At 36.2% G+C, this 139283-nt stretch overlaps 8 protein-coding genes, 2 long non-coding RNA genes and 2 other non-coding genes across 12 annotated transcripts; 9 read left to right on the plus strand and 3 right to left on the minus strand.

Annotated features, from left to right (window-relative positions):
- The first annotated feature begins 1349 nt into the window (after positions 1–1349).
- On the plus strand, positions 1350–2229 carry LOC146750869 (uncharacterized). The gene is made up of 2 exons (XR_014928057.1): positions 1350–1894; positions 2120–2229. It is a non-coding gene; the product is annotated as an uncharacterized LOC146750869 (long non-coding RNA).
- An 8209-nt stretch (positions 2230–10438) lies between these two features.
- On the plus strand, positions 10439–17564 carry LOC146750870 (uncharacterized). Its single transcript, XM_085497746.1, has 5 exons — positions 10439–10520; positions 10978–11133; positions 11657–11858; positions 16402–16645; positions 17506–17564. The coding sequence occupies exons 2-5, from the start codon at positions 11084–11086 to the stop codon at positions 17562–17564; spliced, it is 555 nt and encodes a 184-aa protein (XP_085353872.1). The 5' UTR covers positions 10439–10520; positions 10978–11083.
- Positions 16960–25582, plus strand: LOC146750871 (uncharacterized). The gene is made up of 8 exons (XM_085501200.1): positions 16960–18047; positions 18370–18420; positions 18791–18939; positions 19654–19725; positions 20967–21062; positions 22945–23033; positions 24068–24163; positions 25556–25582. Exons 1-5 carry the CDS (start codon positions 17837–17839, stop codon positions 21051–21053), a joined length of 570 nt encoding a protein of 189 aa, XP_085357326.1. The 5' UTR covers positions 16960–17836; the 3' UTR covers positions 21054–21062; positions 22945–23033; positions 24068–24163; positions 25556–25582.
- A 381-nt stretch (positions 25583–25963) lies between these two features.
- LOC146750872 (uncharacterized) lies at positions 25964–32403 on the plus strand. Its single transcript, XM_085501204.1, has 3 exons — positions 25964–26043; positions 26317–26424; positions 28900–32403. The coding sequence occupies exons 1-3, from the start codon at positions 25998–26000 to the stop codon at positions 29106–29108; spliced, it is 363 nt and encodes a 120-aa protein (XP_085357330.1). The 5' UTR covers positions 25964–25997; the 3' UTR covers positions 29109–32403.
- Positions 26108–28911, minus strand: LOC146750873 (uncharacterized). Its single transcript, XR_014929907.1, has 2 exons — positions 28850–28911; positions 26108–26388 (listed from the first exon to the last, which is right to left on the minus strand). It is a non-coding gene; the product is annotated as an uncharacterized LOC146750873 (long non-coding RNA).
- A 14289-nt stretch (positions 32404–46692) lies between the features above and the next one.
- LOC102809079 (uncharacterized) lies at positions 46693–92858 on the plus strand. The gene is made up of 7 exons (XM_006824213.3): positions 46693–46763; positions 70266–72511; positions 77500–77670; positions 78757–78908; positions 79787–82764; positions 88694–88878; positions 90409–92858. Exons 2-7 carry the CDS (start codon positions 70586–70588, stop codon positions 90730–90732), a joined length of 5736 nt encoding a protein of 1911 aa, XP_006824276.2. The 5' UTR covers positions 46693–46763; positions 70266–70585; the 3' UTR covers positions 90733–92858.
- Positions 92859–98721: 5863 nt separating this feature from the next.
- Positions 98722–108280, plus strand: LOC100376446 (xylosyl- and glucuronyltransferase LARGE2s-like). The gene is made up of 17 exons (XM_002740908.4): positions 98722–98903; positions 99486–99559; positions 100011–100185; positions 101645–101715; positions 101947–102198; positions 103733–103819; positions 104129–104329; positions 104677–104766; positions 105030–105129; positions 105391–105521; positions 105958–106073; positions 106313–106361; positions 106487–106596; positions 106837–106909; positions 107033–107160; positions 107501–107599; positions 107880–108280. The coding sequence occupies exons 1-17, from the start codon at positions 98771–98773 to the stop codon at positions 107959–107961; spliced, it is 1971 nt and encodes a 656-aa protein (XP_002740954.3). The 5' UTR covers positions 98722–98770; the 3' UTR covers positions 107962–108280.
- Positions 103295–103376, plus strand: TRNAS-CGA (transfer RNA serine (anticodon CGA)). The gene has a single exon. It is a non-coding gene; the product is annotated as a tRNA-Ser (tRNA).
- Positions 108281–112315: 4035 nt separating the features above from the next.
- Positions 112316–112397, plus strand: TRNAS-CGA (transfer RNA serine (anticodon CGA)). The gene has a single exon. It is a non-coding gene; the product is annotated as a tRNA-Ser (tRNA).
- A 5375-nt stretch (positions 112398–117772) lies between these two features.
- LOC100376600 (uronyl 2-sulfotransferase-like) lies at positions 117773–121343 on the minus strand. The gene is made up of 2 exons (XM_006824214.3): positions 121231–121343; positions 117773–119491 (listed from the first exon to the last, which is right to left on the minus strand). The coding sequence occupies exon 2, from the start codon at positions 119423–119425 to the stop codon at positions 118418–118420; it is 1008 nt and encodes a 335-aa protein (XP_006824277.1). The 5' UTR covers positions 119426–119491; positions 121231–121343; the 3' UTR covers positions 117773–118417.
- A 1540-nt stretch (positions 121344–122883) lies between these two features.
- Positions 122884–126494, plus strand: UST (uronyl-2-sulfotransferase). The gene is given in 2 exon segments (NM_001168014.1): positions 122884–122995; positions 123441–126494. A coding segment is annotated over 1 exon segment (1194 nt). The 5' UTR covers positions 122884–122995; positions 123441–123518; the 3' UTR covers positions 124713–126494.
- Positions 126495–132000: 5506 nt separating this feature from the next.
- On the minus strand, positions 132001–134342 carry LOC100376140 (uronyl 2-sulfotransferase-like). Its single transcript, XM_006824216.3, has 3 exons — positions 134211–134342; positions 133889–133992; positions 132001–133532 (listed from the first exon to the last, which is right to left on the minus strand). Exon 3 carries the CDS (start codon positions 133502–133504, stop codon positions 132266–132268), a length of 1239 nt encoding a protein of 412 aa, XP_006824279.1. The 5' UTR covers positions 133505–133532; positions 133889–133992; positions 134211–134342; the 3' UTR covers positions 132001–132265.
- Between the last annotated feature and the right edge of the window lie 4941 nt (positions 134343–139283).

Raw genomic sequence — 139283 nt, forward strand, 5'->3', positions numbered from 1 at the left:
TTTTATCCCCCAAATACTAGTAGTCAATTTCGAGTATAATCGTAACATTGACACGGAGAACGCGTCATTACGAGATTGAACGTGTTTTATTTCAAATCCCTCCGCTGCGGGCCATGTTTTTTTTAATGACGTGGAAAATGACGGTAGTATTTTAGCAAAGGCTAATTGATAAAAATAATTTAAGCACAGTCACTCTACTAGGAGTCACTCTACTAGGACGGTTAGGAAGCTCTATTGGTTAAAGGTGTGAACGAGCAGCTTCTGAGAACCTATGCTGGTCTCAAAACTATGACGTATTTGTCATTGGAATGCACTATTTTTCACCATTATTTATTGCGTTCGATGTTGCTCGAGAAGACCCTCGAGAAGACCGTGAACTTTTTTAAATTGTGCTTTATTTTTACATCAAACTACAATCTCAACTGAACTGTGACTAGGAGTGATATTGTATTTTTCAGATGAGCATTCTTTTGCAATCTTGAAGATGCTTTACTCGAGAAAAACGGTGTTTTGTTGACAGTCTCTTTGTCTTGATCTCTAACAGTCTTTCGGTCCGTAAAATAAACCCCTCACTCAGTTTAGAAACAATTTTATCGCTAAAAATATTGATGTCTGCAAACCTTTACAATATTCCTTTGTCCATTCTCGTATTTTTTGTGTGTTTTTAGAGTCACTTTATGGCGAAGTTTTGCATGTTTTCGTCTATGGAGGTGGTCGCCGTGTTGCTTTATTGCATAGTTTTCATAGGAGGTAATTGGACAAAAGAGATTTTTGATTGTCGTGCTTTCATATCCCTCCATTCGCTTTATTTGACGACTGATACAAATCCCGTTCAACATGTTTTGATTCAGTCGAGACAGGGGCGACTTTTGGGGGAAATTCACTAATATAGTATTCTATTAACTATTTATAATTTCAGAATGCCATACAAGACAGCAAGATTTTCTCGCGAAAAACGTGTATATACAAAGCATGTTCATTTCCGCATTTGAGACTGCTCTTCGTTGAAAGGTCAAAATACCATGTATTGCAATGCTTTGTGGGGGAAAATGACGCAACTCTCGCACTGTCTCATGATTTATCGCGTGTTTTCCGTCGCCTGTTTAATGCTAATGACTTCTTAACTCGTTAACACCTCTCTTGTTTCAATGTTTATGGAGACAAGGGTGGGTACAATAGAATGACGCGGCGCTTCCTAACCGTCCTAGTAGAGTGACTGTGGTTTAAGTCAGTGAATTGACTGATAGTGCCGGGGTCAACAGAATGTCGAGTCATGTTATCAGTATCCCATACACGCAGGTCGAAATTCACGCTTTCAACTTGAAACTCGATATCTCTCAGGCTGTTTGTGAGTGTTCATGTTTTAGATAACATAAATATACCAACATCTGTTGTTTATCATCTACGTGGGAGGTCTATTTCACGTTGGGAACACTTAGGACTAGACACGCCTTACATTTAATCTTGTGATTGAGTTCAGACTGGCATTCACTAGTGTGCTTCGGAATGATACACATCGCTTATATCAAACACCGTTGATATTCGCGAGTGGAACGCGTTGGGCCACTTTCTGTCTGAAATACCCTTACCACGAAGACTATTATGACTCGTACGGTAGTCATGTCATGGAATTTATAAGATTTCTCGTACGTGGATCTACAATCATCAAATACTTTCAAGCCATGTGTTGCCAATACGTCCTGTATGACTCGTAGTGTCCATGAGATGAACTTTTCACGGAAGGTCAAACTTGGTCTACCGCCTTTGAATCTTTGGCAAGAAGCGAGGACATATTTTCTTCGTCGGGGGGAAAAACGAAAATCGCTACGTTACACCGTAAACTCATTCCGTGTGATGATTATGTATGTCAAAAGTTATTCTGTGAAACGATCAGGTAATTATACATTTTAACTCATAGTAGCGTAGTCCGCCATTTTTTGAAAAACAAACTGTACGTCGATCAACCGATTTTGCATACTTTGCATTTTAGCGGATTGATGACCGCAGTTTTACGGGATAATTCATACTATTAAATTTTCAACACATAACTTATACTTTCTTTATATAACTATCGGTTTTTAATATTATCCTCTCTCTCTCTCTCTTTTTTGTACGACAGATGAGCGATTCTGATTATAGTGATGGAATAAAAAAAAAAGTGTACAGACTGCTTGACTCATTGAAAGGAAGTAAGAAATGTAAAAATAAACAACATATGTATATATAGAATGAATTATTTTTTATTGATCAATGTTTACTATTATTGGCTTTTCTCGTTTCTGTGTTTTAATCGAATCGTTTATGTACTCGTATTTTTTGTGGCATTAAAAATAAATTTAACCACGCCGCACATTTACATGTATCTACGTATTTTTCGAGGTGTTAACAAAGAAATATTTAATCACGCTAAACATTTATACACTACGCAACTATTTTCCTTACTCACATCGTATGTTTTTTTGTGACGTTAAAAAAATACTCAACCATGTCATAAATATATACTCCATGTCAATATTTCATTCTTGTTTACTTCTTTTGTGCAATAAACTCCATTAGTTTTCAAAATGACGTGTATTTATTAACGTGTGTGTGTGTGTGTGTACTCGCATTACTATATGCTTCGAGGACGTTGATAGGTTATTTGACCTGCCTCCGAGGACGTCTCAATGCTAGCGAGGACATTTTCAGGGTCCTCGGATTAAAGTGCTATAGAATGGCTTCAAATGACCTATTAACCACGTGACACCATTCTGAGACACGTCCTCGAAGAACGCGTAAAGTGTGAAAAATTTACACATTTTCGTTGGAGGCCCATTTCAGCCTCGGGCGCCCCCAATTTGACAGATACACATATTTCAAAGATACACGCAATTCAACAGTTATAACGCGTCTCACAGGTTAGTGCGCCACCTTTTAATGGCATATAGCAAAGGTATTTCCACAATTCCAGTTTTAAGTGAGATCCGAGGACCCCGGGGGACATGAGAAGCCTCATTGTTGTCCAAAACATGATACACAATGTGTAAAGGTAGCGAGAAGGGTTTGATGACGTTTCTGATTAAAGCATTCTCTGTCTATTATCTCATTCAGAACCGTAATTTAGCTTATATATTTCAAAAGCCTAAGTATAGAGGGACACGTTGGCACAATCTGGAGAGTCAATGTTTACATAATTACTACGTGACCACAAAAATGGCAAAACTTTTTGTAAAAATGACCAAGTCTGCGATTGCGAGAGTACAATGCGGGAATTTCCAGGTGAAATTTGTGCAAGGCATTGTCTGTAATCAAGTCTATTGAAATGCGTCTTCCATAGTCAAAAGACCTATTCTTCCGATTTCTATGCAGGTTTGTTTTTTGTCCCCTAATTACTCCATACTTGGCACCTTTAACATACTATTGTTCTGTGACAAAGCATTTTCCTAAAAAACCCAGACATATTTCGCACACCATCATTATCTTTTGAATGCTAACTGCGAGTTTGAATGTCCTAGTCCGAACGCACTTGATTTGGCGGTGGTCCCAATAAGTCGTACTCAATCAAAACTTCAACTCAAGAAAAATGCGAAAAACAGTTTTCGATAATAAAACATTGTAAATTTGCTGCGTTATTATAAACATGCACTAAAATGGGCAACACATTAATCACTGATATCATAGAACTCATAAAGAGTGTCAGATAATGAATAATTTCAAGCGTGAAAAATGAAGAAAATTGCTGGCATTTGAGTCCGTACTTCAGGAACGTTCGGGCACGGTTACTAAAAAAGTAACCGTGGTTCGGGTTTCCATTGTTATGCAAACGAACAACGAGGGATAATCCTCTGACAAACATTACTGTCCCACTGTACACGCTGACAGTTTACAAACAAGCTAATCCTTCAAGTGTCTCTGATAAGAAATCTAACAAAACGGGTTTCATGGTGAAAAAAAAATTGCTGTGTCAGAGCATGATGGTCAGAGTGTGACGCTGAGTGGCAGATTTTGTTTGCCTCGTCTGTCAACGCTTTTTTTTCCTCGCCATTGCGTTAGAAAAAATGGTATTAGTAAAATAGAATATTGACTTGGAAAATAAAACTATTTAAACGAAACTTGCGCAAAGTTACAGTATTTTCGCACAACCTCCCGCCCGCTTCCGTTTTCCAATCACTTTTTTGTCTCGCTTTTGCTACCGCTTGCTGAATTCGACCGAACAATTTCCGCTTTATTTTCGACCGCGCAATTCACAAAATATCATTCGGACTAAAAAAAAAAATTCCGAGGTTCACATTGCCTTATCATTGTTTTTCTGTTTTCTATATATGTTGAACAGCTGACACAAGTTCAAATACTTTTTGTTTTAACTATATATAATTATATGCACGCAACCTGACCCTTTGACCTAGATTTGGCTTGGACTGAATATTTTATTTTAAACAATATTCTGACGTGAAATACAAAATGTATTTCGACACAAGTACAACATGGTTGTCTGGGTTTTCTTTCCTGATTATTGAGTCTTCGCAATGTGTTTTGTATAAGTATTGTTGTTTTCCTCCGAGGCGAAGACAAGCTGAAAGACCATGAAGCTAAATGGCAGTTCCATTCTGAGTGAAAGAAAATATTTTCTAAGCCTAAAATAAACCCTAATATTACACCTCTTTGTGTATTTGTTAATATTTATTAGTATTTGTTTGGAATATCGTTGGTTTCTTCATACTGAGTTTAGGACGGGCGTCGATCAACACAATGCTGACAATGGACGTTAGATAAACACGCACTGTTTACGATAGGAAGCTTACACCCGTTATATCAGAATCCTTAACAGGATGTTTACCCGAATATTGTGCAAATTTGGACAAATTATATATATATATATATATATCACTCACTCAAAAATACGATACACTTGTCTGGAAGTGGTGAATTTTGAGATACAAATATGGCATTAAATCCATCGAATTTAGGGAAACCATGTTTGATCATGGTGTATATAAATTTTGAATTTTGAGATAATTCACTGGAACGATGCCTGATAATTATGTATTTAAACTATGTCGGGCCGATTGTACATGAATCCAAATTAAATATACAAAAATGGACCAAGCAGTCCCTCAAGCTGGAAGACTTGAACTATCACTGAAACTTATGGATACAATTTCATTGACGCCAAGTAACATAGTTTCAGGCCTGGCCAGTATTTTATCGTAAATTAGATCAAGACTGTAGAACTTTATTCTGAAGACTACATATATATATTTGGCATGAATGGAATACAGTTTCTTCACGTGCATCGGCCAGGGATCAATCGCTGCGAACACGACCAAGTACATACTTGTGTATTTGTCTGCTGTCCAAGACAAGTCATTTTACAAGGACAATCACGAGGCGTGTTTCTACGGGAAAGGTGACTCAAAACGCTGACGAGATTGATTAAAATGAATTGTAATGAAAGTATAATATGTTTCCCCACCATGGGTGGCTAGGCCGCGGGTACACGGTGTCATGCGACACCTGCTCACGAATTATGCCGGCTATTTGCTACCCAGTTTAGTTTTCCAGGAACCTTTCCCAAACTGAGGGACAGCTGCTACAAAATAGGCAAAATATTAAAAGATAAAATTACATGTCATGTTTGAAATGTGCATTGATATATAACATGTTACACTCAGTGGGTGTGCTACAGATTCCGATCAATATTACAATATATTTTATTTTCTATATTCAGATTCATAGATTCAAATATAGCCAATCACGTTATCTCACTGCGCGAAGCGGTGAATAAACTGAAATTACAGTAACAAAACTCCCAACACAGCCGCCATGGCACGAATAACCTTTAAATCCACCAGGCTATAATGTGACTGATATTTGTTTAAATGGATAACTCTATTGTACATGGTCGCGAATAAAAAGGTCTGTCTGATCACTGTGGTCTGATGCACTGCGTGTTTTATAATAATTTAGACACGTAAAAAGCAACCTGTGCAATTTGAATAGGATTAATTGGTTTTGTCTTAAGTAGTTATTTTGTAATAAATTTGCCGTATTTTAAGAACATCCGCTCAACTGCTGAAGCAGGCGATGTAGTGTCGTGGTCGTTGATAATGTTTAACTGAAGTGTAGCCGAGTTCTTTCCTTTTTTGTTCTTTGTTTTGAATATTAGAATTGGGCACGTAACGACTCTATCTTATTCATCAATTTTTTATCCCGTTGAACATGCCGTTTTATAACTACAAATATTTCGATTTTGATAGTAGGCATAATCTCTGCTGCCGACTGTCATTACATTTGTTAGAAAGTATTAGAACATATAACCACAGTGTGTACTCAAAAAGCATCGACAATCAAAAATGCTATTGACATGTCAGACAGTCCGCTAATAATAACCTATACTTAAAGTTCAAATTGTTGAGCCCCATGAATTGTATGCTAGTACTCCGAATGGGATATCACTGTACGCAAGGTAGTAGGACATGTGTGAAGCTAAATAACACATTGTAATAAACAGAACAAAATCCCGATATTGAATTTTGTTTTGTTCTAATAACTCATGTGCGCATTCACATTGTGATTTATTTTGGTTTGAACAATACGAAATGCGATGTCTGCCCATACTGGGAGTACACGTTAGATAAAAACAGATCTATTCTAAAAACACTCAATAATAGACAACCCTGCAAAAAATTTAGAATCAAGTGCGACAATATCAAAATATGTCGTATTAATAAACGTCTTAGCAACTTAAACTTACTGTAAAAATACTCGAAAATATAATGTATGACCATTGAACAATTTAACAAAAATAATCTTGCAAATTTTTGACAACTTGAACATGCATTATTTCACACGAAAATAAACAATCACGCTGATATTTTGATAGTGATTTCGGGGTTTTCCTTGCCAAGAATTTTTTTACAGTATTGACCTTTATGATGCTCTGTGTTAGTTACTTTATAGAAACGTTTTTGTGTGAAAGAATTCTGCCCACACTGTCGGAAATAGGACCAAGGTTAACGGTGCTATATGCCTATCAAGCCTACTTTAGTAAATGCCGTATAAATATCCACTGCAATTGATTTCATGAAGAAACATAAACCTCGTTGAAACAGTTTGTTCTTTTTTATCGTACATGATTTGTCGAACTGTCAAACGCCATATGCTTTTCCAAGACCAATTTAAGGAATAATAAATGTGGCTGTCTCTACCACCACCGCCACCACAAACAACGCCAAAATCATAAAATCGATAAAGACTAAAATTGCATGGAGTATGTTGCATGAGCGAAGTTGTTTTACTTATATATTTTATTAAGTATAGACATTAACTTATTTTCTCTTGCATCGTCTGTAGGATTTGTCATTTGGTGAAGCTTCGTACACATGCGTCAAAGATTCTTTTTCGGCGGATATCAGTATTTTGCTATCAGTTAATACGTGATAGTTAATTCAATTTTGGGGAAGCAGAGTATATGTTATGTAACAGGCACGGTTACAATCGTATTAGTATTTATAAATATCGCTATGTCGGTGTTTCCCGCAAACAAACATGTTTAATCCAAATAACTGGGACATAAATTCAATGTGATCAGGAAAAATGAAAACAGAGGTATAAACAAGAGTACCAATGCACAAGTTTTAATGAGCATACATTTAGAAATATCTAACACGGATACTCTATACTATTTGAGTACGTTTTTTTCAGTTACTTGGCAAGTAATTCTCAACCTAAATCAGGTCATATAGCAAAATATGTATGAATCATACACTTGCAATTAGTTCATAAACGGTTTTGATAATACACAAAAAAGAAACGTCCTCGGAGACAGGTTCTAAAAAACAGTCCTCAGATCATATAGCAAAATAAGTATGAATCATACACTTGCAATTAATTTGTAGATGGTTTTTATAATACATAGAAAAGAAACGTCCTCGGAGACAGGTTCTAGAACAGTCCTCAGATAATATAGCAAAATAAGTATGAATCATACACTTGCAATGAATTTGTACACGGTTTGTATAATACATAGAAAAGAAACGTCCTCGGAGACAGGTTCTAGAAACAGTCCTCGGATCATATAGCAAAATAAGTATGAATCATACACTTGCAATGAATTTGTACACGGTTTTTATAATACATAGAAAAGAAACGTCCTCGGAGACAGGTTCTAGAAACAGTCCTCGGATCATATAGCAAAATAAGTATGAATCATACACTTGCAATTAATTTGTATACGGTTTTTATAATACATAGAAAAGAAACGTCCTCGGAGACAGGTTCTAGAAACAGTCCTCGGATCATATAGCAAAATAAGTATGAATCATACACTTGCAATTAATTTGTATACGGTTTTTATAATACACAGAAAAGAAACGTCCTCGGAGACAGGTTCTAGAAACAGTCCTCGGATCATATAGCAAAATAAGTATGAATCATACACTTGCAATGAATTTGTACACGGTTTTTATAATACATAGAAAAGAAACGTCCTCGGAGACAGGTTCTAGAAACAGTCCTCGGATCATATAGCAAAATAAGTATGAATCATACACTTGCAATTAATTGGTATACGGTTTTTATAATACACAGAAAAGAAACGTCCTCGGAGACAGGTTCTAGAAACAGTCCTCAGATCATATAGCAAAATAAGTATGAATCATACACTTGCAATTAATTTGTATACGGTTTTTATAATACATAGAAAAGAAACGTCCTCGGAGACAGGTTCTAGAAACAGTCCTCGGATCATATAGCAAAATAAGTATGAATCATACACTTGCAATTAATTTGTATACGGTTTTTATAATACACAGAAAAGAAACGTCCTCGGAGACAGGTTCTAGAAACAGTCCTCAGATCATATAGCAAAATAAGTATGAATCATACACTTGCAATTAATTTGTAGACGGTTTTTATAACATATAGAAAAGAAACGTCCTCGGAGACAGGTTCTAGAAACAGTCCTCAGATCATATAGCAAAACAAGTATGAATCATACACTTGCAATTAATTTGTATACGGTTTTTATAATACGCAGAAAAGAAACGTCCTCGGAGACAGGTTCTAGAAACAGTCCTCAGATCATATAGCAAAATAAGTATGAACCATACACTTGCAATTAATTTGTATAGGGTTTTGATAATACATAGAAAAGAAACGTCCTCGGAGACAGGTTCTAGAAACAGTCCTCAGATCATATAGCAAAATAAGTAAGAAACATACACTTGCAATATATTTGTATACGGTTTTTATAATACACAAAAAATAAAACGTCCTCGGAGACAGGTTCCAAAACAGTCCTCAGATCATATAGCAAAATGAGTATGAATCATGTATTTTAAATTAGTTTCGATAATACACAGGAAAGAAACGTTCTTGAAAACTGGGTCAGACCCTCCTAGGGACATTTTCTGGCCATAAGTAATTTGGAGCTACTCCATTTAGTCAGTTATTAAAAATGCGATATCTTATTTCGCCTTCCACAAGGACTGGACGTTTGTTCATTTACCTGTCAAAACTAAAATCTTTTTTTGTGAATGAAGTATTTCTAATGAGTACATTGGCATCATGGTATTGTATTACCATACTTCGCTGTCTGAACGCGTTTTTTAGTAAACATGTTACAAAAGTATGTCGTGCGTCCAACTTTCATGAATTCGGCTGTAAGACGTAGCACTCACGTTAAACGCAAAGAATTGCGCAAGCGAGGACTTTAATGTTTTTCGAGGAATTATTTTTTTGCGGGTAAAATGGTGCTCAGACCGCGAAAGCGAGAATATTGGGGAACACATGGTTCCAGTACTTGTCTTTCAATGTAAAATGGAAAACGTATGTGAAAGCGAAGAAATGTTACTACTCGCGTGGACGTGCGCATAATATGGGCATGGAGAAAAGGCCAACAAGTTAAGCATGGCGGGCACTCGAAGCACACGACGGTCACATCGACTGCTCTCTTCTAAAGAAGATCAAATAAAAGTGGCAGAATATTATATAGCCAAACAAACTGACCAGCCAGGATTTTATGAGACGATTGTGCTATGGAAAGGTATGACGTTCCACTGTTCACTTTACTGTTTCTATTTGTTGTCTGTCTTCAGCGACAATGTGCTAAATGCTGGGACCAAGCGCGTAGGTGTTACCATACCGAATACTAGTAATCTAAACAGAACACTTTTATAGTAGAATGCACTTACTGTAAAATAATTTCAAACTGAGTGACAATATTTTTTTTATCTAATTATTTTTTTTATTTTGTACGCGTTCTCGTTGTTTTGTTTTTGTATTTCGGCAGTACGCATTAATATCTGGCGGCAATGAAAGTGCATGCTAAAAAAAAAATAACTGTGATTTATTGTTTAGACACAAAAATGAGATTAGCCGTAAGAACACTGATATTACACCAGTTTCCAAATACAAAATTCTATAATAAAACTTAGGGAGTCTTTGGTCTTAATAGCTTAGGGGGTCTCAATAAAAAATGGCAGTTTTGTTCTGATCGGCTGTGATTTTTTGATATGCTGTGAATGGAGTTATTCAGGAAGGTAATAATGTAAAGAATTAACAAATTTTTTGTGCTCAGTTCGGCTTGATTAATAATATGCAATCAATTTCCTGTCAGTTGACAACACATTATATTCTAAACCAAAGACTGACAGCACGTTTTTCGAAGACCCTGTGCCGTTCGAACCATGGCAGTGGAATCGAAATTTACTTCAGTCTGCGTTAGATTTGTGCATTCAGATCTCAGTATATTGAAAAAGACGTTTGTTTATAGTTTTTAGCGATATTCAGCAAGTATTTCAGCTGTTCGTTGTACGATTCTTTGATGTCCCTCAGATGAGAATATATTTAATCTGACTGTTTGCCGTTTACCACGCTGCTCAATGTCCTAAATAACTGAACGGCTTCATCACTGCTTCATGTTAACTTGTATTTCGAAATATATCCAAGTCACAAGTGTAATGACTAGTTTATCATTTATGGTTTATTTTATTCCAGGTAGAGGTGTTTTTGCTGGAAAGCAATTCAATAAAAGAAATTTCTTATTGCAATACGATGGTGAACTTATTAGTGGGTCGGAGGGAGAGATTCGTGAAGTCTTCTGATGGCAGTGTATTCCGTTACTTTTTTTAAATTCAAGGATAAGACATATTGGTTAGTGTCCACATCTTTACAATCTTTTCATATGAAACTCATTTAAACTGCATTTAATATTAGCCTATCCCATAGTACTGTGTACATGTCTGTGTTGTGACTACTATGTGACCCTGTACCACAGCCACAGAAATTATTCAAACTCAAACACAACACATGTGGTGTTTTTTTAATTCATACCTACTATCACCAATAAATTACATGAACAAATAAGGCCAGTAACCCCATCTACCAATATTTGTAACAAATATCAAATTCTTATTTTATGTAATAGTAAAGCTTTAACAACTTTGCCATGTTAGCCACAAAGAATATTTCTTCATTTATTTCTTTTAATGTAGTGGATGACCATATATGACTGTATGCAATTTACTATTATCAATAACTTGGGATTGCTGGTCATTCTTAAGTCTATATCAAATGAATGATTGTGACAGTAAAAATAATCTTTTAACTCTTAGTCCATAAAAAAAATCTACCTTGCTATATATTTTTCAAAAGCTATATTTTGCCAATGTTGCAGTATCGATTCTACTAATGAACCTGGCAATGGACCTAAATATGGGCGGCTAGTAAACCATGAAAGAAAATCTCCAAATGCAAGAATGAAAACACTTGAATTCAAAGGACAGCCATACCTGGCACTATTTGCTGTAAAAGACATTGACGTCAATGAGGAAATATTATATGATTATGGACCAGTCAAATTACCATGGGAGCATAAGGTAAGATAATGCTTATTTTCATAATAATGTTATAACAGCATATGCCTTATAAATATATTTATATACAATTTCCAGTTGAGAAGTTGGTGAAAGTCTGAAATGGGTAATATTTGTTCACATCATTCCTTTAACTGATTCCATTCGAAATTGCACATACACTTGCACATGTACTACCACAAACACAAGTACAGTAGGATTGTCTGGTTTGCAAAGTCCATTGGTGTGATATTTTTTTCTTCTGATCGTTGACTTGTGTTCAAGATTTGTATAATTATTCCTGTTTTCCCTATGAAAAAGAATATGGACTGAGTGAAATATTTCTAATTTTCTAAAATACATCCTGACCTTGCACTCGCTACATGTATTTGTTAATTTTGCATGTGTATGGTATGGCAGTATGTCAGTAGATATATCCAGAAAAATATTTTTAATGGTTTGAAAATGCCTATTGTTTGGAATGTTGTTCGCTATTAGTTTGCCCATACTGAGTTTTGGACAGTCAAAACCGATATCTATCATTCAGCAAGATCAGCTAAAACAGGACAAACCTGGACTAAAATTCCTGGGAATAATGTACAACAATGTGACGACTGAGAACCATAATTATTGAGGTACTATTTATTATATATATTTTCTGATTTTTCATTGCTAAACCAAAAAAAAATTTAAGTTGTCTCAAGGTGAAACAGTCATTAAAATCAATGTATTGGTTCATTTCAACTATGCATTTATCACCTTGAAGTGTTGAAAAAAAAAATCCAATAGCAAACCCGTAAAATTCATGAATTTCCCTACTTCAGTGCTAAAAATGGTTGAGCATGTGGGTGTGGTACACTGGCAAATGGCTGTGGATAATACAACTGAACATGATTCTGTCATTCGAGTCGTGTTTCAATAAGCTGACTTCAATTTCCATGATATAAAATATTACATTTAATTTGCTAAAATCATAACAAAGATCTGAGTATTCAAATCATATAACAAGAGGTCACAGTTCAAGTTGCATTTATGAATGAACAATGTGCCATACGATTTGAAACATTAATTAATTAATTAGCTACATTTGATCCAAATATGAGTTTTCATTGGCCAGAGAAGTCATTTGTTAATGCCCGTTTACCCATGAGAGAGACCCCCCCAATCTTTAACATATTTTTAGCAAACAAGTTTTTTGGGCCACCATTCACTGAGCATGTACCTTTAATCCCTTTACAGTATTCAAAAAGAAACATGGATACAACTGATGCACAAAGGATAATCAGTATATCAGTTGAAAAAATTGCTTCAGATAGAAATCGGCTCTCATTCAGAAAACTGCGTATTGCCCCAAATATTCAAAAGATCCTGCTAGTATCTAATGTCATCAGCAAAGCTAAACTGGTTTTTTCAAGACAAATGATTATTGGGTTACAACAACAGCCCAGTTTGGAATTGGGATATCATGATTGCAAGCTAGAAACTATGTCAATATACAAGACTGAAGTGAATGTTACTGATAAGACACAGGAGTTGTTAAATCGTCTTTCTAAGATCACAAAGTTGAGAAGTTGTATTCAGAAAGGGAGTATTAGGTCATGAATGGCAAAATTCTCCCCAGAGATGGTAATGGGACAAACATTTCAGTTTTTTTTTTAATTTACAACATGCTGTAATTTGGAGTGTATTTTAGTCCCCGTTCGAACGAAGTCCGTGCGTTCGTCCAGAGTCGTATCTCAGAATCCCTTGGACCGATTCCGTTCATTCTTTGCATGTGCCTAGTACTTTATGTGGCACATATGCACATGCAGTGGTTTAGTGATTCGATTCAAAATGGCCGACTGGCAGCCATCTTGTTTTTTGAAAATGTTGTATTTTTGACATGCTTTGTCAGTTTTCATTCAAATTTAGTACATAGATCATACATGTTAGGATACATGTCCCCGACCGTCTGTGAGTTCCTGAGTCTGTCCGTTCGTCCGTCCGTGCGTCAGTCTGTTCTGAGTCATATTTCAGAATCCTGTAGACCGATTCCGTTCATTCTTTGCATGTGCCTTGTGCCTTATGTGGGAGATACGCACATGCAGTGGTTTAGCGATTCGATTCAAAATGGCCAACTGGCAGCCATCTTGTTTTTTGAAAATGTTGTATTTTGGACATGCTTTGTCAGTTGCCATTCAAACTTGGTACATAGATTTTACATGTTAGGTTACATGTCCATGCCGATTTTTTTCGTAATTGGATCAAAGATGGTCGGTATCTTCTTTTCTTTTTTTTATGCGGTATCTTGGACGTGCTCTGTCAGTTTTCATTCAAATTTGGCACATACATGTACTTTATACATGTTAGGATGCATGTCCATGACAATTTGTTTCAAAATCTGATTGACAGCCATCTGACTTTTTGGCCTTACTACTATTAATATTTCCACAATTTATGTACTATTTTCATTCATATTTGGCACATACATCATACCTATCAGTGTGTTTCATAATCAGATCAAAGATGGCCGAATAATGGCTGTTTTTATTTTTGGCCATATTACTACTACACAGAACACGTGTTTTGATGTACCGTACTCGACCGGGTTAGCGCCCAGAGGCCTCAACTCAGAAAATCACGATTTTGTAGGGGTGGGTGCTTACCCGAGCACCCCCCTCGAAAAAGAGTGCAAATGAAAATTTTGATTCATCAAGTGACAGATTACGTCTTTGAGGGAAAATCAAATTACTAAATTAATTTGCGTCGTCATTGATTTTCACAATGAAGAAACAGAAATGATCACAAAAAATATGCACATTTTATTACAATATTAATTACGTACCACCATAATTTACGGAATTAAAAACATTTGAGTCTTTTGGAACACAGTCGAAGTCAAAATTGTCATATTATTTCCACTGACGAAGTTGTTGGATCGTACGCAAACTCTCGATGAAAATCACTTTCCGCCATGATGCAATTGCAGATTTGACCTACAGCAGCGTTGTTTGACCTAATGGGTCAAAGTTGGTTATTAACTAATCAGAATGCTGTGTTGTACTGACGCAATTCTTCGGAAATTCCCAAAGACTTTCCGGTAACGCAATGCGGAAGTGAATAATCGATGTTGAAGTACGATCTGTTGGAATTGATTTCAGCGAATAAACGACATGGTTTTTCCAAAAAACTAGTAACTAGCCATTTTTGAGAATTAGACTGAATATGGCATGAAATATGTATTGCATTTTACTTGTATTAATTAATAACAGGTCATTGTCGAAGCGTAGTTTACGCACGGTTACAGTGTTCTACGCATTCACAACATGTTCACAGCGGTCGATGTCCACGCTGTATCATATAAAAACGCTTACCAAGATTCGTTACGCAAGACCAAGTTTTAAATTAGTTGCATTTTGAAGGTGGGTGGGCGCTTTGCCGAATGTGACCCCAAATATAAAAATTGCGCAAAAGTGGGGGGTGGGCGCTTGCCCGGGCATGGGCGCTAACGTGGTCGAGTACGGTAAATAGACAATCTGTTGTATACGCCACTTGGAACTCAAGTTTCAAGGACACGCTCGCGACAACCCCTCTGCTTTAATATGATGAGCACAAAAAGAACTTTCAAAAATTTAATGGGGACTGTGTCATTTTCAATGACTTGTAAACAATGTACCGGTAGTAGGGCTTGTAGAGCTTTTGAAATATGTTATAGAAGAGCTGACCTAATTTTATCCCACGTGTCCATTAGTAAATTTTCGCAGCTGGTTAAGTATTCAAAACAAGAAAAATTTTTGCATTATGCCTGTCACCTTTTTTGGGGAGAACAATGCCATTCCGATTCCAGACCTTGGTCATGTATGGATAGATCTTGTGTGAACTTAATACATACATGTACATTGAACGTTTGCAAGTAATTTTGTTTCTCAGACTGGATTCAAAATGGCTGACTGGTGGTCATTTTGTTGTTAGTTATGAATGTGGGGTGGGGGGCGGGGTTGGCATTTTGTTGTAATGAATGTGGTTTCAGAGCTGTATCTGACATTAATTGACCAGGATGGATCTGATTCAGAATGGTGGAATGCTGTTATAAAGTATGCCTCTGACATATATTGATTGATGGCAATCAAACTACTATTCCTATGTCATTTCTTTCATGCTCTGATTCAAAGTGGCTGACTAATTTCAGTTATGTTTACTGTTAAAATAAGAATGACTCTTGTCATATCATGAAATGACTTGCTTTGGTACAAAATTGTTGACTGGTAGCCATTTTTTATGAATTCTTTACCAGATCACTGACATGCTTGAACATGCTTCAAACATCACATAAGCATCAAACTTAATGTTGTACATTTCCATATATATGGAACTGAATCTCGCTCATACATGAACAGATTTTGTTTACTACATGGTATATGCATTTTTCACATATAATGGTATTTAAAACATTATGTTGAAAAAGTAACGTGAAATAGCTGTGCTATTTCCAATGACTTGATTTTCTTGTATGCTGTTGAGTGAGATTAAATATAAATATTTATTGCTCTAAAATCTTTGTCTTCTTCTATTTGTATTGCTTTTGTAGATATTAAACTTGCAACAAACACAAGGATCTGCTATGTCATACCAGGATGTACCAGGGTGTCACGTATTACCAGAATGCACATCATCTGATGAAATCAGTTGTCAGTTAGCCAAGTCTCAAGTACCAGGGTGCGACATATTACCAGACCACACGTCACTAGATGGAATTAGTTGTCAGTTAGCCAAGTCTCAAGTTCCAGAGTGTGACGTATTACCAGACTGCACATCACAGGACGGAATCAGTTGTCAGTTAGCCAAGTCTCAAGTACCATGGTTTGACATATTACCAGACCACACATCACCGGATGGAATCAGTTGTCAGGTAGCCAAGTCTCAGGTACTTGGGTCTGACACAATACCAGACCGCACATCACCGGATGGAATCAGTTGTCAGTTAGCCAAGTCTCATGAACCAGGGTGTGACATATTACCAGACCGCACATTAACGGATGAAATCAGTTGTCAGTTAGCCAAGTCTCAAGTACCAGGGTGTGACATATTACCAGACCACACATCACCGGATGGAATCAGTTGTCAGTTAACCAAGCCTCAAGTACCAAGGTGTGACATATTACCAGACCACACATCACAGGACGGAATCAGTTGTCAGTTAGCCAAGTCTCAAGTACCAGGGTGTGACATATTACCAGACCACACATCACCAGATGGAATCAGTTGTCAGTTAGCCAAGTCTCATGTACCAGGGTGTGACATATTATCAGACCACACATCACCAGATGGAATCAGTTGTCACCGGATGGAATCAGTTGTCAGTTAGCCAAGTCTCAGGTACCTGGTTCTGACATATTACCAGACTGCATTTCACCAGATGGAATCAGTTGTCAGTTAGCCAAGTCTCAAGTACCAGGATGTGATGTAATACCAACCACACAACACCAGATGGAATCACCACTCCGTCAATCCAGTGTCAAGTACCACAGTGTGACATATCGTCAGACCACACATCATCCGATAAAATTAGTAGCCCGTTAGCTGAGATTGTTACTGATCGTCACTTGAACGCTGCTCCATTAACGAATGTTTTTACAAACAATACTGACTCAGAATATGGCTGTACATGATTTGTGATGTTTCCATAATTCAGTTCGGATGAAATATCCCAAACAGGCTGGACAGGGAACATATTTAGTTGCACCTATCTGATATGATGGTTTTTTAAAGGGAATTAGAAAACCCTTTCCTGCCTTGAGTACTTCAACATTATTTGCATGATTTCCTTTGTTAGCTTTTGCCACAGCAATTTTCTTTCAGCACTTCTGGATTTAAAACTCAACACATGAGCTACATCTGGTTCTTCACTATGCTTGAGAATCCAATACGTGCTACCATGTGCTTGAACAAATATGCACAGAAATGTGGTTTGACTTGCCCTGAATGTTTCAACTCAACCAATCTTGAGAAAACAAATTGCAACTATGTCTCAACTTTTCAACTTGAAAGACAATGGACAGGAAATTTTGGCTGTTTTTTTGGGTCATTACATCAGAGTTCATAGGAAGTTTTATAGGATCCCACAAGACACCCTGCAGATCGCTAAAGTCAGCAGAATTCTACTTGCTTGTGAAAGAGGATCTGTGGAAAAGTACAAGAACAAATCACTTGATGACATAGAGATTGACTTGAATGGTAAGTATGGATTTACTTTAACGTACATATATGCCAGAATATTTTCAATGAATGTGGTGATGGTATGTTCTTTTTTACCGCCCTATATTCGTGAAAGTAATTCCTGATTGGATGAAGTCATTTCGAAATTGTATTTATGCCAAAGCCACAGTTCCTGTGGTTGGCAAAATGGTTTTCAACTGCAGTTTTGAAATTTTTAAATGTTATTCTAAAAATCGTAAATCACATTTATGCCTAAACAAAAATGGATGTTCTTACATCAAAAAAAAAATTAATTTCTCATTACTATTGTATGCTTCATCAATATGTGTGTTTATTTCAGAGGTTTCAGATGATGAAGAATCAGTGCTGATTGATATCAAGACTCCTGAAGGTATGTGAGAGTTATAATACTGGAAAATCAAGAATTTATGGATGGATTGACGATTAGAAACAAGGTGGCTGAATGTCAATCATTTCAGTGTTAAAAAAATCATAATTAAGCATCAGCTTCTGGATCCATATCTCTGACATGTTTATGTTCCAACTATATTACTATAAACAAAATTATACATCTTAAGTTTGATAACTAACTGGGACTGTGCCATGCATGGCTTGTTTTTTATAAAGGGGAAATAAAATCCAACTATGAAACTATTACATTACGTTATTCTTCATGAACAGCGTCTGTGTTTGCACACACTGTCACAGATCAGTACATTTCCGAATCTTTATTACTTTCATTATACCTGGTATTTTTTCAGCACCTACTGAGAAAACAGCAGATTCAACTGTATGTAAGATAGAACCGTATTTGATACTAGAATCCAGTTTTAGGAATCTCAAGAATGGGAATGAACTTTCTGATGATATTGTCAATTCTGCTGTCTATCCTGCCACTCAAAAAAGAGAGGTAACTTAAAGTTATATTAATTTAAAGTTATATTAATTACTTCACTGAGTCTGTGTCACATGTACATCATTGTAATTAGATAAGAAATAATTTGTGTACACTATAGCATGCTGTACAGTTATCATGTGCTAGATAATATAATTAAAAAATAGAAATGATAATATTATAAAAGCTAAATTAAATCTTGTTTAAATTGTTAATACAATAGGGGACATTATACTATATAGGTTTTTTTTCAGAAAGATGTGTTCAACCTATAGGTGTCTTGGCAAATTTAAAATCTGAAAAACTAAATTTCAGGATTAATGGCATTGGTTTGTTTGTTAAAGCTTCTCTTGTACATTAATGTACATTATTGCTATGCATAGCTCAACAATTTCTCTTCTGGACAACTGAAGATAACCTCACTCTTAAAAGAATTATTAGATGGCAGAGGAGTTCAAACTTTATTTTGAACACCATTTGTTTTCATTTGAGTTCTTATTCATAATTTCATGTTTAGTTTTATATCCTATACATGTCCAGGCTCCACATGTATGTGGTAAATTTTGTTACCACTTTTCCAGCTGAAGACTACAAGTTGTGAAATATTTGTTATTCTATATCACTAATAGCTCTAAATTAAGTTAAACTTTGTGATTTAAACTGAGCATCATTAAAACTATGATGTTCAAGTCAATTTGATAACTATATTCTTGATATTTTTTTTCTCAGAGAATCAAATTTTTTGACCATAATTTAATGTCATCCATTTGTCTGAGGGGTGAAACCACTTATCCAAAGAAGGTAAGATTATCAAGCTTTAAAAGTTTTTGTGACCTTTATTTTATAAAACTTTGTCTAAACTAGTTCATGTATGTTTTCATTCTTAGCAGTATACATGTCGAGTAAATAGAAATTTCACATGTGCCTATTCTGCATATGTATAAAAGATCTTATTTTTATTTTTATTATCAAAGTTGCATACTCTTCACTCATTTTTGCTTTTAGTCCCCGTTCGGACGTAGTCCGAAAACGGGGACTTATGTTTTGCCCTGTGTGCGTCCGTGCGTGCGTCCGTGTGTGCGAACGTGCATGGACCGATTAAGTTCAAACTTCACTCATACATCACACATTATATGGGACATATGCTCATGCATTTTTTTCATGATCCGATTAACGATAGCCGAATAAGGCTGAAAATGCATCAAAATCGCACATTTTCACCATTCCGGACCCGGATCTCAGTTATGCATGGACAGATTTCAGTCAAATTTGGTACATACATTAAACATAATAGGACCTTGATGCACGTTATTTTTTTTTCGGATCAAGTTCGAAATGGCCGACTGGCGGCCATTTTGTTTTAAAGAATTCAGTTCTGGATCCGTATCCGAGACATGTCTGGATTGATCAAGTTCAAACTTCACACACACAAGGTACATCATGTCACAAATATGTATGTGCATTTGTTTCATGATTTCATTAACGATAGCCAAATGGCGGCCTCTTTAAGGTCGAAAATGCATTGAAATCGCACATTTTCACCATTCCGAACCCGGATCTCAGTTATGCATGGACGGATTTTGTTCAAATTTGGTACATACATTAAACATAATAGGACCTTGATGCACGTTATTTTTTTTTCGGATCAAGTTCGAAATGGCCGACTGGTGGCCATTTTGTTTTAATAAATTCAGTTCTGGATCCGTATCCAAGACATGTCTGGATTGATCAAGTTCAAACTTCACACACACATGGTACATCATGTCACAAATATGTATGTGCATTTGTTTCATGATCCGCTTAACAATAGCTGAATGATGGCTATTTTAAGGCCGAAAATGCATCAAAATCACGTATTTTCACAATTCCGGAATCGGATCTCAGTCATGCATGGATGGATTTTGTTCAGATTTAGTACAATGTGTTGTACATATGCAGGTGCATTTCGGTCATGATCTGCTTTGAATGTATATGTCACTCAAATATGAACGGAACGGGGACGTGTCATTGACAATGACTTGTCTACTTTCATTTACACTTAGATTGATTTTTCCAAGCATGACTTGATAATGGGAACTATGTATGAAGGTGGACAAAATATTTGTGGTATTATACAAGATGGACACTGAACTCTTGTGGTAAATATTTAAGAATTTTTCTTAGTCATTCTCATGTATATACAAATTTATATAATAATCTTTCATTCAGTAATACAGATAACAAAGCACTGATTTCAATTTTCTCATTAAATCTTGCTGTCACTTTGCAGTTTTCTCAGTATCTTTGCCTACTTGTCTACTGAATTTGTAGAACACGGATAGGAGGCTATGTCGTGCAAAGCACCTCTACCTGTCTATCTTTTGGTACATCCTTCTGATTTTGTGAACACTTATGTTTGAAAAATGGTATTTTGTGCAAAAATTGTTTCATTCATTTCTTGTTATGCACTTTAGTTCTGTTGGCAACTATTACTGCAAAAATAACTATTTGCATTATATATTTTTTGATAGACAGTTTTTTGCAACATGCAATTATTAAATATTGGCAGTACTCACTGCACAGGTTACAGTATACAGGAATTCAGGTAGCTGTAACTAGGAAAAATATTTCTGTTGCTGTGCACTGGAAACTAAAATTACCTTACAGATATTACAACATTTCTATTCATCTGCACAGGACAACTACAACTGGTAGTTTATACTGCTTATATGCACTCAGACTGTTTTTATATTCAGCTTTTTCTTGAACTGGGACAACAGTGCACAATCTTAGAGGCTTATATTCAGTGAGGTCTTGAGCTTTCATCATGCATCGTATTGGATATATGCACATGCATACATGCTTCTATAGTGTAGGAATTTATCCACACATCCCCCATGGTACATGCAATATCATGAGTATAATTTCCTGTCATAATAAAGACAATGTTGTTCTTAGTATGTAGTAACATCATAAATATATGCCCACTTATTTATAGCAAAATAGAACTAATTATTCCAAGATGCCAACATCAGGACTTATGTGTATGGTAGACTCAGTTTGAGCGAGTCAATGAGTTTCAATTCAAAATGGCCAACTGGCAGTCATCTTGTTTTTTGAAAATGTCATATTTTGGACATGCTTTCTCAGTTTTTATTCAAATTTGTTTACATAGATCATACATGTTAGGATATGTCCTCCGTTCGTCAGTGCATCCAACTGTCTGTGCGTTCGTACGTTTGTCTGTCCGTCCAGAGTTGTATTTCAAAATTTGTAATTGTAGTGCCTCATTCCTATCTTCAGACATGCATTTTCTTAAACATACTTTAAACAATTTTAGCAAGTGCAATAACAGAGTGCACTTCAATTTGTTTTACTTTCACTTGTGATCTTTGTTTTTCTCTGCTATATCTTAAACCAGAGGGGTTGTCACGCAACACATGTTCGAATTTGATGTAAATAAACTATCTGTTGTATTTGCCACTTGGGACTCAAGTTTCAAGGACACGCTCGCAACAACCAACACCTTCACTTTAATATGACGAGCATAAAGAGAACTTTCAAAAATTTAATGGGGACTGTGTAATTTTCAATGACTTGTTCCTCATAACTATGTCATTTTTTTTTCATCATGTGAACAATTCCAACATTCAATGTTCCTGTCCCGATTTTGTGTCACAGTGAATGCGTATACATGTTGATTACTTTTGACTGTTGACCGAATGGAAATTTTGTGCTCTTGAGTCTTTTTGAATGCCACAATAAATGACAGACAAAAGATAATTTTTAGTCCTCAAATGTCAATTCACCAAAATACAACTATGACTTGTTTTAATTGGGGCACATTTTCTGTTTTAATATCTTATACGCATCTGACACAGATTTTGTTTATCTGTTGAACTCTTGAATGTGACTTGCCTGTATAGATATACTTATTCATATATTCTGTTGTTTTGAATAATAGAATAAATGAAACACACATACTTCTAATGATAAAGCTTCTGATATAAAAACACTTTTTTTTAATGATTGTTTTGACAGGAAGTAAATCAAATGGAGCGCAAAATATTATATCTCAATTCTTTGGGGGAAAGCAAAGAGAAAATGAATCAAATTCAGCAGAACTGGAAGTGAGTATTAGTCTATATTATGTACATGTATTGTTTTCCATAAGTCAACTGTTGGTACTAATCTGTTTCTGGTCTGTAGGGCTTGATAAGGTAATTTTTTGGTCTTAAAATTGGATGTTCAAGCCTTGGGTCTGTGTGTACAATTTTGGTACATGTATGTGTAAGTTAAATTTTTCCATTCCTGTATGAGCTTTGGAAAATCTTAAGGTCCTGGCCATCTTATGCACACATGTGTACAAGTATGTTGGGGAGCCAGTTTTTGGATGCAGTTTGGCCAACATCATTCAAATTTTACCAGTGCTGAAGTTTTTCAGTGTCACGGATGTCTATGATCATTTTTCTGTTACCAGTAATAACAATTGCATTGCATTGCCGAGTTGTAATTTTTATTTTGTCAAAGTTTGCTGCCATTGTTGAGCTAATACAGCCAACTGGTGGCCACTTTTATTTTGATGGATGGTATTCAGGACACACATCTGGAACAGGCCTAAAGAAATTCAATTCATTTTTTGTACATGGATAGTACATGACATACATGATTGTACATATAAAGATGTGGTCAAAGATGGACTGTCATTAGTTTTGGTTGTTAATTTGCATCTAAAAATCAAACTATTTTTCATGGCTGGAACCACATTTTTGGCATGTGTGGACTTATTTCAGTCAAACTTTTACCTTTTAAGGGGGGGGGGGTGATGCACATCGTGGCTGGTCAATATTTTGTTTTCATCCGTCCATTCAAAATTGTTTAGTACATGCATGGCATCAACATGTACATGGTTTTAATGAATGCTGAAGTAGCAACTTTTCACTTCTGCAAATACACTTACTACTTTGTGTCTGTTTTACAGCAATCATATTAGTAAATTCATCTGCTACTTACTGGTTAACATAATTTGAACAGGACTATGGCAATGAAAACACCTTAGTTTATGGTGATTGGATACTGTCACTTCTGAAAGCTAAACATTTGTCCTCCACTGTTCTTTTACTCTTCTAACAGTTTTTGATTGAAATATTTCACTTTTTTTTAGTAAATTTGCAGTTAACAAAGAAGAAGATGGAAATTACAAAGTATCAACAATTGACCACGCAGTGCAAGTGTCTCTTGTGGAGTTTTTGTCATTAAGGTAAGGATATATCCCTGAATCATTTGAATATTTTGATGTGTATTAGTGTTACAGCCAGGAAACCTCATCGTGTGTCAGTTGAAATTTAATAGATATAAATAGATATTACAGTACAGCTAAATACTTACTTACCTAATGTGCTAATGCTTTGTTAAAATCATGTTATGACCTTGCTAACTCTACATTATTGAATGTAAGCTTTGTATTAACAGTAGGCTGTGACTGTATGGAAATACTCACAAAAATATTTGTTGATAAAAACAGTGGGCATAAAATATAGCAGAATGAAAATAAGTTGTCTAGATTACTACTACTAGATTACATGCTACTTATCAGGGATAGGAAAAAGTTGTCAAAACAACTATTCAAATTCACAACTCTGATTGATTGCTTGCCATGGCCTCATGCCAGCGCCAAGACAACATTTAGATTTGCAGTCCCTGTTGGTACATTCACTGTCACCCAACAGTGGTTTACTGTGTTTGATGCATTATTTATTACAGATGAATTGAAACATCAGTCCATGACTTCCCTTTGAATTTTCTGCGCAAGGACTGTACAAAATCAATCCATATTTGAAATGAGAATTATAGTTTATTATTATCACATTATATAGGACGAAAATTAAATAGTGTCCATTGTCGTAATTCAACATTGCGACGATGTCAATAAAGTTTCTATAGGGTAATTCAGTAACGATCTCCACTTGTCAAAAATACTTCTCGTAAAAATAACAGTAGTAATAGTCTTTGAATGTATTAATAAGAATGGCCAATTTATTACGGATACTTGATTGTACGCAAGTTAAATCTATAGATTATATCAAAGCAGTTCTATTGCCACTCGTCTAGTACAGATCAAGGATTGGATGATAGTAGATACATTATTTGACAAACATGATTACTGAAAAAACATGTGGCTGCAAAGTATAAAATATCTATCTTTCTGGAGCACAGTTGTATTTGTGTTTTACCTTTTCAAATGTATTATATTTTTGATTCAAACACTATTTTAATTATATTTAAAAACTTTGAATAAGAATCAACTTTACAACCCTGAATATGCTAACATTATGTTACACTAATGCAAAGCTAACATCAAGTTAACATGCATTAACACATTTTGGTAAACAAGTTTTGAGCTGAAATAAATGGCTCATGCATGAGGGAAATAGACATTTCATATTTCTTTGACTGCTGTCTAGTTTCATCTTGTGAGGTTTTTCACTTTCTGATGTCTATGATCATTTTTCTGTTGCCAGTAATAATAATTGCATTGCTTTGCCTATTTGTAATTTTTATTTTGTCAAAGCCTTTTTGGCGGATGAAAAATAATGTGGGCATGTAGTTATTTATACATGTTCTATGATTTACATGTATATCAATTTTTAAGTTTGCAGAGTATTTAGCAAAAGAAAAATACACACAATTATTGCATGGAATGGACAAAGTTTTTGAACTCAGAGAACATATCGTATGTTGGCTCTCAGAATCAGGTAAATAAGACATTCTCTCTTGAAAAAATAACTGGATTTTCTTGTGTTAAACTTTATAGTATTGGCTTTCATGTTTGTTACCCACATTCAGAATTTCTTCCTTTTAATTTTAAGTATATACTTTTCTTGAGTTCATATGTGATTTTGAAAGTAAATAAAATCAGAAATGCAAACAACTTTTAAAATCATAATGTGTAATTTAGTGTCATCTGGGTTCATATCGTATGCCAATATTGTTTTTTTTTTTAAATACACTGTTTTCAAATTTTTATAATTGACTTTCATGAATTAAATGGCTGGCTGTTCTTGCAGGTGTTAAAGAGCAAAACTCAAACACAAATGAACCATTGCTTCAGACTGAAGAAAGCTAAACAAGCACATCCAGGTAAGTGTGCCACATTTTGACAGATTGGTAAGTTGGAAACATGCTTTGTATCAAGTAACATACGTTTTTATCATTATGTGCAGTCCCTTCATATATACACTTTCTGGAGATATTACTATCCTTACAATGATGGGGTGTTGATTCGTTCTGGCTCAAATTGTTCAGCATGCATGAAGCTGGCAGAATTTCAATTTATAACTAACATATATGAATTGCAGGATTCATTTTTCTTCTTTCTTTTTCATTTACATTTTACTTGATTCTTCCTTTTAGTTCAGCATGAGCTTGCTTATCCTAAAAGAAGGGCATCTGGCAAAAGTGATGTTTCTTTCACTCAGACTTCATCTAGTGTAAAGAAAAAAAGCAGACAGATGCCTCAAGGTATGGAACTGTTTCAGTATGTCTTTAGCTGCCAAAATTTCAATGTGTATTGCACCTCATAGACTATGACTTTATGATGTCTATTTAAACAATAATGAACGACCCGCCAACCCATAATGGACGAAAGCTTACTCCATTATGAGTTGACAAAGAATTTATTATTGTTATTTTTTGAAGCATTTTCAATATCAGTGGATTTGCTGCCACTAAAAAATGGAAAATTTCGAGAAAAATCCACAGTGAACAGAACTATTTCGCAGTCACTGGCCTGTGAATCTGAACAATTTAAAATGTCTTTCTGAAAATTGTATTCACAATCTCATATGGCAAACTAAGAAAGAAACTAGTTTTTATCCATCAAATATTCTTGTAATTAAATAATTTACAGTGTGGTGTGGAGTAGCATTGTAGTGGTCGCCCGAGTGAACGGCACACAGTGACTAGTACTTTTGGTGTCCGTCACGACCTTGCACTATGCTATGCTAGACCGCCGCCTATGGACTGACGGAATTGACTGTGCGTAGGAGTGTGTACAATGGGTACATGTACGTTGTCGTATTGTTACCCAATCCAGCAAGTGTTTTCAAACCATTGAGGTGGATTTTATTGGCTACAGTCCTGTAATAGCTATTTTCAAATGCTACGAGAGGCCCATGATTTGATGAATACTTCAAGCCAAACGAATGCGTAGCGAGTGAGTGAACATGGCTGGAAAGCTAGTGGGTGTTAGCCATCCTACAAACAGTGATTTTAATCTTGCTGTATAAATAACAAGTCATTGTTAACGACACAGTCCCCGTCCAAAATTTTGTGATTTGACATATCAATTTGATGCTGATGAAGTCATTGAGATTAGATTGAAACCATTAATAGGAGATGGATTTGTAAAAAAAATATGATTTATTGCTTTTACATGAGAATTGGACAATCATATTGAATCAAATTACAAAAATAATGTTCGTGTTGATGTATCTATTGGTATACTGTTTTTGTACAAAATTTAAACAGAAATATTCATTGCATTCATAGGAAAGTAGGCATGGGTACCATGAAAAACAAAATGGCCGCCATATTTGTTTGAATCACGAAAAAAGTATGACGTGCACATATAACCAAATGTGTATGATCATCATAATCCAAATCGACCCAGTCATCTTTGAGAAACAGCCTTGGACATGTGAAAATGACGATTTAGTGCTTTTACATTAAAATTGGGCATCGGCCAGCCATATTGAATTGAATCACAAAAACCATGCTGGTGCAGATGTATCTCTTGGTATACTATCTTTGTACAAACTTTAAACAGAGACATTCATTGCATTCAAGATAAAGTAGCATGGGTACCATGAAAAACAAGATGGCCGCCATATTTGTTCGAATCACGATAAAAAAATGACGTGCAACTACAAACCAATATGTATGATCATCATACCAACTTTGATCCAAATCGGCCCAGTCATCTCCGAGAAACTGCTGCAGACACGTTTAGGTATCAGAAATAGCAAATTTTACATCCAAAATGGCCACAAGTCGGCCATTTTTGCTCCGATAATAAAGTAACTTGACGCGTATATGTAAGATATTATGTCTTCATGTAAAGTTTGAATGAAATCAGTCAATTGGTGTTTGAGATATAGCTCCGGACGTACATACATACGGATGGACGGACGGACGGACGGACGGATGGAACTAACCCAAAATGATAGTCCCCGTTTTCGGACTTCGTTCGAACGGGGACTAAAAAAAGACACCTGACAACAATCTTGTTTCACAAATAAGTGTAGTACTACTATTCATTTTTCTGTACTCACACTCTGTAAACATAGCAGCATCTGCTTGGATGAATCACCCCGGGTTAACCTTAGTTCATTGACACGATTAGGGACATGACAGCGGCATCAGTCGTGGAATCTAAAAGCATGCCTACTAGATGAAATGCTTCAACCGAGCGTGCTTTAACGTAGAGAGCTAACGAGGATGCTTGCAATTTCTCTTCTTAAATAGTTTCTCCTTTATTCGTTTTCGAAAACTACATTGTAATCAAATCCATGGTACAGGGATCAATAATGGGATACATTATTGCGAATAATCTGCTGCATTGACATCATAAAATCCACTGATATTGATAATGCTATAATATAATTAAATATAAGGTTTACTTTAAAATTGCATTACATCATTTATTACATATCCATGTTGATTTGTTTTTGTTATGTTTGACTGACTGGTGGTCATTTACAAAACCATAAAAAATCAACATAAGAAAATGTCATTTAATTTGAAATTACTCATAGGATATTACTTATATACACCTTGTTTTGATTTTGAGTGATGGCAATTTTTCAACTATTATTTCAAACAACTTCTTTTTGAAAATCTAAACAATTTTGCAGCAACAGATTTTGATTTGCGGCTGTCTATTTACCTTGTTACTTTGTAACAGTAGATTTACTTGATATTTTCTTTTTGTGTTAGGTGCAGAATATAAGATATGGAGTGTTGAAGAAAAGATGGCTGTTAAAAATTATTTTTCGCAAGATATTAGACTTCTACACGTGCCTGGAAAGGCTGCTTGCAGTAGTTGTTTACAACAGAATCCAGTTTTGTGCCATAGGTCCTGGAAAAATGTAAAAGATTGTGTTCGTAATTTGATTACGGTACATAAGAGACGGAAGGATAAATGAGTTCTGTTATTTTTGCTGCCAGATGTTATATAATAATGTGGTATACATCAAACTGTAAAGAACTGCTAAAGAGCCGCCAGTTCATATTTGCTACCACACCTGATTCTACATCTCACCTCATCAGGTGCTCGGCCATGGTAGTATTAAACTCTTTTTATAGAAAGGGATTCGTTCCAGCAGGATTATGATTTAAGGTATAGATACAGGTTCTTGGGCACTTGGGAGTGAATTTTGTTTTTTTTTTGCTTTTTTTTATCCAAAGTCTTGGCTATAGATTGTTAAAATTTCGCAGTATTGTGAATAGTGGAACATACTCAAAAGACGATTTTAAATTATAGAAAACAGGTACAAACATTCTCTTTTTTGAATGTTTAGCAAGATTAGGCAAGGCTACATACATAAATAATCAAAAAGAAACATGGTGAAAAAAGTAATGACGGGATCTCCATATTATGCACTATATTTAACTTTTTTCAAAACAATAATAGGTTGTTGTCAAAATAGTGTGAGAATTTCAAGACAAACTGACAAAAACTGTGGAAGCTAATTAATTTCCAATCTCTGTGACTAACCAGAAAACACGAACGGAGATAATGCCTGTTTTATGAAAGTGACGTTAATCGTCTACAAAAATGGCTATTGCATCACAACGACATGCCAAAATCCATCATACATCGATGCTTGCTGATGTTCAATCGTCAGATAAAAAATAAAATAAAAATATTTACAATTCAAGCGAAACGGACGTAAAATTGTCTGCAGAGTCAACACCTTGCGCGAAAACTGTCACGGTGTCGTGTTATCATTTCCACTGAGGGAGGGGCACAATGGATCACGTAAAGCTGATGAGATATTCATACAGTTATATAAACATTGCGGATTGAGTCTAAATTTACTTTCCCTCAAACCTTAAAAAAAATACATTGTATGACTCAGTTTTTCGTGATCTCCAGTGAAATGGACCATGCAAAGTTAGACGACCAGTTTGAAATGGGCCGTAATATTTTGCTACACAACGGCTATTTGCAGTTTTTACTACTCAATTGGTCAACTGCCTGTGAGAAAAAATCTAAATGGGAGGGAAAATATTGTAAATCGAGACAGGTTTCATTCAACTAAAGATGAGATGGGTCGATAAAAATTAAACGAACCCTGACCTCTGGAAGTACCTGATTTATAGAGTGCCTTAGTACCAGAGGTTGCAGAGCATACATACAACGTACTTTTCGACATCGCTACAGGTGCATGCTAGCTGACAAGGGGGTTTCCGATTGAGGTAACCAAGATGGCATCACAGAGTGCTTCATTTTTCCGTGGTGCTTAAAAACAGAATCTTGTTGGCAATTTTTCTGTAATTTCCAGGGTATATTTTTATTTTTAATTAACCGAGCATTTTACGAGCATGCCATTGAAAAGTTATCGATACAGCACAGCAATGGTGTTTCTCCATTGCATTGCAATGCTATCAGCAGGGTGATCTCTACAGCAAAACGAAAAATGTTTACTTTGTATACTTCAGTTTTAAAATACCTTGGGAGAAAAAAAATGTGTGAAAACAAAAATATTTAGTAATATAACAATATGCCAGGCTAGAAGTTGTTGACATGTTGCGAGATAAGGGTGAAACTGTTTACTTATCATTTACAACTGTAAGCAACGTAAACAAACTTCGGGACATTTAATCACATGCCTCGGTTCCCTCTATTTTAAAATCGTTTTTTGAGTGTTTCAGCATTGACAATGCTCCAAAATTTTAACATTATCTAGCCAAGACTGTCTGGGTAAGAAAAAGCAAAAAAAAAAATAATTCACTCAAAGTGCCCACGAACATGCATCTATACCTTAAGGCCACTTCATTGTTATTGCAATGAATCTCACACTGTCAGATATTGTGGTCAAATCTATGCAAGTTGTTGTAACCTTTGCAGTTGGGTCATACCTTCATTAATTTCATTAATATAGAAACAGTGACAGGTTCTTAAAGCGACAATAGATTTTGAAAATTTTTGTTTAAATATACCTACATAAAGATTACCAAAATACTGTTTTAGACATAATTGCGTGGAGATCGGTCAGCCTTTCAAGCTGGGAACGTATTTGACCCAGGGCCTTCAGTAAGTTATACTGTAATTTTTCATTAAAACTGGAATTCAATAGATGGAGACCATAACGCAACCGTGCCCCCCCCCCCTTATTTCACTGACAATGATTTAATGTACAATGTCCGTTTATGCTATGCTTTCAGTGTCTGCAGGAAATGTTTTATTAAAATGAAAATATCGATAGTTGCAGCTATTGTCATTTTAACTACAGTGGTCACAAAAAATTTATGTCTTTATACTGAACTGAATGTGTGATCAGGTGAAACAAACCTATCTCTGCTACTCAGTAGTATTCTACATGTGCACTTGTCCTACATTCTAAAAAACATGTTACACTGATTGGTCTTATGGTAATCATGTCAATCAAAATCATGCTTTGCTCCAAAAGCCAATAGCAAGTTTGAGATATTCTGTGTACATCATTTGTTACTTAGGATGAATTATAAAAACATAATTGGATTCTAGAAATGTAAATGTTATTGAATTGAGCTCAATCTGAAATAAGTGACTGAATTCATGGTTCCATTAATGGAGTTCCTGTGTTCTTTGTTATGATTAATTAATATTTTCATGTATTTCTACCTCCATATATTTTGTTTTTCATTAAATAAATCCTAAAGCAAGGTGGTCGTTGCGCCATGGCCTGGTTGATAATGGACTTGTACCGATGCACACAATGCGTGTGAAATACATTGTTTACGTGTAATTCAAACACCCGCTGCGCCGACCACCACCCTTTAAGTTTATGGGCATAAGCATTTAGATCATTTACAATGATCATTTTGTGCATTTGATCTTAGGTGTACTTGAGTTCCAAACAGGTTTATTCCTTCCACTACCATAGTTATCTGTGGTCATCCACAACATGGTCTTGTTTAAATTTTGGAGTACCGTATGCTCTATCTCACCTAAATTTGGGATGGAAAATTACCACCTTTTCATGCTGGAAGTTTCAAAATAAGAATAAACATTTTGTTTGATATTGCATTCCAACAGAAACGAAAAAATATACTAAAAATATTTACAAATTTTCTATACATAATGCCACATGTGGCTGAGAAAAAACACAACTATGGAAAACTTCCTGCCTATACTATTAACAAGTACACTTTGATCTCTGCTCATTTCTCATAATGTAAGAAAGGAATATGTATTCCTTCAAACTATTGCAAATAAAGTTGGTTATTAGAAAATAGCGTGATGATATTCTGTGTGAAAGTTGTATCAACCAGATTCCAACCCCATTCCATTTTAGCGAATTCAAAATTTGGAAACAATGCTAGATAAATACTGATACGAGTTCATTGCTCTGAATTACAGTTGCAGTTTATGCAACTATCAGTGTTGTCCCCTACTGGAGATGTACATTGCCATTATGTACAAAAAATGTTAAAAAGAAATGCTTGCTTCCCTAATAAAATTGTGCAGAACGAGAGGGGAGCAGCTACCTTCCCTACCCAATTTTCAGCACCACTAAGTTATTGAACGATGTTGTATATACAAAAATATCCACACCTATTTTTATTTATACATTTAATTACTTAACATCCATTGGAATGGATAGATGAAAAGTGACATGACAAAGAAAAAAAAATTTAGGAAGTGTTGCTGTCTAAATTCAAAACAGATTTACAAAAATTAAACTAAAGGTATTCACAGAGATTTATTGCTCAAGCAAATTTGTGAATATTTTGTATACATAAATGGAATGTTTTTGTGCTGGGCATAGACAGGGCAAGGCATCACAAATTGTTTTTCATTTTTTCGATCTGATTTTTGTTACAGAGAAGACATGCCTCGCATTTGCTGGTAACTGAGTGTACGAGTTTCAATTCTCTATAACAATTAAACTGCCATTTGTGAATTGCACTTATATGTGTGAATGCTATGCTATTGTTCATATCAGTTCGAGGACGTGTGAAGTGACACTTTGCACATGTGGGAGTGACACCCCCGAGATTTTCCACGTCCTCTGAAAAAAAATCGCGTCCTCAGAAAGGAGGTCCTCAGTATGATAGTCAAACGCAGGTCCTTGAAGAAATGGTCTGATTGCTAAACTCTACTAACCCATGTATACCTACAATAATATTATATTATGTAATTAAATATCAAGCCTGTAAACCCACTAGAAAGTGACGTCCTCGGAGACTGGTCTAGAAACCGAGTCCTCTGAGCATATAGTAATGCGAGTATGTGTGTGTGTGTGTGTGTATGTGTATGTGTGAGCGCCCTCTACGATATATTCTGAAAATCTTTCGTCCACGCCTGTCCAATTAAAAAAATAATTAAAAATAATTAAAAAAAATTGATGGTAATTTATGCAAATGTATTCACGATGACCTCGACACGACCTCGTATTCACAAAAAAAAATTAATTAAAAAAATTGATAGTAATTTATGCAAATGTCACGATGACCTCGACACGACCTCGTATTCACATCTATTTTATGTATGCAAATGTATTCACAATATCCCATTGTGACGTCATCCTCATTCAAATGATCCCTTTACGGCATTGGTCCTCATTTATGCTAATTTATGCACGAATTCCCATTGTGACGTCATTATTTATGCTAAAGATGGACTATAGGGACGACCATGAGGGCGCTGTTCGTATGATGTCATCGCATCCGATTATGAACAGCGCCCTCATGGTCGTCCCTATAGTCCATGTTAAACTACTTATATGGGTCTCATAAAACAAAGTTGGCGACTTCGACTGTTGCGCAGGTACAAACTGAGACGTTAACAAGCTTTAATTAGGTATTTTTTAGGTGATTGGAAGGTATCGATGAATTCACCGGCGGTAATTAGTGATAGTTGCCCCGAGTTAAACTTCTTGGGATTACTTGTGATTTCCATTAAAAAACGCATTGGATTTTGTGAAAATCAATGTTTATCAACACAAATGTCGCACATGCGCAGCACGACGACCATCCCCTTTAATGTAAATCTGAACAACCAAATTTATATATGTTGCACACGTAGGGGTAATCTTGATACACTGTTCAGGGGAATCTCATGCAGGTCACATGCCACTAATCAACCAATAGCTGCTCATTTTATATGCCATGCAAGAACCATTGATTTTTTTTTCGATAATTTTTTTCTCAGGTACTCCCTGTTTGAGGGCGTGATGACCTGGGTCAAAGATGAGACCAACGTGTTGTCTTTTGTTTACTACTTCGCGGCTGTGTACCTGTGGGTTTGTTCTGTGTGTATTTGGATGTTCTAATCTTGGTGTTTTTTGAGTGATTTCTCTAGGTGCAATTCAAATACAGTAGGTGTGTCTTGTTCACCTGGGATTTGCAAGAATTTGAACTGGCCAACAAGTTTTTTTTTCATGTGGTTGATTACTGGCATGTTGATTTTCCATTTTTGAGCCATGTTTTCAACTTTGTTTATCATTTTCATATACCAATCTCGTCATATGTTAACATTGTCGTCTTTGGAGTTTCAATTAGTGGTATGAGCCCAACAACCTGAGAGTTTTCGGTCTTTGTTTTTACCGTGATGGTTGCCAGGCGGTGAAAAAGTCCGGATGTCCGCCACCGAGAATAACACTATAAAATTGCCACGACTGGGCAAGAGCCTGCGATTCTCAATAACAAACCCAGAAGTACAGCTTTTTTGTTTTAATCGGTTTCGGTTGCTATGCGGTGAAAATGCCCGGATTTTCGCTCCCTATTTTAAGGGATTTTCAGTATGAACCCCGCATACTATTTGCAGATCAGTCAGTCAGTCAACACGCAGTGATCGAGCGGAATAGTGCCCTCAAACGCGCCAATGCGCCCTAGTTTCATTGTACAAATAAGCCCGGAAGTGTTATCGACACCAGTGGGATAGATAAGAACTAACTGCAGTAGACTATTTACAAATATAATGTCCAAGTTGTGATTGTACAAATGAGTTTAGTCAACAAACTTATTGGTCTCGGGCTGGTAGATTGCAGTCTACGGCGGGGGGGGGGGGGGGGGGGCACGAGAGGGCACTATCCAATCTGGAAGGAACGTTTTCGAAGTCAGTGACCCGCTGGCCGTTGTCGAAGCAATATCGTCCCGTTTACAAATAGGTGAAATCATTTCATAATCCTTAACAAATCGTAAAAACATTGCATACAAATATACAGGCTCTAACATTTTTCAAAACATTTCAAACGCTACTAGTTTTTTGCAGAAGTGAGTTCCACACATGATTTTATTGCGTTCAAAATTGTGTGATTTCTCGAAATGCATACTAATTAGGTTACTTGGTAAAAGTTTCTGAAAGCATTGGGCAATAGTACTGCAGTTTCCCTGTATTCTCCGTGAATTTCGTAACTTGTTATAATCAAGTTGAAGGGGAAAAACAGGGGGAGGGGCGTTGCATGACACGATTTGCTGAAAAAAAATTGTTTCACTTGCATAAATTAATGTTCACGAGAAATAACTCGTCTATTTAGTAAAATTGTGTAAAAATGCTTTCCGATAGTCAACATGGTAGTTATATATTAACAAATTCTGTCATCACAATCTGGAAAAAATAATCGAAAAACTGATGTAAAGGGGTTTATGAGACACGTATTTGAGTCTAGAAAAGAGATGAGTTTTTCTTTGAATATTAATTTAAGCAAATGAGTTTTGTTCAGCCATTTTTACTTGCCTAACAATGTCTGAAACCCGATGAAATTCCGATTTCTGTCAAACCTGGCACAAAAACATTACACCTGGTACCATACATATAAGCCACAATTAATTTTTTATCCAAAAAATATGACCGACCGAATATCAATCGAATATTGATCCTGTTCGCAACCATTCCACAAAGATTTGAAGTGGATGATGACAGTACATATTGGGTAGCACATGCACGGTATTTGTTCGGGGTCCGATTTAATTGCGGGCGTATAAAGATTTCTGGAAAGTAGGGGGCAGAAATCCTGATAATAAAAACGTAAAAAAATTGTATTGCTTTTGCTAGTACAAATAAAACTTATTTATTTCTGTTCCAAATTCTGTTCCGATGTATTTTACACGCGTTGTATACGTCGCTATGAGTCCCATATCGAACAAAACGCAGCGCGACGACCACCGCCCTTTAATGTAATGTTGACGTACGATTACCTATCACGTTAAAGGCCAGTCAGGACATATACAGTGTACCATGAGATACATGATATGCATCTAATTGTGAGCATGAACATGTTCGCAAACATTTTTCAGAGAAAGGTTACTAGGCCAGTTTCAAACAAATTTGTTCTGATAAAAATACAGTTATGTAATGCAATTTAAAAAAAAATATGGTCGGATTGAATATATACCAGTTCTTCCGGCATGCACATTGACCAGTTATGTTCAACGTCCTAATTGTGTTATGTGATCAGATCACACATTTGAAGACCACATTTGTAATGCTGGTTGTTCGAATTAATTTCCAGAAACTAATTTCCTGTTGTGTACGTATTATCATATAAACTGAATGCACTTCCATGTTTTTTTAATAAAACACAGTTTAAATTAAAAAACATGTGTATTATATTTCAAAACATAATTATGTATTTTCAATCAAAACAGTAGTATTTTAGTATTTTTCGAAAAGTGTCTGTGAAGTAATTAAAATTTTGGTGACAATTAACCGTATTGTAAACACACATTAATACTCTATGTTTTCATACCTGCAACATTACCAACAGCAGCAGCACTTAACTTGAATCAAACGAAATTAAATGGTAATCCGGTACAGGAACTCGCAACATAAGTGATAATCCGGTACAGGAACTCGCAACATAAGTGATAATCCGGTACAGAACTCGCAACATAAGTGATAATCCGGTACAGGAACTCGCAACATAAGTGATAATCCGGTACAGGAACTCGCAACATAAGTGATAATCCGGTACAGGAACTCGCACTACTCGCACGTAATCATTGTGATATATAAATTCCAGTCAATTTAGACCTTAAAGCGAGAGGGTCGTCACCTGCGCACGCGCGTGAATTGACTCCCAAACGACAATAACAACACATGGGTAGACGCTTGTTTGTAAACAGTGACACGCTATTACCATATGGCGCATGCGAAGGTGGCGACTCTCCCGCTTTAAGCTAGTTACAAAGGAAAGTCTTTTCCTGGTAACAGATAAGAAACCCGCTAAAAATATATCAAGAATCTACCGATATCTATGCAGGGAAAAATGTTAAATAAAATGTTATTTCTTAGTGTTTGTTCCAAGGCCAAGGGTCATTCTAGTCCGCGGATGAATGTATAAGAAATTTAACCTTTTCATGATTTCGCCTTATTCACGAAATAGTCTTATGTTCACGATCTTGCTGCTTTATAAAATTCAAATACTTCGTCGGTATGCCAGTCATTTCCATATCTATGCTGTTACAAGTTTTGAATAATTAACACTATGTACTCTTACATGGCCGTACCAACCTATATGTACGTCATATTCCGTCTTTGGTAGAGGGCGTCATCAGGTCATTCCGTCTAACAAGTGAATTTATTATATTTTCGAATGTTGTTTTAGTTTCAAGTCAACATTATTTATATGTGTGACTAAAACATTTTTTCGGAAAACTGTTAATTTAGGAAGCACTTCAGAAAGCTAAAATATCTTCAATATTTTAACCTTAAACACGGGACTGTAAGTGTTTTTAAAGAGCAAATGTGATGCAAGACGCATTTGTGTTCAGTTCAGAGTAACTGAACACACGTTTTTTGAAAAAAACAACATTTACTAGTACTTCAGAAAACATACGCACATACAATGTTTGAACCTAAAAACATCCGATTCTTCATGATGATTAACACAGTGTTTATGGACAATACACTTTTGTATGCAGTCTACGGTACATATCCGTAATAGAACAATGCTTATTATCGACTGTATATAGCTTATTTAGTAAAAAATGAAAAAGATTGTCCATACACGTTAATTGTTATCAGCAGATATACTGCGAACGCAGCAATACATTTATCGATTTTTAGTATTTTCAACAATAACCAACTTCATATAAATTTGCATTTGACAACTTGCAGATATTAAAGATGCACTAGGGACGAAAACAAATATTTCGAGCTATGATTTATCATAATGCAACAGTGCTTGTTAGATGAAAATGCAAAGCCACTGTACGCATGTGCAGCGACTGTTGCTGTGTACACGCACAAAACAACAGTGCACTAGCATATCCTCGGGGGCGGACATCCGGGCATTTTCTACCGCCTGGCAACAGTGCACTAGCATATAGGAAAATGTAATTGTTCTATCGAACGAACTTGAATGCTCAGATGAGCGCTAAAAGAAAAAAAGTGTTCAGTTCACGGTACAGTATCAAACAAAAATATTAAAAATTACATATTGTTTCTTGTTAACATTGCATCTTTTATAAAAAAAAATGCAGTTAGATTCTTATCACTGGTATGTGGACATATTTTCGTTCCAACGTTACATTACATTTGCATGTGCGTTCCGTTAATATTTACTTTTATGAAACTTATTTGGAGCTCGACGTAGTACTGTACATCGCATATTTCTAATTCAAATATCGCATTGCTCGAAACAATAGATGATAAATTAAACATTCCTAATTAGTAATTAGTTGAGCTGGAAAAAAAGGAATTTTTAAATATGGATTGTCGTTTTCCTAGTTCTTAATGCCTGAAGAACTTATATAGGTGAGTATCATTTTTCTCATACCCTACTAGGAAGTTCTTTAAAAGTGGTGAAAATAAACAATTATGTAAATGAAGGATATGCTTGTGAATTGACTGAAAAAGATGAAGTGGGTAGATGTAGAGTGGTGAGAGCGGAATTAGAATAGAATAAAGTAAATTCATTTGTAGTAATTTAATTTTTCCCCGGGATCTGATGGAGAGATGGCGGTATTCGACACAGACACACATCTACTAGTATTCATATCGGATTCGGCAAGAAGGTTGGGTACGTTTATTTAGATTAAAATAGAAAGATTTTAATATGTTTAACTTATTTATTTTATAATATTACTCATTTGATTTGTGAACTGTGACTGTAATATTTCAATTTGAAAGTGAATTATCACTAAACGCATTATTTCAAATATGTTGCTCATACCTACCTAAATGCATTTCGGTTAAAAAACAAAACAACTTCGGTTGAAAACAAGTGTATTGATAATATTTTTTATATATCGCGTTATCAGTAGAAATACTTTTTTTAAATGTGTCTCCGTCTAATGCAAGCATTTTTCAATATAGAAATGTATCTTGCGGGGAAGCTCTTTTCAAAATTACACCGTGAAACGCTTTACAAAACGTTGTGATAATAGACTCTTTTCAATACGTGCTTCTGATGGAAACACATTACAAAATGTATGTCTAGTGAAAACCTGTTTAAAAATGTTGTGATAATAAGCAATTCTTTGAAGAATGCCTGGTTGAAACACTATTTCATGTATCATGGTGTTGTAGTAAATCACCAGCTGTGATTTCATTGTAAACTCATGGAATTATAAAACATTTAAAGTGATTTTAAAAATGTGTATAATTTTAAAACCCTTGATTTTACAGTGAATGATTTTGATCAAACCTTTGTCTTCGCGTCTCCGACTCCGTCACTACTACACGGTACTACACACTCTCAGATTTTACTCAACTATGTCATTTACAACGACTTAATAGAAGTATTTCTAGTTTTGACGTTTTACTATCATGATTTGAACATGTTCGAGAGAGAACTACTGTAAAATTGGATCAGCGAAATATGTCGGAAATAACTATAATATGAGGTTATTACGAGGATACCTCAAAGTATGCACGAAGACAATACAGCGAGAGTATCAACCGACGCGCAGCTCCATGGTCTGAGTGACTTTGTGTAACGAATGACATTAACGTATCAGCATGATGTGGAGTGTGCCCAGGAGAGGGGATGGGTTTTTTTTTTTACCCCTAATTTTAAGATTTTCTTTCAGCGCCCTCTACGTCGATATTTTAGGGTCCAGTTTTCAACTGGCTGCGGAGCACTCGGACACAAAATCAAAGTGAGTACCCTTCCCGGGGTGTGTGCCCTTTGACATCCGTTTATTTTGTGGTTAGCTATGTCATGGTGTTGGTTAAACAGTCTGTTGATTCTGTCTAAAATTAAGAACTGATTTCTTGTCGCCATAAAAACGTGTTTATTTCCGCAATTACGAATGCATCTCGATTCACGAGACTTTTGTCCCTTGACAACTCTATCACAGTTCCGATACATCAGTTGTATGTTGCTTGCATACACATTATACATACACAATTAGCAAGTTTACTAGTTTTGACTTAGTCTCCTCTTACAAAGTGTAGTTTGAATTTACTCCGTTTAAAGAAGCCTAGTCATAATTTTTGACAAAATTGGTCTTAAATCACATGACAATGTTTATTACAGTGTACAATCGTGAAGCTAATGTCTTATGGTACAATGAAATAGCATTATTTGTGTGTTGCAGTTAAGCTTTTTGAGAAACGTGTTCTAATATTTCTTGAAAATCGCTATGTTTTAGAATAATTCCATAGACACGATGTTAAACACTTGACACTTTTTTAAACCCAGATTTTTTAAATAATTCAGAACAAAAAAAAAAGGTTGATGTAATTTTTTTTTCAGCCTATGTCACCAGGCTAGATTTTGAGATATTGCATAATATCTCTGCCATATGAATCTATGGTAAAAGCATTATTATACTCACTACTGAAATGGCGACATTCCTCTTAAATACAACCATCAATTTCTCAAAAATAAGGCTGGTGACCGTCAACTTTTTTAAGTCAATATCCTTATATTTCCTTGGAGTACAGTTTAGTGCAAAATGAATAAATTCTGGGTATTTTACTTTATGAGTAGGCTTCTACCTTAAGATACTATTGAAATCACAAGAACAAGTGCCAGAAAGAAGTATCGGGGGGTAATCTCTTCTCCTCTGGGGTTCTCCACACGTGTCAAGGGGGAATATCGTCTCGTCTCTCTATCGCGTCCTCTTGAGGTACTGGACCGGAAAAGTCATTTAAACTTTACAGTCAAATAAGACACACACAACGAAATACGTTTCATCTCTCGTCTTAGTCGGTCAGTCGAGTACTCTATAAGCCCTGGGGAAACGTCCCCAAGACTATCGCAAGGCTGACTCAAGACTCGCCCCAAGACTCTCCAGGACTGCGTCTCTTCTAGTGTACTCGCCAAGACCAACTCAAACTCTCTTTAATCATTTTCAAAACCTTAGCCAATTACAAAGCAGTAAAAAGACTCTAAGGCGTGGCCTTCAATCATAAAGCCAATCACACTAAGTACTGAACACGTCATATCTTTTGATTAATCGTTCACTACATTAATAATTGCTAATACTAACTGTCAGAAATAGTAGTTCATATAGCGACGGTTATCTCGTAATTAGTTCCAAATCACTGAGTCGAGTTCCGTCCAGAACCTCAAATGGCCTAAACGGTGCCAGACATAACACAGCCATTCACTCGTAATCAGCTAATTAAGTCGATTAACAGATACGCAAAAACAATTTCATCATAGAAGGTTGGACGCACACGTGTACCCAGTGTTGTCGAAGAAGTCTGTCTGGTTCGCATTCACAGCTTACAAGTTATGTGCATACATGTATTTCATAATTCGTTACATGTAAATGTTTTCGAGTTCAATAATTTGTTGTTTAGTTAATTCGGTATTTGTGTCAATAAAATAATTACCGATACACTTCAATTTGTTACTTATACTGTCAGAATATCATATTATTTCCATTGAATACTAGCAAAAATGCGAACTCCCCTCACGCCATATCTAAAAGTCCTGGGGGATTGGTCGATTGGAATGGCTGTAATCGGCAATATGTGTACGGGGATGCAGGTCGCCAGAGTTTTGTATAACTCACTTGGAACACAATATTTTAGGAAACCCCGTGTACACTTTTACTTGGGATTAATGGGACTATAATCGGCTCCCTGGTGTGAAATTCGGTATTGTAATGTGGTCGACAATTTCATAGCGGAGCAAATCTTGGATAACCCCGTACCTTCATTGATGAAATATGTCACCTTCGTCCATGCAGCAGAGTTTGGTGCCGGCTCCAAGTTCAACTTCAAGTTCATTTGCGTAAGGAACATCGAACGAAGTTATGTTGTTTGAATCACCTAAGTTCAAAAAGGGCATCACTTTTTCATTATTGATAGGAAAGTTATAGACACACCATAACATCGAAAACTGAATTTTAACAGAAGACTTATGATTATAAATACTATAACTGATATTCTTTTGAATGTTTCAAAACCCAAAGGTAGAGAAGGGATCCTGGATATCATGGATAACGCCACGTGACAAACTGGACTATATCACGATATCTCGCCTATCCACCAGACACGGTATGTGTACGTGGATCCCACCAGTACAGCTGATATAATTAAACTCACAACTGAAAATACCGTAATTTGTCAACTCTGAAATAAATTGTACTGTTTGAGGTCAATTATTATTTTAGTGAATGGCGGTTTTTGTCAATATTGCCAATTATTCTTATTACAGAGAAATTATCCCACATCTCGCATTGATGGCTAGTGACAATATTGATAATTTCTGCAAATACTTTTAACACGCAACAGAATATTGTTAATCAGGAGGAGGCTAACTAGACTTCTAGCTTAACCGTGTTGTTGTGGTAAAAATATAGATCTCTGTCGTCTTTCACATTACTGATTGATTATACGCTCAGAAGATCATCTACGACTTCGATGAAAAGTTGTCCAAAATGTTACAGTTATTAAAATTTACGTCATTTCCACTTCATATTTTGCGGATTGTTCAGCTCCAATATGAGTACCGTTCCAGAGAATTTGCATTGATGTGACGTAATTATAAAATATTACATAACTCAACGCAAATATAACCCTTTTTGAGAAATTAAAAAAAACGTTATACTTTATTTTTATATATACTAGTAACTCAATACAATAGAATAAGTGTTAGTCAGTAATCGTAGTTCTTGTTAAGTATCCAGGCGTTTCGGACAATGGTCAGTAGTAACTCAATAGAACAATTGTCAGGGGTCTGTCACTGGTACTGACAAATACATAATCACATGCATGGAACGGGGGAGTTAGTTTGTGGAGTTTTGATTCACCTACAAATCCGTTCATACTAATGTTTGTTCGCGTATTTACTAATGTTCGCATCATAGAAAGTCAAATTATTTATAATAACACAAATTCATGAAAAGTATATAGTAAATAATCTATTACAATCAAATTGTATAGTTAATTAGAATATTAATCAGCCTTCCATTCAAAATGTGTTTCGTCCGTTGGAAATCAAATTTGCATATCATATACTAGAACCATGAATAATGGATATTATAATTAGTACTGCAGAAGAAAGGCAAGGTCAGGCCATTCTAAATTGGTACACATCTGCGCATACGAATTAGCATAAATGTGACGTATATGGAAGGCCTTGTTGGATTACATAATTTACGTTATTTTTATATTCATAGGTCTGATTTTAAACGTTGATGTGCAATCATTTAAAGAGAGGGCTCTCTAAAATGTATTCAAATTAAAACAAACAAAAACACAATAACTCACATTAAACATAAAGTTGTTGTGTAATATCAAATTGAACTGTACCGATATGTGAACAGCACCATTCAGCTACAAGTTACTAAGACAACGTATATAAGTTCAGAAATCTTGGATACAGAAGACACCGGGCATACATGCATTAGTTGTCTGAGGTTAATGTCTACGGGAATCTCGCAAACAATGTTGAAAATTAATCCACTGTTCTCGGCATGATCACAGTACGTACATGCACTTTCTATCGCTGAAATTTTCACATTGATTATGGTAAGATGGCGAATCAACAAGAAGCGTTCGATACTGGTTTGTATCTGTTTATCTGTTTTTCAAATTAGAAGCGGCGAACGATTACACTCCCAGTTGCGCAGTGACTTTCTTCCACCTTGTATAAATTCAAACTAAATGCTGACAATGACAATATATTAATACAATTGATTGGTAGTACTAGTATTTAATATTTAAATTGGTATATAACTGTCATTACGGCATTAGTCACCAGTAAACCCCATCTGTTGTTTATTACAAAACTACATTTTATAAAAATTGTGCCTAATATTCTAAAATCTAGATTATAACAATAATTCAAGGAAAGAAAAGTATATATTATATCACCACGCACACATTTTAATATAAGATGTCCCAGGAACCAGTAATAACATGGTTTCAAAATTTTACAAAATAGACGTTCCTGCGCTCCAGTGTTTTGTATCAGTAATCAAAATTGTTAAGTATGCCAATATAAAATTATGAAAATGTTTTTCTTTTGTCTTTTATTTCATAGTGAATTTGTAATAGCATATAAACAATTCCAGGTCTTAGGGCGAATCAATATGTTATTGTCAACAATAATAACCATCTTACTTGGAATATCTGTATTTCCCGAAAACTAGAATTGTGTGCCTTATAGTATACCAAATTGTTTATAATCAAAGCTGAGCAGGACGCAGGGCTGAACATATAACTTTGCTTGGTTTCTTTTGAAGCAATAACCAGAGAGTAATATACTGAGATTTGTCCCTTCCTTTCCTAATACGGGATTTATGTATTCATTTGGATTGACTATCTAAGAACAGCTTTCCCGTCAGACCATCTAATTCCAATATGTACATGTGACATTTCCACTACACTGAATCAAAATCCTTTTGAAAATCTACGAGTTAAAAGTACTATGACCTGTACGTGAATATCATTCCTGTGTACCAGCTTGGCATTTTGGGATAATTTTAAATAGTATTGCCGATGTTTTAGGCAGTTATTTAGAATTATAAAAGTTTGCGATCGCACCATAATGTTTGGATACACCTTAGATTAGTACTAGTATTACTAGTATTACTAGTCTGAGGATACACCAAGCGCTCAGCCACTGAGAATGTACCTCAATTAAATATAGCATTCAATAATGTGTTTATAAATGGCAATAAAATATCGGATAACTCTTGGCCGATTAAAGTATTGGGATCCGCTGATGTACCTTGTTCTTAGGGTGCTTTTCATTGTCATGGGCTTGAGTTGATTAACGGGTACACAATGGTTTAACTAACTAAGGGTTCTCGTCTATGTATGCATATGTAAATTTGGAGATATTCACAATGATATGAACTTCAGGTTTATATAGCTCGGTCATGGTTTTGATTGCTGTAGCTCATTGCCACCAGACCCGTTTTAAATAAGTTCGTCAAACCTTTAACACAATGTTTTGCGTTTCTTGGAGTCTAATCGCAATAGTAGTTTACATACTTTGACCATTCGTGCGTCGTTCGACACGGACCACCACGCGATTACCCGACATATTTATACAGTGTTTTCAGCGAAACAAATTGTTAGTTTATATTATGTCTTTACGAGCTAAACGACTTTGTGAACAAAAAATGGGTCAATTTTTGAAGTTTAGATCAAGTCGTATGCCCCCCCCCCCACCAACCCAATGTGTTTGCGAGATCATATTCTAGTACTAGTAATCGATTTATATCAGAAGTCTACAGGACAAACTTTAGAAAGTGTCGTGATTGCGTATCTGAGCGATTGAGAATAAAACGGTCAGTATATCCACAGTCCCTCTTTCACAGTCCCTCTATCACTGTGGGACTGTGGTATATCTAATCACGGTTACTGACAACGGAAGTAACTACTGTAAAATAAATTATTTTAGCTATAATTAATTTAATGGAATTTATTTTCACTAATTTTTGATGAGTTGAATGTAAAATATAGAAAAAAGTATATTCGCTGGATTTTATTTTCACTGAATCATTCCTTCAGCGAAAATAGTGAAAGTTAATTCCAAGCGAAAATAAAGTATTTCACAGTATTATGTAATCAAAACAATATCGTTTGTTTTTGTTGTAAATTAAATTGAATAAACAAACACACAAACAACTGGATAAAGAAAGTAAACAATGACCCTGAAGTATGTGCATGCAATAAGAAATCTCATTGGCGTGTTCGAACGTGTACATCTTGTTGTTGGAACTTGAGCCAACGAGATACAGTAGTTTGTTTATTTAATACTGAAAGTAGCTTTTGTGGTCTTGTGTAGCGCAATAAGTGTCCCACTATTTAGTAGTGAGAATGTATACAATATTGTTGTAAAATTTATATGTATTTAAAAAAATAATTCGACAACAAAACCGGGAACAAAACGTGACTTCAGATCTCCCGCTCCGACAGGCACCGCAAGTTGCACACAAAGTACTGCAAGTTGTCGAAGGTTATTTAAGAATATGGATTGCATATGATTTAATATTGCGGAATATATTGATATTCATTTTTTTAAGTATGCAATGAATATATTTACATTTATTAATATGCAAAAATCGACTCACAATGAACCGGTAAAAATATTCTCTGCACCAGAAAGAAGCGCGCTTTTAGCATTATTCTGGGGTCAAAGGTTATCGATGACGCAAAGCTTGTTGGGATATCGAATCCAATATGGCCGTACAAGCTGCTGTGATTTCTAGCTATCGCCTGTAGCTGTGAGGTGAGTACATGCTTTTTATGCCTCTTTGACAGGAACGATTGGTAACTTTGCGAGCTAGAAGTGAGATCAGTTCCCCAAGAAGGGTGCTACGGCTGAATTAGTGTTATATTAGACCGTGGATGGCCATTTGAGCCTCCACATGACTGGTATGTGAAAGGCGTTCTTTGTCCCGTCATGCAGTGACTGGCTTGTCATCACACACTGCAGCGAGCGAGCCAATGAGATAGTCAATCGTACTTCGAAATTACCGTCTGATTGTTGGGCTTGTATACATACTTCTTTGCTGAGCACGTCCCTATTCTTAATCGGTGAATGGTTATACGTACGTTTACGACAGTTCAAGGATTATATCGTTGCACAACACTCGTGTCAAATTGGCAACACAAATATGCCGTGTCTTTTTGACAGGTTCGTTGGGTTTAGATGACGCTGTGTGGCTTCATTAGCAAGTCCGTTGGGAAAGATCGATGCTTCCCGAGACTTCATGAAAATGTATCTCGCGTTTGCCTGTCTCTCAGCATAATATATGTTTTATGTTGCATTTGTTTTTATCGTTTGTAAACGGGGTTTTTGGAAATGTGAATTTGCTTTCTTAATCGGCGTCGCTGTCGCTGACATGTGCATACTACTGTGTATAGTATTGGAGTCTAAGCAAACAGTGGAGGTCGCGACGTTATTCGGCGTACACCAGTTTTGTGTACTACGCCGTCGGCGGTGTAGAATCACTGTTATTGTATTTTTTACTCTCATTTGAAGCCAGACGCGTAGTTATTAACACTGACATTGTTTGACCCACATTGCGTGGCACTACCTCTCTTGTCGTGCAGTTTGTTGTTTTCGTCGACGGAGGCGAGAGGGAGCGCTGGTTACAATGTCAGGAATGGGTTATGAAATTTGATCTGGACAGTCATAGGGAGACTTGCCAGGTTATCATATACGTGAATAGCGGATATAATGATGTATATAGGATATCACTTCAACTGTAACGGAAAGAGGCAGTGTAACACATGCAAATAGCATTATATATTTTATGAATTTCTTAAATCGGTGAATTTCCTATCTTCTGCATACACAGGTCAGAGATAGACTGCATATTAATCCATCGTGTAATTAGCATAATGTATGTAATGAGATCATTGTTTGCAAGCAGAAGCAGTGGTTCATTTCACTTTCCTCTTCTCTAGCAAATCACCTTTAGCATTTCAAAATGAAATTAGATTTAGGCATCCATATTTTCCTCATCTCTTGAAGTCTGTCAGCCTTGTTTTTTTTTTTCCATAAATTTATGTGTCCTTTTTATTTTATTATTTTTTTTATTATAATTCACTGTTTTCAGCATTTTAAACATTTATTTGACATGAATTTTTAATTTAATTGAAATAAGCAGAAATAACTGCCTTGGATGATTAAATTTGATGAATATTCATGATTGAAATAACAGAGTCGGCTAATATTTTACAAGGTTTAACACTTGTCTATGTAATTAAACAAAAAAACAAAAATAGTTCAATAAAAACGATTGATTTTTTTTTTTAGTCCAATCACATTGCTGTATTCCTTGTTTTTTTATGTGTGGTTTTTAAAAATATCCCTAGGGGTGGTAAGCGTTAAAAAATAAAAATGAAATTTTGGAACTTATTTTTAACATGCGGATTCCTATTTAATGTCCCATCTACAGATCTGACTGAACTTAGGGTTAAACCAATTACACAAGCCGCTAGCGGCCTAATTTTTTTATCTCTACTGTTCCCTGAAGGAGAAAAACTGTTTGACTAGTAAGTTTGAAACCCACCCCATCTGATGAAACACAGTAGATAGTAAGATGCATATAATTATGGTAAATGTATATTGTCTTTCTACCTTGTGTTCAAAATAGAGGATTAATATGTAATCTGTAATTATTGTTGAGTTAATAATTACCAACAACCAATGCTGCTTTGTGTTGTTGTATGCATTCAGGAATAAGAAATATACAGTACATTGTACTGGAATTTATTGCTTAACATTTTTGTTATAATCCCATGAGATATAATAATTCTCGTTTGTATTTCACAAAGTTGGATTTCATTGTATTATGAACTAAAACAAAATAAACCAGTCCAAGTCATTATGTTATTGTTTAAAATATGATTCTGAAATTCATCTGCTAATTATTCCATCCATCTAATCCTCCTCCAGGGGGGCCTAATTAGGCAGTTGTTACTATGTGTGTGTCTGGTTGGGGAATTGGTGTAAACTTCATCAAGTTTTCAAGCCAGTGCCTAAAAATATAATATTATCATGCTGTGATGGTATTGTGGACATTTACACATAGTCTCTCATCTGAAATGTAGTGCTACCACTGTCACTTCCACAGCTCTGATTTTATATGGTTTCTTTTCTGCAGGAAAACAAATTTCCCTGAATGTTGAAAATAAAGTGCAATTGTTTGCTTTAGCAGCTTTATCACACTTAAAGTTAAGTGGTTCACACTTTGTGTAATTTGAGTCAGGGCCTGCACTGTAGGGTTATTGCGTCTCAAACGATGATAAAATAATCTCAAATATATACTGACAAAAATATTACTCGCAATACAACTTCTGTTTTTTTTCCCTATTCACTGAAACATCTAATCAACCGTCCCTATCTTTTCAAATGGTTTCTCCCATATATAAATGGCCTTCTAACTGAATAAATATACAGTATTTGCTATATAAGTTGTGCTTGCACTCGTGTCTATGATCGAAATAAGTTGCAACATACAATAAACGCAAATCTTGTGCACTTTTATTTCCCGTAGACTAAATATGGTACATGTAGGTAATGTTCAATAACTTACTGCTGAATTGCTATTTGCTGTTTCATGGCATTCCACTCGGAAGTATATTATAAATTCAGGCCTACTAAAGGTGATTTATAATTTTGAATTTTATTGTAATAAGGCCTGCCATATGATATATGATATACCCTGTCTTAATATCTCAAAATATCTCAATTTTTATATTTTCTAAAGCTCTCATTTGTTTAATTTTTTGAGAACTAAAACAACTTACCCGTAATTAATGTTCTTTGGTGAATCTGCTTAGGGCTGAATATTAGGGCTGGTAACAGGTTATAAATACACAAGTACTATTATCAGTTATGCATGAAAGCCTACCAAGCGTGCCAAGAGGTGGTCTACTTCAAATCTGTCTCTTTACATACACCTTTTGCTATCACATTCTGATTTATGGTTTTGTGAACTTCAAATAATAGTTATTTCTTAGTGACAGGATTGAGATCTACATGTATAGAATTGAAATATAATTGATATAATAATTGCCACGCAAGTTGTTGTGGGCGTTTCTCTGAATCAAAACTTTTGCTTTTTCAAATTTAGTTTTGGGTCAGTGGTATGCACACATTGCACATTCTTACTATTGTTTGATTGTGTGTGTGTTGCCCATAAACTATTCCATTCTATTTCAATTGTAAAAAAATGTAACCAAGCACAGATCTGATGTCGCTCTGTGTAGTGTGCAAACACATACACAGCACAAACTAAAGAAATATCTGTCATCATCAATCTGGTTTTGGAGTCAATAGTTTTGTTTATACCAAAATACGTACAAATTATAGCTACCTCGGTAGTAATGGTGTAGATCAATGAATTTGAAGACTGTTTTTATTGTATTATAATCATGTGTGAAATCTTTCCCTTAAATTATTTTTCTAATTTTGAATATAAAAAAATGGATGCTAAATAGCTCCATACCCCTTACTGTGTGTTATTAAAATTTGGGGCCTACTTCTAAGCATGAAAAAACATCTATTCAACACACCGCTGTCTAAAAGCAGCTACGGATAGCCAAAATGAATTTTAAAAAATGTGATGGTGGGCTATGTGTTAACCTACAGACCCTAAAAATCTATTGCTAACCACAGCCTGCTTAATTAATAACACACTCACCCAATCAGAACGACGTATTCTATTCACAAGATCATAGATATATTACATCATGCCACCATGATGTAGTTCACTTACCTTATTTCAGCACTGTGTTATCCAGAGTCTTGTCAGGCATACAAGTGTTCACCATACCTAGATTGTTGGCTACCGAGAAATCAATTAACAAAACAATTAATTACTGCCTCGTTCACATGTATGAACAACCACTACCAGTGAATTCATTTCAGGTGTGGGTGAAGGTGATGTTGTCTGTCGTGTCAACCAACTCCATCCACTCTCCCGTAGGTCATAGCTCGTTTTTGTTGTTGATATTACAGCTAGCAAATAATTGATTAGGTTAATAGATTGTTGTGAGCTGCACCTTATCAACCATCAGACATACAAACAACGTGGAAGCATTTCTATATTATGCTTAACCTTGTTGCCTTCTTCAAATCGCATAGATGCTGGACTAATCCGCACATACTTATACCCTAAGACTTTACTTACATGCTCAGGCCTGGTAAGGATTTACCCCTTTCTGACTAGGTTTGATATCCACATAAATCAATCATAATCTGTGTGCTTCTTTCAACATGCAAAGGCATGAATGATTCTTCTAATTTTCAACACTTTATAAGATATTAGCAGTTCTGCCCATGCATGCATGCCCATATAAAGTTGTTCTGCTACTTGAAGAGGCAGAGAGGAATTATTTAATTTAGTAGTGAATGTTTCATGTACATGTACTGTATCTACTTACTGTCGAATTTAGGAAGTCAGTGAAGTAATGTGAAGTCAGTGAAGCAACAGGTGAATCAACTGACCTCGTTACTGTCATGTGCATCAAATGTTGGTGTCTGCTCGCTACCGGAGACACTCGTATGTGACCCAGTTGTGCTCTACTACAAACAATGGTCAGTTTCATAATACAAACTTTAAGGTATTGTTGTCTGTCTTAGTCCACTGCACATTAGGATCATCTATATGCTCTGGTTACATGTAATTGAGCGGTCAGATTTGCATTGATTGCTTTCCTGTCGTAGCATTCAACTGAAATACACGAGTTTCAATTCTGCGCACAGGGTTCTCCACGGTTTGAAAATTAAACAGGGCGCGCCAATGTGAAGTGGGCGTGGCACATTTGTAACGTGCATCATTGGCAAGGATGTTGAAAAATGGAAACCAAAAAATCTATTAATCTACATATTATTACATATGCATAATATATATTTATTATTACAAAATGAATAGGAATTTTGAAGAGCTATTATTAAGTAAACAGTTACTATCAAAAATAATAGAAAATACATACTTAAAAGAATAATTTTCATTCAAAGAGAAAGTTTGTTGATGTCTGCTTCGTTGAAAACAGCTATGACCCGGAAACAGTTCATTTTACTGTGTGCACCCTGATACTATGTAACGATGCTTTTGATTGGCCAAAGCCACGCATTGACGCGAAAAACAACCAATCAGAATATTTGTTCCAAAAGAACACAAGTAAATTTATTTCCTCCACTTATGAAGCATGGCCGTTTTACTGGGGTTTTTAAATCGTGATTTAAAGAAAATTCAACTTTAAATAGTGACATTTAAATGTAAACATTTACATGTTCAAGCAAGCATTCGTGTGGACTTCTTGGTGATCAGCAATGTCTGTGATGGTACGTCGGCTGCGCTGGTCGTTTACCGATCATGCAAGTGCATAGCTGCCCGGTTGCTGCCTTTGTTCCACTCGGCGGTGACGATGTTGCCGATACCTAGTCACGGCGTGAACTTGGTTTTAACCATAGACCTTATGTTTAACGAATGGTTTTACCGATAACGATTTTATATATTTGACGTCACCCTGGTAGTAAAAATATGGGTACGGTAATGCACTTTTCTGGGCCACATGTTCATTTTTAATCGTGTTGAAAAAAATTGTAACTTTTTGTTTGGTGGTGCATGGAGGTGTTATCACCTCACGGTGACCTGCTACGATAACAAACCGGAATTTTCACAGTTGCACCTTAAAACAATGAACCAGTTACCCTGAGCACGATGAATCATCTTCGAAAGACAATGAGTGTTGGCCTGTTTTGTAAACAATTCTTTGTCTGGGACCATGCAGGGCGCACAGGAAATATAACAGGGCGCTGACAATTTAAACAGGGCGCCAATTTCAGATAACAGGGCGCGGCGCCCTGTAAAAACCCCTCGTGGAGAACCCTGGCGCATATTGGATGAGATTCTATGACTGCGCAAAAGATAACAACAAAAGGTGAATCTACTTGATGTGTATCAAGCATCTGTTCCTGGTTGACATGCTTTGCAAATTGCTATGCAGTCTCTTCGGTGGCTGAAGCTGCAAGTTGTAATCACAGGTTGAGGAGAATAAGATGCAATACACGTAGTTCACTACTAACTGTACATATACATGTACGGGATAATTCTTTGACCTTGAATTGTTAAATTATTTATATGTGTTGCACAAATCTTTTTATAAAATTTGAGCATCTGTTCAATGGTAGCTGTGCTGCATGCTGCTGTAATTACAGACACTTGCATGTTCTACCTTTGTATCTAATAAAATATCATTATTCTGTAAAGGTTGCTTGACCTATTGCTATATCTGTAGATATGTGCCTTTTTTGTCTTGTTTGTAGCAATATTTCCTCTTTGAATAGTTATCAATGTTAGGCCATGAGGAAAAAATTGTGTAGTTTTTGTAATATAGAAACATGAAAAAAAAAAAACCTATCTTCTCTTATTTTTGAAAAGCATGTTATAGGAACCAAAATATTTTTTTTATTTTGCCTTACCATCCATTATTTGAGTGGGCCACATAATTCATTGGTTGAAATGATTTTCAAACTGACATCTTGAAAACCAAACTGATGCTTTCTAATTCTCCCAACTTTGAAATATGCAAATGAGGAGCCATGTTGGGAAATCTCTTGTTCATTTTCCTCTTTGCTCAGTGAATAGTGTTGTATGGAAATCACTCAAAACAGAATTACTAAAATAGCCTTGCAGATCCAACAAATGGATGTATGTGTTATGCTGTGTAATAAATTGGATCTTGTGGATTAATTTGAAATCCTCTACATCACAGAAAGGCATTTATTTATACAAATTTTGTTGTACATGTGTTTTGCAGAGGAAACCAACCAACCATAAAAAACGCACAGATCAACACATAGTTTTGTTCTTTCTGTCTTTCATATCAATTACATAATGCTTTATCTTCCTTCTCATTGTTGGGGGTGGGTGGGTTGATAAACGATTAAGGATTATTGTTAAAATCAATTAAACATGTATAATCATAATATCCAACACATTTCCTGTCAGTCAGTAGTCATGAATTGAAATGTCAAGCAAATGGTAGCTAATATGTACATATCCCCCCCCCCCCCCCCCCCCCAATGACCCAATTCTGGTGTTTCAGCATTTCCATTTCCTGCAATAGTAATTTCTGTTTTGTATGTAACAATAGTCAATATACCGTAACTTGGTATGTTTTGTTGTAAAATTTGTGTATTCTATAGCGTATTAGCCCCGTACATGCATGACTGCGGCTTCTCAATCATTCTCATAACAAAATTGGAAGTTGCTTGTCATTGAATAATCGTGAAATACTCAGATGGCTCTCGTCAGGAACAGCTGGCTAATAATAGGTTAGTGCTATGAGAAATATGTTAGCATATAAAGTGAAAATATAAAATTGAGGAAATGACATTGAACTCGACTGTTGCTGAATATGTATAATTGACCTTGTTTTCTCTGCATGCATATATGTGACATTTCCTAAAATAATAGTTTAAAAGATGCAACCCGGACTGTCTTATTGTCACTATACAGTTATGAATTTATTTAATATTTGTCAATAAATTTATTTATGCATTTGAAAAAAAAATTATATTTTGTGTTTAATGTATTCTATTTTTGTTGTCACAGTGAAGGATCTGTCTGGTAGATTTTAATTTTGATTCTTCATAAAAAAAAAAATAATTTCTCAATGAAAAATATTAGAAATGTTGTCTGTACAGTCACTGACTGTGTGTCTGTAGACTGTGTGTCTGGCTTCAACTATGTTGTCTGTTAACCTAATTGATATTGTCCTGTTTTCATTGCCATCTTTTGTTTGTTTCAGTTTCTTTAAAAACTGATTTCCTGGCAGACCTTGCCTAAAAAACCTGTAACATTTTGATTTTCACAAATTTCTTGTTATATTAAAGCAGTGCTAGTGAGAAAGGAGAATACAGATCCTTGGTGATATAGTATATATTATTACAGTATTAGTAACAATAAGAGTAATGTGCTCTTCCAAGAACAGTTACTTCACACATTTAAACGTTAGATTATCATACTGCTGCTAATGTGCTGGCTTGTCCACTTGTCCAATAGTTTTTGTAGATTTTAGACGACTCTTTTGAGTTGAGTCTCCTTATACACTCAATGGGTTTGAACAATTTCCAATTCCAAGATGGCTTCTCATGGCCAGCATGATGTCTGAACCTTGTATGCTTTTCTCAAGGCCATTTCCCAGACATGCATTGATTCATTTGATTCAAGCTTGGCATATAAATAGGACGATACCTTAAAATTCCATCAGCTTGTCAATTCCACCACATTGTACCTGGATTCAATTGTAAAGCTCATGAAAACAACTAATGAGTTAATAATATTGTTATTCATGATAAAAATGACTAAATGATGTGGTCAGGTGCATTGTGGGGGATATATATTAATAATCTACTGGCATTTGAAGATTTACCTCAATTCCAATTAAACTAAATTGGTATATAATTAATCTAGGTTCCAAATTCTAGGATTTTGTGGACGACTAATTGGTCACCATTTTTTCTATATTCCTATGCGCTGCTCATTGTCATACAAGGATGTGGCCAAGTCGTCTCGTAAAAATGCAGACATTTTATTGATGTCTTGCTGTCTTGTAAGAAGATTAGATGTAGATTGCAATGAAAAGTGAAAGTGTTTACGACTCTGAGATCATCTACTGAACTCTGTAAATGTAGTATAATATAAATGTTAAACCCAGTCATCATTTTTTCGGGTTATGTGCAAGTAGCACAGCAGGTGATTGACTACTGTTTCTAATGTGGGTTTCTATGTGTGGTTTTATTGATAAAAATTAGTTTTATGTTAGCACATGCACTTTGCATGCTGGTATTAAACATTCTACATGTACAATTTATCTTTTGATTTAGTGGAATTGCCAAATATAGAGTAAATACAGTACCTTTGTTCATTTGGAACAATCACTGACAAGTGTTCTTGTATCACCTGTGAAAGTTATTTCAACTCTACTAAATGGAAACATTTTTGTCGGTTTTATTTTTTCATTTTTATGGCTTAAAAATATGTTTTACAAGGATACCACATTTGTCATTATGACCTTGTGTATGTGAAACAAACAGTGATAGTCTGACAAGTATCTTGTACAGGCCTCCAAGTTATTAAATATTAGACATTGTGTGTCAAAATGTGTGACTGAATATTTTCCCCCAAATACCTAAACATATTGAATTCACATGTAACACTACATAGCCACCAGTGTAGTGCTAATGAGTTAGGGGGTGCCGCATTTTGTTTGTCTTTTATAGTGTACATTAATTGTAGGCAAATGTGTGTATTTGATTAATAAGATGACCTGATTGAACTAGACTGCTAGCTGAGTTGACCTATGACCCTACACCAAACCCTGCACCGAACCCTGCTCTAGCACACTCAATAGTGGCTTGTCACATTGGCAGTGATAAGCGTGTTGAAGCCTACAGATCATCCATGCGTTTACAAGATAGTATATGATTATGTTATAAATCTAAAAAAAAGCCACATTTCAATAATTCTATGGGAGGAGTGGTACATGCACATGTAGGTTGTGTCTCGATTACCAGCATAACCTAATACATGCATACTTAAAGTATGTTAAGCTGATTTATTTTAGTTTGTGGAGCACTGCTTTCATGCATAGTGTGGATCTTCTACAGGTCTCTGTGGTATGTTTTGATTAAATACAACTATTTATCGTGATTCGACTGATAATAATGTGTAACTCTTAAATTAAAATGGTATTACCATTTCTTACAATAGCATTGTGAAATGCATGTATATATAGACATTCAGTGGTCTTCAGGAATTTTGGGCAGCATGGTGACTTATTTGCATAACATTATAACCCTAATTTACATAATAATGAGTAATCTATTTTCGAACTTAAAACGTCACTAGTGTAAGAATAACCTCTATTGTTTTCTTGAAACTTTGAGCCTGTTAAAATCATTGTGCTCAAAGTTGCACTGATTCATATGCTTCATAAAATGTTGTCCACATACAAAATACATGTGATGTGAATTTAGACCAATTTCTTCAATAATAATATTAATATTTATTAAATATGTATCCATAATCCACATTGGGATATTGATTAGTGGTACAGTGGTACACTTTTTAAATGTGTTCATCATGCGATTACTGTAAACTAGGAAAAACAAGTAAGGTAAACGTATATCTGTGATTCTCCAAAAGTCACTAAGCATGTTTCTATTACCTATACATCATCTGAAAGCTTGTATATGGGTGAATTCAGTAGTAATCTGTATCAATGAAATATTTTAAAACTTGTTTATCAGTAAGAATAATTCAACACTAGATCCCTCTAATAACAAAAATACGCAAATAATGTGCGTAGTAAAAGTCTTGTGTTTCACTACAAAATGTCGGTGTGTGGTGGCAGAGATACTTTCGGTGATCTAACCGCAAGGAACTCTGGGAAGGAGAATGGGTTAAGGCTTGTGTCTGTATGTCTGTGTTGTCCATCATGCAATGGTTGATCCTTGTGTCTGTGTGTCCATCATGCAATGTTTGATCCTTGTGTCTGTACGTCTGCGTATCCCATCATGCAACATCCTATGTACTGTTTATATTTGTTGATGATTACTACTAGTAAGGATATTGACACTTAGTGCACACTACCGAAAAAATCATCAACTAGTTTGAATAATCATCCCTCAGTTAATCGTTATTTCTGGTGAATTTAATTTGTTTCTATTAATAACTTTATATATTACTGACTGCCTAAGTACTGTGTATAAAACGGTGTTTTTATGAGTTTGGAATAGAATGCGATACTAAACACACGCCCACTTGTGACCGTAGGCGTAAAATTGTTCGACCTTCAATGACTCCTATGTTTTCATCTTGAAGTGAGTGATTGCTTCATCAGGATGAGTTGAATGTGATTACAGTCATGTCGTTATCCTGACAAGTACCGGTAGTTGAAAATGGACCCTCAAAAGTTGTGATTGATCGCACTGGTTTTGATGGCTACACTTGCATTTAGGTAATCTACTTTATGTGTTCGGACAGTGCCTGTAGCTTGAGTTCTCCAGACATCCTAGTGTATTTATTGTTAAATTCTTATTCAACAATGATACATTCAAATATTAAGTGAACATTATGTAGTTTTTTGCATTCTTAATTGGATCAGTTTACTTGCATCTGAGTACTGTATTTGCCGTATTATCGGTACCGGTAGTAGCGCAATACGACATTCTCCGTCGCAGAGACTATGGGTCTTTTATCACTAAGCTAGGTAGTCGCCAGGGAACGTCCCACTAGTCTCTGCCTCAGGCTAATTTAAATACTAATGACCGGACCTACTTTTTGCTTTGTCATGAGTGTGTTCGCGTTGCTCCGTGAGGGTGCCCTGAATGACGTGGCAGAAAGTAGATGTATTGGTCCGTTGCTATGTGAGCGAAAATCGTATAAAATGTATAAAATTTATTTTGAAATCATGCCCACTGGCATTTTATGTTTGAGAAAATTACCTATAAACACGTTTGTACTTATCGATTTCCTAGTTCGCTATCTTTTTCCAAACATTGTCCAGTTGTGACGTCATATAGCAGGCGAACGAAAACAGGGCAGGCGTGAGGCGCCCACGTTGCCCGAGGCAACGACGTGAACGCACAGACGATTTGAACTGACGATTCACATCTACGTCTCCTACCGCACGATCTACTTTTTTATTATTTTATCATTTTAAAGAGATTTTAGCACTGAATGTAAAAGTATTTGATATATTTATTTTAAATAACACACATATTTTTATACAGAAACTTAGGATATAAGAAACAAATGAATTTTAAAAAAACGCGGAATACCAACAATTTTGGTGTAAAATGTCGCCTGTGGCAGAGTCTAGTTGCGGCTCTCTGTGGCTCTCTAGGTCAAGAAGACTCTGCAAGGGAGAGTGGCAATACGAGTATGTAAATGACACAGGTGTGTAATATGCAAGACAAATACATGTACATGTGTTTTTTAGCATACAATAAAGGCAAATTTTGGTGTTTGTGTTTTTCAATTTGAGATTCAATACAAATACGGTTACCTTTATATTATGATTGTCAATTCTTGCTTTATTATTGAGGTTCAAATCCTGCTTGTCGTTAAATGTCGAAAAGGTTTGGTGGCTTTGTCGCTGGTTATGCTTCATTCAAATAGTGTATGCAACTTGAATGGGATCGTTGGTTGGGATAATGCCATAATGATAGAATGGTTGTCACACAGCCCTGTCATATAATCCTAAATAGTGAGGACAATAACAATTGGCATCCAATGTTTGGAGTATACAAGTAATCATAAACAACGCTGATCTTATCTGACCTGAACTGTCTCCTGACCTCTTACAATATCATGCAAGTATGCATGTCATTAACCTGAGAAGTTATTTTTGGACTTTAGGATTGTGAGCCAATGTGGAGATGAAATCAGACGTTACTGGTGAAATCAGTCACTGGAGTCAGGGTCATGATGAAATTCTTTTGTTACAGATGGTACAAACTGAACCTGATAAACTGGAATGCTTTGGAATTATTTATCATTGAAACCGGGGGAGCACTGCAATTCAGCCACGCCACCAAGTGGGGGAGATAGGGTTAAAATGGAGCATTCTATGGCTTCCAGACAGGTCACAGTTGAAGAATGGCCACATGTGATCCCTGGTCAATCAGAATTTCATGGTTGCCAGAGGATCTGCTTCCCATGGTAAGGGGGCGCATGGCCATGGCATAAGGGCGCTGCGCCCCAGTTCCCTTGTTTAAAAAAAAACCTGGTACCGTACCCCCCCAATTCAAAAGTTCATGGCATCATCGTCCATCTCTGTCTTCAATTAAAGTGATCACTTGAAATTTAAATTCATATTAGTGTATTGAAAATAATAAAACTCATCTTTGCTTACATGATTGAAGCATAGTGTTTCTACCATACAATGCAAGTATTCTTCCTCAAGATATCTCAGATGGCAGCAGTCAGCTGGGTGAAAGGCGAGTATATACAAAAAAATAATTGGCCCAAAACAAAAAAATAGATACATGTACAACAATTATTTTGTCCCAGCTTCGTAAAGCCAGCCATGTTCACTCATTCACCTTAAAGAGTGCACTACTTCTTGTGGTGTGAGTAATCAATTATATTTTTCATTAATGGAACTGATACTTCTATATCATTATACTATCAGGTGAAGCATTGCTGCTTGAGGGAACATTTATTTACGCTAAATTACAACGCATAATTTTCATATAAAAGACACATTAATTTTAAATGATTTAAAATTAGCACATATTTTGCCAAATGCTCTGTTATGCACCAACTTTTATCACTTCAAACTACATGTACATGTAATGAAAAAGGGTTGTTTTCAGAAAATGCACATTTCTTAGAAATCGTTCAGACTCTGATGTACTTTCATTCCAATATTTTCCGCTGTCTGATTCACTATCCCCAAGTACTGTGAAAATAAATTGTGCATACATGTATGACTGACTGTATGACTGACTGTCTGTCTGTCTGTCTGTCTGTCTGTCTGTCTGTCTGTCTGACTGACAAGTATAAACTGAACAGTAATCTCGCATTGTTTTCAAAAATGTTATAAAAGTCACTGACACTTTGTCTTCTCTGCTGCAAAATGTCATGATTTTCACTACCTCTGGAATGTGCAAAAAAAATGATCTCTTGTGAAATTAAAATGTTAACAGTTTGCAAATTGTGAATTCTTGTTTCAGCTTGAGCAATTGTGAATCCAAATTTGATTTCCGAGCACATGTAAGTAGTAGCGGTCTTTTCCATTGGTTGTACCAACCTCATGAATATCATAATTAATGTCTTGATTAGAGTTTCAGTGTTCTCCCCAGGAATTTAAACCACTGTGGCGGACTAATTTGCATATGATTTGCATATCATTTACATAATAATAGAGATTGACCAAAGCACATTTACACCCACATACAAACAACATATATTTTCAAAAACAATGTGGCACATATTTATTTGCTTCATACAGTGTTATAAACACTATTCTTTTGGGATATTAATGAGCTCAGTCACAGTGCAAATATTTTTTCTATTGGAGTCAAAATATTACGTTTCACAATTTAGAAGAGTTTGAATTTAAAAATGAAAAATTGTCGAATCGAAATGCAAGTGCTGCAGACTATTAAAAACAAACAAATAAATTGTAAAAGGTTAAATGAAACGCATTTGAAACGTTTCAGCCAGGAATATGTTCTCGAATTCCATGATCTTGTTTACTACAAAAACATTCTCCTTCAAAAAATTGTTCATTATTCGTACCATTAGCTTCTACAACGTTTACATTTACAGTAATGAACGAACAAATAAAACTTCCAAACGATCATCAAAGTTACGACGTGACTTAACTTACTTTACGATGTTATACACCGGTTATACCAATAATTCCTCTTACACAGTCATGCCATGCAGACAAAAATTTATATATTTTTTTTATATGAAATAAACGTCAAATTTGAGCGATTATTTTTGATCGCTTCGGTGAAAAACACCGACCACCATGATAATTGTGACGTATTAGTTGACCGGCATGTGTTCTTTAACCCGATGGGTCAAAAGCGCCATTAACCAATCAGAATACCGCATGGTAATGCCGGCAGAACCCGAAGTTTTCCGAATGGTAGTGATCATAAAAATTACATTGCGGAAGTGAAGCGATGTCCTAGCACGATGTGTTGGTATGGATTTCAGATGAAAACTGCATGATGGTTTTCGAAATAGGTGATAAGCAATTTTTAAAAGGTAAAAGAAGTCTTGAAAGAAGAATTTTTACATGATTCACGATGATAAAAGTGCAAATGTATTTTACCAAATCACGCAATAAACACGTTGTTTTTTTCTTGAGTAGCGTAAACTGATCGTGAACTCCGCTTTGCCCATGTTATATCGGGGTGGAAGTGATTTTAAAAAATGTTAGCTTTCAATCTAAAGACTGCGTCGATCGTTAAAGTATTTACTTACGAACAAAGAGGTGCTAATTTTACAAAATTAACTTGTATTGTTTATAAGCCATTACCACATCGTGCGACTACGTCTATTGTTTATAATCCACGACTGGCAGGATGTGTGTTGGTCGGTACGTCGGACAATAGTCTTGGTCGGAAGCGTGGCACGATCCCTGATAGCTACGTATTTCTTTCTATATTTCGTAATACAGTTCACAGGATGAACAATGAAAAAAGCACTGTGGCGGTCTTACTAATCACCGTGGCGGGCAGGGAAAGTAGCGTGGCGGCCCCGCACACAAATTGAATGCTGGGGAGAACACTGAGTTTGAATATTCTACCAGGCTTACAGAATACTCTAGCCATCGCATTAACATGTATTTCTGTTTTCATTGCTACTGTAAAATCTGTATTAGAAAACAATTTTTGGGAGAATGTTGTTAGCAGCAGCTGCTGGACAAATATTACTGACGAGTTCTCATTCTGTTATATTGGTATGGATGCAGGTCCTTTCGGTTTCATTATGCTGAAACATGTGCATCGTGACTTTCTGTTAGTGTATGCATTTTTGAAGTAGGCACTGGGATCAAATGCTGTCTTAGTCATTGACCCTGTGGTTAGTAAGTTCAGGTCAGAATATGCTATGTTAGTTTCATGTAGTCATGGCAACGTGCATGAATGGTTTTGACAGTTGTAATTATATCTCTTGTCATTAAATATAGATTGCTTCTAGAGAGCATTTTTATAGATTTCTAAAATACGTCTATTAATTTGCATGTAATTGTAATATTATAATAACAATTTTCGTTTTCAAAATCAGAAATAGGGTAAATGGTGCAATATCTTCTTCACACTAAAACTGTCAGTAAGGTTGAAATGACTCCTTGTTTAAATATATATTCTGACAAGTGGAAAGTCATTTCATTTTGAGCTGTGGAAAAAAATTTCATTATATTTTGCATTCATAGCCAAATCCGATGTCGACTGTTACATGTTCATCAACCTGATCAATCCTCGGAATAAATAATCCAACTCACCTCTTCACATACAGTAATATGAATAGGAAAATAAAAAAAAAAATTTCCGTATGAAAGCTTTCAAGAATGTTGATATTTTTTTAACTCAAATGTTTTTCTTTCTGAAACAACGATGTATCTTAAATAATTCTAAAAAAAAAAATCTCATTAGTTGCATATCCCTGACCTGCTCTGTTAGATTCTAATTCCCAAGAATGGGGAATTTGTAGGTTGTCATGGCAACAGTTCAGAATGAGTTCATTGAGTATTCAAATTGGGTATTGTAATGTTTCTTCCTAAATATTCCAAATTTAATTAAGCATTTGTCTTATTTTTTAATGATGAATTTTCTTTTTCTTTTAATTTTTCTTTGTATTTGCTGTTAAAATACTTTTTTGGTTGTGAAATTCAAATTACAATGCCCTATATATTGTAAAGTTGTCCATGTAGCCATATGGCTGTGTGGTTTAATTTACAGTTGTTCATGCCTAATCTATACCAGACTGAGGAAAGGATACAAATTAATGTACATGTATCTAGTATTGATACATGTATAATTTCTATTTCACTCATAATATATGTATCATTGTTTCATAGATGGGTGACGAGGGTGACCTTGATCTTAAAGCCGATCTATGTATCTGTTTAAAGATTAAGTACTGTAAAACATGTTGAAAAAGCGACATGCGTATTTAGCGAATTGTAAAATTAAGTAATAGCGAAATCTTGATTTAGCGAATCTCTTCTGTTATTGTTGATTTCCTGTTTTCACAATACTTGTCTGTTGTGTGCCAAATAAATGCGCCGTTATGTAGGAACATCCTTGACTGAGCAGACATTATCTTACTGAAAATCATTTGTTTTTATAAATCAGACATGTATATCATATTTTGGCAGTTACATTTTGGTTATTATTTTGGCAGTTATCCAATACATTGCGCCCTCTAGAGTCCGTGTGCTACTGTGATGTAGAAATGTTGAATTAGACTGGATGAAAACAATGTATTTAGGAACAAATTTATTTATTTGTTTTGTCATTCATAATATAATGAGCTCACAAACCTGGATTCTAAATGATACCAGTAATTAGGGGAATGGTGTATCTTTAATACTTGGAAGGTATGTAGGACAGTAAAGAGGACGCTATTGTTGTCCCATGTTCCATGATTGCTTCGTTTTATTTACTTGCTAAACATTCCCATATTGTGATTACGTGAATAATTAGTATTCAGGTCAGCTCTGAAGCAGTCAGAGTTTTACAGATATAAATTAACACCCAAATCACACCTGACCAAATCACAGATCCTTGTAAAATAAAACTATTCTATCCCAATAACAAGTTTCCATGATGCTGCCAGGGTCCTAGCACAATATTTCACACTCACAATGTTTTAAAAGTCAGTTTGTCATGGATAGACCGGAAACAAAATGGTGAAACTATTGCATAAAAATCATGTTGTTTTTTTGAACATCACACATCAGGGTACATGTAATCGACTGAGCATATCTAAAAGTGTCTGGTACAAAGCCCTTGCAAATTACTTCAGGAGACAACAGGATGTGTTTTTATTTGTTCTCAAACTGAAAAAATTTTACTACAGGAACTGGAAAACAACTAAAAAAATGTTGTCATGTAAAATGTTCTGTACATGTATATTGCCTTTCCTTTCTCCTACGTACAGCAAGTTGCAGTCAGGATTTTTTCAGCCCCAAAAAACACGACCTGTTTGTTGAGTAAATAAGTATATGTGATGATAGGTTGAAAGGAAAAATAGAGAGTGCAATAAGACTTGAAACAAAAGATATAAATTGGATTAAAACCTGTCTTCTCTTCTGTCCAACTACCTTCCATGATACTTGTATATGTTTGATGGCACTATCTTGGCTACTACATGTATTAACAGTCCTTTCCCCCATGCAGTTTCAGGCAACTGTTTCTGTCACATTTCTTACTTAAAACTGTTAAATTTATTTCTCATGCATTGCTTTGTGCAATAATCTTTCATATCTAATACTTCACAAACAAACTTAAAATAAAATAAATGTTGTCGCTATGATTGACAAGCAGGTGACTTTTTTTTTGGTCTGATTCTTGCAAAGAATGTTGACATGAAATGCTCTCTGATGATCTCTAAACATCCGTCTGTCTTTCAAGGCAGAGGTATAATTACTCAATTCTCCCCAAAAGTGAGATGTACCATGGGAGTAACACAATACAGACAGAGCTTCATTCTTTGAAGTAGGAGGTAACTTGAGATTCAGATATAATTTTAAAATGTCTCATTGATTATATTTCCAGTGTTCGATCAACTGAAAACATAATACAGAAAAAGACGGCGAGAACATGTCAGTTTCAATAAACTGCACCTAAAAGTTACAAATTATTAAATATAATATAAATTGAATACCAGTGTTCATGCGTCATAGAATTGACTATTCTTATTTTTATTTGGGAGGTGGGTGGTTCATTGCCAGAATATAATAGAAAGTTATTGAGATGATTGCTTTGATATCATCATCCATGGACCGAAGCCAAGAAACTCTCCATTCAGCTGAAGAGAGTGCCATCAGCAATTATAAGTATAATTGACTAGAATTCGTGAAGTCTGAAAATTGTATGTTCTTCATCGTTGAGGGTAAAAAACGACTGTCACTCGACAGAACATGGCTTTTTATGCTTTGCATAATTGTAATTGATTCTTGTCACTTCTGTAAAGCATTGAAGATCCTGTGAAAGGTGCTAAACCCAGACGTGTTTTTCATTTGTTTACGTTCTGGTGTGGTGGTCAGTTTTGCATGAACCCTCCCAAAAAACAAAACAAGAAGAGAGTTGGTACGGGACTATTCTTTCTTTGTTCACAACAACGTTGAACTCGATTAATATTGCTCAGTGTCCAAATACGTTTTCAGGCTAGTATACGCAGTTGTATTTTTCTGTCTTGCGAGTGACTAATCTGTTCATTTGACCCCAGCACAAGGTGTGGTCATTGTTGGGAAATCACTGCATTGGCCGCATGAATAGATGGTATGTCTTTGTATATATAACCGCTGACCCACAAATAACTATAACAGAACAGGGAAAATAACATAAAGAATCTGTTACCTGATATGGGAATGTGATTGACCTTTCAACTGTGTGATTTAATTAATGTGGATTGGGTCATTTCATTTTGTAGTAAAAGGGGGGTGTAGTACTAGTGGTTTGTCCAATATAGTATAGAGTATAGTTAAAAAATAACCTCATTATTGTATCTGGTCTGGTTTATTGAATTTACTGAATTGTTCTTAGAATATATTGATTTTTTAGAACAGGCCATTCATGCATTGACGTCATTTCCCAACCACCATGGGATTGGTATGCATCAGCACTAGCTCCCACTGTCCATATGTTGTTTTCTTAACTGGAACATGTAGATGTGCACAGAAAACCAAAGTTGCATTTATTGTATTCTGGATCATTAGAGTATGACATGACCACCTCCGACACACCTCTATAGCGTAACTGCATGCACTACTAATGGAGCAAATACTTGTGTAGTGATAACAGCAGTAGTAAACAGTACCCTTCTTTTACCTTTGGATGTGGAGGACTGATTCTTACCAACTAGTCACTGTGCACACACATATAACTTCAAGTACATCCTCCTCTAATTTTGCACATCTAAACGCTCCTTGCTGGGCCAATAAGTGTTCTGTTCGTTGTGATTCACTAGAAATTGTAGTAAAATTAATAAGAGCAAAATTTGGAAACATAAAGGGCTGTCAATCATTGATAATATGGAAGGTCGCAAGTCATTCTTAATTGATACTCACATCCCATTCCCCGTTCCTCCAAACCACCACCACCTTACCTCCAAAAAAGCAAAATACCTATACTAGTTCAGTTTGAATTTTTGCTTTAGTGTACTTTTTCACTTCACTATTATTTCTATCACCTGCAATGTTTTACGTTCACTTGTGTAAGGGTTTGCGTAGTTTCCTTATTGCAATTTGGACATGCAATACACATTTAACTTTTATCCCCTTCCCCCAAAATCAAATGCCTTATGTTTCCCATGAGTCACTTTTTTGGGTCAGGGGGTCAAAGTTCAATCTACTACCTAATATTCCAACAATGGCTGAGACGAGACAGTTGATGTTGTGTGATTGTGAAGTAGTACATGTACATACGCAGCTGGGCTACTTTTAAGGGATAAAGCGTTGATGGTATGTATGTCACAAAATTGTTTAAGCCCCATCACTGGTTTCTTGAACACCAAATAGCAGTGACTGGCCCAGATATTTAGGTCCTATCTAAGATAAGATTCCATACTAAGGCCTAAATTTCAATTCCTTTGCATTATTGAGTTCCTTGAGAAGGCAGCATTAAAGGGATAAACTGCATGCTGACTATTTCAGGAATGAAGAATTTTTATGTTGAGGAATTTTTTTTTCATGAATGAATGAATGAAGTAATGAAACTCACATTTGCATGACCCCAAAATACATACGTGAAAGTCAACAAAATTAAAGTGTACATTCCGCGTACTGGAAGAGTTGTATTTTCATTATAGTTTGCATTTCATAATTAATAATGTTATTTTTTAAATAATCCTTCATCATCCAATGTATAAATTCACTCAATATTATAATATTATAAAAAAAAATGTATTTTGATATCTCTGACCCTGAATCACGTACATGTATGGTAACAATATATAGTCATCTTTTTCCTTGGGCATTGTATACATGTATCTTTTCTTGTCTCCAAATTCTGTTATCATTGAAAATTGACGTATGCATTATGTATGGCGCATGGAGGGTCTGTTGATCTTTGTCATCAGGGTTCAAAAGGTCAATATTCTTGACTTTGAGTATTAGTATGATTGTCTTTGAGTAGGCTCTAGTTTTGATCAGATTTTCTTATTTTGTCTCCCGGGTGTTTTCATGATGATGCACTGTTGATAGCTGTTGTAATTCTCAATGGTATATTTCTGTGAAAGACTTTACGATTATCTGTGGTTTCATTTCTGTCTTATTCCATGAAATACAAAATGAGCTAAATTGAAACCTAGGGAATGTGTGTTTATAATTTACTACAAAATTGAATATTAATTGTGTAACATTATCGGGGTTTTTTCGAGAAAAAATGAACAAGAGGGAGCAATACACAGGCAATAGACCTGGATACACCATATCGGAAGGTTTCTGCGCTGTTTTAACAGTGTATCTATCGCCATTGAAATTTTCTGGAGTAATTTTAGTGTATTTGTGTCCAGACACATTGTAAGCTGGTGTTGCTGGGAAGTTTTTGCGGAGAAAAATATATTTGAGAAAGATTTCATGCTGTATGGCAGAGCGGAAGTGTGCAGCTCAAGAAATATATTGATGACTTGAAAGTTCAATTGGTAAGAGGGCACCAGCCGAGAGTATCAGAGCGCTGCGCCAGTGTTCCTGAGTTTAGAAAAAACCCTGATTATTTTCACATTCTGTTGATGAGATTTGTGGTAGATAATATTGTTTTCTCATTGGGCTAACTGTAAGTTGTTCATGCTTGTGTCAATAATTATTTTTAGAGAGAAATATAAAAATGTTGTTTTTAAGCTTTTGTGGAAAAATGTTTTTCAGCAAAATGTTTATTTTATGTTGTTGTAATAAAATTTTTTGAAATTAAATATATTTATTTATAATAACAAACACGTTTTCCGCTTTTCTAAAAAACGTTTATGATCTGTTTTTGAGTAACATTTGAACTAAATATTCCCCTTTTGTGTAACCGTATACAGTTAGAAATTAATATTAATATAGTCATTTACATGTGGATTATGAGCTGGTTAGAAACATATTGTTATCTTATTTATAGCCATAAAGTTATGCAGAATCATTCATTCGCTGGGTTTTATTTCTCTGATAGCTAAATCTATCTTTAAAATCAAGTGAATATTCCTTCAATATCAAATCTTCTGAAATTAAACCCAGTGACTATTTTCCCTTTCTACAGTAAAGTGTGCACATCTGTAGATTGCATCTACTTTCAAGTATTATACTACTGGGTAGTGGTTGTTACTCCAGGCTTATAAAGAGTTCACATCCTTTCTTGAGAGCACTGAGCATGTCAGTGTGTGTGACCCATAAAACTAGATTCACCCAGGTTTTACCCTTTGAGCACCAACAATCATTTTGCACATTTTTCTTTAATTCTTATGGAATCAATTCACATAATTTCCTATTCGTTGCAGTTTTTAGTCCCCGTTCGGACAAAGTCCGAAAACGGGGACTTATAATTCGGTCTCCGTCTGTGTGTCCGTCCGGAGTCATATCTCAGAATCCCTTGGACCGATCCTGTTCATTCTTTGCATGTGCCTAGTACTTTATGTGGGACATATGCACATGCAGTGGTTTAGCGATTTGATTCAAAATGGCCGACTGGCAGCCATCTTGTTTTTTGAAAATAGTGTATTTTGGACATGCTTTGGCAGTTTTCTTTCAAACTTGGTACATAGATTATACATGTTAGGATACATGTCCATGACGATTTATTTCGCAATTGGATCAAAGATGGTCAGGCATCTTGTGTTAATTTTTTTTTTATGCGGTATCTCTTTATGCGTGCTCTGTCAGTTTTCATTCAAATTTGGCACATACATGTACTTTATACATGTTAGGATGCATGTCCATGACAATTTGTTTCAAAATCTGGTCAAGGATGGCCGTTTGACAGCCATCTGACTTTTTGGCCTCACTACTATATTTCCACAATTTATGTACCATTTTTATTCGTATTTGGCACATATATCATACATATCAGTGTGTTTCACAATCAGATCAAAGATGGACGAATATTTATTTTTGGCCATATTACTACTACACGGAACACGTGTTTTGATGTAAATAAACAATCTGTTGTATACGCCACTTGGAACTCAAGTTTCAAGGACAGGCTTGCGACAACCCCTCGGCTTTAATATGACGAGCACAAAGAGAACTTTCCAAAATTTAACGGGGACTGTGTCATTTTCAATGACTTGTTTTGATTAAAATGCATGAACTAAAAATTTGCAACTAATTCTGTGCTAGGGAATGCAAATGGTTAAATGGCTATTTGTGCTGAGCACATTTTAGTGTTGTAAATGTTCTTAGTGCCAAAAAGATTACTCATGGGTTGGTGTAAAATGATGGTTCTATACCATATATAGCTATCTGCTCTGTATCTCCAATACAAAAGCAACCATCGTCACACCTCTGTTATTTACATGTTTTTTTTCTTTGATTTCAGAGTTTGAACTCTGGAGTCACAAAGCATTAATAGGAGCTAAGAGACTGCCTATGCTGGGAAATCAACGAAGTAGCAAGATGTTTTGTGAAAAAACAAACGTGATGTAGTCATTATTGTGATGTAGACCACTTAATATTGAGATATAAATGAAGAAAACATCCGAGTTTCGTCATATTTTATGAAATAACTATTATTGGATATATCGGAATTGTTGTCAAAAAGTGCTGAACTTTTGGAAGAACTAAAACATGGTGTAAGTGACGCCGGGTTGTTTATCTATCCTACTTGTCATTTGTAATGGGTTATAACCAAAATTGACTATGAACACAGATGACAGACTGTTCGCTGATTGGAGTAGTGATTCGCGATCACGTAGTTCGCACAGTATGAATCCTCATACAAATTTCAACCAGTCCAGCATGTATCAGTGGAACATGACCTCTCCACATAGCCAGACGAATATGCCAGGAACGAATCCAATGTCATCGCGTATGCTGAATTCTGGATTGCACCAAGGTTTAGGCCTGCCATACAATACTATCATGCCATATTCTAACACCTATAATACCAGTAATACAGCAATGCATCCGTCGATGAACCTCCCGAGTGGTACTGCCCAGAACCAGTTCGGTATGGGAGAGAGTATGTCCAGGAGTCGAGATGTCATGCAGGGATTTTCTTCCATGAGTTCAACTCATTCTCCGTATCTCACTCAGAATGATTCGACGGGTATGCAGGATTTTACTGCATATCGATATAACAGTGCGTCCGATCCTCTTAATACAAATAGACTAATGCATTCAGATTTTATCTCTTCGGAGAGACGCAATCTTAGCCGTGCCAGTAGCAACACGTCTGCGCTTGATGCATCAGCCCAGATGAGTTTTCCATTGGACCAGACTCAGATGTCAAGTGGTAGCCGGAGTCACCTTTCATCCGCCGACTCTAGCTTCATGACCAGGAGTAACCAGCCATTTGAACTCCAGAGGGCTGACACAATGGGCTTTGCAAGATCTGATTATAGCTCTCACATGAGTTCCTCAGCAAGAAGTTTTGGTGGCCTGGCACATACCAGTAGTAGACAAGCTGAGATACCTATGAGCTATGCCTCTGCCGTCACGCGAGCATCAGCTAGTGTAAATGCCACTGCAATGGAAAAATCCATAGCAGCAAACCAGTCATTCTGGAGTTCCCAGCCCCAACCTACCAACACTTCATCATTAAGTTCTTCTGAAGCCTTGACCTCTCAGCGCGAGAAAACCCCATACTTCCCTGTAACACAGAGCTTGCCTGGTTCAGCCCCTGTGCCACGTGGTTCATACAATGCTAATACTGCAAGCTATCCAACAAGCCGGCCCTCTGCTCAAGGTAGCAACAGCAATGTTGCCTCGCCTCAAAGTACTTATGCGCAATCAATGGCAGCTACCACTGTAACCACTGCATCAACGTACACAACAAGCACACCATCGAGGTCACAATCCACCGCCTATTCGCACATGTCTCCTGCCACTACTTCGGCCCCTTCCACACCTCTGGCTACTGTGCCACCAACAACAACTGCTGCCAGTTCTGTATTGACGTCCACAAATAAAGTTCAATCAGAGCAAGACTCCACATCAATGCCAGGAAGTAACCAATCCTATGGAATGGCGCCACGCACTCCTGCACCGACGACGCCTTCCTTCACACAGGGCTATTCACCGCCATTCACAACGACAACAGTCGCAACTACCACAATGTCACCGTATCCCGCACCACAATCCAATGACTCTGTGACGTCTGGTAACTACCGTGCTCCTGGGAGTGCACAGAGCAATACATCCAATCACTCTGCAGCTGTCCAGCAGAAGGCTCAGATCAATAGCAGTCCTCTTCAAGACACGCAAGTTTCAGATGGTCTTAAGGCCGAGATAACAATGCAAACAGACATTCTAAAAACACAAACTACACCAGAGAAAATGAGTCCCGATGATGGAGGCAGTGGGCAACCAGTTTTGACAGAGATTGTCCAAACTATTGAGAGTGCCATCGGGAGGTTACCTCATGCCAGCCCTAGGCAAACAGGCGACATTGATCAAGCCTTAAGACAACTCAAACATCTCATTAATATAGGTAATATCACAGAGGAATCCTTGACACAGACACTTTCAATGTCTCAGGGACAGCGAAGTTCTGATAAAATGGAGGCCCAGAGTAGCAGTGAAAACAGTGAAGATGAACAGAAAGAAGAGATGCTCTTCAAAGAGGTAAGTTTGCAGTGTGGTTGCTGCGATCAAAGAGAAAAATCTCTCTCCAAATGTTGTACCCAGTTGCATTCGGGATAGAAGAAAACAATGACAGCTTCTATTTTTCATAGAAATTACTGTGAAAAATATTTGTATTGGTTTAATCAAAATGATGATATATTTAAACATTTAGTTTGTGTACATTAGCCATTTTTCCGTATAACTAACAGTTATGTGCATTATATGACCTTAGACACACCTCTGTTTGGACCATAGACACACCTCTGTTTTGACCATAGACACACCTCTGTTTTGACTATAGACACACCTATGGTTTTGACCAGACACACCTCTGTTTTGACCATAGACACGCCTCTGTTTTGACCACACACACCTCTGTTTTAACCATAGACACACCTCTGTTTTGACCACAGACACACCTCTGTTTTGACCACAGACACACCTCTGTTTTAACCATAGACACATCTCTGTTTTGACCATAGACATACCTCTGTTTTGACCATAGACACACCTCTGTTTTAACCATAGACACACCTCTGTTTTAACCAAAAACACACCTTTTTTGACCACAGACACACCTTTGTTTTAACCATAGACACACCTTTGTTTTGATCATAGACACACCTCTGTTTTGACCATAGACACACCTCTGTTTTGACCATAGACACACCTCTGTTTTGACCATAGACACACCTCTGTTTTGACCACAGACACACCTCTGTTTTGACCACAGACACACCTCTGTTTTGACCACAGACACACCTCTGTTTTGACCATAGACACACCTCTGTTTTGACCACAGACACACCTCTGTTTTAACCATAGACACACCTCTGTTTTAACCATAGACACACCTCTGTTTTGACCATAGACACACCTCTGTTTTGATCATAGACACACCTCTGTTTTGATCATAGACACACCTCTGTTTTGACCATAGACACACCTCTGTTTTGACCATAGACACACCTCTGTTTTGACCATAGACACACCTCTGTTTTGACCATAGACACATCTCTGTTTTGACCATAGACACGCCTCTGTTTTGACCATAGACACGCCGCTGTTTTGACCACACACACCTCTGTTTTAACCATAGACACACCTCTGTTTTGACCACAGACACACCTCTGTTTTAACCATAGACACATCTCTGTTTTAACCATAGACACATCTCTGTTTTGACCATAGACACACCTCTGTTTTGACCATAGACACACCTCTGTTTTAACCATAGACACACCTCTGTTTTAACCATAGACACACCTCTGTTTTAACCATAGACACACCTCTGTTTTAACCAAAAACACACCTTTTTTGACCACAGACACACCTTTGTTTTAACCATAGACACACCTCTGTTTTGACCATAGACACACCTCTGTTTTGACCATAGACACACCTCTGTTTTGACCATAGACACACCTCTGTTTTGACCATAGACACACCTCTGTTTTGACCATAGACACACCTCTGTTTTGACCATAGACACACCTCTGTTTTGACCATAGACACACCTCTGTTTTGACCACAGACACACCTCTGTTTTGACCACAGACACACCTCTGTTTTGACCACAGACACACCTCTGTTTTAACCACAGACACACCTCTGTTTTGACCACAGACACACCTCTGTTTTAACCACAGACACACCTCTGTTTTAACCACAGACACACCTCTGTTTTGACCATAGACACACCTCTGTTTTGACCACAGACACACCTCTGTTTTAACCACAGACATATCTTTTTTGACCATAGACACACCTCTGTTTTGACCATAGACACACCTCTGTTTTAACCATAGACACACCTCTGTTTTAACCAAAAACACACCTTTTTTGACCACAGACACACCTCTGTTTTAACCATAGACACACCTCTGTTTTGACCACAGACACACCTCTGTTTTAACCATAGACACACCTCTGTTTTGACCACAGACATACCTCTGTTTTGACCACAGACACACCTCTGTTTTGACCATAGACACACCTCTGTTTTGACCATAGACACACCTCTGTTTTAACCAAAAACACACCTTTTTTGACCACAGACACACCTTTGTTTTAACCATAGACACACCTCTGTTTTGACCATAGACACACCTCTGTTTTGACCATAGACACACCTCTGTTTTGACCATAGACACACCTCTGTTTTGACCATAGACACACCTCTGTTTTGACCATAGACACACCTCTGTTTTGACCATAGACACACCTCTGTTTTGACCACAGACACACCTCTGTTTTGACCACAGACACACCTCTGTTTTGACCACAGACACACCTCTGTTTTAACCACAGACACACCTCTGTTTTGACCACAGACACACCTCTGTTTTAACCACAGACACACCTCTGTTTTGACCACAGACACACCTCTGTTTTGACCACAGACACACCTCTGTTTTGACCACAGACACACCTCTGTTTTGACCACAGACACACCTCTGTTTTGACCACAGACACACCTCTGTTTTGACCACAGACACACCTCTGTTTTGACCACAGACACACCTCTGTTTTGACCACAGACACACCTCTGTTTTGACCATAGACACACCTTTTGTTTTGACCAGACACGCCTCTGTTTTGACCACACACACCTCTGTTTTAACCATAGACACACCTCTGTTTTGACCACAGACACACCTCTGTTTTGACCAGACACACCTCTGTTTTGACCACAGACATATCTGTTTTGACCATAGACACACCTCTGTTTTGACCATAGACACACCTCTGTTTTAACCATAGACACACCTCTGTTTTAACCAAAAACACACCTTTTTTGACCACAGACACACCTCTGTTTTAACCATAGACACCCCTCTGTTTTGACCACAGACACACCTCTGTTTTAACCATAGACACACCTCTGTTTTGACCACAGACATACCTCTGTTTTGACCACAGACACACCTCTGTTTTTGACCACAGACACACCTCTGTTTTGACCACAGACACACCTCTGTTTTGACCATAGACACACCTCTGTTTTGACCATAGACACACCTCTGTTTTGACCACAGACACACCTCTGTTTTGACCAGACACACCTCTGTTTTAACCACAGACATATCTCTGTTTTGACCATAGACACACCTCTGTTTTAACCATAGACACACCTCTGTTTTAACCAAAAACACACCTTTTTTGACCACACACACCTTTGTTTTAACCATAGACACACCTTTGTTTTGATCATAGACACACCTCTGTTTTGACCATAGACACACCTCTGTTTTGACCATAGACACACCTCTGTTTTGACCATAGACACACCTCTGTTTTGACCATAGACACACCTCTGTTTTGACCATAGACACACCTCTGTTTTGACCATAGACACACCTCTGTTTTGACCATAGACACACCTCTGTTTTGACCATAGACACACCTCTGTTTTGACCATAGACACACCTCTGTTTTGACCATAGACACACCTCTGTTTTGACCATAGACACACCTCTGTTTTGACCATAGACACACCTCTGTTTTGACCATAGACACACCTCTGTTTTGACCATAGACACACCTCTGTTTTGACCACAGACACACCTCTGTTTTAACCATAGACACACCTCTGTTTTGACCACAGACATACCTCTGTTTTGACCACAGACACACCTCTGTTTTGACCACAGACACACCTCTGTTTTGACCACAGACACACCTCTGTTTTGACCATAGACACACCTTTTGTTTTGACCAGACACGCCTCTGTTTTGACCACACACACCTCTGTTTTAACCATAGACACACCTCTGTTTTGACCACAGACACACCTCTGTTTTGACCAGACACACCTCTGTTTTGACCACAGACATATCTGTTTTGACCATAGACACACCTCTGTTTTGACCATAGACACACCTCTGTTTTAACCATAGACACACCTCTGTTTTAACCAAAAACACACCTTTTTTGACCACAGACACACCTCTGTTTTAACCATAGACACCCCTCTGTTTTGACCACAGACACACCTCTGTTTTAACCATAGACACACCTCTGTTTTGACCACAGACATACCTCTGTTTTGACCACAGACACACCTCTGTTTTTGACCACAGACACACCTCTGTTTTGACCACAGACACACCTCTGTTTTGACCATAGACACACCTCTGTTTTGACCATAGACACACCTCTGTTTTGACCACAGACACACCTCTGTTTTGACCACAGACACACCTCTGTTTTGACCACAGACACACCTCTGTTTTAACCACAGACATATCTCTGTTTTGACCACAGACACACCTCTGTTTTAACCATAGACACACCTCTGTTTTAACCAAAACCACACCTTTTTTGACCACACACACCTTTGTTTTAACCATAGACACACCTTTGTTTTGATCATAGACACACCTCTGTTTTGACCATAGACACACCTCTGTTTTGACCATAGACACACCTCTGTTTTGACCATAGACACACCTCTGTTTTGACCATAGACACACCTCTGTTTTGACCATAGACACACCTCTGTTTTGACCATAGACACACCTCTGTTTTGACCATAGACACACCTCTGTTTTGACCATAGACACACCTCTGTTTTGACCATAGACACACCTCTGTTTTGACCATAGACACACCTCTGTTTTGACCATAGACACACCTCTGTTTTGACCATAGACACACCTCTGTTTTGACCATAGACACACCTCTGTTTTGACCATAGACACACCTCTGTTTTGACCATAGACACACCTCTGTTTTGACCATAGACACACCTCTGTTTTGACCACAGACACACCTCTGTTTTAACCATAGACACACCTCTGTTTTGACCACAGACATACCTCTGTTTTGACCACAGACACACCTCTGTTTTGACCACAGACACACCTCTGTTTTGATCACAGACACACCTTTGTTTTGACCATAGACACACCTCTGTTTTGACCATAGACACACATGTATTTCTTAATCATATTTATTCATTTTTTGTTTTCTCTTCTTTCACTCAGGGAGTCAGAAGACCGCTTGACCTTCCACGAGAACTGACATTAAAAATTGATGAGCAGTTGCAGATCAGTGTTTGGACAAAACAAGACATAACGAATGATACAGAGTTTGGACCTTACCAGGGCAAACTGACTATGAAATTTATGCCAGCAGAGTCTCGTGATAAGTGGCTGGTAAGTAGATTATAAAAATCATGCGTTTTTATGATTAACAACCATTGACTCAGCAGTGGCAAATTTAATTTCAAATATTTAAAAAAAAATGAACTGCTTTTTTATTTGGAAAATGAATCACTGTTGCCAAATTCAAATTGTTAATACAAAATCCTATTCAAAGTGGTAACTTCCTAAATTGGAGAAATTTTACCAAATTCTTTGCATATTGTGAATGCATTACTTTACATCAATAAAACAAATGAAAAAACAATAACTTCTTTTATCCCATAAACCATTAAACCATACTGTGACGGCCATTTTGAATAGAACATTGACTAAAACTAAAATTCATACAATCCCAAATTTTTTTGGTCAGATTTTGATGCAGTGTATAACTTCGTAAATTTTCGAGAAAAGTCTGTATTGTCAGTGTTTAAGCACTTCCATCCACAAAAGCAGTAATAGTTGTCCTATGTCATTCTTTTGAATTGAAATACACATGTATATCATAAATACTGTCATATGTCTAATATTAAAATTATAATTCCATGGCTGAGAGTAATTATTTATTACAAGGACTGGTTTTAGAAAAAAACAATGTCAAAATTTACGTACGTGTAATTATGACAAATATCAACTGAACTAATAATAGTTTCAGGGAGTGGCTGCTACATAACAAAAACACATCAGTCATGCTGTGTGACCAAGACAAAACATTCTGAATAATGACAAAACTATGTATATTCTAAGATGGTAAAATAGTTTGTTTATCATTATAATAGGAAATTTAATTATAATTGTATAACACTATTTTTCTGTAGCCCTAGATAAGTGTATGTGTCTAACTTAAATGACATTCTTGGTTTTCATTTTACGTAATAATTAAAAACATCAATATATATTGAAGTTCAGTCTAAATTATGTTTTTTGAAATGTTATTCCTTCTTCCATCAATGAACAAATTTACATTTCAGTCACATTACTCATGGCCTTTATATCAATCATTTATGCAAATGAACTATGAATAATCTAAAGTTTAGAACAATACTTTTAGCTTTCACATTGTTCTATTCTGAAACAAGTTTTATTCATTCATTTTTTTAGGTGACGGGTCCAAATTATGATTCTGTTGCCATGTTTCAACCACTGGATGATTTAGAAGCTGAATTGCCGCCTAATTGGTTGAGGTACATCAGTCCGGCGTCCAGTGATCAGGACCAGAACTGTGTATTGACGAGAACAGAGGAAGATACAAGGTGAGTCAGCTATTAGTGATATGTGTTGTTTCTTTCTTTCTGGGATTTGAGCTAATAGGGTTTATAGACAATAGTGTTAAATAATCCAGTTAACATAGTTGTTACTGCTTAATTGGTAGGTGCAATGTTTTGCACATTTCAAACAACTTCTTTTTGAAAACCGTTAACTATTGCTGTTATACATATTTTACATTGGGTATCTCCAATTCTCTAATTTTTATGAATGTTTTTCTAATTTTTGGATTAAAATGATATTTTCAACTTCTACTCCAATTAATTTAATACTTGGTATATATGCACCTAGGGTGGACCACTATTAATTTAACCATGTAGTGAGGATATTTTTTGTTTCTCTAATTTTAGCGAATATTTTTGTCAATTTTGGTAAAAATTCTATTTTCAAATTCCTTTTGAAAACTTCTACTGGAATTGGTTTGATACTTGGTATATATGTACCTTGGGTTGACCTCTACTAGATTAGTTCATTTCATGACATTAGGGAAACGCTCGCCTAATTCATAGACATATACCCTATAAGCTGGAGTTGATGCAAAAGTCGGGAACTATCAAAGTTATTCTTATCAGTGATAAGATCTAAACACTTAAATACAATGTAAACAAGGCTATAGTTATTTGGTTTTTCTCTATGATGTATATGGACTTAATCATGACTGCTCTCCTGAAACAGCGAAGCTATTTCGACCATAAGATTGCTTGTCTGGAAAAATGGGAAAAATAAAAGTTATTCATGTTTATTTTCTGGAAGTGACAAAAAATGTCTTTGATGCTCAAAGGGTTTAAGGTCAAAAGGTCTAGTACAGCATTAAAATTTGTGTATTTATTATTATAAGAATCTCTTATTTTTATTTTTTTTCCAGGTATATGATTAAAATAGTAGGTGATATAGCTCCCAATCAAGAACTGTTTGCTGTCCATAATGAGGAATTTTTAGAAGAGGAAGATGAGATACAAACACAGACGTTTCTAGATATTCCAGAACCCATCACTAGAGAAGACAGACGACAAAGCGACAGCAGTATGCCAGAGTTAGAAGCCCAGGAAGACCGGGAAATTCCTGATATGATCCCAGAAGATTATGACAATGAAGATGAGTTCTGTAGGAAAAGGGAATTGTCAGATGTTGAGGAGCTTGAGGAGGAGTCTCCACGAAAGAGCAAACGTCGTAAGTTGCTGGCCGCTGAACCGGATATCCCAGCAGATATTGGGATGATTGATCCGGATGATTTGATAACAGATGTACCAGTGGAAGAAGTACCTAAAGCTCCAAAACGAAGATCCAGAAAGAAGAAGAAAGAAGTTGAGAAAGAAAGAGAAGAAAGTGTAAGCGCCAACGAAAGTGGAACACCAAGTCCAGCAAAAACAGACAGGAAACGACGATCTCGGAGAGATAAATCAAAAGAAGATAAGGAAATAAAGGAAGATTCAGACCATGATGAATCACCTTTACCATCGCCCTCTCACAAAGGGAAGAAGAAAGATCGGAGAAGACAGCAGAAATCTGAAAGTCCAGATAAAAGGGACGGCGGGAGACGTAAGCGCCGAGATGCCTCTTTAGAGAGCAGTCACGCCTCAGATAAAGAGTCTGATATGGAAGCTAGCGATGATGAAAGAGGCTCTGCTGATAAGAAAGACGATATTGATAGGAGAACAAAAAGGAAATGGACACATCGAGAATTCAAATGTGAAGTTTGTGGTGAAACCATTCGATATGTCACCAAATTTGATCGTCATATGATGGATAAACATGCCATTATGGAACCGTGGAAGTGTGAGCGTTGTCCAACAGAAAGAAGATTCCGCTTATATGCTACTTTAGAGAAGCACATGATAACAACACACCCGGGAGAGAAGCTGAGTTTTGAGTCAGGGGAAGCTTCTGTCAGTTCAATTGAAAAGACACCTGAAATACCTGAAAAACCTAAGAGGACTAGAAAATCTCGAAAATCAAAAAGTCTCGATTCTGGAGAAAAAGAAGATGCTATTCCTCTAAAGGAAGAGGATGTGATAGAGGAAATCAATGATATTATTGATGATGATGACGATATGGGAAAAATACCATGTCCACCTGCCCTGCCAGAGCTCTTACCACCGTTACCATCACATGATGATTTAGTTCACACTAAATTTGAACTGGAAGTTGCAGAGCTACACAAAGTAGTCAAAAAAATGAAGACTAAGAAAGAATCTCATGAAAGTGGTAGTGAAAAGAAAAAATCAACCGGAAAAGGGGATGAGCCAAAAAAAACAAAGAGAAAGTCCAAGAAAAATAAATCTAAGGTCAGCATGGAAAGTCCTGAAGGTGGAACAGAATTGGATTTGGAGAAAAAACCTGAAATTATATTGCCCAATGAAATGGATGGAGGTGATAGCATTGTGAAAAGAACTGATTTAAAAGTTTCTGAAGCAGCAGAAGAGTTGACAGGCAGTAAAGTGTACAGGTTTTCAGATGATGAAACGTCGCCATTGCCTACACTTCGATGCAGTGAAAAGGAAGATGTGATTGATGCATCACAGACAAGTAATGAGAACAATTCTGAAATTAGAAAGTTTGAAAATAACGAGAAACCATTAGTTGCTGATGATGATAGTGATGTAGAAAAGACAGAGAAAAATAATTCCGACAGTTCTATAAAAAAGAAAAGAAAACATAGAAAGTTGACTTTCTCTTGTCATGAGTGCAACGAGACTTTTAAATGGACCACGAAGTACATGAAGCACATGAGTGAAATGCATGGTGTCACGAAACCGTTCAAATGTGAAAAATGTGAAGATGTTTCGTTTGGAACATACCAAAATTACGAGAGACATTGCCTGAGTAAGCATGACCCAAATAATAGTAGTACTAGTAGTAACCGTAGTAACCGTAGGTCATGGACAAAAAATCAATTTAAGTGTGATGTGTGTGGGGAAGAAGTTGTCCATGCGACAAAGTTCGATAAGCATATGTTTGAGAAGCATGGAATTATGAAACCCTGGAAATGTAGTCAATGCGACCAATCTTTTCGCCTTCTCAGCTCATTACGAAATCATACTAGTTATGTCCATGAGCAGGTAGCGAGACCAAAAACAGGTAAAAATCGTGACGCTAAGTCAATAATGAAGACTGATTCAAATGCTGACATGGCACAGGCTTTTGATATTGGCATCCTGGAAGCGGAGGGAAATGCGTCAACACCAAAGAAGGATGTTTTGCAAGAAAGTGTGCCTGTGACCGTAGAAGATGAAACTACAAACAATGATGTGCATTCGGGCGGAGAATCAAAAGAATCAAATGAGATTGAAACTACCTCAGAGAAAAAGAAAAAACGGAAAGATGGCTATAAAAAACCTGGTACTAAGAAGTACACGATAAGACAGTTCACCTGTCATCTCTGCCAGGAAAGTGTGAGTAATGTTTCTGGATTTGAAAAACACATGTTGGAACAGCACCAGGTGGACAACTGCTGGCAATGCAAGTTATGCATTACAGCGCCGTTCAGACTTTTTAATGGTCTTCAGCAGCATATGAGAATCATGCACTCTGATGTGGACCAAGAAGCCAAGCCTGCACTCTGCGAACTTTGTGGACACTCTTTTAAAACTGATGAGAATCTGCGGCGTCACATGAGGATACACCTTGAAACGCTCCCATTCCCGTGCATGCTGTGTGGCCAGGCATTCAATGGGGGCGTGTTATTGCAGCGACATATGGACAAGGAACATGTCAGTCACCCGGACATTCACAAATGTGATGTGTGCTTGAAAGTTCACACAACGCAAGAACAACTTGACGACCATAAAGCGAACCATGATTGCACCAGTGAAATTAACATACCATTTGGAGAAATCAAAACAGGTATGTGTACTACCTTAACTTGGATTATAATATACAAACTAATGTCTTTACTATCCTCTGTTCAGCCTTCCCATAGGGCATTGCACTGTGATTTGTTTACATTTTTTCCCCAATTAGCCTGCAAATTTTTGGTGACAAATGTTGCACATGTGTGCAAAACAAGTCTGATGGCCTATATGTTTTATGGCTCTGTTATAGTAAGAGAATTTGGAAACTGCAGTTTATATTGTACCTGAATATGTTTGTATATATTCAGAATGACTGGGATGGGAGTTTGATAGATGGGCAGGCTGCTGGACATTGCCAGTGAGGGCAGTATTTCTATTTCACTGTAGTTCTTATGGGGGCAGTGCCTGTATACTACCTTGTACTTAAGGTAGCGAGAAGGGTTTTGTGACGTTTTCGAATAAAACATTCTCTGTCTGTTGTCTCGTTCAGAACAGTAATTTAGCTTATATATTTCAAAAGACTAATCAAAAGACCTATTATTCCGATTTCTATGCAGGTTTGTTTTTTTGTCCTCAAATTATTTCATACTTGGCACCTTTAACCGACTATTATTCTGTGACAAAGCATTTTCTTTAAAAACCCAGACATATTTCGCACCATCATTATCTTTTGAACGATAACTGCGAGTTTGAATGTCCTAGTCCGAACGCACTTGATTTGGCGGCGGTCCCAATGAGTCGTACTCAGTCAAAACCTCAACTCGAGAAAAACGCGAAAAACAGTTTTGGTTAATAAAACACTGTAGATTTGCTGCATTATTATAAATATACACTAAAAATGGCCAAACATATTAACCTCTGGTATCATAGAACTCATAAAGAGTGTCAGATAATGAATAATTTCAAGCTCGAGCGTGAAAAATGAAGAAAACTGCTGGCATTTGAGTCCGTACTCCAGGAACGTTCGGGTTTCCATTGTTATGCAAACGCACAACGAGGGATAATCCTGACAAACATTACTGTCCCACTGTACATGCTGACAGTTTACAAACAAGCTAATCCTTCAAGTGTCTCTGATAAGAGATCTAATAAAACTGTTTTCATGGTGAAACAAAATGGTCGATGTTTGAAAAAAAAATTGCTGTTTCAGATTGCAACACTGAGTGGCAGATTTTTCTTTGCCTCGTCTGTCAAGACTTTCTTTTCTTCGCCATTGCGTTAGAAAAAATGGTATTAGTAAAATAAAATATTGACTTGGAAAATAAAACGATTTATTTCGCACAACCTCCCACCAGCTTCCGCTTTCCAATCACCTTTTTCACTCGCTTTTACGACCGCTTGTTGAATTTGACCGGACAATTTCCGCTTTATTTTCGACCGCGCAAACCCCGAAATATCACCGCCCGCTCGCTGGTGCGCATTTGAAATTAGGATTAATAGAAAAATTTCCGAGGTTCACATTGTCTTATAATTGTCTTTCTGGTTTTTAAGAATGTTCAACAGCTGACAAAAGTTCAAATACTTTTTGTTTTAACTATCTATAATTATATGCACGCAATCTGACCCTTTGACCTCGATTTGGCTTGGACTGAATATTTTATTTTGAACAATATTCTGACGTGAAATACAAAATGTATTTCAACACAAGTACGACATGGTTGTCTGGGTTTTCTTTCCTGATTGTTGAGTCTTCGCAATGTGTTTTGTATAATTATTGTTGTTTTCCCCCCGAGGCAAAGACAAGCTGAAGGACCATGAAGCTAAATGCCAGTTTCATGCAAGGGCTGAGTGAAAGGAAATATTTCTAAGCCTAAAATAAAACCTAATATTACACCTCTTTTTGTATTTGTTAATTTTACATATGTTTTTCATGACAGTATGTCTGTAAATATCTAGAAAATCTCGTTTTTCGTTGATAATTTCGATTGTTTGGAATGTCTGTTTACCATGTCCCAATAATTTGTTTGGAATGTCGATCCCAGTTGGTTTCTCCATACTGAGTTTAGAAAGGGCGTCGATCAACACAATCAGCCGAAACAGGACAAACATTTACCGTAGTTCATGGGGATCATGTCCGTAATTTGTGGGCTGAAACCCCAAATAATTAAACAAGTACTATCATTATTAGTCCCCGTTCGGACAAAGTCCGAAAACGGGGACTTATAATTCGGTCTCTGTGCGTCCGTCCGGAGTCATATCTCAGAATCCCTTGGACCGATTCTGTTCATTCTTTGCATGTGCCTAGTACTTTATGTGGGACATATGCACATGCAGTGGTTTAGCGATTCGATTCAAAATGGCCGACTGGCAGCCATCTTGTTTTTTGAAAATGTTGTATTTTGGACATGCTTTGTCAGTTTTCATTCAAACTTGGTACATAGATTATACATGTTAGGATACATGTCCATGATGATTTATTTCACAATTGGATCAAAGATGGCCGACTGGCAGCCATCTTGTTTTTTGAAAATGTCGTATTTTGGACATGCTTTGTCAGTTTTCATTCAAATTTAGTACATAGATCATACATGTTAGGATACATGTCCCCGACCATCCGTGAGTTCCTGAGTTTGTCTGTCCGACCGTCTGTGTGTCCGTCTGTCCGTGTGTCAGTCTATCCAACGTCATATTTCAGAATCCTGTGGACCGATTCCGTTCATTCTTTGCATGTGCCTAGTACCTTATGTGGGACATATGCACATGCAGTGGTTTAACAATTCAATTCAAAATGGCTGACTGGCAGCCATCTTGTTTTTTGAAAATGTTGCATTTTGGACATGCTTTGTCAGTTGTCATTCAAACTTGGTACATAGATTATACATGTTAGGATACATGTCCATGACGATTTATTTCGCAATTGGATCAAAGATGGTCGACTGGCAGGCATCTTGTTTTTGTTTTTTTTATGCCGTATCTTGGACCTGCTCTGTCAGTTTTCATTCAAATTTGGCACATACATGTACTTTATACATGTTAGGATGCATGTCCATGACAATTCGTTTCAAAATCTGGTCAAGGATGGCCGATTGACAGCCATCTGACTTTTTGGCCTTACTACTATATTTCCACAATTTATGAACCATTTTCATTCGTATTTGGCACATACATCATACATATCAGTGTGTTTCATAATCAGATCAAAGATGGCTGAATAACGACTGTTTTTATTTTGGCCATATTACTATGACACGAAACACGTGTTTTGATGTAAATAAACAATCTGTTGTATACGCCACTTGGAACTCAAGTTTCAAGGACATGCTCGCGACAACCCCTCCGCTTTAATATGACGAGCACAAAGAGAACTTAACAGGGACTGTGTCATTTTCAATGACTTGTTATAATATATATATTTCATTTTACTACAAAACTTCAACAGAGCTAGAGTTGTTCGCGGTGAAACAGCTGCCTTGAAGTCGATGCCATTTCTTACCTTGAAATAAAAAAAAAAACTAAAAATTCGAAGAGCATCGGGGAAAAATATTAATAATCATTCTTATCAATCGCTTGCTTTATTTTATTCGAATCCATGACATTCATGAGTTTTTTGACATTTGTTGGCAACTTCCGCTCTAAAAAAGATTGAAAATGTGGGTGTGGTTCTTTTGCGAGGTTCTGTTGATAATACGGACAAATATGGTTCTGTCACCCAGGTTGTGCTCCGATGATGTGACTTTCAGCCAATCTATATTTGACGCTAATTGAAGAGTGGTCGTACCATCCAATTTCCGGCGTCGATTCACATGGTGTTTTTGTGCTGTAACAGGCTTCAAAATTATTCGCTGAAAAACATCGGTATATTTTGACAAACGGATGGAATTTGACCTCAGTTCAAAAAGAAAATACTAGGCTCAGATACATTAGAGTCCACGGTTGGGAAATAAAGTAAACCAGAGAAGAGTCGATGATTTTCAGCCCTGAATCCTGAGTTATGAATTGTTCATCGACTGGCCACCAAATATTTATGGCTATAACTAAATTTGACACGTTTTTTTAAGCCCAATAATTTATTCATACTTTTCAAGCTCTGTTCAATTTATTTAGGGCATGTGGCAGTTTTTAGTAGAAAATATTTTTTGTGGGAACACTTTTACGGTATAGACTGAACTCATTCAATGATAGTGACTTATTTTTGAAAATTGAATGTCAAATTTTACCAGACATGGACCGACGTGGATATGATATCGTTATTTTTGGAATTAATCATTAACATTTCTTCGTTTCTCTGCTCTGTCAAAATGAGTTATCTATGCTTTTTTCATGTAACTGTCATTAAAATAATAAAAAATAGTACATCTAGAACAAGCACCCAAAACATGTAACAAGAGGTCACACTTCAGTTGCTTTCACGATACAAGTGTAATACAACTTACTATTAGATTTGAAGTGTCGTTCAGAATGTAATAATTGTTAATACTAGTTGTATGTTCACACTTTACTATCAAAACTACCATTTCGACCACCCATGTGCCAGTGATCCGTGTTTGGGCGAGCGATTAAAATGTGCTCGGTTTCCGGTCGGACAAGACCGCATTGTCGGAAATTAAGCGATAAGCGGTCGATGTAAAAGCGGAAGGTTGGGCGAAATGAGTACTGTATGCCCGGACTGTATGACCATGTTTCTCAGACGAAGTCTCAACTGACAATAATGCTGACAATGGACGTTAGATAAACATGCATTGTTTGCGACGGAAAGCTTATCACCCGTTACATGTATATCAGAATTGTCAACAACGAGTATACAGATAAGATGTTATCATTTAAACCCTTCCAAAGATAAACATTATGCAAATATCCTCGAAACGGCAGTTGTAGTCTTTTCTTTTAGCGTTTTAAAACACTAATTTAAGCAACGTTATTTCGCAATTTCGATCTTTTGTAAACCTGAGATGATGTGTCGAGGTCTAAAGTAACCGTTTTATCAATTTTTGAAAAATCAAGAAAAAAGTGAAAATTTCCCTTCTCGCTACCTTAAGACTCTTGTGACCCAATGTGTAAAATGGCTGCTGTTATATATAGTGTTTGCCGTCTTCACAGTTGCTCCATGAAAACCCTCCCCATGAATCTTAGAATATAGAAGTATAGAATAAGAAACCTGTCTCAAACCTAAAGTAGTACCTTTTCTAAACTGATACTGATATCCATGTTTTTTTGTTTATAATTGTTGAGTATAGTGCAGTATAAATTGTTAATTTTTCTCAATTCTCCCTGATCTTAGATTTTCAAGTTAAGCCTAAACAGCATATTTACTGTATATACAATTTTAAATAAGACAGATTAATGGCATAAACAATTGTCCCATGATTCCTTGGTTGAGTCCCATGGATTGGCCCCCCTTCTCTGAAGTTTTGTCTTCTTTCATTGGAACTGTAAGCAAAATTTTTGTTATGGAGCAGACTCCTCAGCCTGGTTGAAATCCATGTATATCAATTACCTACTTTGTTTAAATGGGTTTATGTGGCCTCATTAATATGCATAAGTGTAATTTCTCAAGCACTGTTGCAGATAAGGACATGCAACTTGTGCTATAATAAAGTCATTTGTCAAGAAATATGACCTCATTAATATGCATAAATGTAATATTTAAGACAAAGACAAGTCTGTGGTCGGAATAAAACGTACTTTAATGATTCTGCTTTATGTGAATTGCAGATATGCTTCTAATATACATGTAGTAAATACAGTGTTCCTTATTTGTACTTCATGCCTGCAATACCCTTAGCACATGGGAGTTCTTTCTAAGCTTTCTTTTGACTAACAATCGTTTTTTTCCACAGCTTTTCCATCATGTACTATTGTAACATTTTGTATCTGTAGTAATTTGTGTTTACTATGTGATTATTACATGTCTGTTTCTGCAAGTACATTGTGTTATTTTATCTATCTTGACTAGTACTAGATCATGTGAACACCATTGAATGAATCAAAACAAGCAATTAAGAAATGCCACTGACTGGATGTTAATTTGTTTTATTTTTCAGACGATGGTATTATCTACTTCAGAGAAGGGAGGGAGAGGGTGCAGTGTAAAACATGTGACAAATGGTTACTGAAACAGGACTTTGAAGAGCATGAGAATATACATACGGGGAGCAAACCACATGAATGCAACGAATGTGGCAAAGGGTTTGCTCAGAAAGCTGGACTTGGTGTACACATGAAAAAGGTACTATGCAGCTATCATGTTACCTTATTAATCCTCTTTTCTAAAAATGGAAATACAATCAGCTTGTACCTTTGCTTGTTTCCATGGAAACATAGCTAACTCTTGTGGGAATTGGGGGAATTTTGACAGTGTGAAGGGTTTACTAAAGTGAAAAAATTGATTGCAATTATGTCTTGTCACATGTCATTCTGGCGCCCTCTACAGGTGGAATATATGCATTATACATATATTTACTGTAAGTTTGGTCCTTTTGGTTTTTTTTCAAATTAAATACAGAAACAAGATAATGTACATGTACACTTCAATCCAAATTTATCCGCCAATTATAACATGCATCAAGGCATGCCTGAGATGATTTCAGTCAAAGTTGATGTGAATATCACACATGTAGTCAGTGTAAGCATTGATGTTGGGATTTTGTCATCAATCTTCACTGGATTTTATTTTTGTTTACTTGACTGATTTAGTGCCCAAGATTCTCGACTCTAGAAAACATATTTTTAGCTCCGCTGTCCGTCGTCATCTGTCGTTGTCAAACCGCAAGTACCTTGGATGGTTTTTTCTCAGATTTGTTCATATCATGTCAAAATCTCAAATTCTCTAATTTTGATGAATATTTTTGTCATTTTTGGTAAAAAGTGATATTTTCAACTTCTTGTTAAAAACCACAAGTCTGATTGCTTTGATGTTACATATATAAGTAATACAATATACATTAAATTTTATTATTTGGAACTATGTTTCATGACTAGATAGTCAAGTTTAGAGAGTTTTTTATCGGATAGGCCCCAAGTCAAACTTGACCTCAAAATTTAAAATCTCTAAAAAGTTGCTCAAGCATGTGCACTGAAAAAAAAAAAAGTTTATGCTTTAAGGTAGAAGCCTACTCATGAATGCAAATACCCAGTATTTATTCATTTTCCAATAAATTATACTAAAGGGCATTATAAGGATATTGAATTAAAAAAAAAGTTTGGGGTCACCAGCTTAATTTTCAAGAAAATTATGGTTGTATTTTAGTGGATAGTGGCCATTTTGGCAGTATTATAATGTTTTACCGTAGGTTCGGAACTTATGGCAGAGATATGTCATATCTCAATTTGTAGCCTGGTGACATAGGCTAGGAAAATCATACATTGTTGATGGTGGGGTACTTATTGTTGTCTTAAAATATTTTAAAAAATCTGGGTTTTAAAAAATACCCAAAAATGCAATTAACATTGTGTTCTATGGAATTGTTCTAAAAATAGCGATTTTTGTAAAATAATAGAACAAATTTCTCAAAATATGTCACTGTAAGACATAATAGAATGCCATTTAGTGGTGCCATGGGACAGTAACTTCATGATTTTACTTGATAGACCAATGAACACTCGTGCGATTTCTGACCAATGTCTCAAAAATTAGGAGTAGGATTCTCCCTTAAATATAAGATCAAAAAGCAGAATAATTGAAGAAGACCTGATTGAAATCTTCAAAAACTTACAATTAAATAAATATGCTTAACTTATTTTAAATTATTTCTTTCAGTCACATTCAGATGAGAAAAACTATAAGTGTGATATTTGCACAAAAGCTTTCAAACTGAAGAGTTACCTCAGGCAACACATGGTGACCCATTCAGCTGAAAAACCCCACGAGTGCTCGGTATGCGGCAAGCGATTCACTCGAAAAGCATTTATGAAGAAACATGAAAAACGTCACATCGATTCCAAAGACGGGAGCAAGGATGATGTAAAGGACGAAGTGGAGGAGGGAGAAATGAAGAAAAGTGATGACGAAAAAGATGATAAGTCAGAAGATGGTAAAGAGGAGAGCGATGTGGATACCAAGAAGGAGGAGGAAGATTTGTAGTTGTTTATTTAGAGAAAGAATCTGTAAATTATTTAAATAACATTTAATATAACAGGATGGGTTGTTATCTTTTTTTTATAAAAAAAATATAGGAAACGCAGTTATTTCATCAATATCTGTGGCAAATGTTACATCTTGTAATAACTCTTGTTGCTAGGACACAAGTCAGCAAATTAGTATTTAGAAAACAACAATTATGGAATCCAATAATCTTGTGTATGGTATTATCCCAGGCAATGAATCACTATATATATATATATCATGTATATACAATTATTGCCCCACAATGTCTTGTGTGATAAACATTTTTAATTGCTGTGAACATTTCAGCAACAGCATTTTGTGAGAAAATTGTGGGGATCAATTTATTATTATTTTTCTAGAATAGACTTTTTGATTTTTTTAGTGTACAAAAAGTGCTTCATGTTGATTGCACTGTTTTAGCCAACACTTCTACACATTTTTAATCTACACTTCTTTCTTTTAAATTCCAGTATCATTTGTCTTTCCAGGCTTTTTGCTTTAATAACTTTGGTTCTTTTTGTTTTGTCAGCAATGTGGAACTGTAGCAGTGCCTTTCATTTTGAACTATACATCATCATTCACTGTACGATGTTGTCTGTGGTATCAGTGTGGACCAGGCTTTTAGCCAGCCACCTGTCTGTCATTTTTGAGAGGTACAACAATTCATTTGACAGGCAAAATGTCTACAAACCTGTCCAGTTTTTATTGAAAATTGCCAGTAAATGACAAATTAACCAAAAATATTTAGCCAAAAATTGATTATAAGTCTGTGGTTACAGGCTTGGGACTATAATTTTTCATTTCGATAAAGTTTTCAGACAGGCACTTTCTCTGGCTATAACCCTGGTGTCAACATCCACTGTGTTTTTATGCCTGTCAGTGCTGATCCATTTCACGTTTTTATGTACGTCATTGGCTGCAATGTTCGTTTTCACAAATGGCATAGTAAATCAAGATTTTGATAATTATTTTTTTAAGCTGATCTTTTGTAGCATATTCAATCAAACATTTGAATCAAAGTTGGTGACCAGTAATTTCATAGTCTACAAACTATTTGCCTTCCCCCAAAGAAAGCAAACATTAAAAAAAAAGTTATCAAAAAAAAAAAAAAATTATCGTATCAAGAAAAAGTAATTTGAACTTTCTATGTTTGTTTTTGCTTCAGATGTTATCTTCCTATTAATCTGGTGGTTATTCACAAAACTGACCAGAGAATATGTATTTGCCAATTTTTTTTTTAATTTTTGTATTTAAAAAAAATATGTGTTATAATTGTATCTGTAAACTTGACTGTAATGGTGAATGGCGAAGGCTTATGTAAATCAATTTTGCCTGCAGAAAGTCTTAGAAGATGACAGAATCACTGAAAGAGAGGATATTTCTCTTGATTGTTGCTTCATTATCATATTATTATGACTTTTACTCTAGATTAGGATTTCTAAAAAAAAAAACAATCTTACGATGTTATTGTACATGAATTTGTTACTTTCCAACTTCATGGGGCTATTAGACTCTCAGTATACTTTCAGTGTTTAATATATTTTTATTTTTTAAACTGTCAGTGTAGGCGGAGTAATTGGTAAATAGTTTGTAACAGTATCTAATTTCTCATGGATTTTTTTTTAGTGATTTAGACAAATATTTTACAAATTAGCATTAGTACTTGTTGCCACAGTAATAAAGTGTATGTTTTTTATATAAAAATTATTTTGTGAGCAGATTTTCATGCATGTATTACATGCTTTCAAACCCCATATGACCCCTATTTCCTTTGAAATGGCAAGGCTTATTAATAGAAAACTCAAGAGTGATCACATTAAAAGAACTGTCAGAGGTGGGGAAGGTTAATATTATGTTCCACCGATTTCTGACACTCAAATTATTTCACATATCTTGTGAACAAACAATATTATTTCACCAACAGCATTTTTCTTTTGCTCATTGCTGCATTTTTTCCCCTGTTCTATTTTCCTGTATGTAGCTGTTCTGTTTTTATATACAGTCAAACAAAACTAAGAGACAAGCAGCACTCCTACCCAGGTCTGTTTACTTGTGATATGAACCATGCAATAAACAAACTGACTTCTTGCTCAAAACAAAAATGTGTCATTGTTTTTTTGTTTTGTTTTTCTCCCCAATTTGTGTCTGGTAATTGATTAGAATGGCTTGCGACTACTGTGAAATACTTTATTTTAGCTGCAATTAATTTTCACTGAATAACTTTTTGGGTGTTTTGTATAGAATTTATTTTCGCTGATTTTCAAGTTGATGAGTTGAATGTAAAACATAGGAAAAAAGGTATATTCGCTAGATTTTAGTTTCAATGAATCATTCTTTCAGATAAAATTAATTCCAAGCGAAATTAAAATATTTTACAGTATCGGGAGTGGATTGGTTGATGTGATTTACACAGACACTGTTGTTTTTTTTTGAACAGTTGATTGTATAAAAAAAAAAACGCAAAGATGTCAGATTGCTATAATGTTCTCCAGAACTAATTAATAAATGTTAGGCTGGTTCTATCTGGTGTAATTGCTATTCAAGACCATAAATACCAGTATAGGCATACAAATGAAAATATATTTTTACCTCCATTGTATAGGGAATAGCTGAAGGTGGAGTTTCATTTACATGATGCTCACTAGATGTGAATAATATCTGTCAACATTTGGGGGGGAGGATCGTGACGTAGCTCCATCTTTGAGAATAGCTACTCTAACCACAGGACTGTGCCCTAAACGAATCCTACCTAGGGCATTATGGGTACTGACTCCTCGAATTCCAAAACTTGAAACCTCGGCAAGCTCAACGTGCTTAACACTCGGCGTGATTTGCATAAACTGATTGATATCTTGTGATTTTATTCAACGCCGCGTGACCGGCTCTCCTCTAATCAGCATACTAAAATATGAGTGATGACAATATACTAAGTTACGCGTCCGTCCGTAAAACGCCAAACGTTTTACCTATCTATTTATGTAGGAGCGCTGTCAGCACAAGTTGGAAATGTAATCCTACCACTGAACGCGTAAACGTTCACAAAGCGCGCAACGCGCGGGCTGTCTTCTCTCGTTAAATTATAATTACAAGAAGGGAAAGTTTTATAATAATAGAAGGAAGTACCGTAATGCATACACATCCGCTAGGCGTCGGTCGATACGATCACCGTATTAAACCTCGATAACATCGGGAACACTTTTATTATTTATATACAGATATGCGAGGCTCCAACTATAAAGCGGGGGAGTCGTCACCTGCGCATGCGTCAGATGGCCATAGCGTGTCATTGGCTGGTCCCCGCCTCTACGCGCAAGCTCAGTCGGGTCACGTGATCTTACGCACAGTTCAGCGAAAGCGTGTCATTGTTTACAAACAAGCGTCTATCCATGAGCCTTTGCGTCTTTAGCGGGTGTTGTTCTTGTCGCCTGGGACTCAATTCCCGCGCGTGCGTAGGTGACGACCCTCCCGCTTTAAGTGAAAATCACGGCCTGGGATGCAAAATTCCTCAAAAAACCCACCGCTTGAAACAAATTCTCAGGAAAAACCCATTCCTTGAAACAAATTCTCAAGAAATTAAAACGCACTTTATAAATTTCGTGGGTGCCTCACATACCCACTGGTAGGTTTCTACTAGTGACCCCCAGGATAATACACCCCTCAATTTACAAATCACACACGTAGGAAAACCACACTAGTACAGAGCAAGTACAGAAACTTAGAAACTCGATTACTGCGACAATATACAGATGCTAAAAACTACGACGATATTTCACTTTAGTTTGTGGCGCGGGCAGCTGACAAGACCGCGTCAACTGTAACAACTTATATAGACTTCTTGGGTACCTCGCATACCCGCTGGTAGGTTTATACTAGGGACCCCCAGGTTGAAAATAGAATAAATCTGTTTTCGTACAGTTCTGTTACGATTCTGTTGAGACCACAAACTTTCAAACCATAACACGGTTTTGACAACTTCCTAATTTAAAACAATTATTAGCTGTGAGCTTCGGCGTGTATGAAAATTTTAATATATCCCTTAGTTGCAATAATTGTTTTATTGTCCTTTTTTGTATGAGCAGTGCCCGCAACGGTGGCTTTGTGACATACTAGTTTACATATTCGCTGGTTCCCGGCGTTCTTTGCGAATGGCAGGTAGGACGCAGGTAACTAGTAATCGCCATATTGTTCCATTTGGGCCGGTTTTCAGGCCGGAAGGAACGCGACTGGGTGACGTAATTTGAAAACATTCCAAGTTCCGTTTTGCGTAAACGTGTCTGTAATGCTACAATAAAGCCATGCTCATACATACTGCCTGCTTAGATTTACAGATTTGATATGTTCTGTGCTAATTTATAACAAAAGAAACAATTCTTTTTATTCGCCCAACTTTCGAAAAGCAAAAGGAAACCCCTGAACGGCCACGAGCGTAAGCGCTGACGTCAGGTAACTAAGGGAAATGGAACAAGCAACGAGAAAGTGATGTACCAATCAGAATGCCGGAACCGTTACTAGTTACCGGCCTCTTGTGGCTTGGTACGCCATGACACTTGAGGCGGGAACCAGCCAAAGTTTACATAGCGCTCGAAGCAAATTATTTTGTTCGGTTACATTGTCTGTCATTTGGGATTTAGCAAATCTCCCAAATCAATCGGTTTCCCATATATGTCAAGTAATCACTCCAGGTCTCAAACGGATTTTTTGTACATGGGCAAGCTATTAATGGTTGCATTACTGTAAAATGATTATTTTCCCCGATGTTTGCCCAATTTGATGATTTGACGGCACACGTCACGGTGAGAACGAAACTCGTGGGCTTCAAAATGTTCACTGCTGCAACATTTCTTTGTTTTCTTCGGCTTATGTGTTACGAAATTAAAGCATTCAATAATGTTCAAAGTACATGTTACTTTGGCCAACCATAGTAATATTAAAGGGCGGCATTCGCCGTGCCGCGTCCTGTTCGATATGGGACTCATAGCGACGTATACAACGCATGTAAAATACATTGTTTATTTATACATGAAATTCGAACACGCGCTGCCCGACGACCACCGCGCTTTAACTAATCTCATTATTTGCATATACATATTGTGTGAAAGAATCATACATAGACATGGAATTGACCAACCATAATGTTCGCCATCCTCAACATTTACATATATGTACTTGGTCAGTGTGAAAGAATCATACATAGACATGGAATTGACCAACCATAATGTTCGCCATCCCCAACATTTACATATATGTACTTGGTCAGTGTGAAATAATCATCATACATAACCATGGAATTGACCAACCATAATGTTCACCATTCTCAACATTTACATATATGTACTTGGTCAGTGTGAAAGAATCATACATAGACATGGAATTGACAAACCATAATGTTCACCACCCTCAACATTTACATATATGTACTTGGTCAGTGTGAAAGAATCATACATAGACATGGAATTGACAAACCATAATGTTCACCACCCTCAACATTTACATATATGTACTTGGTCAGTGTGAAAGAATCATACATAGACATGGAATTGACCAACCATAATGTACTTAAAAATGTTCGTTTGAATGTATCTTTCAAAATTTGACTGAAAAATCATCTAATTTTCTAGCTCTGAAGTTCTATTTTTTTCATCGAGTGGCCTAAGTGATTACCTAATTAAGTAACGTGTTCCTTGAGGAATAACTTGTTTTTCAATTACCACCATCATGATGTAACCAACACACTCCAGTTTATTAGTCACAAATAAAACAATGTTATCGAAGATAGAAGTGTCTTCGCAGAGATGCTGAGCTGTTCGAGTTACGGACATCGACCACGCCCATATTTTAGAGACCACGCCCACTTTCCCGAAACCACGCCAAAATTGTAACTCGATGTTCAATTAACAGATTTTACGGGTGTTACGGGTAATATACATTTTTGTTTTTCTTGAACGTCCACATTTAGTAATTCGAATTTTAATTTAACAGTTAACCGAACTTCGAGTGAAAAGAAAAAAAATCGTTTAGAACTTCATTCATCTTGTATCCGAGTGATAATGCATGAAATGATTTTGTTTGTCGTTCACTTGACCACATAGTGGCGCTCTACTGCATGTAATGGTCGTTCGTGACTATGAAAAGGTTTTGAATCAAATCAAATTCACTGATATCAAATACCCGAGAGTCATGTCATAAATTATGTTTTTGTAAACCTACTTTTGATGGACAGATATTTGTTCTTATCATGCAAAAGGCTGCTGGGATCAAAAAGACACATACAAAAGCTGTTACCATGGAAACTATGGATATTCGTCAGATTAATGGGGTATTGGTTCATTTGGGTTAACGTGAAAAATGAGCAGTTGACAAAACAAGCGCTTGCAGATGTTGCCAAAGGTGTCGTCTGCTACTACGGTGGCCCGGAAATGCAAGGTTGTGGCCATAAAACAGCTCACATATTAATATAAATATATTATACAAAACAGGGAAAGTAGTTCTGATTTGTTTCATTATTGTTTAAAAACCACTTATTTTTGTTTTCGTAAGAAATATCAATATTGTAGTTTCAGTGCAAGAGTATTTTAGGCACGAACATATCCTTCAATTACAATGTTGTTTGCGTTGGTGAGGAGAATAAATGTAATTCTGGAAATGACCACTACAAGTGATGTCACATCTCCTCTCCATGTGTATATATTCAATGTTACGTTATATGCAACAGGTGTTTTGAATTCCGTTTTTATTTTATTTTCTACCTTAATATAACGATAGCAAATACCGCTCTTTCATGTGGGCAATATTATGGCAATTGATATAGTGGATTTTCAGTGATTTTTGGTAAACGATTCCCTGCACATTTTGGTCACCACGACTGTCCTGAGAAGAAACTATACCCGTCAAAGGATTCGCTGGTGACACGTGGAAACGTAATCAGTACTCCTGCGAATTGCGCAAACTGGATGTTATTTTAATTGGCTGAATTGGCGTCTTTGTGGTTGATAAATAATGCAATCTAAAGGCGTATTCATTGTTGTGCGTAACAGCTGTCCGCACAATATTGATGACGTTGTTCGATGTGTCGTATAGTGCACTCCAATGGCGCATGTCCAAGGGACGGTAATACGTTCTGCAAATGATCGCGAAACAATATATATGGAAATTGGGCGCGGAAGAATGTCTGTGTTCATGTCCCGATAGAGTCTTGTAAATGGAATAACTTTTGTAACGACTGCGAGGAAGCATATCCGTGAGTGTTGTTCAAATCACGTTGAAAACAAAACAAATGTGGTGGAACGTGAAATGACAATCCTGTTTAAGCTAAATATCCGGTCAACATGTTAAAAATCACGTCATATAAGATTTAAACATTATGAACATTAAACGATATTATGGTCCCCTAAGATGGCAGTGGAGTTGGAGGGGGCATTATAGTGCTTCGGTAACGGTTTGTAACTAATCAGCGTGTGTACGTCTCAAAACATAATACTGATTTTCGTAATAATATGTCAACGTGGCTCATGCGTTGTTATTTCAACAGAACATCTGACACCTAAATGCCAAGCAGTGTGAATGGTTGATTGAATTTCCCCTTAAAAAATCATACTGATAAACAATATAATTTATATATGTATATTAAAAATGTCAATATAATTACACATTTGTTCATAAAAAATAACTGAATTTGAAATGAATACTTTTACAATTTGGTCGTGATGAAAAGGCGTGTGCAATGATCGGTAATTTTGTAAGAGGTGTGAAAACATGGTTCCCGGGACTCTCGCCAGTCTACGTCACAGCCTGACACCTTTCACCGAATAGTGCAATGGACAATTACGAAAGAAAGTCACTAATGAAGTGCGAACGATTCTCTCCAAGAGTATATTAAGTTGCGAATACGTCACGAGGTCAGAGGTTACCGGTGGCGCATCTGGTGCCCGACTAGTGAATGACAATCCGACCTGACGTCAGCATATACGTGTTGGTTCAGTGGTTTGTCGCAGTCGGCTCTGTGCTTTCCATCACGATGGCCACAAAATTTAACTTCAACTTCAGGTTGCCGCCGGGGGTGTTGAACATGAGAGCCAACCAAATTCGGCCCATCATCTTCACAGCCACATTTGCCACTCAACTTATTTTACTTTTCTACGTTTTTAGCGGTAAGTAGTTCGATGTTTTCTCTATTTTATGTGGTGTCGTTGCGTTCGTTTACCTTGGCGATAGCGGAAGTTTGACACGAATACAATTATCGCACACTATATTGGTCATCTCATTATAGTATATATTCATTGGAAATATTAACGATTTATATCAACCGACCAGTTAGATTTTATATACACCATACATGTTAACACAATATATATATATATATATATATATATACGTGCTACATAGAAATCTATTATATTGAATACATGAAATATTCATACAAATTTAACTAATTCGATGTTATAAAACGCTGTAAATTACAATGTTCTCGCGTAGGATTGATTTGCGCGAAAAAATACTAGACCTATTCGAACCAGGAATTCATCCGGAAATGAATCAGTGTAAAGGTCACCCAAATCACGCTTTCATTACTGTAACAGTACTTCATTTCATGCCATGATTATGGCGCAATATAAACTTTATGTCAACAAATATCTAAGTTATACACAGAGTATTAACATTTTCTGTAAATAGCGGCGAAAATCCATTTCTATAGAAAAAATCTTATTTATTTGATTTTTTGTTATTACCAGCTGTCAGGCAAGAGGATCTCATCGTGACACAGACGAGGGCTGTGAGTGGCGGAAGTGGATTCCACGGATGTGACGTAAGTGTGACGTCAGTTTGGTGTTCCAGTGTTATTTACTGGTCTTGACCGTGAATAATGGAGGCAATGGGGATATTTTCTCAATTGTGCCATTATTTTACACAGAAATGCAAAAATATGAATATGTTCGATCGGAAGAATTTGTTGTTGTTGAATATTTCAGAACTCTACCTTCCCGGTTATTTTCGCTATATGCGTATGACATTTTGTTTTCATTTTGTGGTTTCAGTACAAACCTGAAATTCGTAGAAAATTGGGGATCTACTAGAAATTACATATGTTTTACTTCTAAATTTATTTTTAATTGAACTTGAGTTTTAGAAATGTCGTAGAGTGTTGATTTGTTGCAACGCTAATCTGTATATTGGCCACCAACGTGCATGAGTCTCCACAATTTCATATTTGTTTGTGCATTATCCTGACAATCGGCTTTCAATTTTTTTTGCTTTAGGATATACACTTACTAATTAACATTCCTTTCAAAGACCTATCGAGGAATTTGACGACGACGTTAAAATCACTGTTTTTCTACCGGACAACACGATTACATTTCCACTACATCGTTGACCAAGAACGAACGGGTTACATGCTTCGTACCCTCTACAAAACATGGAATGTTCCAGGTGGTAAGTTGTGACGTCATATTCCACCTCGTTCTCAGTGTTAGACAAACGTTACAAAATAAATTGAGTTACTAGTATCGCATTATAATGTCATTCATTTTTAATTTACACGTTGGGGGCGCTGTCAAGTATACGGTAGGCTAAACCGGGGACTATTTTGATAGTATTCTATTATAATTCTAAAAGAACATCTAATTTAAACCAAATTCTATGATAAATCAAACTACAGCGAGGTTATCAAATTTACCGGAATAATGAAAAATAAGAGTCAGTTTGTAGCTAAACCTGGCATATAACACACGGAATTTCTTGGCCGTGTTATACATCATGTAAGTTCACGATGTATACATCACTCATTGTGCAATTTTGTAGACTGTAATATTATTTAGTACATCGCACTGTATGATTAGGTATCCTGCCCTGATTTGATGTGTAACCATTGACACAGCTGTTGCCTCCGCTACACGCGGTGTGAACAACATAATCCGCTTAATGCTCAGAGGCAGAATTCTGAACTAACAGAAAATTGAAGACAAACAATATTTCAATCATGTTGTGTCAAAGATCAATCAATGTCTGTATACATGGACGACGTATTGTACGAGTAATACGTGGTACTTGGCAGTTGTATGGCCGCCTTTGCTCAGTTCGGTCGAAAATCGCGGGTTTTGTCTCTTCGGGTCATTCACAGGCACATACCGCGACGACTCGGACCGGCATAATTTAATTAATCCGACTGCTACATGAAATTAAGCAATAAATATTGAATTTTTACGCACAAATAATCTGTTTGAATTATGAACAGTTAATACTATATTCCCATGGTTTAGATTAACAGGAATATTGGATTACCGCCACGGATTCATTATTACATTTAAAAAAATTGTATTGTTCTTGTCTGTCGGTCTGAACGTAACGTGAACTCGTGATGGAAGTTTCTTGATTCAGGAGTGAATTATTTATGACGTCTGTTGCATCTTTTCTCATAATTGTCTGAGACTAATTATATACATGAACTGTGATATTATACTGAACAAAAAACTTCATTAATGAACCGGATGTCACATGTGACAACGAATGACTTGCTTATTTGAAATTTTGACAAAATTGCAGCCTAAAAAATAGGTATAAATAAATCGTCATATGTGACAGCATTTTGTTTATGAATAATATTTAAAATTAAATAACAAAATATCGACTTCGAAATAATTCCCAACTATACGTAAATCGAATGAAATAAAACGTGCAAAATTATAAAATGTCTCACGTAATAATATTCGGTATTTGATTTAGACTATGATCGCACCTTTGTTGTCGGCGAACTGATGAGTTCATATGTGCTAGGTGACAATTAATTAACCGGCAGAAAATAATGCGTAAAATGTTGGATGTTTAAAATAATTAAGTTATCATACACACTGGAGTAGATTTGGCATTGATTTGATGTTTATGTTAATTGCAGTCAATTGTTCAACGTATTACAACACGGAGTTTCTGGAGCTGATGAAATCGCCCGCTACTCGGATACCGAGGGTAAGAACCAAAACTCTTCAGTATATCGAAATAGAGTGAATAATACAGAATGAATATGTAATGGTTGCATTCAGCATCAACCGTTTGACTCAGTCGAGTATGAGAATGAACTGCATAAAGTTCATCATGTGTCATAGTCATAAAGTGTCATATGTCATCCACAGTATATAAGTGAATGTCAGCTGATTGCATAATTGCTCCATGAAACTACAATTAATTTTAATTTTATAGTTGATGTACATCGATTGGAACGTAATATTCCTCAGCGATCCGGCAGAAATTTGGTCGCAATTCAATAACTTCGCTCCTGGGCAAGCTGTGGGCGTGGTGGGTCTGAGCTACCGGCCTGAAGACATGAACACTAACTTGTTGCTATTGGACATGAATTACGTCATGGAGTTAAATCTTCAGGACGTCTTAGATAAAATTGGTCTTGGAAGTGATAACTACGATATTACAGACCATAACAGCAAACTCCACACGGTAAAAAAAAATATAGTTGTATATTATATATTTTTAGTTTTATTATATGGGGCCGTATTATTTTCACTATTCCGATGTCCCCAATAACTTATAGTACACGAAATTATCCCTTTGTCTTACGACTGCATTCATAGTATAAAATCTAATGAGATGGTACCATCTGATCTGTCAGGGTTGCCAAAACAAATTAGCGCGGGACAGTATGAAACATTTCGTTGAGATTCTGTTGTTTCAAATGTGCACTATTCCATCCGGGAGACTACGACAAGGCGCGTCGACTCGCTTTCGTTTACCGGTTAAAGGTCACTGCAGTGTTGTAGTTACTTCCGGGTGTCTTGGTGGTGACAGCTGCGCAATGATCGCTGTGCAAGCATTGATATTTCGACTTATTTGTGCCAGTTTCGTGCGTTTCTGTTTTGAATTGTCGTTCTCGTCGAGCTGCAAGCGGTCTCTGCCACGGCATCACGTTGTCGCCTACAATATATCGTTGCCTGTGCATTACACGACACCCGCCGACGACTGTCGCCTTCAATACACTACGCCTGAAATCTCCCCAACATTTTATGTTGCCGTTTGTCATTTTAATGCATCAGTATAATAAGAACAGAGCATGACGTGTCAAAATGTTATCACTCAATTTTGGTGCAATTTGGGCCGGGTAGTTCAATGTTTTCGTCACTGGTCGTTTTCATCAGCATGGCATGACGAAGCGATGCAACGTATTAGTCGAAGGCAATAAACACAGTGTTGAATACGGCACTTTTATTATTTTTTTTCTCTTTCCACCATCGTGGCGATTCCAGGCTCAATTTAATTTAACACAGACTGCTTATGGACTCTAAAGATTACTTTCAATTTAATACGATCTACTTTACTTCATCCCGTGTACAAATAAAAAAAAACGATCTCCACTATGAACAGAAAGTCTTATTGTTATTAACAAAATTACCTAAATGTTAGCGTGAAACAAACGGAATGAAAATTACCATGGAAACCTAACTGATCCGCGTGACACAATATATACAATAGGCACGCATACATTATACCACGTGATACACGCTTCAAAGGTTATAAAATACCGCGTATTATGCTGTCAGCTGCGATGGCCGAGTGGTTAAGGCGTTGGACTCGAAATCCAATGGGGTCTCCCCGCACAGGTTCGAACCCTGTTCGCAGCGATAATACTTTTATTACCCTTAGTTTGTGTTTCCCTGCCCTTCTGTCCTGTTTCCCGACTTCCTTCACGCTACAGCGGTCACTGCGCACTTTACTTCGTGTTAATAAGTAAATGTAATTAGACAGTGCTATACATACGTACGTACGCTTGCCAGACTTTGTATAGCGTTTGGTTCCTGAATGCTTTGTACTTTAATATTACATTGCATTTCGTCAGAATCAATCAATGTTAATCATATGTCAGTACTTTTATAATACATGAAGAAGCTGTTCGGATATATGTTTTTTCGGTGTGTTTTGGTCACGTGATTTTGATAGGCCAATAGCAGGACGATAATCTCTATATTTTGCTTTCCAGACGATCACGTCACTGTCAACAACAAATCCAGATGCATTATTTCTTCTTCCATGTAACTATAACTTGGACTTCACTAATTCATCGATGGTAAGTTGGATATGAATGGTTATCTATGAACACGCAAGACTACACTGTGAATAGACAAATATTCATATTCAGTGTTATATTTATTGCAAATCATGACAAATACTAGTACATGTATACCCAGTAGCGCACTATTAATATTAAGATGAGGTCATTATATTAAATTGTGTACACCCTAAGTTATTTGTTTTCAACCGTGTTTCCCCTAGATGGACTGTCCTTGTAATACACGACAAGAAGATGGCCATCCACCTGACTTTCTTGAGAATCTCATAAACACATCACACTTATCACGTGTTTACTCTCTTTCAGGACTGTTATCTTCAGATGGGAAATATGTTATCTTTCCAATCGCCCGAATCTTTTGGCAATGATCCATGGCTAAATATCGATTATCACCAATCATTTAGGAATCAATATTTCAGTTTGTTGGATTACGACGGTAATCTATTTCGTCATAAAATCATTGGATGTGGAATTAATATTGCCAGACCAGAGAAGATTGTAAAGTTGGTAAGTTCATTGACTTTCAATCGCACACTTTGTGTTTTCTGGTTTTAAACTATTAATTAAATCAAGTAATATATTCAGATCGCTATGACGATAGGTTAAATGACCTGAGTTAACCACATACAATATAACGTTTTTAGCCCCCTTCAACAATTTGTGAGAGCAAATAAACAGATCGATTTTGGAAAAAAATGTTATTTAAGTTTCAGACATAATATAAATATTAACACGAATAAACACATAACAACGAAAATAAAACAACTATCGTCTTTGCAAGTTGGTCATTTTTATGATTTTATTACTCCCCCAGTTCATTAAAATGAATTATTTCTTTCTGTTTATTTCATTAGTTCCGTAATGGCGAGCTGGATTGTTCCGTCTTCTTTATGAGAGAAACCATGATTCTGAGAACTCATACATATTTCATAGGAAATATACCGGTAAGTAATACTACTTTGTCGAATTAGATATAATATGTAGTTTTATTTATTTTGTCTTCATGAATATAATGTAAAATACATTCGTGCTATTATGATATTAAACATTGAAATCATAAACTGAGCGCCAACCGAATTATTTCGAAATATTGCTCGGTGACATTAACTCAAATGTCATATATTATTATTTTATTTTTATTTCTACTTCTTATTAACGTCAGCCCAATGACGGAAAATCAACCAATACAATACTTTTTTTCTCACAGACTGAAAAAGATTCTCCTCCGATCGAAATTACCCTCTCGCTCCAATCTACGTTCGATCGTTTTTATCAAATGCTAGAAAGAATTGCCACATACTGGACCGGTAAGTTAAATACGCGTGCTTAATGACGTCAGAATAATATATGATGTAATGCCTTAGCCCATTTTCGTGAAGCCATATACGTTATTGATATGGGGGGGGGGTCAATTCGATGATTTTTTTTTATTTGTAACCCGAAATCATTTTTATTTTTGATCTTGATTTTAAAATTTATATATATTTGAATGACAAGTTGAAATAATGCGTTCTAATTATTATATTTTACACTCACGCCTTGAACAAACCTAATGTTGTTATTGACAGGCCCCATCAGTGTTGCTGTTTATGCCACGGACACCCAAGTTCAACTTATTCCCGCCATGTTTGAAATGTCTCAGATTTTGAAGAACCGTAACAACGTAGCAGTGCACGTGGGATTTGTCGAGAGAGAAGTGGTAAGCTATTTTAACTTTCATTCTTCTATTTTTATTGAAGTGTAACTCCAAAACTAACACAACACGATTAGCCTTCCTGTCACGCTGTACTTAAGCATAGTGTCTGAATCATTGTTATTTTCATATTGCGTCATGAGTTCTCAAAAAAAACTTATGTAGATTTAATTTTCACTGAAGCCAGAATTTGGATTGACACATGAATTTCATGCAAATTACAGGTAATTTTTTTCACTGGATTTGTTTTCCCTGATATACACCATAGTACATAGTGACATTAATTAAATTACGTAAATTCATGAATAAATATGTAAATTCATAATCCGTAAAAGGGCAGTATACTATAACATTACTCGCTACATAAATAAATAAAGTACATGATTTTTTTCGTATCCGGAACTCTATAGCTGACCAGTATTTTTTCCATGAAACATTATAGGGTCAATATCCATTTAATCACATGAGAAATATTGCCATGGAAGAGGTCAATACAACCTACCTATACATTGGTGAAATCGATTTCCTTTATAAGCCTACGTTGTATGAAGAGCTAAAGTAAGTTTCAAGGCATTTATTTATTTATTTATTTATTTATTTATTTATTTATTTATTTATTTATTTATTTATTTATTTATTTATTTATTTATTTATTTATTTATTTATTTATTTATTTATTTATTTATTTATTTATTTATTTATTTATTTATTTATTTATTTATTTATTTGTTTATTTGTTTATTTTTATTTTTTTATTTGGGTCACTTGACTATAATATACATTATATTTGCTTCCAGGGACATTGTTCAGTGGTTCGTGACAAGTGGAGGTGGAATGGAAATGAAGGTTAGTTATCCGTAATTCAAAATATTGTGACCATAATAGAAATTGGCAAGTGTGGTAGAACACCATGTGTTACATATTTCATTAGTTGCAAGCTTTTTACATTTAAATCATTCATGATTTCACAGGCTTTGGTTGTACCTGCATATGAAGTAAACCGACTGAATGTAAGTTATATCCCAAGTACCAAGGCTGAATTGATTAGACTGTGGGATAATGAAGATCTACATCTCTTCCAGTAAGTTCCAATTATTGCTCACATAAATTTTACCAATAACATAGGTAGTCTTGTATTTATGCAAATTGAACTGTGATATATCGCTATACTTTCATAGAGTGTGTATGACACTGATAGTCTCATATGCAACACAGCTTGTCATAACGCGAGTCAGCACATATTTGAACAGAACAACTGTGGTAGTAAGAATGTAGGATTGAATAGTAAATATGCTAATCATGTATCTCATCGTATCCACAGCTTCTGGGATTTCCCTCAAGGTCATTTACCATCTAATTATACCAAGATTATGTTAGAGGACCAGCCATACCCTGTAAGTCTATGCAACTTTTAATTAGAATTCACACAAATCATATATTTTGATTTCAGTTTATTCCTAAATTTCTTAACGTGAATTACAGCATAACTAATTCTTTGTGCGCACATTATTTTTCAGATTATCTGGGAGAAGGGGTATGAACCATACGTGGTGTTATTGAACAAAGCTCTTCCTGACTTTCCTCTGCGATTTTCGGGACAGGGTCACGACAAAATTGCGTTTATTCACATTCTCGTACTTATGGGGTAAGTTTCATCATATAAAAGCGATCTTGAATTGTCTATCACTATATCATGGAAACGAATAGTGGAATCACAATTCGATTATTAGAATGCAGAATTATTAAATGTTAAAAATACTGAGTTATGTCACTGAAATCTGACGGTTATCTATATACATGTTTTAAGTTGATTTCATTGTATAAACATGTGGGAATGCAAGTTATATTCATATTTTAGTACATGTACTGACATTTCATTGCTGCAGTTATTTTAACATGTGTGTTAACAATGTATACTTTGATCTAGTAACATCCTTGTACAATATGGTAAACGTCACTATAATGTTTTCCTTTCTCATTCCTAGTTATGAATACTGGGTGTTGCCAGATTGCTGGATGGTCCACACTCCCCATTGGCCAAGTCCAAGTAGAGCTGCCTGGTTGGAAGATGTTAACTACAATCAGTAAGTGTTACAGTTCTATAAATATGAATCCGCGTACTAGATATAGATAGTGTGTCGTTTTCTGCACGAAATTGCTTGATATATGTAACCACTGGCTAGACCACGTATGTTTAGTACAAAACTAGTTTGGAGTGAAATGAAAGATAACAGCAGAATATTTGGATATATTTTTTCTTTTGGTGGTATTTTTTTTGATACAATACAATACTAGTCACAAAGCCACAAGGAATGAGATTCATAATATATTTACTAATCCTCGCTTTCTATTTCCCCAAAACAGATGTGTATATGCAGTTGCCTGGAAATTCTTCAAAGACTTGGAAGCTAAATACGGTACCGCAAACAGTAAATTGTTCCAGTAAGACGACGATGGAGTGCGCACATCTGTCTTCCAGTACTGTGTTCATATTCTCGCGAGAGCTGCGACTACATGTGATGAACATATATATGACTCATTGACATTTAAAACAGACGCACATTTGAATTTGTAATAATTCCGATTTATACTTGTTTCTGCTACAGATGTCAGATCATTTAACCTAAATTACGATTTCCACTACCGCGTTTGCGGTGCTTGTAATATTTGTCTGCCCATGCCCTTAGATATCCGTGCACTGATAAATCAAAGTAGTCTTCTACACGACCACGTGTCTACGTATTTTTTAAAGAAAGAAACAAAAAGAGAACAGAATTAATTGTTCTTTTTGACATTTTGTAACTGTACTCTACTTTGATTTTATTTGAATTTGAATATTTTACCATAATAGCTAATATTAGCCAGCTGTCATGCAAGCTGTGTGCACTAGATCTATCAAAACACGGTGGCTTCAATACGTGTTTATGTTTCTTGTATAATGATAATGCTTTTCTTATTCTGAAGATAACATGATTATTAGTAATACCGGTATATATTTCGTATATCGACTCTCTTAGTTTGAACACAGCATTTTCTTAATGTAAATGTTTTATTTGACAATGATAAGCTATTTTCCCCTTTTTTGCTGGTGTTGTGCGACCTTACACACAACCCTAGTTTAGATGAGTTGACGATGGTGTGATAAATCGGAATCTGCCACGTGACAATATTTATTTTAGGAGCGTTCGAGTGATGGGGACAAATCAGCCAACTTAAAAAAAACAAACAGAATTTTATAATGTAATGGTGTGGTGTGGTGTACACGTTCAACGGGGCTCATAATATGGTCTGTAGATGACACTATCATGAACTATTAACATACGTCAAACATAAATGTATAATGTCAAAGTAAATATTTGAAATACTTGAAATAAAGAAAATTTTATCCAAATTTGACTCAGTGTTTTTTAGTAGTAAAGTGGTTTGTATTCTGTAGTATTATTTGTATAGCTTCCACACTAAGTCAGAATTATTTGTATATCATGAGACCGAAGACGAAGTATTTCGTCAAACGTCTTCATTTGTATAGTTATCCAAACTAAATCCCATATGATGTACGGGTTATAGATATTGACTCCCAATGCTAACCTCATGATTCGAACTATTCCAATAGCCGAGAAAGAGCTATCATTCACCTCTAAAATTCCAAACCTTGACACTTTGCCAAGCTCTAAGTTTAAAAGCGATTAACACCAAAACAGTATGTGAATTACTAATCTGCATAATACACCAACTGGAATTGTGATTGTTAATTGTATGCATATGAAAAAAAAAACCGCGGTGATACAAAATCTACTGAAATCCAGTGTAGAGATACAAAAATAAACAAGGTGCAATACTTTTTAACTTGACACCTTACGTAGTTATGAAATGATCGAAATCAACAGTATGGACATTAAATTTTATGCTGTAAATCGTTAATAAAAATCGAGTTGTAAAGTGTGGGAATCGGGACTAGGTTTGATACCTATAGGTCATCAAAACTAGTTTGCATATTTGCTGTACATTTCCTGAACACTAAATTTGAAGTTGGTGTCGTTTATGGGAGCGTAACTTCTGTAGCAGGGCATTGCTTCATATATACTGTCAGTCAAATATATGTACAAGGCTCTCTGATTGGCCTGACTGTTAGTTGTTAGGACTGGGGAGCCAATCGGGCACATTCTTGTAAGTAGTAGCTTCGCTTTTAGTTTGCGTTGTTACTGCTCCATGCAATACTTTCCGTGTGTCGTGCCTTATCCACTCCAACCATATTTGGAGATCTCTACTACGCTGTACCAAAGGCACAGTTTTAACTAGTGTGAATTTCAACTTTAAGCTGTCGTAGTAATATAAATTAATCGTTTATCTTGAAATTAAAATTTGAATTAAATCAAGCAATAATTGTCAATATAATAATCACTTATTCGTCGCGATCTTATCTTTCAATAGAAATTCAACATAGTTCTGCATGATCATACATACTTACGTAATACGAAGTGCAACGACGTCATGTGTGGGAACGTGGTTATTTTGTTACAATTAACATGCAGCCAATCAAATACTTTCACACCGACCTCTTTGGTATTACCTGGTCCTTAATAGTGTCTGCTGTAATGGACGAGTGGTTACGGCGTTGGACTCGAAATCCAATAGCGTCTCCCCACACAGGTTCGAACCCTGTTCGCAGCGATATTTTTACTAAATAAATAATAACACAATTTGTGGGGACAATATTACGATTCGTTGTCTGCCCAGAGGATGTTGATCATGACCATAATATTGAAGTCAATGCGAAGTTACTTACACGATTCCCGGCTATTGTACCTATTTATTAAACCTAGCAAATAGACCAATCAGCTATATGCTTCCACCCTCAAATAATATCATCACAAGTGTACATATGTATGCAAGCTACTAATAACTGGCAAAACTATATTTATGAATCTTGAAAAGTTGTAAAACTATTGTGCAACACAAAAATGTAAGACCTGTTCACATATTGCTGTCAGCTGAAATAGCCGAGTGGTTAAAGCGATGACATACAATTTGATCTTCCTGCACAGGATCGAATTCTGATCACAGCGTCTACCAATTTAGTTAATTTAAAATCATCCAAGAGCCTTGTGGCAACTTACTGTTTGTACATTGGTTAAATGATTGATACCGCGAACAGCCTATCAGTGACAAGGATGCAGCTGCGAATTCTTTCATTATTAAGTGGCAAGGCATGATGTAACTGTGCATAATTTCTCACAGCAAACTTAAAAGCAGCTGGTCTGAAAATGTCAATGATTTGTTGAAATGATGAAGCTGGAAATTACTAAATAGTTTGATGTTTTGCTAGAGTAGTGTTCTTTTGTCAACAATAAACTAAACCATATGATTCTAGGAGCACCATCAACACCTAGTATTGTTTTCAATGACGAAACACGGTAATATGCATATTAGCTGCCATGTTACGGTTCTTACCATGGTGATTATATTTCCCAAAGATCGACAACATTTTTAGCACCTCTATAAATTGTCTTTCACCAGACTTTGAGGTAAATTTGAAATTCCGATCACACATTGCAAAACGTACTTTTGAAAAACAAAAAGTGCAGACTCCTTGGGAATTTAATAGGGCCCAAAATGATAGTAAGCCAGTAAAAATATTTTTGAGAAATCAATGTACAATTACAAATAGTACGAATTATAGAGAGCACTGAGTAATTTAATGTGATGTAACAAGTGTGCACATTACTAATCTACATGTAGACGAATCGAAACTGTGGTTATAACTAATATTCATATGAAAAATGCATACTAATTTGCATTTGGCAAAAACGTGTTGCTGGTTACAGATCTACATAGAACAGAAGACCAAGTGTGGAGTTACAGAAAAGAACACGCAGCTAGAACAATGGATCATATGAGTATATGTAGAACATTAGAATAAATTGTCTTTAATTGTATGTATGATGTCGAAATGCATGTATTTGACGTCGTTTTTCAACACGAGAAAAAAATCAATTCTAATGTGAACAAAATTGTCGCCGTGTCTCTCTATCGTTACAACTACTGCCGCATATTCATAGAAGCCCCCAGGAATAACGTTATTATCAGCGCATATATCAACCATATCGCTAATGCTAACACAAAGTGTTTTTTATACTAATACGTTCCTGGTCAACAAATTGCATTTTTACTAAAACATGCTTGAAGCAAAATTGATCGCCTTTCTGTATATTTAGAGCATTGAAATAAAAAATATAGTTCATGCTATAGAAACAATTACATTCCGTTTCAGACACTTCCTGTCCCCCGAAATGCCTGTTTCATTTGCACACCCAGAAAATAAAGAATGGCTCCATTCTATATTGAAAACCTTATATGAATCATATTTCAATGCAGAGAAAGCATGGGCACCAAAAAGTGAGATAAAATGTCAAATTTACAATTACAATTATTATTATTTAAAGTTTTATAGTAATGCCACGACCAAATGCACTCCAGCAGCATATGTCAGGGTATTAGTCCCTCAGCAGGACTGTGGTCAGGGCGTTCACTTTCACAACGTAATCAAAAATGTAAATAAACGAACACTGAGTTACTTGTGTTGTAATTGCTCAATATGCAAATTAATAATTTGTATTGCATCCAAACATTTATTAGCGACGTTGTTTTGTGACGTGGCAAGAAGTCAAGTAATAATTCAATGTGACACTGAATCCGGCCATTGTTACTCCTATAGCAAATTTAAAAGTGAAATACTGTAATTATTGCAACCCAGAATATTTCGAACGAAAAGTAAATCCATTGGCAATTAGCTTTCATCAGCTGTGATGGCCAAGTGGTTAAGGCGTTGGACTCGAAATCCAATGGGGTCTCCCCGCACAGGTTCGAACCCTGTTCGCAGCGTCAGCTTTTTTTTATCACAATTTGGACACTGTAACTATAGTAACGTATATTTTTTGGTCAATCAATTTGAAAAATAATATATCAGAAGGTATTAATACAATTAAAAATAATCTATAAAAATAATGAGCAGAATCTTCCGGATTAACATATACAGGTTCTATTTAATTTAGTCCTAAACTAGCTGAAAAACTAGAACATAGGTGGTATAAAGCCAATTTGTATTAGTTATTGGATTGGAGAAAGAGGTAGTTGATCTGAATGAATACTACCACAAGGTTAACCTTGAAGTGAGTAGGATTCTCGGCACAAATGATGTGAAAAAGATACAGATAAAACATCATGCTACAGAAAATCTTCCCTCATAAACAGCAAACGAAATAGACATAACTCAACAGGTGTAAAAACAACGGAAAGCGCAATCTTGACGACGTATTAATATGTAAAGGATAACGCACGAGTGGCGTGCACTCGTTCACATATTTGACCGCGATGAGGGCAAAGGCCCGAGTGGTGGTCATTATGTGATTAATGCACGATACGAGTGCATTATATGACTTACGTGATCAACACCTGGTGTTTGCACTTGTCAATCACATTCAACTAACTGTGTTGGTATACATTCGTACACGTGTACCGGGTTTTGTTTTCCCATAATGTGCATAAGTGTACATATTGAATATATCGCAGGTGGTCGACGTTGTAACCGACTACTACGACTACAAATTTCTAGTAGACCAAAGCAAGGTATTTAAAGTTTACATAGCGGGTGGGCAATATCTAAATAATGCCCGCACGTATTATCTAGAGAATGTCTAGCACCTAAACAATCGCAAAGACTGACCCACAAAAACAACAACAAAGATAACATGAAGTGTTGTTTTATATGCAAACTCCACCTTGACGGTCTCTATTTGGCAAAAATGCGGATATTTGTGATGAAGTGCGGAACTTGAATATAATACTATAATTATAAACAAGGAAACCGACGTCAACATGGTTATATTATGTCATTGATTTGTTTTATCTCTAATTTTGTTTGTTTTTAACAATTTTTACATTTTTAAAATGACCCTCCACAACGACAGTTAAACAATTAAATGTAAATCTGAAATATAACCTTCCCAAATGCCACTTTGAAACTGCTTTTAACCCAATGTCAGTCCTTAACCTTAATTAACTGATTGACACCTCTATGCGTATTTCTTTTTATTCAACTGCTAAAGATCATTATTATTATTCATTTATTTATTTTTATTTTGTTCATAGGCAGATATTACAGACTTTCTAAAAAAAGTTACGTTTTATGAAAAAAGCTATACAATATTTTATGAAACTAAATGGCTTCCATCATAATTTAAACAACATGCGGCTAGTGTAGACACAGCTTAAAGCTTAGGGCAGTTTTGCTGAAGTCTTTAAAAATCTTTAGTGTAAGGTAAAGTTACGTAAACAACCCCTGAAAATTAATTGATCATACTATGGAAGACAATTAACGAGTTAACACCAACATTAAAGACACAATCAGATACTACTAGATCATGACATCATATTTTCGTCATCCAAGTAATATATATCAAAACAATAATAATAATAATAATAATAATAATAATAATAATAATAATAATAATAATAATAATAATAATAATAATAATTATTATTATTATTATTATTATTATTATTATTATTATTATTATTATTATTATTATTATTATTATTATTAATATTATTATTATTATTATTATTATTAATAATAATATTGCTAACACCCAGTTTATAAATTTTTACCATATAATCGCCCTGTCTGGCGTATCTCTTAATCAACTAAAATTAGCTAAAATCATCCCATTTTCAAAAACAATTACCCTGAAATTACAGACTAATTTGAATATTTCTGTGTTAAATGGAAATGTTCAACAATGAAAAAAAATATTATTCAAGGAGCCAATTAGCCAATCAAAAAGTGTTCAAGGTTCTACGTGTAATGAGGAGTTCGTATGCAAGGAATTTCTTCATGCAAATACCATTTTGTTTACGCGGAATTGGCTCAATGACACCCTCAGCGTATTGTTTGGCTGTGAAAGTTTGGTAATTTTCCCCGATGTGTAGTAATCTGAAAAACCCGTTTTTCCATTTTTCTCTTTTTATGGTTTCGAACCTTATTCAAGATAACGGCCTCTATATAGCCCTGAATATCCGTAAAGTAATCGCATTTATTTTATTACACTTGTACGCAAGTTGAGTGCATGTCTGTATGTGGTAACACACTGTTTTTTTATTGCGGCATACTAACCTATAAACTACTAGACTCATACGTCATATACAAACTGAAGTATGAATATGGAATTGCACTGGTAATTCAAACTTTATGTTAAAATTAAATCCTGATATATGTAACAGCTGCTAAACTTTTGATCACGGCTTGTGGAGTCGGTCTATTTATCAAAAATTATGTTTCTGATTTCTCACTATCGAAACCACGTCACACTGGTCGATTTAAATGTAAAACGGGGAAATGAGTCTGATTGAAGTTTCCTAGCAGCAAAATACATTCAAATTCAGTTCCGAAGTTTCATCAATTGTTATTTGCACGTATTCTACTAGTTTGCGTATTAGTATACATATACCCGTACAATGTACCTATTTCCTATTATGCCCAACTCCTTAAAATTGTGGACAATCCTGTCCAGATGTATTTTATTTGCGTTCATATGTGCATTGCTATCCCATAATACTACGATCGTGATTTGACATGTAACACATACATAAGCAAAGTAAATTAACAATGTTGTCTTAAACAATAGATTTATTACAAGTCGGTGAAATTTTTTTCAATTGCTGATCGATGTGCATATGCGCCAATAATTGCTTGGCGGTATATGTGTCTTGGTCAAGCAATATTTCCATCTGACATGCCAGCAGATATTGTACTCTATTGTGCTATAAAAATCGTAATTATTGCAAACAGTGATATTAGTAAAGACATAGAGCCTCGAACCAAAATTGTGCAGATTGTGGCAATCGAGAACAAATGTCGTGGTACTATCAATTTAACTCCGAATATCAGCCCCGTGTGAACACTTGTAATGTAGTTTTCAATGGCCATGAGTGTAAACTCAAGCCGCGACACTAATCAGAACCATTCCAAACCACAGCTGTTGTAGCTTTCGCTACACGTTTACAATTATTACCCATTGTACACGATGCGATTATACACAACATATATTTGTGTAGTGCACCCCACATAAGTCCTGATACCGCGTCCACATGAGCCCCACTGTCCCGCGAATAACGTAAATTAAACGACCTGATATTACTTACAGCGCATTGCTTATTTCAAAGCTTACATACATTTGAAATAATTTGATTATTTTTTTTAAAATTAGTGCGTTTTGCATATTTGTCATTATTTTCAACTTTCTGTCACTACGCATCGACGAGATTTCAAGGCACCACAGTCACCGTAAAACGTACGTTCGAATTATTTTCCTTGCGGATTTTATGAACCTCCAACAAAAGAAATATGTGTATCAAAAGCAGCAATAACAATCTAATATATGAGTAAGCAATTTATGTATTTACATTTATGTAAATTATGTATCTGAACATAGAGAAGAGATTGCCACTTAATTACAAAATTATTTGAATTAATAAACACTACATATTATATATTTACATTTGACCATGCCACGTTTTATCTTATTTAATTATTTGTTGATTTATCCGTTCGGTTACGCTGTCATCTTTATAGTAACTGTATCATAGGTATGATTGCCTAAGGTCATATACTGGAATAAATATATTATTAATATTATTATTGTAAATGTTAACAATATTGGGCGGCGGCGCGCCACTACTGAGTGTGTTAATCAATATTTAGAGAATCTTAGTTCTTCCTTTCTGATAAAAAGATTAACCCAATTTGAATCGAATGACAAATCGAATGAAATGTGTAATTCTGACTAGAAGTTTAGCATTGCCAGGATTAAGCACACGTTCACCCGACGTTGTTGACTGACTGACTGACTGACTGACTGGCTTTACACTAACTTGCATTCATTCACGTCAAATTACTGGTTATCAGTAATTAAAGTTGTAATTGGGAAGTGTTCATTGGGTGATTACTCGTTATCGTATGATACATACACATAAAATACTAATTTTTGATATTTTCGCTATTGAAAAAAAATATACAGCAAATATAACTTTTTTCCTGTATTTTGCATCCAACCCGCCAGAAATCAGTGAAAATAAATTCCATAAAAAACATCAAAAATATCCCTTTAGTGAAAATTAATTCCAGCTAAAACAAAGTATTTTACAGTAATCAGTGCTGTGTCGTGGAAGTACGTTGCCCCTGATTAAGGTGCGTTAATGACAGTTGTCATCTTTAGGAGTCTGCTGCCAACAATTAGATCAATATTATCTATCATATGTTGCATCGGTATTAGAATAAAACAATTCACTTGAACTGCGGTGATGATCAACATGATCGATTTCAATTTTAAGTAGAAAAATACTGGTAATTGATAAGTGTACCTATCGCATTTAAACCCGGACATTAGTGTCAGATAGTGTTTCGCTCTGTCGATATTAAAACAGATGAGAAATTGGTCGGTGTTTCAGCAATTACTTGGGATTATAACGGAAGTGAATCAGTAACAAGTGAGGGCGCAATAATATATAAATATGAAACTCGGTATTTAATGTTCGGAGTACATCTGTACATTTTCTTTTTAGAATTGAATTCAGGGGATATCAGTTTTCCATTTTATATACACGTCACATACAATCATAGGCTTGAGATTACCATACACGTCATCAGCACTGAGTTTATTCATCAATTTATAGTACACAATTCACACATACGTCACATACGACATGAACAGCCTGTTACATTTTAATCAACCCATGTCATCCAGAATGTGGATTAATTTCTCTATCCTACTAAATTTACATTTTACTACTCGATTGCATTTTGGTCTTCTAAATTGTCACAATATTAATTTTTAAGAAAACAAATTACATGTAACGAATGATTTCCAGCCACAATTCTGGTGCGACAGTATTTATATTTTTCTTGTAAAAAGTTACTGAACAGTTATAGAGAGTTTTTCGTTATTTAATTTTATTTTCTTAAGCCATGGTTCTTGTAAATATAACTTTGACCCAACACCGCTACATAGTCAATAACACATAATTAAGTAGTTTTCAGCAGGTAACGTAAATCGTCAAAGACTCAACGAATCTACTTGTTTAGCTTATGAAAGACACGAGTGATTCCTTGAAGACGTCTGGTGACGGCATCGCTCATGCAAAATATATTTGACATGTAAAATTATCGGAAAAAATAGGTTTCCTTGAAAAAAACATTAGTGTAGCATCTCAAATAAATAGTAAAGTTTGATATCTTTATTTTGATATTTGTTTTCTAATGTAAAAATGCTCACCCCTAAAATACGCTTATAAAGCTTAAAAATAAACCCAATTTCGAATTATAACAATAAGAAAATGAACATGCAATGGCTCACGCCACTTGTAATGTTTGTTGATATAAAATAAACAAACAATTATACAGAGTAAAGCCTGCTTAATCAACTTCGCTTACTCATTTTTTTTTACAAATAGGCTAAATAATAAAAACTCGTATTTTTTTTAATTGTTTTTCGTGCCGGTTTGCCAAAAATAAGAATAGCGAATCACAATTTTAGATAATTAAAAAGTGATCTAAATTTGGCTAGATATACCCCCGGAGTTCCTTGCAGGTTAACTGAGCGCCTTTGTTTGAACTGGTAGCCGCTGGTGCATACATATGCAAGTGACATCAGTGAAACCATGGATACATCATGAATGACCTTTGGTAGTCAGTTTGGTATTATAACGTATAGGGAATAAATACAGTGTTTCAGTCTTCTAGTGAGAATAATGTTAATATTACAATTTTAAGTTATAAGAAGATGGACCAAAGGACGTGGATTGGTGACAGATCCGGGAAATATTATTATAGTAATTCAATTTTTTTTTTACATTGGGTGTTCTGGGATACCTAACTGCTGTTTGATCAATAGCATGCGTGCTTTCACGAATTCATAGAATTCTACTTCTAAAGCCATGCGCTCACGTTGAATTTTTAAGACTTCTTCTGATGGCTCTATCTTGGATTTGGACTTAAACTGGTCTCGGATTGTACTGAGGGTAATCTTATATGATTCTAGCGCCCCTTCAAAAAACTGGGGAAGGAGGCGTTCTAAAACTACAAGGGTGGAGTTAAAGTCCTCGGTTATACCGACAAACAGGAATTTTTCGACTACGTTTCGCTTGGCTTGCTCTACGGCCCATCGACTGGCAGTACGGCATTCGTCGTCTTGTCCACAGAAGTAGGGTACAACTCGGAAAGTGTTCTGGGTACTACATTCAAATTTGTCTTGTAATACACACTGGTCGAAAGTTTGGTTAAAATCTTCAGCTGCTCCGGTCCATTCTGGTACAGAGAAGGAGTCGCCGAATCGCGTGTAGTAGTAGAAGGAGACAAGTCTACTGACGGGGTCTCTGGTCAAGTTGATCCAGGTTGGAGGCTTAGATGCATGGCGCTCAAAATCTACGTAGTCCAAGTGACGGTCGTAGATGAATGGAGGGGTTATAACTTCTATTTCTTTGGTGAATATCTTCTGGCCTGTCTCGTTGAGGAAGACTTTCACGAATACCGGACTTCTCGCGCGCTCAAACTTGTTTTTCTGCGACAGCTTCATAATGACGTTTAGGAGACTTCGACTACCTACTTTGCTCACTCTGTTGAAAATGACTCGAGACTCGTTCCAGGCTGCAGTTGGGTCGAGCGGTAACCCCATGTCAGGAGTCAGGGGTGAGTCACCTGTGAATCGCAAACTGGTATCGAGTAATCCAGAAGAGTAGAGCGGTGAAATGTGGTTGGATGTGAGTTTGAAGACTACGGCAAAAAAGAGAACTGTTCCCAGCATAAGAACTAGTCTGGCCGGTGAGATAAAAATACGCCCTATTCGTATCATCAGCATGGTCGCTGCCGGGGTTTGAGACGCTTGTGGAGCCAGTGTGACTGATTGGTGTACAACTTATTTAATCTGTAACGAACAAAAATATAACAGAAACAGATGAATAAAATACCAAGAATTGTAATAAAATGGACTGTCAGTTTTGACTTTCTGTCGAAACTTTTAAACATCTCGTTGTCATTATGACATAGTGTGTGTGTCGCACTGACATAGTTCTATGCTCAAACTTACGTTACATAGTACAGATCCGTCGCAATAACAACAATGTTTAAACAATTATTTTTCTAAAAACACATTAACACATTTGTCCCCCCCCCCACTTTAATGATTTTGTTGGCAACACATTGTGCAAGTTGTTGTCGCCTGATTGACAGATCATTGTTTGTTTTTCAAATATTATTATTACCAATGGTAGACTCCACTGAGATATGCCAAAGGCAGATGTTGTTCGCGTGTCAGCTGTGCGATGGTGGCTCGTTACTTTGCCGGTGACACGTGGAAAAAGGGGCACACTTCAGTATTGCGATGTACATACACCGAAGTAGACGATAATGAATATATTATTCAGATAAACATGCATTGTGTCATGACGTAGATGGCATCATGTAAGTGGTAGCATGAAGACATATCTGACATTTACTGATGCCGGACAATTCTTAATCTATTTATCGCGTCCCTCCGCCATATGCGATTGGTAGTGGGTTATTCCTTTTTTTTAATTTAGTGCCTTTTAATCCCCATACCAAGGTGAGCCGGATTTGTGTGATAACCGAAGCGCACTTGATTTTGATCCGATGTATATTCTGCAAGCGGTTTCATCATCATTGCAGACAATGAGCTGAATTTAATGTATTTGCCAGCCAGTGTTTTTTTCTTGGTTTCCGCGGAAATTAAATAGAATAATTATAATTTAACTGAGGATAGAAAATTGCCACGGTTAGCTATATACGATTTATTACAACTATGTGTATTTGAAACGTCAATACCCGGTCGCTCCATGGTGACCTATCGATTAAGACAGTCCGAGGTTTGTCTCGCCGGGAGTCGTTAGGGCCAATTTACCCTAATACCGTGTAAACTGGTTAATTATGACCGCTCGGTCCGGGTACCTTCGTTTTGTATGACTAGAAACAACTTGCGTCATTGAGAGAGACAAATTGGAATGTAAGAAGGGGTATTAGTTGTGTGTAGAATGCTTGTGAGTATAAAAATATAGAGTAGAACAATAAGATGACACATGGAACCAGTGTGACAATACACTACTCGGTGACACGACAACATTTCATTAAATACCATTTTTCTGACCGAGACAGTTCAACATATTTTAACTGAACAGCGTTGTTGAATTTGACATGTAGCGGACGAAAACTGTTTTTAAGGTGCCGGTTTACTTTTTTAGTTAGGCGGAGTTGGTGTATACTTATTCACATATCTCCAACTGACTTGGCAAAAAAACGAGTAACACCAACCAGTACGTCAGAATCCGTACAACTGTCTACAGTAGGAACAGGACGGATATATAATAACGGTAATTGACGCGTAGAATATATAATAGTGTCCATTGACTCGTTTTCTGGATGATCGATCAAATGGAGCTAAGTATCACGAGAAGTCAACATTTTTGAATATTTCACGAGAATTTAGACAATGTACGTAGACTGGTTTAATATAGCAAAATTAATATCGACAAAATGTATAATTATTTTCGTTTGAAGTGGTGGCAACAACACTCCCGTATAAGAACTATCATGTGTGTGAGCGCCGTTTAAACCGACGGGTAAAGTGTTTTACATTTGAAATTGACTTACCTCAGAAAAATGCTTCTACCATCTACCCAGGAATTGATGCAAGTGGAAAGTGCCAACACTGACTGATTTGTGCTTCACGTCACCGGGGTCATACATTCACTTCCTGGTATGACGTGTCGCCAGGGATTAACTCGTTACGATTATGTTTTTGGAGTAAATACACGATTTGAATATCATCATATCACGATTTGAATAAAACGTACAATTCGTAACAACCGTAACTCGTACAGTAACTAACCACTTCTGGTTAAATCTAAAAAAATAATAATAACAGAACGCCATAAATTAACGATTATGATTTTTTTTAATATTTGATACCCTACAATTGATAGTTGCGGATGTCCTTGGGATCACTGACTGGGGCACACGTGTTGACAGCGTGGGTATTAACGAACGAAAACAGAATGAATAGTATACATATATATCATAATTATTTTCTTGTCTGAGATTTTGACTAGAATAATAGTATAAAAAATCACTGGTACGTGATGCAATAACTCTGCTTGCGTTCAAAATATCTCGGGAAATATGATTGTATTCTTATTGGGACAGTTTCTTAACTTATGAACTACTTACTGAAACTTATTTCGTTAGTAAACTAATGCAGTATTTTTTTCATTTGACAGTATATCAGCGATATGCACTCAAACAGACAATACAGTGTGTGAAATTCGGCATAGAAAAGCAAGATTAAAGTCAGCTGTAATCAATGAATGATCACTGAATGTAAAGTTAAAGAATCTATATATATTTGCATATATATCAGCTGACGACATAATTGACACTCGAGTCCCTCAATGGGATCGTCATTGATATGCATTTGTAAGTACCACGCTTGGTTCAATTCTGTCGGCGTGACACCGCGTGACACCACTTTCCGTCCACGTCCATCTAACCCTGTCATTGAAAAGTACGTCCAAGGTTTATGTCAAAAACAAAACGTAAAGCCGGGAAAGAAAACACAATTATGATATGCTTTATTAAACATAGCGCTTGATTGAGTGCCAGCACATATCATACCAGTTTTATATTATCAAAAATTACCCGTCGCGTATTTATTAATTACAGGGGGTGGCCCAAGTGGCAAGTGTATTCTATCTCTGCGAATGAACTGCTTGTCACCGTGCCTTTTCGCGCCGTTCATAGCGTTGCCGCATTCCTAACTTCGACTTGGCCTCAAATGCAAGTGTCATTTCTACAGTCGTCAACGCGTAGTAACTATACGGTATATACGCTCGGCTAATAAAAATGAATTCCGAATTTGTAACAGATATATTGTCTGACACGTGTCTCAGTTGTGCTAGAATACTAACATCAGTCAGATTTGACACAGGTTACAAATTTGACACATATCGATCAGATGAATAAATGATTTGATTAACTCAAATTAACAGTAGATACACTCGTGGGAAATTATAGTATGCCTTAAAACTAAAAATCGTATTCACAATTATTGCTAATTTGCACAATAAAGAAATTTATCGTACAATTGTATAATTAATCTGTGAAACATGTTACATTTTTGTTAAAAAAGAACAACTGACGCTAGATGAAATCAAGGACACACAATGCTTGTTACAATTTGCATATGTTAACTAGTGGATGGGAACATCGGTGAAATCTGTTGGCGTCCGACACGTCATTTTGTGACGTCACCGGCCGCCATTGCTTCATATTTGTAGCCAAGTTGCGTTACATCCACCTTTCCTCTGTCATTTGTTGACTGTTTAGTACTCCTGGTGGAATCAAAGAAACTGTACAGAAGGTAAGCGTAGTACTTATTATTTGTTGCCATTATATTTGTAATTATTCAGGTTTCCAACAGGATCGCGACTCGTTAGCCAACCAATGACCCATAGCTACGAAACCACTGATTTTTTCTTAGATTATAAATATTATCATCATCCATGTCGAAAGACTAAGAATAATTACACCCATGTTTTAGCAAGAAAACTTACATCGAGAACGTCATTATACAAAACAACGTAGTTTTATTCAATTGACGATTCAGACGATGTGATATTTCCAATTTCAGAGTTTAGATTCGAACATAATCTGTATCATCACCTGCACCTGTTGCTGCTGTGTGATGTGACGTTTAGATCACAGTACATGCACAAATGCACGAACTCATTCAATTGTTCAATTATTATCCAGTTATCATCAAATTGGTAGAAATTAGGTAACAGTATTATATTATTTTATTTCAGAAAAGCGGGCGAGGTTTTGAGAAATAGTTGTGCCAATGTGACTGCTTGACTGAAAGGGAACAGAACAACAGCGCAGCCATGAGGACGGAGGTTTATATGCGATATTTCCGTACTTTCGTCACGCCGACACGTTTTTTGATGACGAGTACTTTCATGACTTGTCTTATTGTCATTGTGTTTGTTACATCACCAAGACGACTTCCGTATGCACCGGGTGCTGCCAGATATTCGTCTTCAATGAACGTTGACACTAGGTCACTCACGAATGACCAACCCGCGGCGCCCGACCCACCTGCAGCGGTCGTACCTGATGCCGACCCTCCCGCTGAGGAAAAGCCCCCAGAAGCAGCCGGCGACGAAGCAGCAGCCCCGGCGGCCCCAGCGGCCCCAGCGGCTCCAGCGGCACCGGCAGTGGCTGCCGCCCCGGTGGCTGCTGGCGACGTTGACCCAGCTGCTGGTATACCATTTGACGTAACTAAGTACCACAGTCTTGATAGAGCAGTGTACAATCGTGTCGATAAATGCGGCAGTCGTAGTCTTCTCTACACCATAGATCAGCTGACAGTGAAACACGGCTACGAAAAAGTGACAAGTGCCGAGTACAACAAAAAGAATTTGACGGTGGAAGAACAAAAAGAACTCGTTGACGAAATCAACGGTCTCAAGCCTCCCTTCATTTATGATAGGCATGTTTACTTTACTCCGTTCCAGAGGTTCGGTTCCAAGAACCCTGTCTGGTTTAATTTGATCAGGGACCCACTTCGCCGGTTCATCTCCCTCTATTACTTCAAGCGTTTCGGCGATCCTCACACCGCTGCGGGAGAATTCAACATGCCAGAGGAAATCGTCAATCGATCATTTGACGACTGCGTTCTTAACAACGTCTTTGAATGCAGCACCAAAGCAAGTTTCCGCGTAGTGCCTTATTTCTGTGGACACGGGGAAGGATGCCGAATGCCGAACAAATGGGCAGTTGAGCAAGCTAAGAAAAACGTAGTCGAAAATTACGCCTTGGTGGGAGTTCTGGAAGAGTTTAACACCACTTTAAAAGTTTTGGACAAGCTTGTACCGCAATATTTCGAGGGTGCCATGGCAGCGTACGAGTCAGTACAAAGTACAGGTATCGTTGAAAAGTTCAAGTCTTATGCCGGTAAGCCACCCAGTGAAGAAGCCATGGCCAAGATGAAAGAACGACTAGGTTTAGAATATGACTTTTATAATTTTGTAGTTGCAAGACAGCATGCTTTAAAGGACATGCTTGGAATAGAATAATATCTTTTGAGCTTACTAACCATGAAAAAAGAAAACAGTTTTGTAATATGAATATGATGATTAACTATTCAAAACACAAATCTTGTTCTGTTGGCACGCTGAAATGAAAACTAACCATTTCTTAGCAATATTCATTCATTCATTCATTCATCCTTGCTGCCATTCATTCATCCTTGCTGCCATTCATTCATTCATCCTTGCTGCCATTCATTCATCCTTGCTGCCATTCATTCATTCATTCATTCATTCATTCATTCATTCATTCATTCATTCATTCATTCATTCATTCTTTCTTGCTGCCATTCATTCATTTATTCATTTATATGTTAATTTATTTATTCATTCGTTTGTCAACATTCCTCCACAATTTCCTCCACCCATTTCAACGCATAGTCACTGACTTCACAGACTATAAAACTATTTGTTCGTGACGTCAGTTGCGAATTTCTTCGCATATTTGCTTAAACCAATCTCCGCCTTGTCTTGGAAGGCGTAACACGTGTCCCCGTTTTACAACTTACTAAAACAGTTCTTTGTTCACGGCGTTAGTATATTTTAGTTTACGCTCAGTGATGTTTTTCACTAAATGTATAGACTCTTTTTTTATCTGTTAAATCTAAACTTGAAGACACTTTATACTTAGTTGAGTATTTAAATACTATATTACCCCAAATTTTGCTGGCAATATATACAACTGCACGAACTCCCACTTGTTCTTACCCCACTCTGATAGCAGCATGTGTGGCGGTCTACAGAAACAAATATGAATATCTTTTTCATATAGTCCCGTTTCAATCAACAGTTTGTGTATTTTACGTTGATTAAATAAAAAAAAAACATCATTGTAGTGTTCACACGTCTTCAAATTACCAGGGAATTATGAACAGTCTGGAGCTATTTTAGCTGGTGTCAATAAAACAGCATAGCATTTAATATTTACCATCTCGAATTTATTTAACAATTCTATAATATTTCCACATTTAATACAACACAGAAATGGGTTGCATTCATATACAAACATGTTATAGTTTCTTTTTATCTTTCTCTCCCATCTGTTACCCGGTAATCCGTGCAATCCACAACTTCCTGTGCAGCTGTGGCACTGTTGCCTTTACAAGTACCATCTAAAATTGATAAATGTGGACGAAAATTACAATCGGGTATTTAAAACTGAAAAAACCCGAAATATTTCGTTTGTATATTGAAGGATGGGTAACATTACATGGTAAATACTCACTAGTCATAATGGATGTTTCACTGATTTTGGTGCTATGTGGTTTATACGTTGTCAATTATTTTTTTTTACAATTTGGATAGATTGTGAAAAAAAACCTATTAGCTCGGACAAAACTTTGATCAGAAAATATACAGATTAATATTTTCGTGCGCAACTGATTGTTGGGAGTCACGATTATAGCATCCTCGTTCGTGGCCGAGAGCGCCACTAGCGGCACTGTGGTTGTGGCGTGATTGCAATAATTTTGCTGTACAAAATGTACATATCCGTTAAAAGGGTTTTGAAAAGTGGAATATTAACGAGGTGCCTCGAGGAATGCTCGTGTCTAGGAAGTCATAAACAAAATGTATTGACTAATGCATATCATTTAGAAATAGCTTTATGTGGTCGAGTGGTGGCGCTGTATATGTGCTGTGTACTTTTCGCAATGGGCATTTTATTATGAACTCCTGACCCGATTGACATTCCAAGTTTTAATGAAATGACGTCAGCGACTGTATTCTGTATTTTACACCTCATACGAAATAAAATATTAATTATACCGTATGAAATGTGGTATTAGTTTATTTCATAAGTTCCACCGAATCGGCATTAAAATAAATCGATTACTTTCTGACGTCACTCAACGCGCATTTCACGTGTTCAGTCTCCTAGTAGGCCTAAAATATGGGTAACTGTTGAATATTGAAGTAAGCAACGATAACAGCCCGAATTAGACTCAAGAAAACCTTCTAATAAGACGACTAAACAAGTTCCGTGCATTACGTGATAGGATATTAAATTTTATGGGTAAGGTATCTGTCTTAATTATGAAAATTGTATACTAATACTCGGGACTGCTCACTGTCACCGTGACTGTGACCACAAACTGACCTAGTAACAAAGATCACCCAGATCAATTACCATTATACATGTGTAAACAAGATACATGCTACACATAACTACTAGTACTCAAACACTAAATTACATTTTTCGTGGAAAAGAGCCAGCCAGCCAATTAATCAACTGACCTACCGACCGACCACAGACAGCAGCCAAAATTAAAACAAATGATGAAGCACATATTGCATGTACCGTTGATGGCGCTAAATAAATACGATCAGAACCTTATCTATGCTGCCGTTGTCGGTATACATTCAAGTTAAATTCCATGCAACGAGCGCATGTGCACTAGATGCTATTTACCATAATGCATATGTGCAATAGCACACTGCAGTCCTTCATTTGTAGATCACATGACCGCCATTTATTTGTGGAAGGAATAATGATCCCATTCTGTTTATTGACAGTGTTCAATTAAACGATAATTTGTTTCAAAAACCATGGGAAAGTGTTCCAGCTTTCGAGTTCATATGTAGGGAATTATTTCCACCCAAAAATGCAGTTTCCCAACTTGTTTCTTTCTTGTAGTTTCGAGCCGTATTCAACATATCAGCCCACATATCATAGTAAATATCGGCGAATTAACCGCATTTTGTCACATATGTACACCAAATGACTGTAGTTAAAGGGTGAGAAAATATATGTCATCAATTCTGTAGATTGGTGAATTCGTGATTGGTGATCGTCACGGTGTCAGCGATATTAATGCAGCGACACACGTGGGCATTATAACATCGATGCGTCATTGGGATGCAATCTAAACTAACACAAGATATAACTTAGTGACGTGTGCTATTTATTGGCTCAAAATGGCATGTTGCACATCATCGGAACCTTACATGTTGTGTTATTTTACTAACCCAATTTTAGCGATATTGTTTTCAATTGTTATACTGTTTGTTTCCTCAAGGAGGATAGTTTATCATCATCATCTTCTTGCGGAACCATGTATGAACACACGTAATGAAAACACTTTGATTCTCTGTCATGTGACTGTGACCATTCGTTGTTTCAATTAACCTCCCAATACTTTTGCTATTTAATATAAACGACCTCTACTTTAAACAAGTCAATGGCTCTGTTCTCACGGTTGCCGAACATTACATCTGCGACAGAATGCCATCATTATGTCCTAACATTGTAGTTAGTGTAAACCGCGTGTGAGCGGATATGGATATTTCCCCGAGCCCAGGACAAACGTTGCTGACTAGTTTATCTCAATAAACCCTATTTCGGCAGTCGGTATAATACAAATGGACAACTAGAACAGGAAACGGGAATTTCGGCTGAGTATTTGAATAAACATGAATGAAAAACACATTGTGGTTTTGACCACAATAAAACCAAGCTATTAAGAGATATTAAGAACTTGGAAAGAAGAGGCGCAAACTATTAGTCGAATTAGTGACCACATGAAGTTGCAGGAATTAAATAAAAACGTATATTGAAAGTATTGTACATTGACATATCAGAGCATTTATTTCATTATCAATAACCACTTAATACGATGAATATTTACAATGTAATGTTTAGGTGTCTCCCAGCTTGTGAATTCATAGCTTACATTACGTGGACCGATGTAGAAAACAAAGCATATGCATATCACAACTGCTGTTAGTTTAACATTGCATGTGCATTCCCGTGGAGCATGGTGGTCTTTACACAGATTGCTTTGTTGTTGAATAACATATGTTGCAGCATTCGAGGTTATTATTTGAATATGTTTGTAATGTTCTATACAATGCCATGTATCAGCCTGGGGTTAAAATGTTAATTATAATGTATACTGACAACGTCAACCAACTACTAGTAATTTATTCAATATTATAACCCTCATACCTTGCGATAGCGAAATGGTCTTTCATAATTGTCAAATTTTAATTTGTACTTAATAATTTCGTTCTGGAATAAAGTTTCTGCGTTCGGCGATTTGTTTTATGCCCGTGTAATTTGTTTAACGACAACCCCTTCCCTCCCCCCACCACACACACATATACATACACCACATATATGCTATTATGTACACATATACAGTACATGCTTGGACTTTAACCGATTTGACTTATAATATCCAATTACATACATCTTGAAGAATAAGGGTTTTTGCCGCAACTATCATTAAATAAAGAATTTGAATTATTGAGAGATGCTCTTATCGCTATCATATCGTACTACAAACTTAAACTCTGACCTACAATTATCTGAATACATTATACCATATTAGCGATTAGGGTATAACCCTGAATCCCGTCATGCATTGCAACTCAGATACCACAGGAAACATGTAATGTCGATACTCAAATGCAATAAGTAACTTAAGCCCCTACATTTTTGTATTTTCACTCCGTATTTTGAATTTTGCAATCCGGGAGTGTGTTTTTACAAAATGTATTCTTGGTCTTCTCACTCATGTTTGATGAATCGGTGTCAAATCAGATGTCAATGGCAGCTGTATTAATACAGTTTGTAATAGTATACATTTACAAATTACAGTCTGGGACAGAGCAAACTGTGGCGTGCTGTTACATATGTTTCGGCAAGGATGTGCGTAGACGTGGCGAGACATGGTTGTTTATAACATATAAACGCGGCAAGACTATGAAATATTTAGCACAACACATGTGCATTTGAATATTGGTACGATAAGTGGCCTGGTCGGTTCATTTATATCCTAGTAATTTATAGTTTTGATTTTTAAAATTTGTTTTATAGTTTTACCCTTTGATTGTTCTTGGTTTTATCAATGTGAACGCGAATACGCTCTTTTTAATCCTTTCGACTTTTAAGCAATAGTGTTAAAATAATGGTGTAGAGGCATGACGTAATTATGAACCAAGAATATTCCATATTACGTTTCACGTGACACCCTTTACCCCTTTGTGCATTTTGATGTTTGCATACGACACGCCCGGCGATAATTATCATGTCAGGGATTGACCATTATAAGTCGGGGAGGGATTAGATTTTTGCAAAAAATAATATAATAGGGAAAAGTCCATAATAAATAAATATTTGAAAAAAAACCCACACAATTCATAGAGGAAAAGACAATATAACAACAATACTAATAGATCGTCATGTTTTGTATAAAGAGAATAACTTTTGACGCAGGTAAACGATTCATTCAAACGAATAATTAGAAGTTTCGAGAAAACTCACACTCCTATCTTTACGATATAATTTCGCCATTTCTTTTCAGAAACTGCTGTTTAACTTTTTAAAAGTAGAATGTATGTTTCAAATAACTCTAGTTTTACGAGCTTCTACACTTTACTTTAAAAAGTACATGGTATAGTTTTCAGTTATTGTTGAACAACGTTCTAATAAAGCTGACTTTAGAATGCATGTAATCTTGGATATCTGTTCTTACTAGAAAATCGATGTATACAAAATCTTGATAATTACACCCCAACAACGTAAGTCGTTTGATTGAACAAAAGTAGTTTTACATTTGACAGTTGACAAATTGGTTGCGCAGTACAAGTAAATGACGGAGCTGAGATGTTGAGAAGATCCAAAAATATGAGACTCCAATACTCATCCAACAACCCGTCCAATAATATGTGCATTGTATGTATTGTGAATATTTACACCTTATGATTCGGACATATGCGAATTCAATGACGTTTTGTATAAGACAATTAATTGTATGACCAGGGAAAAGTTTCGAAATAACTAGAAGCCTAGATTTCACAAAAATTCTGTTATCGTTCTATTTGATAATATCACTTTTTTGCCCGCATGCTCTTGCCTCAAGTTTCTCCCAGAACTCATTCCATCGATAAACAACCTCTTCAAAGGTAGTGACGGCGACACGAAATGTTGCATTGGGGGAGGGGGGGGGGTCTGCTCACCAACCTTGCGCCGAGAGCGCGACCTTACAAGGGGGTCCAGGGGCATACTCATTGAATTCTATACTCTCTGAACCGCTATTTCCTGCTTTTTGAGGGGCAAATTTTACTGACACAAAGGGTTTCAGCTTGATTTTGAAGAGGCAAGCGCCCTTGTGCCGCCGATACTGAAAGGGTATATCACAAACTATTTAAAATCAAGCTCCAAACCAAGTTCAGGAAATCAGTAAAAGGGAAATTATAACAATACGATTAGCCGTCAGGAATTTCAAACGAGTGGTCCAATTATAAAGCTTTTCTATTAAGAAGCATGACGTTTACAACCGTATTCATTCATCGATAAAAATGTGTTTGAGATATTTAATACAGTCTGAGATATTTAATACACAACCAAACACAACTGTCGCTCTCACGATATTGCTTTCACACATTACGTCATTACGAAGTCACCGAGGCACTCCATCGTTGATGTCGCGATTTATATGGAATATATTCTATTATCATTACATGAGTAACCTTTGTCCCCAAATATCTGGTTATCCACCAAGTGTATGAAATATGTATCTAAACTGTTACGACACCTGATAGGTGACACAGTACACTGTCGTTACGTTGAACACAGGGTAAATATTGGCGCTGTTCATAAATTCCAACAATCTATGCCACATTATGATGTCACTGAGGTGTACTTTACTGTCCCGCTGAGGTTAAGTACAGTTAACCTCCACTCACATCAAAGGATTCAAGTACAGTGCATATCACTCATAATACAAAGTATGAAACAAATGTATGTTTATTGATAATGATATGTAACATGTCTCCCTCTGGTGGTTGCATCATTGAATATCTTGTTTTTATGTTGATTTCTCGCGGTGCACCGCCTGTACAAGTATGTGATATGACAGTCAGCTGGCGCAGATGGTCAAATACACAATTCAATGAATTTACTGATAGTTACTATATAGGGGAAATATCTTGCATTCTTGTTGTAATGTTTATATAAAAAAAACATTCTGAAACGCAATTTTATGATTCTTATAATACACGCCTAAGATAAAACGTATTGAGGCCATCCCTGGTAGGGTGACAGTTTCGCCCTGTTTGGCAAAGATTCAAGATGGCTAGCCCCATATATAATGTTCGTAGTAATCTTCGGTAATTTCATTGAATTTATTATATTGTTAACAGTAGGCCAGCTGAATATGCCATGGAAGTATGTATAGGTAGGAAACTCGCATTGAATTGACATGCACGTGCAAGACACTTCGTTCTGCGAGAGTTTCACCGTATAGTATATAAATAAACAATAATAAGCTCGGACACTGAATACTAGTATATAATAATCTAACGCGAGGTGCTCGAATCCAAATCGTCACAAGATGGCGCGGTTTATGGGTATGGTGTAGAATTCTTTACTGTAAATATTTCACAATCACTCGTCATCGGAAATTCCCCCAATAACATTTCTATCTGATAGATTCTGTAACCGGGCTGAATAGTTGAACATTTTGAAAAGTGAAATCATAATAGATGCGAACCTGTTCAACCTTTTCCCGATGCGCGAACATGTGTCAAGTTTGTCATCAGCTATCTGTATTGTCAATGACTAATACGTTTTCAGTAGTTTCTTCGTCGGTAGCTTGATTTTGGCCTTCAATGTCTTGGTTCATTTCAGCGTCGACACCGAGTTCGTCAGCTACTTCTGTTTTATTATCATGAACGTCCGCAATACTAGCTTGGCTAGGCATGCTTTCAAGGGCACTAAATTGTTTTTTCATAAACATGAGTCGCTGTTTAACAAAATCATAGAATTCATATTCCAGGGCCAGTCTCTTCTTCATTTCTTCCATCGCTTCAGTTGAGGGAGTATCGTCGGTTTGTGAAGAATAATCTTGAATGACACCAGCATAGATTAGTGATAGGTGAGCGTCTCTACTGCCTTTGAAAAACTGCGGAAGGACATTCTCAAGAACAAACAGGGTTGAATTTAAATCTTCGAGAATCCCTACTACATCAAAATTGTCAATGACGTTTCTCTGCGCAGTTTCTAGGGCCCAGCGATTTGGAATTCGACATCCCGCTCCTTGTCCACAGAAATAAGGTATTACTTGCATGGCATTTTTTTTGTTGCATTCCTTGTGGTTATTTAACACACACTTATCAAATGTTTGTTTTGCGATAGAGTCTGTAATGTTGGTAAATGTATCTGGCCTCGTTCGCTTATCGCCATAGCGTTTGTAATAAAACTGAGACATGAATCGCTGGAGAGGGTCTCGAATGAGGCTGATCCAAGATGGACGCTGGGCGCCATAGCGCGGGAAATGTACATAATGTATGGATCTGTCGTAGAGCAACGGCAGCTCCAAACTATTAACTTCTGTTAGAAAAGCCTTCTGCGCTTCTGCTCCAGTATACTTGTGCGCCCAAAGCCTACTAGAACCGTGGTTGAATTTATTCCGAAGCGCAAGTTTCTGCACTATATACAAGAAAGTTCGACTGCCACATTTTTCTACTTTGTTGTATATTACTTTCGTCTCTTTACATGTTCTGCTGACGTCCATTGGAAGTCCAGCTTCCGGTGTTGGAGGGCGTAATTCAAACACTGGTTCCTTGTATGCGGTCAAATCGGGCGCCATGCTTCCTTCTCCCGTGGCAGTATTACGTCCACTGCCCTGAAAGATATTGAGCATGCTAAGAATAAGCAGTATAGCTATGGCAGCCACTGCAGTGCCGCCTTGGTAATATCGTTTGAGATGGTGAACATGGATATTGCTACCACCGAGTCTTTTGAAGATCAAATCTAACGGAATATCTAACTGCATCACGCTTCAAAGACAATATTAGTTTGACCTGCAATACAATATAAGCGATATACAAAATTAATTTAAGTACAATTTAAGTACTTTGTTCAGGGTTGGTACATGATGTTATAGTGAAGAATTACATTTTTTGACAAATATTTTATGGCACGTATTTATCACATTATAATAAACAAATATGACTGGAATTAGTCGTGTTATAGTAGCCGTACGTATTACTATATGTGTGTAGCAGATGACACTTGTATCGATATCATGTTACACGTTGCTATCACGCACGACGATACACATGCCAAATAGGAGTATTTTAAATCTGGTATTATAAAAAAACTAGTCAAAAACAAGGGAAACGTCGACTTGAACATAATATAAACACGATACACATACCGTAGTTTCGTAATTCCGATGGCGACACTTGTTACCATATATACACCATGTTCACCATGTTAGCCAAGGTCTGATTCGTTATTGTGTAGAAAATAATGTATTTACTGCAAAAAGGAATGAGACTCAGAAATAAATTTAAAAACAGCATGGCGCGTTGGATGATATACTCCCCAGTTTTGCCTAGCCACTGAACTTGACATATGAAAACAACTGATGTTTTATTGACATTCATTTTTAATGATTTAACAAAATGGATATCTAATTAGTTGCCGCCCTATGTCCCAACCATTAAACTATCCTAAAACAATGGCGTGGTACTTACTAGATTTTGTTTGATAGCTTCCACTCTAAGATGAACCTGTGTAGTTGTATTACTGTCTAGACGAGATCACTCGTTCGCCACTCAGTGTAGAAGCGGTCATTAATATTTAGTGGTGATGCCCTTCCAGTGAGGCGTACTCGATTATAGCTCTAATATCTCAATATTGACACTAGGTGGCGTCATGGATGAATGCCCAGTATGTTGCCACGTTGTAACCACGCTGTCTATTCAACGTGAAATTTATTTAAAAAATATATAAATAAATAAATGACCCTCGCCTGTAATCAGAAAGTAAAATTTCCTACTTTAGCTTTCCGAACATCTGCTGTTTTATTAGCATACGATACGATGACGTAATATATTACGTATATTATCCGTGTCAATGGGTGTCACCGATGTCCTAATTTGTTTTCCGTCACATCAGTTACGTGTGACCAGCTTACGTAGGACAGAAAGAACATTTAAAACTAACCATTCAAGTAATATCAGCTTTGATTGGTTATTTATCGCCGTATTATTTATGAGAGGATTAGTGGGCGCTATGAATTTATAATAGTGGAATGATTGCAACATGCTGCACACATGTGAATTGTCTAACGTGGCATGTCTTTAATGACTCCACGGGAAACATCGGCCATATGTGAATGGGACGGGGTCAAGGCACGGATTTGCGCGCCATAGATAATTTTTAATGAATGAAGAAATTGACAATGGAATCGTTGACGTATTAGGTGTGCACAATTATGACAATTTATCTGCCTCCCACGCCTGTATTCAGGTGTAAGTGATTTTATACAACAACAAATTAAGACTAAATTAATATATTGTTAAGCATATATGGGCGTCGATTATGTGATTCTCGCGATAAAATTGTCATTATTCTGTGTCCGGGCAAATATTAAGATCATTGATGCATAATTTCCCGTAACACGGCATTTTATCACAAATCACACTGACCAAAGTTCAAAAATACTGTAATTCTTGTTTTCCTGATCGGCAAAATGTGATTTTGGTGCCATTTACCATTGGTTTATATGGTAAAAACGTTTCACCATATCTCAAAATTCGCTTCAGTTACACTTTGTGGCAAAATCATACTTTATAACAAAATCAGTAGTCATGGTTGTCGAAAATTATTAGAAAATTCAGGTGAATATTATTTATTTTTTGTGAAGTCACACTTTAACATGGACACCTCAGTATTGTATTCCCAAAATGTCTATTTTTGAATTTTCAGACAGTTTTCTCTACAAAATATATTTCGTGCCGGGTTAAAATGTCGAACAGTTTGTGATATATTCTAATCAATTACAAAGTACAACTTGTTTCGTGACGTTATGTCAAAATAGAACGGCACACTAACTTTATTGCTCTCATAAATACTATAAACATCTATATATGGATTATTTCTTTCTCATCAGGTTTTACGATCCATGAATACAAACCGCGTCTGTATTGGTACAAACCCTTTTTACATCCTGAAACACGTTGCATCTCACCAGTTGCGTTATTTTATGTTCTAAAAATAATAACTTATCACTGAAACACGTGGGTATTTTTTTCACCGTACGTTGGTTTCCATCCCTCTCATGCACATGCTATTGGTACAGTAACATTACCATCCCATGAGTGAAAGAGGGCGTACTTGCGTTATCATATCACTATGATATTAGAAAATGTATTCTGAATGAATTACGTCACAATTATTTCAGAAATATTAATGCACGTCGTTGGAAAATGACAAAATTCATTGAACGTCGAATATTTAAGATTGAAAAAAAAAACCTTCTATTACGCAGACTTTTAGCAAACTACGGCTAAAAATAATTTCAACTGTAAAGATAATTTTCGAGTCTGACTCGTTTTCTCAAGTTATTCCATAGCTCCTGAGAGCGAGGTTATTTGTAGATATGTTGGCGATCGCCGCTGTGTCTGCGGAAGTACTATGGGAGATTGCATGATGGCAGTGAAAAGTCTTTTGATCAGTAAGATAATTTTAGAAAAGTGAAAACTAGAGTGACTGTGAAATAAAGGTTGGTTTTAAATAAAACAATATCATGATATCTGGATAAAATAATGAAAGAAAATTGAACGGGTATGAAAGGGCAGTAAATGTGGCAAGAATGCAAGGTCAGAATCCGGGGGTCAAAATACGTCATAATACATCCATCGGTAAAAGTCTTGATTTGCAGTTTGCGTGAATGGCCGGGGAAAAAATCATGCCAATTCTGTGCTTCAGTAACAGTATTTGCTGCTTTTTTGTGCAATGGAAATTAATTCAAGAAGTGCTGTCAAAGGACATTTTCTTCTAGTAAACAAAACAACCCTGGAATGCTTATCTTGTGAAATTGAGAAGACGAAAATCTCTTGGGACAGTCATTGTTGTGAAACAATGGACATACTTCTCCAGGGTATCAAGGGTAGTTTTGATCACTAGAAGAAGGAAACTGCTGCTTTATGAAGAGCAAATTTCAATGTCATTGGCCACAGTAAGGCAACACCGACTTAATTTTATGGATGACATCCGCGAGCTCATTAGTTTTCGCCTGTTCTCCAAAAAAAAAAAAAAAATATCTCCGACGACGAGTCTCCACAGATCGGTTTTCTGTCTGGAACTTGCCGACTCCTATTGTCGCAAAGCGCCAACTTGTCGTAAAACTCGTTTTGGACTACCTCTAAACCAAATTCCGCACAGTTAGATGTGCGTTACGTAAAGCGCAAAGACCTATGGGAAAGAGATTGCCTCAAAACGTGCAAATTTTGTCATAAATGATCCAACATGGCGACCACACCACCAAAATACGCGAGTATGAATGAAAGTTCAGAGGTAAAACGGAGGGATTGTTGTAGACTGGTACGCAATTGACGTTGGCCAGGGAGATGTGACATTTACACAGCTATACGAAAGATCGGTAGCGGCAAGGGAGTCCCGCCCAGACAACTTTAAGGACATATTGTCCAGAGTGGCTGTCTCGCGTTTCTTCTGCAACGATGAGAGAAATGGGAGAGGAGTGGAGGTGTATTATGGTGACCTAAAAGTTGGTCAGGCGACAAGTCAGTTCGGTTGCTTTGTCTGCATTGAAGTCGACAAAACTGCAACGAAAGCAGCAGGATCTCCTCGGCCGAAGTCCCCTTTCGGGGTGAATGAAAAGTTTCTTATTTTTTGTTTTTCATTTTCTGATTCGGGTGCAAGCACACGCAGTCATTAATATTTTGATCATATGACAAATTTTCATCAAGATACATGTACATAATTTTCTGCATCCAAATTTTTGTTGACTCTCTGTTCGTGTTTTTTTTTTCAATATCGAGCCTCTTATAATTTGTTACATAGTTGAAGTAGTTCTAGAGCATTTGTGTTTACACTTAGTCTATATGAAGTGTCACTTTAAAAGCTGTTGTTTGAATGTCAAAGAAGTTAATTTCCAGGTTGCTGTTGACAAACTTATTGTTCATTTTTAATTATTTTTTTTTTCAATACTTTGGCAAAGCTAACATCTGCCTTATCCTCTTGCCATTCCAAAATCAAAGGTGATGATACCTGTGACAGTAATACAGTATGAGATGTGTACATCAACATGTGCCTCCTACAAATAAAGACTTGTTTTTTTGTTGTTGATACACTGTGGTTCAATTCGTAATAACAGCTTCGTAGTCCTGTGGTTTTAGCAGCATTTTTTTTGGCATGATTTTTTTTCGCCCTCTCGCATTAGTTTTGGGGTCTTCAGAGGATGTCATCCATAACATTAAATCAGTGTGGCCTAATTCTAAATCGATGTTGGTTTTAATTGGTGTTACCTGGTGTAAAAGTAATAACATTACGATGTTTTCAAGTTTAATAGTAAATTATTAATATTAAGAAATTAATAGTAAATGGTAGACTCCCTTTTGAATAACATCAACCAGTCTAACCTGGTTGACAAAAATGAAATTCCAACAGCAAGGCAATTAGGACAAATTAATAAAAATATACAAACATCATTTATATCAACTTGGAAAAGTGAATTACAAAACGACAATCAATCAAAACAAAATGAAATATAAATAAATTAAGAACATACAGTGAATTAAAAAAACAACAATTTTGCTTTTTAAACCTACCTTGTTACCCTGCAAAATATTGAGATGCGCAAAAATTTAAATAATTCCGCCTCAGTGACCATAACTTGAAAACTGTGACAGACAGACACAACGGAATACCCTTTGCTAATAAATTATGTAACCTTTGTGATCAGAATCAAGTAGAAGATGAGTATCACCTAATGATGTCACCGAAAAGTTATACCCCGATAGAAATGTCTTATTTGAAATGGCAAAAACTAAAGTTTGTCGCCAAAGACACAATTCATAGTCTTGCTAAACAACAATGGTCTAACACTCCCTGTAGAAAGGTACCTAAAGAAGTGTTTTGAAATAAGACAGCAACCCCAGTGACAATTTTCTTCCCCAGTTAAGTTTTGCATTTTTTCTATCTTTTTATTGTATAATAATTTAGTCTCAATATTTTCTTTCTCTGTTACAGTAATGTATTAGCTTAGTTTTTTGTATTTTTTTAATTTTTTTTTTAATCTTTTATTTTTTTATAATGTCTTGTTTGTATTTGCACAATGTGAAAGAGGGGTTTATTGTCAAAATGTACTAGTATATGGGTGGTTGTATGCATATTGAACTATACAGAATTTGAATTATGTCACCAAACTGTACGTTTTGACGACTCGTATGCAATTGTAAGATTGTATTTCTGATATACTCGAAGTGAATCTCAGCTCTGTGCTTTTTATAAATGTTATAGTTCGGTTAATAATTTCCTGGAAACTGTACATAAAATCACAGACTTTCATTATTTTTTGTTCATAGTTTTTCTAAATTTCAGTTTTTATTGTTCATAATTATTTACAGCAATAACACTTTTTTCCGTTGTGAAACCATTTCCAGTTATTATGATTGTGTACATGACAGCTTTGTCCCACACATTAAGACATGTATGGATATGTGCGAGTATGTTTCATGGGTTAATAGGCCACTTCTTTATATCCCACAATGTCTGGTAATTTTAACCAACTACTATTTTGC

This window comes from Saccoglossus kowalevskii, chromosome 1, assembly GCF_978046115.1.
Source record: "Saccoglossus kowalevskii chromosome 1, keSacKowa6.1, whole genome shotgun sequence".
NCBI lineage: Eukaryota > Metazoa > Hemichordata > Enteropneusta > Harrimaniidae > Saccoglossus > Saccoglossus kowalevskii.

Excerpts from the sequence above, each read along its gene's own strand:
- LOC146750870 (XM_085497746.1), top strand. The coding sequence starts at position 11,084 with ATGGCAGTGTATTCCGTTACTTTTTTTAAATTCAAGGATAAGACATAT. Across the intron at positions 11,134-11,656 it reads TTCAAGGATAAGACATATTG|TATCGATTCTACTAATGAAC; the intron begins GTTAGTGTCCAC and ends CCAATGTTGCAG. Across the intron at positions 11,859-16,401 it reads AATTACCATGGGAGCATAAG|ATATTAAACTTGCAACAAAC; the intron begins GTAAGATAATGC and ends TTGCTTTTGTAG.
- LOC146750871 (XM_085501200.1), top strand. The coding sequence starts at position 17,837 with ATGTCTCAACTTTTCAACTTGAAAGACAATGGACAGGAAATTTTGGCT. Across the intron at positions 18,421-18,790 it reads TGATATCAAGACTCCTGAAG|CACCTACTGAGAAAACAGCA; the intron begins GTATGTGAGAGT and ends GTATTTTTTCAG. Across the intron at positions 18,940-19,653 it reads CTGCCACTCAAAAAAGAGAG|AGAATCAAATTTTTTGACCA; the intron begins GTAACTTAAAGT and ends TTTTTTTCTCAG.
- LOC146750872 (XM_085501204.1), top strand. The coding sequence starts at position 25,998 with ATGAACCATTGCTTCAGACTGAAGAAAGCTAAACAAGCACATCCAG. Across the intron at positions 26,044-26,316 it reads AGCTAAACAAGCACATCCAG|TTCAGCATGAGCTTGCTTAT; the intron begins GTAAGTGTGCCA and ends TCTTCCTTTTAG. Across the intron at positions 26,425-28,899 it reads AAGCAGACAGATGCCTCAAG|GTGCAGAATATAAGATATGG; the intron begins GTATGGAACTGT and ends TTTTTGTGTTAG.
- LOC102809079 (XM_006824213.3), top strand. The coding sequence starts at position 70,586 with ATGAACACAGATGACAGACTGTTCGCTGATTGGAGTAGTGATTCGCGA. Across the intron at positions 77,671-78,756 it reads AGTCTCGTGATAAGTGGCTG|GTGACGGGTCCAAATTATGA; the intron begins GTAAGTAGATTA and ends TCATTTTTTTAG. Across the intron at positions 78,909-79,786 it reads AGAACAGAGGAAGATACAAG|GTATATGATTAAAATAGTAG; the intron begins GTGAGTCAGCTA and ends TTTTTTTTCCAG.
- LOC100376446 (XM_002740908.4), top strand. The coding sequence starts at position 98,771 with ATGGCCACAAAATTTAACTTCAACTTCAGGTTGCCGCCGGGGGTGTTG. Across the intron at positions 104,330-104,676 it reads CAGAGAAGATTGTAAAGTTG|TTCCGTAATGGCGAGCTGGA; the intron begins GTAAGTTCATTG and ends TTATTTCATTAG. Across the intron at positions 104,767-105,029 it reads ATTTCATAGGAAATATACCG|ACTGAAAAAGATTCTCCTCC; the intron begins GTAAGTAATACT and ends TTTTTCTCACAG.
- LOC100376600 (XM_006824214.3), bottom strand. The coding sequence starts at position 119,425 with ATGCTGATGATACGAATAGGGCGTATTTTTATCTCACCGGCCAGACTA.
- LOC100376140 (XM_006824216.3), bottom strand. The coding sequence starts at position 133,504 with ATGCAGTTAGATATTCCGTTAGATTTGATCTTCAAAAGACTCGGTGGT.